We start from the raw sequence: 144,179 nt of genomic DNA, 5'->3' as shown, positions 1-144,179 counted from the left end.
CAGAATGCTAATGAAAAGGTTTGGGGGTTAAAGGGGTTTTCCAAGCTAAGTAATTTACCTATCCATATGCCAGGTCACTTATTCAAAGGATAGGTCATCAATTTATAAGTCCCGTAATACCTCTTTAAGGAAGTCAAACACTACCTTATATTCTTGAGGAGACCCAAATTTCTTGTGACTGATGGAATTTGGGATTTCAATATGCCCAATCCTTTATAATCATTAATCCCAGCATAAGTGTATATGGGGGCGTCAGGAGGAACAGCTGTTGGCTGAACAAGCATTGAAAGTGAATTGCCCCCTTCAGTACTGGATATGGTATTAGACTTGGATACATTTCCAATATTCTATTAGGTGCATATAATTTGTAAATACTCTATGTCAGTTGCTGCAAAAGCAGAACGTAATTCTACCTGATAAATGACCCGCGTGTAAGAGGGCTCAAAACTTAATAAGAACTGTCCGCGTTTTTCTCCACATATCCTTCAACCGCTATGGGTTACTGTTGTGTCTGTTAATAGTGAAGTAGCTATAGTGGATGCAGCGATAGCAGTCGCTACTGGGCCCTGGACACTGGAGGGGCCCCAAATGTCCTTCTGCAACATAAAATATAACACTATTGTAAATGGCACAAGGTAGGGCAGGTCCAGGAGTTTTAAGTGAGGTCATTGTCTGTTAATATATGTATTCATCTCATGTTATGTTATTGCTGTACTATATACAGTATATATATGTTTATTGTTGTATTGATTATATCACTCAAATGTCATAGACCCTAGTGAAGGATATTGGTGAGACTAGTAATCCATAGTGTAAGCCAAGGTGTAAGTCACAGTGCTGGGCTGAAACTGAGCCATATGCAGTGTCCTGGCATTGACTGTACACTGTATTACAAGGTGCCTACACACATCTTGTGGCGGTAGTTAAATAGTAAGAGGAAGAGCAGTACTTGCAGTAGTATAAGTACATAGATGTGCCACCAAGGTGATAATCTAAGAAAGGCCTTTACACCTGTGACCACCCTGTGAGAAGGTTTTATTTTTTTTAGCCCTCAGGTGACTTTGAAGATGAGTGATCTTATTTCAAAGGTGTCACATTGTGTATTCACTATGTAGTTGTAGCTCATCTTAAAAGTTAAGACCACGTAGAGCATCAACATTTTTTACATTTGTATGTAGTCTTCTTCCTGAAATGGCTTACATGGACATTTGTGGCTTCTGCAGTGTACAATCATGTCCTTGAATTGGGGCTGAGCACCTACCACACCTAGACATGGCTGACAATGCTTTTCTCCAAATAGCAGACATGGTTTTCTAATTCTAGGCAACTTCTACAGTATATATTGTGTTTGTAACCTTGGTCAATTTCCACAAGATGCAAACCTCATTATCATATTTTAAAGGGGCTCTATCAGCAAAATCATGCTGATAGAGCCCCACATATGCGTGCATAGCCTTTAAAAAGGCTATTCAGGCACTGTAAAAGTTAAATTAAACTACCCCCCCCCCCCCCCGTTTTAAAATAATAACTTAAAAAAGAATGTTCTCTACTTACGGAACGTGCACCCTGGGCGGGCATTCAGGGTGTGTCTTCATCTTCTTCCCCGCCTCTTCTTCCTCCGATGTCTTCGGGTCCCGTCCTCCTCCGGCGCTTGCTCGCGGACACTGATAAAAAAAAATAGCCCGGGCGCATAGGCAGTAGCCGTAGTAGAAGCCGCGTGCTACTGCGCATGCGCCCGGGCTATTTTTTTTTTATCAGTGTCCGCGAGCAAGCGCCGGAGGAGGACGGGACCCGAAGACGTCAGAGGAAGAAGAGGCGGGGAAGAAGAAGACGGCGCACCCTGAATGCCCGCCCAGGGTGCACGTTCCGTAAGTAGAGAACATTCTTTTTTAAGTTATTATTTTAAAACGGGGGGGTAGTTTAATTTAACTTTTACAGTGCCTGAATAGCCTTTTTAAAGGCTATGCACGCATATGTGGGGCTCTAGCAGCATGATTTTGCTGATAGAGCCCCTTTAAAGAGTACCTGACACCAGTTATGAAAAGCCCAATGACATACATCATCTGATAGGTTTGTAGCTCTCTGAACTGTTAGTGTTTATGCAGATTAATGTATCCTAGCCAAATGGGCAGTAACAGTTCATGATAAACCACACACAGAGACCCTGCCCTCAGAGAAACCATAACGTTACAGCCCAGATGGCTAGGATACCCTAATATACACTAATGTACTTTTGAGACCTAATCACAAGTCCTTGTCAAATAAGTGTACAGTATACTTCACCCAGGAGCTTAAGCAAATTATGAAATAAGCAAATTGTGAAATAAACAGCACAACACATACCTCAAAACAGGGGTGTAATGAACAAAGATTGGGCCCCATAGCAAACTTTTGACTTGCTTCCCCCAACCTCACAACATACGATCCCCTTTTCTGGCGCCCATACAGTATAACACCTCATTTATACACAGTAAAATGTGTATCAGTCACCTTCATACAATAAAGTGGCGTACAGTGGCCCCCTTACACAGTATAATGTCTCATAGTACTCTCCATACCATATGATGTTACAATGTTCCATAGTGGCCCCTCCACTCAGTATAATATTCTGCAGTGGCCCCATCATACAATATAATGTCCCAAGTGGACACTTCACACAATATAAACTCCCATAATGGCCCCTCCACACAGTGTAATGTCCCACAGTGGCCCCTCTGCTGCTATGGCAGTAGTTCTGCCAGTGGCTTTAAAAAAATGCTTCAGAGTTACTAGAAGATGGGGAATACAATTATTTACTAGAAGAGACATGTCAAGAGTGGTGACAGATCCGCTTTAGGAAACTACTTTTACGTTTTTACTAATACGATCTGCTGAAGAATCTAATTACTACAACCCCCAAATTAATTACAATAACGATTGAACATTAATCCATTGACATCTGTACTTTCATTAGTGAACTGAAGAGATCGAGAAAAAGAAGGATCCTCTGAGAAAGGAACCCTTCAATTCCCCATCAATAATTCAGCAATCCAGTTCCAGAATGAAACCTAGCAATGATGAAATAACCTGCAGTTGTAATTAAACATAGTGCATATCGCTTATTTGTGCCAAAATCATTTGTCAGATCCATATTTGCTCCAGATCAATGTATGATGATGAGATGATTAAAGGGTCTACTTCAGATTCCTCTCCACTTTCTGGCACTGTGCTTCCTGCCGCAGAAGCTGATCCTCGTCTTTCTACCATGGGTTTATTCACTGATTAGCCTCAGACACAATGGGGTTGAACAGGAGTAATCTCATGCCATGGATTCCACAGAAAGAGCAAGCAGGGTACTTCTTTCTTCAGTGTCCTGAAAGGAGAAGCATTTGGCGCTACCTCCCATTAAAGTAAATGGTAGACAGATACCAGCAGAAATTTTGAGATAATTTTGAGGTGGAGTTTAAGTTAGACACTGTCTGGCTTTCAGCAGGAGAATGTCAAGGCACAACTTTTACTTTCCATCCAGTTTTCCACCACTGATCAGGCTCAGATGAGTGAGTCTTACCAGTGGGGTATCTCACATGAATCCATAGAAAGATCAAGCAGGATGCTTATTTTTTCAGTGTCCTGCTCCAATCTCTGCCTACATTTCAAAACAATTTGAGGCAGAATCAAGACAGAATCTGTGCTAATTTAGAGATGGAATCCCTATCTTTACAAAGGGTCCATTGATGTGTATGACTACTGTTCATAACGAAAAACTGAGAAATTAATATAGGGGGTGCCACAGCCACTTTATTGAGCTAATTGGTGGGCATCACAGGGATTGGACCCCACAGATCAGACAGTGAGAGCCCATCAATGTTTCTGTACTGGAAAACCAGTAATAACTAGAGATGAGCGAACAGTGAAATATTCCAGATTCGAGATTCGTTTCGAGTAGAGTCTCAATATTCAACTACTCAATCGAATATCGAATCCCATTATAGTCTATGGGAAAAAATACTTGTTTCAGGGGAACCACTATTCGACTAAAGGAGAGTCACCAAGTCCACAAATAGCAGGAGGAGAGTGTTTGGGAGACTCTCACTAAAAATGTGGAACTTACAACTGACTGAGAGATGCTAAGTTACAAAACTGTGGAATAAGTGTATTATAATGGAACATTTTGGACAGTATTATCACATACAGAGCTATTCTCCCCTATTATCCTTTCTAGATGCTTCTATGAAATGTGTTTATTAGAGATGAGCGAACAGTGTTCTATCGAACTCATGTTCGATCGGATATTAGGCTGTTCGGCATGTTCGAATCGAATCGAACACCGCGTGGTAAAGTGCGCCATTACTCGATTCCCCTCCCACCTTCCCTGGCGCCTTTTTTGCTCCAATAACAGCGCTGGGTAGGTGGGACAGGAACTACGACACCGGTGACGTTGAAAAAAGTAGGCAAAACCCATTGGCTGCCGAAAACATGTGACCTCTAATTTAAAAGAACAGCGACGCCCAGCTTCGCGTCATTCTGAGCTTGCAATTCACCGAGGACGGAGGTTTCCGTCCAGCTAGCTAGGGCTTAGATTCTGGGTAGGCAGGGACAGGCTAGGATAGGAAGGAGAAGACAACCAACAGCTCTTGTAAGAGCTAAATTGCAGGGAGAAGCTTGTCAGTGTAACGTGGCACTGACGGGCTCAATCGCCGCAACCCAGCTTTCCCAGGATCCTGAATGGAATACACTGTCAGTGTATTCCCGTATACCCGATATATACCCCGATACCCGTTCCAACGGTGTGCCCCCCCACCTTCACCCCAGAAATACCCTGCAAGTCCCCTAGCAATAGAATTGGGGCTATATACACCCACAATTTTTACTACTGGTATACAGTGCCATTGTCTGACTGGGAATTCAAAGAATATATTGGGAATACAAATACCCTCATTTCTTGCTACTGCCATATAGTGCCAGTTTCTGACTGGTAATTCAAAGAATATATTGGGGTTACGTGCACCCACAATTTTTACTACTGGTATACAGTGCCATTGTCTGACTGGGAATTCAAAGAATATATTGGGAATACAAATACCCTCATTTCTTGCTACTGCCATATAGTGCCAGTGTCTGACTGGGAATTCAAAGAATATATTGGGGTTACGTGCACCCACAATTTTTACTACTGGTATACAGTGCCATTGTCTGACTGGGAATTCAAAGAATATATTGGGGTTATAAATACCCTCATTTCTTGCTACTGCCATATAGTGCCAGTTTCTGACTGGGAATTCAAAGAATATATTGGGGTTACGTGCACCCACAATTTTTACTACTGGTATACAGTGCCATTGTCTGACTGGGAATTCAAAGAATATATTGGGGTTATAAATACCCTCATTTCTTGCTACTGCCATATAGTGCCAGTTTCTGACTGGTAATTCAAAGAATATATTGGGGTTACGTGCACCCACAATTTTTACTACTGGTATACAGTGCCATTGTCTGACTGGGAATTCAAAGAATATATTGGGGTTATAAATACCCTCATTTCTTGCTACTGCCATATAGTGCCAGTTTCTGACTGGTAATTCAAAGAATATATTGGGGTTACGTGCACCCACAATTTTTACTACTGGTATACAGTGCCATTGTCTGACTGGGAATTCAAAGAATATATTGGGGTTATAAATACCCTCATTTCTTGCTACTGCCATATAGTGCCAGTTTCTGACTGGTAATTCAAAGAATATATTGGGGTTACGTGCACCCACAATTTTTACTACTGGTATACAGTGCCATTGTCTGACTGGGAATTCAAAGAATATATTGGGGTTATAAATACCCTCATTTCTTGCTACTGCCATATAGTGCCAGTTTCTGACTGGTAATTCAAAGAATATATTGGGGTTACGTGCACCCACAATTTTTACTACTGGTATACAGTGCCATTGTCTGACTGGGAATTCAAAGAGTATATTGGGAATACAAATACCCTCATTTCTTGCTACTGCCATATAGTGCCAGTTTCTGACTGGGAATTCAAAGAATATATTGGGGTTACGTGCACCCACAATTTTTACTACTGGTATACAGTGCCATTGTCTGACTGGGAATTCAAAGAGTATATTGGGAATACAAATACCCTCATTTCTTGCTACTGCCATATAGTGCCAGTTTCTGACTGGGAATTCAAAGAATATATTGGGGTTACGTGCACCCACAATTTTTACTACTGGTATACAGTGCCATTGTCTGACTGGGAATTCAAAGAGTATATTGGGAATACAAATACCCTCATTTCTTGCTACTGCCATATAGTGCCAGTTTCTGACTGGGAATTCAAAGAATATATTGGGGTTACGTGCACCCACAATTTTTACTACTGGTATACAGTGCCATTGTCTGACTGGGAATTCAAAGAGTATATTGGGAATACAAATACCCTCATTTCTTGCTACTGCCATATAGTGCCAGTTTCTGACTGGGAATTCAAAGAATATATTGGGGTTACGTGCACCCACAATTTTTACTACTGGTATACAGTGCCATTGTCTGACTGGGAATTCAAAGAGTATATTGGGAATACAAATACCCTCATTTCTTGCTACTGCCATATAGTGCCAGTTTCTGACTGGGAATTCAAAGAATATATTGGGGTTACGTGCACCCACAATTTTTACTACTGGTATACAGTGCCATTGTCTGACTGGGAATTCAAAGAGTATATTGGGAATACAAATACCCTCATTTCTTGCTACTGCCATATAGTGCCAGTTTCTGACTGGGAATTCAAAGAATATATTGGGGTTACGTGCACCCACAATTTTTACTACTGGTATACAGTGCCATTGTCTGACTGGGAATTCAAAGAATATATTGGGGTTATAAATACCCTCATTTCTTGCTACTGCCATATAGTGCCAGTTTCTGACTGGTAATTCAAAGAATATATTGGGGTTACGTGCACCCACAATTTTTACTACTGGTATACAGTGCCATTGTCTGACTGGGAATTCAAAGAGTATATTGGGAATACAAATACCCTCATTTCTTGCTACTGCCATATAGTGCCAGTTTCTGACTGGGAATTCAAAGAATATATTGGGGTTACGTGCACCCACAATTTTTACTACTGGTATACAGTGCCATTGTCTGACTGGGAATTCAAAGAATATATTGGGGTTATAAATACCCTCATTTCTTGCTACTGCCATATAGTGCCAGTTTCTGACTGGTAATTCAAAGAATATATTGGGGTTACGTGCACCCACAATTTTTACTACTGGTATACAGTGCCATTGTCTGACTGGGAATTCAAAGAGTATATTGGGAATACAAATACCCTCATTTCTTGCTACTGCCATATAGTGCCAGTGTCTGACTGGGAATTCAAAGAATATATTGGGGTTACGTGCACCCACAATTTTTACTACTGGTATACAGTGCCATTGTCTGACTGGGAATTCAAAGAGTATATTGGGAATACAAATACCCTCATTTCTTGCTACTGCCATATAGTGCCAGTTTCTGACTGGGAATTCAAAGAATATATTGGGGTTACGTGCACCCACAATTTTTACTACTGGTATACAGTGCCATTGTCTGACTGGGAATTCAAAGAATATATTGGGGTTATAAATACCCTCATTTCTTGCTACTGCCATATAGTGCCAGTTTCTGACTGGTAATTCAAAGAATATATTGGGGTTACGTGCACCCACAATTTTTACTACTGGTATACAGTGCCATTGTCTGACTGGGAATTCAAAGAATATATTGGGGTTATAAATACCCTCATTTCTTGCTACTGCCATATAGTGCCAGTTTCTGACTGGTAATTCAAAGAATATATTGGGGTTACGTGCACCCACAATTTTTACTACTGGTATACAGTGCCATTGTCTGACTGGGAATTCAAAGAGTATATTGGGAATACAAATACCCTCATTTCTTGCTACTGCCATATAGTGCCAGTTTCTGACTGGGAATTCAAAGAATATATTGGGGTTACGTGCACCCACAATTTTTACTACTGGTATACAGTGCCATTGTCTGACTGGGAATTCAAAGAGTATATTGGGAATACAAATACCCTCATTTCTTGCTACTGCCATATAGTGCCAGTTTCTGACTGGGAATTCAAAGAATATATTGGGGTTACGTGCACCCACAATTTTTACTACTGGTATACAGTGCCAATTTCTAACTAGGAATTCAAAATGCGCAAGGCTCCCGGAAAGGGACGTGGACGAGGCCGTGGGCGAGGTCGGGGGAATGGTTCTGGGGAGCAAGGTAGCAGTGAAGCCACAGGGCGTCCCGTGCCTACTCCTGTGGGGCAGCAAGCATTGCGCCACTCCACAGTGCCAGGGTTGCTTGCCACATTAACTAAACTGCAGGGTACAAACCTTAGTAGGCCCGAGAACCAGGAACAGGTCTTGCAATGGCTGTCAGAGAACGCTTACAGCACATTGTCCAGCAGCCAGTCAGACTCTGCCTCCTCTCCTCCTATTACCCAACAGTCTTGTCTTCCTTCCTCCCAAAATTCCGAAGCTTTACAGAACAATAACCCAAACTGTCCCTGCTCCCCAGAGCTGTTCTCCGCTCCTTTCATTGTCCCTCAACCTGCCTCTCCACGTCACGATTCCACGAACCTAACAGAGGAGCATCTGTATCCAGATGCTCAAACACTAGAGTCTCCTCCATCTCCGTTCGATTTGGTGGTGGATGACCAGCAACCCACCCTCATCGACGATGATGTGACGCAGTTGCCGTCAGGGCATCCAGTTGACCGGCGCATTGTGCGGGAGGAGGAGATGAGACAGGAGTTGGAAGAGGAAGTGGTGGATGATGAGGACACTGACCCGACCTGGACAGGGGGGATGTCAAGCGGGGAAAGTAGTGTGGATGTTGAGGCAGGTGCAGCACCAAAAAGGGTAGCTAGAGGCAGAGGCAGAGGTCAGCAGCTTAGGCGAAGCCAGGCCACACCCGGAATCTCCCAAGATGTTCCAGTTCGTACCCAGCCCCGAAAAACTCCCACCTCGAGGGCACGTTTCTCGAAGGTGTGGAGTTTTTTCAAGGAATGCGCCGAGGACAGATATAGTGTTGTCTGCACAATTTGCCTCTCGAAATTGATTAGGGGCTCTGAGAAGAGCAACCTGTCCACCACTTCAATGCGCCGTCATTTGGAATCCAAGCACTGGAATCAGTGGCAGGCAGCAACGGCAGGACAAAGGCCGCCTGCCGTTCACGCCACTGCCACTGCCTCTGCCACTGCCTCTGCCACTGCCACTGCTGACTGTGCTGGCGATGCACTCCAGAGGACGAGCCAGGACACCACTTCATCTGCCTCCGCCACTTTGTTGACTTCTACCTCATCCTCCCCTGGTCCTGTCTTATCTCCTTCTCCTGCACCATCAAAGGCACCATCAGGCGTTTCTTTACAACAACCCACCATCTCTCAGACATTGGAGCGGCGGCAGAAATACACTGCTAACCACCCACACGCGCAAGCCTTGAACGCCAACATCGCTAAACTGCTGGCCCAGGAGATGTTGGCGTTCCGGCTTGTTGAAACTCCCGCCTTCCTGGACCTGATGGCAACTGCGGCACCTTGCTATGCCGTCCCTAGCCGTCACTACTTCTCCCGGTGTGCCGTCCCCGCCTTGCACCAGCACGTGTCACTCAACATCAGGCGGGCCCTTAGTTCCGCGCTTTGCACAAAGGTCCACTTGACCACCGACGCGTGGACAAGTGCATGCGGACAGGGACGCTACATTTCACTGACGGCACACTGGGTGAATGTAGTTGAGGCTGGGACTGCTTCCCAAACTGGCCCGGTGTACCTCGTCTCCCCGCCTAACATTCCTGGCAGGGACACGAGAAGAACACCCCCCTCCTCCTCCTCCTCTACCGCCTCCTCCTCCGCCACCGCCTCCTCCTCCGCCACCGCCTCCTCCTCCGCTGTTAGATTGACCCCAGCTACGAGTTGGAAACGTTGCAGCACTGGCGTTGGTAGACGTCAGCAGGCTGTGCTGAAGCTGATCAGCTTGGGGGACAGACAGCACACTGCCTCCGAGGTGAGGGATGCCCTCCTCGATGAGACGGCAATATGGTTTGAGCCGCTGCACCTGGGCCCAGGCATGGTCGTTTGTGATAACGGCCGGAACCTGGTAGCAGCTCTGGAGCTTGCCGGACTCCAACATGTTCCATGCCTGGCCCACGTCTTCAACCTAGTGGTGCAACGTTTCCTAAAGAGCTACCCCAATGTTCCAGAGCTACTGGTGAAAGTGCGGCGCATGTGCGCCCACTTTCGCAAGTCGACAGTAGCCGCTGCTAGCTTAAAATCTCTCCAGCAACGCCTGCATGTGCCACAACACCGGCTTTTGTGCGACGTCCCCACACGCTGGAACTCAACGTTTCAGATGTTGAATAGAGTGGTTGAGCAGCAGAGACCTTTGATGGAATACCAGCTACAAAACCCTAGGGTGCCACAAAGTCAGCTGCCTCAGTTTCACATCCATGAGTGGCCATGGATGAGAGACCTTTGTGACATCCTACGGGTCTTTGAGGAGTCCACAAGGAGGGTGAGCTCTGAGGATGCGATGGTGAGCCTTACAATCCCGCTCTTGTGTGTTCTGAGAGAATCCCTGATTGACATCAGGGATAACTCAGATCACACAGAGGAGTTAGGGATAGCATCCGATCCGTCACAGCTGGAGAGTAGGTCCACACATCTGTCCGCTTCACTGCGTTTAATGGAGGAGGAGGAGGAGGAGGAGGAGGAGGAAGAAGAGTTGTCCGATGATGTGATGGTGATACAGGAGGCTTCCGGGCAACTTCGAATCGTCCCATTGTTGCAGCGCGGATGGGTAGACATGGAGGATGAGGAGGAAATGGAGATTGAACTTTCCGGTGGGGCCAGAGGAGTCATGCCAACTAACACTGTGGCAGACATGGCTGAGTTCATGTTGGGGTGCTTTACAACCGACAAGCGTATTGTCAAAATCATGGAGGACAACCAGTACTGGATCTTTGCTATCCTTGACCCCCGGTATAAAAACAACATCTCGTCTTTTATTCCGGTAGAGGGGAGGGCCAATCGCATCAATGCTTGCCACAGGCAATTGGTGCAGAATATGATGGAGATGTTTCCAGCATGTGACGTTGGCGGCAGGGAGGGCAGTTCCTCCAGTAGGCAACCAAGTTCTCACCGGTCCACACAAACGAGGGGCACACTGTCTAAGGTCTGGGACACCTTGATGGCACCCCCTCGCCAAAGTGCCGCCACGGAGGGTCCTAGTGTCACCAGGCGTGAGAAGTATAGGCGCATGTTGCGGGAATACCTTTCCGACCACAGCCCTGTCCTCTCCGACCCCTCTGCGCCCTACACGTATTGGGTGTCGAAGTTGGACCTGTGGCTTGAACTTGCCCTATATGCCTTGGAGGTGCTGTCCTGTCCTGCCGCCAGCGTCCTATCTGAGAGGGTGTTCAGTGCAGCCGGTGGCATCATCACTGACAAGCGCACCCGTCTGTCAGCTGAGAGTGCCGACCGGCTCACTTTGATAAAAATGAACCACCACTGGGTAGAGCCGTCATTTTTGTGCCCACCTGTGTAAAGCACCCCAACATGAAACTCCATGTCTGTACTCAACCTCTCCAATTCCTCCGCATCCTCATACTCATCCACCATAAGCGTTGCACAATTCTGCTAATACTAGGCTCCCTCCACCCTGATTTCCCCCAACTCTGCTGGTTAGAGGCTCCCTCCACCATGAATTTGCCCAAACTGGGCTGTTTAGAGGCTCCCTCCACCATGAATTGGTCCAAACTGGGCTGGTTAGAGGCTCCCTCCACCATTAATTGGTCCAAACTTGGCTGTTTAGAGGCTCCCTCCACCATTAATTGGTCCAAACTGGGCTGGTTAGAGGCTCCCTCCACCATGAATTTGCCCAAACTGGGCTGTTTAGAGGCTCCCTCCACCATGAATTTGCCCAAACTGGGCTGTTTAGAGGCTCCCTCCACCATGAATTGGTCCAAACTGGGCTGGTTAGAGGCTCCCTCCACCATGAATTTCCCAAAACTTGGCTGTTTAGAGGCTCCCTCCACCATTAATTGGTCCAAACTGGGCTGGTTAGAGGCTCCCTCCACCATTAATTGGTCCAAACTGGGCTGGTTAGAGGCTCCCTCCACCATTAATTGGTCCAAACTGGGCTGGTTAGAGGCTCCCTCCACCATTAATTGGTCCAAACTGGGCTGTTTAGAGGCTCCCTCCACCATTAATTGGTCCAAACTGGGCTGGTTAGAGGCTCCCTCCACCATGAATTTGCCCAAACTGGGCTGTTTAGAGGCTCCCTCCACCATGAATTGGTCCAAACTGGGCTGTTTAGAGGCTCCCTCCACCATTAATTGGTCCAAACTGGGCTGGTTAGAGGCTCCCTCCACCATGAATTTGCCCAAACTGGGCTGTTTAGAGGCTCCCTCCACCATGAATTGGTCCAAACTGGGCTGGTTAGAGGCTCCCTCCACCATGAATTGGTCCAAACTGGGGTGGTTAGAGGCTCCCTCCACCATTAATTGGTCCAAACTGGGCTGGTTAGAGGCTCCCTCCACAATTAATTGGTCCAAACTGGGCTAATTAGAGGCTCCCTCCACCATGAATTGGTCCAAACTGGGTTTTTTAGAGGCTCCCTCCACCATGAATTTCCCAAAACTTGGCTGTTTAGAGGCTCCCTCCACCATGAATTGGTCCAAACTGGGCTGGTTAGAGGCTCCCTCCACCATGAATTTCCCAAAACTTGGCTGTTTAGAGGCTCCCTCCACCATTAATTGGTCCAAACTGGGCTGGTTAGAGGCTCCCTCCACCATGAATTTGCCCAAACTGGGCTGGTTAGAGGCTCCCTCCACCATGAATTGGTCCAAACTGGGTTTTTTAGAGGCTCCCTCCACCATGAATTTGCCCAAACTGGGCTGGTTAGAGGCTCCCTCCACCATGAATTGGTCCAAACTGGGGTTTTTAGAGGCTCCCTCCACCATGAATTTGCCCAAACTCTGCTGGTTAGAGGCTCAATCCACCCTGATTTTCAAAACAAATGTTGGTGCCAACCTCAACTTACTACAAGGGCCAAATTCACTGCTGGTGACAAGCTCTCCTCACTGCAAGTGCCAAATACACATGTTTCAAGGTGTTTTCCTACTGTCAGAGAGGTGGTATTGAGTGTGTAAAGTGTGTAGTTGTTAGGCTGTGATGTTGGGGTAATAGAGGGTCTTTGGTGTGTTAGATGCCCCCAGACATGCTTCCCCTGCTGTCCCAGTGTCATTCCAGAGGTGTTGGCATCATTTCCTGGGGTGTCATAGTGGACTTGGTGACCCTCCAGACACGGATTTGGGTTTCCCCCTTAACGAGTATCTGTTCCCCATAGACTATAATGGGGTTCGAAACCCGTTCGAACACACGAACATTGAGCGGCTGTTCGAATCGAATTTCGAACCTCGAACATTTTAGTGTTCGCTCATCTCTAGTGTTTATACCTTAATATAACTATATTACTGCAATCTTAGTTCACCACTTGGACAACTACAGATTATTGAGAAGTTTTGGACCAGTAATCAAACTGAATACATTTACAGTCACAGTAGCCTGTTGTTATAGTAAATGGAGCCACCTGTATCCTGATGGGGGCCACTTGGTATGACGCATGGTAAGTTACAATAGAAATGTTAATCCATGCCTTGCGCTGTTTTTGGCAGCTTTGTGTTTTTATGCAGCATTAAGTAAATGAGTAACCGGCAGCAACTGATTTTGTTTTTCTTAGACTAGTTAAGATGTCTACATGCTGACCTGCTTCCTTTTAGTTTCCTCTCAGACAATTGAAATGTGGTCCCAATAAAATGCATTAAATATGCTGAACTGCTAAATGTGGCTTTACACATTGTAAACACTTCTTTGGTTTGCGTTGTTACTTACATAAAAAAGTGGTCATCTCCCCTGCTCAAGTGTTATTTGGTCATATAGAGACCATTAACCTTTGTCCGGCTGACTAGGTACAATTGTAACTATTCTGTTTTAAAATTGCAATAACTTTTTTTTCGAAAAGCCGTAGAGGGCTGAAATTTGGTGACATCTCTGCAGTTTTGGTCCAGAATATATTGGCCAAATTTCAATAAAATATCTCCACCCCCTTCCGAGATAAGGGGTCGAGATATTTTTGCATCCATAACAAGCTGCATTGGTACAAATGTACCTTCATATATTTTGAATGAAGATGGAAAAAAGAATATTTTTTTTAATGATAATGCTATTTTATTATTATAAACAAGTAAAAAAAACTGTTCATTTACATTATAAAAGAAAATGTAAGAAACTTTTTTTATTGATTTTCTTCGCAAGTAATGCATGTTGTCTTTGCTACCGAGTGTTCATCGCAAATGGGTTTCTAGTCTTACGTTGTTTTCGCTTCAGGTCTCGGCAGACATAGCAACTACCAACAACAGGGGAGAGTCCACGACTACCATGAGGTATTTGAGGGCCAGTTGCTGCTTGCGATGCTACCATGCTATGCTACTATTTCTACTGCACCTCGAAGAAAATGGTTTCTCATCATCATTCGGTTTGTACCATGATCTTCAATTGCAGGCATACAGTACACAGCTGATTTGCGAGATCTTTCAGGATCATTCTTCGTTGATCCTTTGTCCTGAAGCTTGGATTGTGTTCTCTGTAGATGATGTAGGATGCTAACCCAGTGATGTCAATCATAGTATAGAAAAATGTCAGAGGCCAACGTCATGTTCGTCGTTTCACAGTGTACTCTCCCAACATTTTATCCATAACATCAACTCCACCTTTTGTTTTGTTGTAGTATTTTATTATCTGTGGCTTGGCTGCTAGTGTCTCTTCAACTTCTCCCGTCATGTGCATAGATAATAGAAGCACGACTGATTTGTTCTTCTTTGGTACATATGAACAGACTGTTGCATCTGATTGTAGGCAAAATTTGTCAAGTTTATAGGCCTTTCTTTGGCAGGCTGCATGTTGTTAGGTAGGAACCTTTTGTTTTTTGTCACTGTACCAACTAGTGTCATGTTCCAGGAGTTCAATACCTTAGCTAGTTCCATGGTTGTAAAGAAGTTATCGGTGGTGACATTTCTTCCAGAGCCTTTATACGAGCTCACTAGGTCCAATACTGTTCGTTCACCAATGTTTACTTGTCGAGGACCATCAGTTGGTTTCCCAGTGTAGAGCTCACCTTGTAATGGGTAGGCGTTTGACGATTGTAAACAGAGTAGAGATAAGAACATATAATAAATGTCCGTATCTCTACTTTGTTTACAATTTTCTACTTTTAATCCCCTTCTCTGTCCTCTAGTGCTCAGACAGCGTTTGCTATCAGCATAGAAAGGTGTCAGTATACAATCAGTATGTGCATCAGTTCGTTTTAAAGTCTCAAACTGAATTTAAACGAACTGATGGCATACTGATGTGTGAACATACCCTAAGACTAGAAAGTCTTGTGTGGTTTGTGTGAAACCCATTTGCGATGAACACTCGGTAGCAAAGAAAACATGCATTACTTGCGAAGAAAATCATTAAAAAAAGTTTCTTACATTTTCTTTTACAATATAAATGAACAGTTTTTTTACTTGTTTATAATAATAAAATAGCATTATCATTAAAAAAAATATATTATTCTTTTTTCGTGCATTATCTTCATTCAAAATACATGAAGGTACATTTGTACCTATGCAGCCTGTTAACGTTGTAAAATTATGCAGCCTGACAAAGGTTAAGATGGTATTATGATAAAACATAATAATGGCCATATGCAGTGGCGTAACTACCGTAGAGGCAGCGGAGGCGGCTGCCACAGGGCCCGGGCCATTAAGGGACCCGGTGACAGCCGCTGCGGTTTTTTTAAATAGGCTGTTACGAGCCCTATTCACTTGCCGATCCTGGCTGGGCTGGGATCAGTAAGTGACACCGCGGGCCCTACAAATACTAATATCTTTGCAGACCCCCGAGTATAATGACCGGCGGATCGGGATAGGTAATAAACATAAAAAACTGTTACTTAGCTCTCCGCGATCCTGCCAGGCCTCCGTCCTACTTTGTCTGACGTCTCTGACGTCACATGAACCTGGCCTGCTTCCCGGGTCATGTGACGTCCGACGTCATTAACGAAGGATGCGAGCGGCGGTCAGCACAGGAGTACAGCACAGCACAGGAGCCGGGGAACTGGTAAGAAGCAACAGTGTTTTTTTTTTTAAATGTTTTTATTCCCCGGGTCTCTGATTATTATACTCTGGGGTCTGAAAAGACCCCAGAGTATAATAATTGTTTATATGTGTCCACAGAGGGACATAATACTGTGTGCAGGGGACACTATTGGGGTTAATATTGTGTGCAGGGGACACTATTGGGGTTAATACTATGTGCAGGGACCACTATTGGGGTTAATACTGTGTGCAGGGGACACTATTGGGGTTAATACTGTGTGCAGGGGACACTATTGGGGTTAATACTGTGTGCAGGGGACACTATTGGGGTTAATACTATGTGCAGGGGACACTATTGGGATTAATACTGTGTGCAGGGGACACTATTGGGGTTAATACTGTGTGCAGGGGACACTATTGGGGTTAATACTGTGTGCAGGTGACACTATTGGGGTTAATACTGTGTGCAGGGGTCACTATGGGGGATAATACTGTGTGCAGGGGACACTATTGGGGTTAATACTGTGTGCAGGGGACACTATTGGGGTTAATACTGTGTGCAGGGGTCACTATGGGGGATAATACTGTGTGCAGGGGCCAGTAAGGGACATAATACTGTGTGCAGGGGCCAGTAAGGGACATAATAGAGTGCGGAGGAGGGGGTCGGTCGAGGTCTTCGGCGTCAGTTGGGATGGGGGGGGGGGCCCATGTCAAAAGTTCGCCACGGGGCCCCATCATTCCTAGTTATGCCACTGGCCATATGGTAATACATCAGAAGTTAGAGCAACAACCAAAAGCTGTTAAAGGGAAACTAAGTTTTCATGAAAAAATGAAATATGTGCACTGTCTTGCCGGGTAGTCTGTTCTGTGAATATATAATCCTTTCTATATGATGTCATGAAAAGTTAGACGCCATTTAACCACTTCAATACCGGGCCAATTTGTGGTCCAGGACCAGACACAGTTTAGGTTTATTTTGTATGTGCAGTTTTGAGGTCTGTAACATTTTTCTCAAAAGTCTCATTCAACTAATTTTTGCGTCTTTTTTTGGTGACACATAGGGCTTTATTTGTATGTTGTTTTTATTTTTGAATGTGTTGTAATTTTTTTTATATCTGGGAAAATATAAACAAAATAGGAGGGAAATTGTGTCTGGTTTTCACTTTTCTTTTTTTTTTTTTTTTTTTTATTTAATAACACAAAGTGCCACTGAAAAACTTTATAAAATAGTTTTTCTTCTCCATTACGGTAATTTTTATTTTGTATGGTGTTGTCGGGGGTGGGGTTATAGCCTTTAATAACGGCATTTTATCGGCGTATTATTTTACTTCTTTTTTAAATTATTTTATTAAAATTTATTTTAAAACTTTTTAATTAATTTTTTAAATATTTTTTTTCAGATGGTGTCCCCATAAGGTCATAAGAGACCTTTGGGGACATCTGATCACTTTTTTTTTGTATTGAAGGCTGATTTCTCATATAACTGAGGCTGGTACATTTAGTCTCAGTTGCAGGAGGAATACAGCTTCCTGCAACATTGTATACACAGCTTACAGAGCTGATCTGGGTCCTGAAAGACCCAGCAGCTCTTGCAAGACACTGATCCCGGCGGATCATGTGACCGCCGGGTCAGAGGGTTGCCGCATCACGGCTCCCAGTTTCAGCAATTGCACGATCTCGTGCAATAGCTGTGTTCTGACAGGACGTACCGGTACATCATGTCAGAACAAGGTAACCACTATCTGGGCGTATATAGTCTATGGGCGGTCCGGAAGTGGTTAATTATGTTAATTTTTTGGATTTTGCTTTTTAGAAGATATTTTGCAGTAGTAATAGGAATAATAGGAAAGTGGACATATTGCCTGTAACCTTTTATTTAACATCTTAATAAATTGTCTACCATCAGTTTCAGAATCATGCCAACAAACATTACTGCATTGTCACTTTTTAAAATTGCTGCCACAAATGGATTTTCTATGTTTCCTATGTAACATTGAACACCACTTATGTACATTGATAGGTACATTGCAGTAAATGCTTCCAAACCTTCCTCTTAGTTTTATGTTGTCAGTTCAAAGTCTTGCAAATGTATGACATAGGGCCGTTATTGAAGACCTGAGTGAAGGAGTTGAGGAGCATTTACTGTAGAGACTTCAGGACATGTTACAGTTTAGGAACACCAAGTAGGCGCTGTGCTTTAGGTCCATTGTTAGAAAAGCGTTATTCAAATGTCTGTTGTTCTTCTTTTGTTTGTCACTAATACAATTAGTTTTATACTTTCACTCAAAAAAATACAGCAAAATCTGCATCAAAGAAAGCCCCGCAGTATGGGGCCTCAGCCTTTGTGACTTATTTTTTTCTTTTATTGCACCGCCAGCCCTATAAGAAGAGAAGGCACGTCAGATTGGGTTCTTGAATATTTCAAACTGCTACCAGCTCCGTCTCTAAACATGTTTCTAGTTCTCATCATTACAACATATATGATCCACCTATAGACATAAAACTAATGTAAACCATAGATCAAGCACAGAGTGGTAGAAAACACACTATATATAATAGAATAGATTCTAATCTTCGACAGAATAAACTTTATTTTAAAGCCAAAATATATATTTGGTGGAATCACTGTACATAGTAAAATTGCCTCAGATTGTAATATTACAGAACTGAATTTCCCCATATTAATTCTACTTATCCATAGTGTTCGCCTTATTTCATAGTCCATAGTATTGTTTCATTCCTGCCTGCTGTGTTATGGAGAATAGCTCTAGGCGGATTCACTGAATAGTAAAATAGTAAAATGGAAGCTTGAAGAATATAATCATCAAACAATCATGCCTCCCATTCATATACATAAATCTCCTGAGAAGACAAGCTGCTATGGAAAATCAAATAAGTCATAAATGAAATAAAGTTTATTACATCTTGTCAAATGAATGGATACTGGATATTCCTTTATATAATGCATTCAGAACCCAGCTATGGTGTAAATCGATAACTATGTGGTAGATTTCATAATTAGGTGTGGAATATTTCCCTATACTGATAGAGGAGTAAGATGACTTCTACAACTTTCCTAACTAGTTCAAGGAGTTTTATGAATAAGGATTAGAGATGAGCGAACAGTGAAATATTTGATATTCGTTTCGAATAGCCCCTCAATATTAGACTATTAAAACGAATATCGAATCCCATTATAGTCTATGAGGAAAAAAGCTTCCTTTCAGGGGAAACCACTATTCGACTCAGGAGAGTCACCAAGTCCACTATGACACCCCAGGAAATGATGACAACACCTCTGGAATGTAACTGGGACAGCAGGGGAAGGATGCCTGGGGGCAACTAACATGCCCAAGTCCCTGTATTATGCCACTAATAATGCGGGAGCTGACTTTTTCCCATAGGAAGCATTGACCAGAGTTGATTGGCTGAATGTCATACAGTGTACAGCATTCAGCCAATCAACGCTGTTTCTGCCGGAGTCTCGTCTGTGAGGAGGCAGAGTCTAAGATCGGTCCACAGCAGTCTCCATTGTGGTCCGTTCTCAGATGTAGCAGTGTTGAGCGCACAGCTCTGCTACACCTGAGATGTAGCAGAGCTGTGTCAACTTTTCTATACCTGAGATTGGACCGCAATGGGGACTACTGTGGACCGATCTTAGACTCCGCCTCCTCTGGCAGAAACAGCGTTGATTGGCCGAATGCTGTACACTGTATGGCATTCGGCCAATCAACACTGATCAATGCATTCCTATGACAAAAAGACAGCTCCCGCATAACGCAAGCTGACAGGGATGCCGACTAGCATATAATGGGCTGCCATGAGATAGAGCCCCAAAGAGCTGTTTGAGTAACATTCCTACCTAAATAAATCTAATCCCTAGCTAACCCTGCCAGTACATCTATCCCTGTCTCACAGTCACATAGTTCACAGTCTCATATGAACTGAATCTGAAATCCACCCTTCGTATAAAGTGGAGGTCACCTGATTTAGCCAGCCAATTACTTTTTCCGATTTTTTTTTTATGCCTACATTGTCGTAGTTCCTGTCCCACCTCCCCTGCAAAGTTATTGGTGCAAAAAAAGCACCAGGGAAGGTGGGAGGGGATACAAATTTTTAGTGCGTTTGCCACGTGGTATTCGATTGGAATCGAATGTCTCGAATAGCCTGATATTTGATCGAATACCAATTCAATCGAACGTTGTTCGCTCATCTCTAATAAGGATATATTTATATTTGCACATATAGCATTGTTTTCTGATTATTTGTAGTTCTTGTTTCTTGTATATAAGATTATCTCTTTCACGCATAACATGCCAGTATGTATTTCTGCGTGGTCATTTTTAAAATGAACAGCCGTATTCGCTAACAATTCTAAACATATGATTGTTTGCCTCGAACATGAAGCTATGTGATTGTCATATATAATCATAAAAGATGACGCAACCCATAACAACATACAAAAGATTTATAGAATTGAGTTTATGACTAATATGATGTATTTGTATTGTTGTTGGATATTGATAGTCAATAACATACACTGCATGACCATGCTGGTCGTTCTCGATTCCCTTATGTTTCTTTCCATCTTCAATAAATGAGTTTTCTCTAGGACAAAGCAATGACTACATGCAGTTTGCGAGAATCAATAAGCTCTAGTGCATGTGTTTTTTTAAGTTTCTTATCTAAGACATTTGTATCAGATAAGTCTTTTCACTTTTTATAGATGGCTTGCAATAAATTATACTCCTGTGTACAAGAATACATAGACAATTGTATTATAGGACAATTCCCGGGTCTGTTTAGCTTTTTCATATATGTAAGCAAACAGGTTTTTCTTTTAACAAGTTAACTCAAAAATGGTCAAAGAATGACTATAATCCCCCAAAATATAGTAAAGTAATAAGTGTAATAAATGAAACGAAATAATACTTATCTGTGGTAACAAATTATGTAATAGCTCACTGGATAGGGAGCCCCATTATATATCATGCCCTGATATATACCCATTGGTCGATGACTTCACTCTTCCATGGCATGCCTGGCCCAATCCTGAAGCCATCAAGCAAGCTATATAGTAAAGTAGAGAGAGAAAGTCTGACGATAACTAGGGTCAGACTCCATAGTCAGACTCCAACTTTATTGGAGTTTGACTATTGGGACCCTACATGACCCCAAAACACAATCTTGGCCACAACATGTGCTATCATCAAGAAATAACAGGTCATAGTTATGTCCATAGTAGAGAGAAACTGAAGAATAAAACATCAGAGTATGAACGTAACCAGGGGCGTAACTACCATAGAGGCAGCGGAGGCGGCTGCCACAGGTCCCGGGCCATTAGGGGGCCAGGTGACAACCGCTACCGTTGCGTTTTTTTTTTTTGTTTTTTTTTTTAATAGGTCTGAAAAGACCCCAGGGTATAATAATTGTTTATGGGTGTCCACTATGGGGTATAATACTGTGTGCAGGGGCCACTACTGAGGATAATACTGTGTGAAGGGGCCACTATGGGACATAATACTGTGTGCAGGGGCCACTATGGGGGATAATACTGTGTGCAGGGGACACTATGGGGGATAATACTGTGTGCAGGGGCCACTATGGGGGATAATACTGTGTGCAGGGGCCAGTAAGGGACATAATACTGTGTGCAGGGGCCACTATGGGACATAATACTGTGTGCAGGGCTTACTATGGGACATAATACTGTGTGCAGGGCTTACTATGGGGCATAATACTGTGTGCAGGGGACACTAAGGGACGTAATACTGTGTGCAGGGGCCACTAAGGGACATAATACTGTGTGCAGGGGCCACTATGGGACATAATACTGTGTGCAGGGGCCACTATGGGACATAATACTGTGTGCAGGGCTTACTAAGGGACATAATAGAGTGCAGAGGAGAGGGTTGGTCGAGGTCTTCGACGTCGGTGTCGGTTGGGGGGGGCCATGTCAAAAGTTCGCCACGGGGCCCCGCCATTCCTAGTTACGCCACTGAACGTAACATATTAGAACTAGCAAAATATCTAGTAAGGAATGCAATCATGGTGCATGGCACCAATATCTCTGGGGGAGGGGGGAGGAAAACAAAAGGAAAAAACAATATACCAGCTCAAATGTTTATGTTGTCCTCAGCGTCCATGGCCTTATCCTTGAGCCATTTCACATGATTCTCCAAGGTGTTATGAGCATCCACTAACTCATTATGCGCTTTCGAGAATTCCTCCATATTTCTTTCAATATGGTCTATGCGGCTCCCTAATTCCTGCATGTCTGATTATATCTGTTTAAGCAGAGACGTGACATTATGATTAATACCATTTTGAAGCACCACCAACTTTTCTTTGAGGGTTCCCACAGTTATGGAATTGTTGTTAGATGGAAAGGAGGACAGATCATAATGCGGATTTCATAGCGTCTGAGAGAAAGGATGGGCATCATCTGATAACATTTTTTTGGAACCCAGGCCCTTGCTTGATGAGTGAATGGCGTAGTGCTTGCTAGAGTCAATGGCTCCAGTTATCTGTGGAGAAGATTATGTTTCCTGGGGACCTCTGACTTGGTCTTTCATTTAGTTATCATAAAAGGAATATGACATATACTGTAATAAAATAGAAAAAAGCGGTCAGAACTTGCAAACCCAAAATTGCCAGGAGGAGTTAGTGGAGGGCCTGTTGCACAGTCATAGAAGAATACAAAATTAGGGATGGCGCACCAAAGGAAGAATTGCAACAGGGGTCTCTAAAACGGACAAGCACTGGCAGTCCTTAGTGCTCTGGCCCAGAGTGAGGAGGACGAGCAGTGTCAGCAAGAGGTGTGAAGATGGTGACAATCCATGCCGCGGGCCACAGATCCACCAACGGAGGTTGGTAATTGAAGCATCTTGGAGTATGGAGAGAAGCAGGCAAGTCCTGGACATAGTGCTGAAGACAACTCCGGAGCACAACTGCGGCCTCCGTAGCGCGAGACTCATTCATTCGGGCATAATCAAGAGCAGGATGCCACGATGGCATCAGCATCCTGTCGCGGCTAGCCGCACGGAGAATTCAGACGGCGGAAAAGGTTTCCGCCATGTGAACATACCATTAAGGGCTGCTGGGTATTGCAGTGTTTTCTGTTCAGGCATCATGCAAGACAGTGGCCAAACACCATCCCCCTACTATATGCAGATGAGGTTATGAAAGCCCCATCTACCTACATTGTACTGTAAGTTGCTGCTGTTTTGTGGCACAGCAAATCCACGCCATTTCTGCAGCATGTGAACTCATGTTAATATTTATATTACTTGTATATAAGTAAATGTTACTTATTTATGTATATAAATGATTAAAAGGGGATAAAACCAAACAAATATAACTATTAGAAAGTGTTATTATTTCTATGCAGATAAATTTAAGAGTATAATACCCCTAACATATATTGTGACTTTAATTTCCCTTACAGCACATTGTATTTTACTATTGCAGTCATGGAAAAAGAATACAGTATTGTTCACAATAGATATGAAGATGTTCTGTGCTTTTTTATTAGAACCTATTGTATGAACTTTTCTGGATTTCTTTCATAAACACAACATTTTCATTATATTGAAACTGAATAGGTTTTCTTCAAGGAAATTGATATTTTTATTTATCTGTAAGATATCAGTTTCTAAAGAGAGTTCAAATTTGGAATAATGGTAAGGCAATAATAGAGCTGCATTCTAGGCTGCACTGGAGTCATTCATTAGTTTTGCATACAAACGTATGTCAAGACTGGGAAGAAAATAATAATAATAATAGTAATAATAATAATAATAATAATAATAAAACCTCCTGACTAATATTGTGTTGATCCCACTTGCATGGACTGAATAAGATCTCTGAAGGTAATATGGGATTTCTTGCACAAAGAGGTAAGCAGTAGATTCCTTAGGTCCTTTAAACTGCAAAGTGAATTTAGGTTGTGCTTCTAGTACACCTCACAGATTCAAGATTGGATTAAGATATGGGAAATTTGGAGGCCACAATCATGTTCATCAAACCATTCCTGGATAATGTTTGCAGTGTGGCATTGTCATGCTGAAAGAGGTCACTTCAAGTAACAGCCTTGAAATTACTTGGTCTGCAACAATGTTTAGGTATTTTGTACACTGACACTGAGCTGTGACAGTGCAAGGCCCACATCCCAGACTTCATATCTGCAGACGAGAAGAGGAAACTCTACATCCTACTGGGAGAAGAAGAGGCCACTGTGGAGATCGCTGCCCAATACGTGTCCAGCTGTCACCAAATAAGAGGAAGATGAGACTCCACGGACTGTTATATTTATCCCAATACACCCGCCCCATCAATCCCCCCCCCCCATATAGCGGTCACCAACGAAGAGGAAGATGAGACTCCACGGACTGTTATACCCCAAACCAACCACCCCGCCCCACCACACCTCCCCTGTTATACCCCAAACCACACACCCCCCATACCCACCACTCACCCACCCGAATCCAAACCCCCCCCCCACACACACACACACACACACACACACACACACTCTACTAGCTTTGGCAATGCCAAATATCTATTCGGACGTACCAATAAAGCTTTTTTGATTTGATTTGATTTGTTAGAGTACAGTCAGGGGGCATTCCTCACAGCCCAGCAATGACGCTAAGCTGTAAGGCCCACCCTCCTAACAGTGGGGAGATATCAATGCCAAAGTTAACGGCACCGATATCTCCAGCCCTGGATACATACTGGGAAAACCAACAGTGCAGTAAATTAAGATCACTAATTGCTTTCTAGCAGTATATAATACCACGTATTGATGAGGATATGAAAAGTCCAGTTACTTGTATCCAACTCCATTACATAGATATCTTTAATGCCATTAGTTTCAACTACCAATAACATGGTACTGTCAGCACAGCGTCATCGCTGATTGATGGCGATCAGCTCTCTTGGGCTAAGGCTCCACGTAGCGTCCCGCAGTGCTTTTTTGTGACAGCAAGGCATCAAGGTTTGTTTGTTTTTTTTCATGTAGATTGTGAGCCCCACATATGGGATGGAAATCCATGCAAACACGGGGAGAACATACAATCTCCTTGCAGATGTTTTTTTTGCCCTTGGCAGGATTTGAACCAAGGACTCCAGCGCTGCAAGGCTGCAGTGCTAACCACTGAGCCACCGTGTGGCCTCTGACATCAAGGTTTTTCAAACAGAGCTTTTCAGAGAAAGTCTGCAGAGGTTTTCTGCTTCAGTTATACATATAGGGAGACTGCCGGCTTTTCCATAGGTATAATCGACATGCTGCAATTTCCAAATCTGCAACGGTAGTGCTGTTGCCCAATTGCTTTATACTGATGTTGCTCTTATTTTATACCCTAGGGGCTTTGTATAACACTGTGTTTTGATTTACATTTAGTGTCTGCAGAGTAAATAGAGTTGACTGTACTTCATATTATATGTATATGCATTACAGTTTTTTGGCTATTCGTACCATCCTTTTTCAAGATGCAATCTATTGTGGTAATTTTTCTCTTTTATCTTATCATATTTTGTGTTTTGTGTTACTGTCTTTTAACTCAATATTTTATTATACTAGAGATGAGCGAGTACTATTTGAAACTCCCGTTTCGAATAGCACGCACCCTTAGGAATGAATGGACGCAGCCGGCATGCAGGGGGTTAAGTGGCCGGCCGATGGCAAAGTCTGCGTGCCAGCCCCTTCCATTAATTCTTATGGGTGCGTGCTATTAGAAACGGCCGTTTCGAATAGTACTCACTCATCTCTAATTATACCGTTTTGTCCAGATTTTTGTGGTTTTGACTGTATATAATAAAGTAATAAGCTGTGTATATTAAGGAAGCATGCTGTATACAATAAGGGAGAACACTATATAATACAGGAGAAAGTTATATACAGTAAGGGAGGATACTATATATAATAAGGAAGCACACTGTTTATAATAAGGTAAAACATTGTCTGTAATAAGGGAGGATGCTATATATAACATGAAAGTATGATGTATATTATAATAATAATAATAATAATAATAATAATAATGAGGACATTGCATATAACAAAGAAAGATGCTATATAAAATAATAATAATAGTAATAATAATAATAATTAAAAATAATAAGGGAGGTTGCTATATATATATATATATATATATATATATATATATATATATATATATATATATATATATATATATTAAGGACATTGTAAAAATACTCACACTTTCTTCTACTACATCTCAAAAGCACAGCATAGGAGCTCCAACCCCACAGATCACCACTTCTCTACTGCTAAACTCCATCCATTCTAATATATGATGACATCATTACAGTTCTTTCAGTAACCAAATATACTCTCCACTGCTGAGCCCCACTCAGAATATTGCTAGTAGCTGAGGGATAACAGCAGCTCACTGTCACCTCCAACTAACACAGGAACATTTCCATGCGGACAGAAAAGGTGCAAAACCTGCCCTCATATCATGACCACCGACAAGATATAGATACTAAATTCTAACAGGGAATATAAAATCCCAGGTACGTTCACCTGTAACACACCTAATGTAGTGTATTTAATTATATGCACAAAGTGTTCCACTGAAAATCTGTATGTTGGAGAGACTGGTTAGAAACTTAGAATGTGGATGAACTCACATCGCCATACAATTAGAGAACAAAGAATGGACCTTACCGTGTCAAAACATTTCTGCAATGAAGATCATAATATCACCAATGACATGAAAATTTTGGTTTTAAGAGGGAATTTTAAATCAAGGAAAGAGAGAAGGATTTATGAGTACAAGCTGATGACTTTGTTTCACACACTGCAGGAAGGGATGAATCTGTCACATGGGTTCATGGTATTCTACAGAAATCACTGAACTGAGACAGCCATAAAAGACCACTCTTTGAACTGATAAGAACATTGCGAACTGATGAATTGTTTACTTGTATGTACCAATAACCTTCTTCCACCCTCCCTCTTTAAATTCTATTCCTAAGTGTCCTTTTGTACATAAATATGCAGCCTTCAGAAATTGTTTTTAAATTTACCTGAGACTGAAGACTCTCAAGTTTTTTGTTTTTTATATTTCCTACCCACTGGCTAACACGGTACAAAACCAAATATTTTCCTTATACTAAATAGTGGGAAATAGTCATACTGGAACAGAAAAGACCCATCCCCAAACTGATCCCACAAAGATTGAAGCATACAATTATCCAGAATGTCTTGGTATGCTGAATAATTAAGATTTCCTATCACTGGAATAAAGTGGCTTAGGCCAACCCCATAGCATTTTCCCTCCTCCATCAGACTTTACAGTTGGCACAATGCAGTAAGGCAGGTAACATTTCTGGCACTCGCTAGTCCTACACACAGTTTTTATTTATGATGTTAATGCCAAAGGAGGTTGGGAATTCAGCAGTGTTTCAGCGGAGTATTGACAACTTCAGTACACTATGTACCTTGGCACTCACCAACCCTACTCTGTAACTTTACGTAGCCTGTCACTTCTTGGTTGAGTTGCTGTGGTTCTATCACTCCCAGCTGATATCTATGAGCGGAGAAACTTCAAGAACCAAATTGTTGCAATGATGGCATCCTAATACAGCACCATTCTAGAATTCATTGAACTCTTCAGTGCAAGCCATTTTTTCCACAATTGTTTATAAATGGGACTGAATGAAACACCAGAATTCAGTGATTCAGTGACTTTTCCATATATACGTTATATATATTTATACAGGTTTATCATATCTCAACACTAAACAAATGTAACTCTTTAATCTATCTTCATAATTGAGGTCCTCCATGCCCCATCAGTTTTGTGGCTCTCTTTTGTACTTTTTACAACTTTAGAACATCCTTTCCATGAACTGTTGCCCAGAACTGAACTGCATATTCCAGATGGGGCTGAACCAATGATTGATAAAGTGGTAATATTATTTCCCCGTCCCTTCAGTCCATACACCTTCTAAAACATGACAATATTCTGCTGGCCTTAGAGGCAGCTGATTGACATTGAATTCTGTAATTTAACCTATGATCCATATTCAGAGCCTTCTCCACCAGTGACTCTCCCAACTTTACTCTATTACTTTACCCTAAGACATATGTTTCATGTGGATTATTTTTACCCAGATGCATAACTTTATATTTATGGACATTGACCCTTGTTTAAATATCAGTGGACCCAACACTGAACCCTGGGGGTAACCACTTATGTCAGAGGACTAATTTGAGCTGCAGTCATTGACCATAACTCTCTGTCTACAGTACTTTAACCAATTTTCAATCCAATTACAAACTGTATTTTCCAATAATATAATATTGCATCATATTTTACCCATTAAACGTCTATGAGGACCAGTATCAAACACCTTTGCAAAGTCCAGGAACTCTGTATCTCTATCCCCCCTCTGTGCTGACTTCTACTTCTACTCACCTCTTCATAATAACAAATCGGGTTAGTCTGACAACTTCTGTCCATAGTAAAACCATGTTGTCTGTCAATTACGTACAGCTGCATACTCCTGTATATAGTCAGTTAAGAGCCCCTCAGTTTCCCCACAATGGATGTTAAGCTCATCGATCTATAATTATCTGGGGTAGACCTAGAGCCCTTTCTGAAAATAGGTACAATATTAGCCCTGGCACTGGATGAGTCACTAGGGAATCCATAGAAATTATAAACTGGGGTATAACAATGTCCATACTGAGTTCCATAAGTATTCCATAGGTTAACACTTTTAAACTATATGTACTGTCACTTCTCCACATAAGCATTCCTAGGGGGGATCAGTAGATTGCCAAGTTACCTGACTACTAACTAAGATAACATCAAATTCACTTTCTCAAGGGACATAGCTGAGGTATGAGTGGGGAGGGGGGTCAACCAGTTTATGTTCACTATGTAATGGTTGTCAGGAAAAGGGGCCCCAGCAAGCCACTTTTATTAATTCGGGTATAGAATAAGACCAGTGAACCTTTGCTCCAGGTGAAGAAAGGTCTAGCTACAGTTCTGCCTTGGTTGGGTAATAATACCTGGGGAGTTTCTCTTATAGTAAAACAGGACAGAAATTTAGAATTGTTTTGATACATAGTTAATCATATGTATATCAGAATATATATATATATATATATATATATATATATATATATATTCTGATAGATAGATATATATATATATATATATATATATATATATATATGATCATATTTATATGATAGATCACCATTCAGTATTGGAAATCAATTGTTATAACTAATTTTATCTTCAACCAAAATATTTTTTCTGTATTTCTGAATATTCTTCAATCCATCACAATCTAGAGGAGATCTTCTGATAGGTAGGTCTTTTGGTACATAAAGTGTTAAGTGTTTGTTTTTTGGCAAAAGCTAAGCAATCACTGTTATTGCAGATAACAATCCAGTTGGATTCACAACCTGGGGCTGATTCTTAATAATAGATACTCCTACCTCGGTATCCAGGTCTCTCAGGGCAGAGCAAAGAGTCCAGTCTGTGCTCCTGGAAATCACAAAGCAATGAACACAGCTTTATTAATCTATATCCCCTTCTTGTTCATATATCCCCTTCTTGTTCATATATCTATCCTCTCTATCTTCCAAGTAGTTTAACTTAATATTCTTTTTTTTTACTGTTCTTCTTTTGTCTTTATCATCAAGTGTGTATATAGTAGTGTCACTTTGCAGAGTTCAAAATGAGTGAACCAACAGTAGTGCACGTACAATACTAAGGCCTGGTTTACATTTGCGTTCGGTATTCGGTTTGGGGAGTCCTCTTGGGGAACGCATGAAGAAAGCGGTGAGCAGTGAAAGTACACAGATCCCATAGACTGTAATGGGGTCCGTGTGTTTTCCGCGCGGTGTCCGCACAAGTCATGTGGAGAGAAAAGTACCTCAAGAACTACTTTTCCCTCTGCACGACTCGTGCAGACACCGAGGAAAACACACAGATCCCATTATAGCCTGTCGGGTTTGTCTGCTTTCACTGCTCACCGCTTTTTTAATGTGTTCAAGGAAAACATACAATGGGTCATAGTGTGACTCCATTTACTAACATGAGTGATGGAGTTGCAGGACAACTCAGTGTTACAACAAAAATCGCATGGAGCCTTCGCCTTACTGCATGTTCATAAGACAAAGTTTCGCTTCAGTTTGCTGCCAGTGCCAGTGCATTCAAAAGGCCAAGAACAAAATGGCCTGATATTAATGCCTCTTAGGGGGAGTTCAAACGGAGTTACGTGCCGCGTGATGTGGCACGTAGATGCCGCGGGACCCTTTGCGGGCCGTACACGCTCCCATTCATTTCAATGGGAGCGGGGATCGTATGCGCCGCGCTAGTTTGCGGCCGTGAATAAATGCACGGCCGCAAACTAGCGCAGCGCATACGATCCCCGCTCCCATTGAAATGAATGGGAGCGTGTACGGCCCGCAAAGGGTCATGCGGCGTACACGTGCCAACAGGGCCGGCGTCAGCGCACGGCATAGTCGGGCAAGAGCCTCTGGGGGCCCCCCGGCACTTGCCTTTCACAATTTCAGCTCATCGGCGTCCGTCCGCCGATGAGCTGGAATACATACGCGATTAAAGCAGGAGCTGTGAGTTCAGCTCCTACTTTAAAGCTCCGGCCCGGCTTGCGTGTGTAGGCGCAATGACGTCATCACGCCTACACACGCAAGCCGGGCCGCAGCTAAGCAGGAGCTGAACTCACAGCTCCTGCTTTAATCGCGTATGTGACTGGAGAGAGGAGCGTCGGGGGATCGATGGAAGGTGAGTGATAGAAGGTGAGTGTGTGTTTTGTATTAAATATAAAGGTAGAACATAATGAAGGGGGCCGATGAAACTGGGGGGCAAATGAAGGGGAGGGGGGGGACGGCATGACACTGGAGAACATGAAGGTTGTGGGGAGAGAATGGCATGAAACTGGGGACAAAGATGGAGGGGGCCCAATGAAACTGGGGGGCAAATGAAGGGGAGGGGGGAACGGCATGACACTGGGGCAGATGAAGGGGAGGAGAACAGCATGACACTGGGGCAGAGACGGGGGACATGAAACTGTGGGCAGATGAAGGGGGAGAACGTGATGAAACTGGGGACAGAGATGGAGGGGGGGACATGAAACTGGGGGCAAAGGAAGGGTGTATATGAAACTGGGGGAGAGATGGAGGGGGGGCATATAATTTACGGGTGACTGTAGGAGGATTGTACTGTGTGGGAGCACATGATAAATGAATGAGAATGGGTGGAATCAACAAAAGTGGGTGGAGCCAAATTTGCCACGGCGCGCAGAGCGCGTCGCACATTTTGCTCCTCTTTCTTCTCTTTAAAAATTGGGAGGTATAGCGTTGGTGACACCACACTCCTGCATGACGTCACTCGCTTCATCTGCGATGCACAATGTCTCGACTCCCCCGCCTCCTTTACAAGGGGGCCCACTGAGGCTCTGTCGCCCAAGGGCCCATAAAAACCTGGAGCCGGCCCTGCGTGCCAAATCTCGCGGGACGTAACTCCGTGTGAACTCCCCCTTAATGCTTCAAATTACTCTTATTACTTTCTTATATTTGTTTGTCTTATATTCATTTGTACTCTCAATTTTTGCAAAGTTTGGTGAAATATTGCTGCCCATCTAAAGATGATACATCATTAATGCGGCGTTCATACTTGCACCTTGACCTGTGCACCGTGATTCTGTCTGCATCTCCAGAAAAACTGCAAAAGGAGCGGCTTGCCGGCGGTCAATTTTAAAACTCATTCATTTCAATGGGTTTTTAAAGCTAACCGCCAATGTCCGTATGCAGCCTCTCCACCATGAAACCATTTTTTTGCACAGACACAAAGTCGGACATGCAGGACTTAGTGTCCATGCAAAAGAAACAGTTTCACTGGGACAGGATGTATACGGACATTGGCAGTTTGCTATTAAAACCCATTGAAATAAATGGGTTTTTAAACTGACCGTCAGCAAGGTGTCCCTATGCAGTTTTTCCGGGGATGTAGGTGGAATCACAGCAGACAGGTCAAGGTGCAATGTGAACACTGTATTAGTGTGACAATGATTCAACAATGGAGTCTATATTGACAAATTTCTTTTCATAGAATTTTATACTGATAGGTATTGGGGGGAAAAGTAAAACCTAGTGCTGCAATGTATTTCAATAAATATCTATATTCAAGTGTTTTTTTTACTGAACTTTAGAACCTGAAATCTATAGTCTGTGAAGATCATCCTTTATTCTGCACCTGTCATCATAACATTTCTGGAAAATACAGCTATGTGTGACACCTGCTGTTTTATATATCGTGCCATAACTTGCATTTATATGTACTATATATTTTAGTAATTGGTAATGACCTTTGCAATTTGTTGCTGATCTTGGTACTTAGGAATATTACTATATTATTTATATTTGCTCAGATTGTTTGACTTTTTTTTTTACTTCATAGAGCTACAGCATGGATTAACAGATGTGCCTAAAGCAATGATATTTAACATTATAATTTTTTTATTACACAGATGTTATGTTCTTCATGGTTCACATATGTTAAGTGGATAGTTACTGATAGTAGCGTTTCAGGTACGTTGAAGCCTAAGGCACATGTGGTGATGACAGATGTTGCACTATAGACAACAAGGATGTCTACTAATTTGTTATACCTGTATTTACTAAAACTATACGAATAAACAGCAACATAATACAAGTTTACTGTATAAATAATTACGTCTTCACACATAATTCCAAATACATGTCATTTCCTTTGTCAATCTTTAAAGAGGACCTTTCATCAGATCAGGCACATGCAGTTCTATATACTGCTGGAAAGCTGACAGTGCGCTGAATTCAGCGCACTGTCGGCTTTCCCGATCTGTGCCCCGGGTAAAGAGCTATCGGTCACGGTACCGTAGCGCTTTACAGTCAGAAGGGCGTTTCTGACAGTCAGCCAGGGACGCCCTTCTGCCCAGCAGCACCTATCACGCTGCAGACGAGTATTATCAGGAGAGGCAGGGGGCATTCCTCTCCGCTCCACAGTACAGTGCGATAGGCGCTGCTGGGCAGAAGGGCGTCCCTGGCTGACTGTCAGAAATGCCCTTCTGACTGTAAAGCGCTACGGTACCGGGACCGATAGCGCTTTACCCGGGGCACAGATCGGGAAAGCCGACAATGTGCTGAATTCAGTGCACTGTCAGCTTTCCAGCAGTATATAGAACAGCCTGTGCCCAATCTGATGAAAGGTCCTCTTTAATAATGTACTACAAACATTACTGCACAACCAGCAGACCAGTGTGAGTGCTTGTACAAATCCCTGGCAACTGTAAAAGCTGCTACAATAGATCAGTGAGTTTTAGATCTGTACCATGAACCAATGGAAGAAGCTGGTCTTGTCAAATTTATTGCTCTTTCTTGTGGTTGCCTGAGCATGTGTCTTCATTTACCATAACCACTTCCGGACAAACATGACAAATATGTATGCCAGGTCACAAAACATCTAAAAACAAGCTAAACAGCTAGAGATGACATTGGATACAATAAATAATGTCCTGCTACAGCGGTACCTCTATGAAAGAGGAACACTGCTTGTCCACTAAAGATGATTACATTCTGATCTCTACAGGAATATGGAGATTTAGCCATGCTATTCACTTTTTAGAGGACCACATACCATGTTCTGATAAGTAGAGCTGGGAGTTTACATAACTATACATATGCCATAATGGAGCATTTGGAGTTGAATGAGAAAGCAATGATAGAGGCTGAAAAAGCAAAATGTTGCTACAGGTTGAGGTGTGGACTTAATGTGGGTGGTTCTTAGTTGATAGATCATATGGTTTATTGCTTTAAATACATTTGCAATACAGGGCAACGTCAGACTGGACTTAGTCTTAAAATGTGCCAGATTTATCAACCAGTGTCTAATAGCGGTTGATAAATCTTTCTAACTTTATACCTCCTATTAGCTTGATTACTTTACACCAGAAAAATGCACCAAAATATTAATACGTTTAACTTGTGGTTTCACAATTCAGGACATGATGACTTTCAAAAAGCTACATCTGTTTACATGCAGAAAAAAGTGAATAAAACATCTAATAATTGTGGCACAAGGCATGTTAGATGGTTTCTTGGGGTAAATTATGCCTGAATTCTAGCAAAGGATAAGATAATCTTTAATAGTCCCACAATAGGGAAATTCAGTGTGTTACAGCAGCATGTATAATACAGTAATACAGTGCAAGAAAGAACACATACAAGTTCATAGCAGATAGAAAAAGATACTAGGAGTCATGGCAACTAAAAGAAAAGAAAGACTTCAGGATCATTTAGTTCTATGTGCAGAGTGATCTTTGCTGCGCTCCTTCTCACACTTGGGATGAAGCAGTACTGCCCACTGCTGTCACGGTCTCATACACGGGATGGGAGTTGTTCTCCAGCATGGAGATCACCACGGACAGTATCCTTCTATCACCAACCACCTGTACTGGGTCCAAGGGGCTTCCCAACACAGAGCTGGCCCTCAGCCTCCTGAGCAGGTAGTAAATATCTCCCCCCCCCCCCAGTGACTGTTGTACTTATACAAATTTAGATGATGGAGCTGAAATGGCACCTGCCAGAAACCATAATTTTTGTTAGTTGCCTGCTCTATTTCCACAATATATCAGAGAGTAGCTGAAAACTGTATATCAGAAAATATGGTTTATAGTACACTGCTGAATATTTTGTAAAGATATGGACAGCATAAACCATACCAATGAAAAAAGGAACATTTTAGCATCTAAAGCTGCTTACTCTACACAGCCTTATTAAAAATCTGACATTATATACACATGCTGCCCCTTGGCCTTTAGGGTATCTGTGAATGGTTCATTTGATGAGAACACTTCTGGGGGAAGGAGTGAACAAGTGCTGTTTTAAAAAAATGTATAGAGAAAGAAAAAAAAAAGTGACAGATTTATGACCTCTAATACCTAAACTGTCTTTAGACAGAACTCAACTAATGTGAAGAAAACACTTGCAGCTGTCAGGTGAAAATAAATATGTTCTCTGAGAGTCCATCAGTTATCCCTATCTATTGTGAGGGTAAGTACAAATTAAACCACCTCTCGGGGGTCACTTGCCCTACATATGTAAAAGGGTTATGTTATCTCTTAATGTGCAAGAGACCTTAACCTGTTATACTGTGGAGGGTGCATCTTGTACACAGAAACACTACATAATCTTCATGTGTTCTATAAATCCTGAGAGTCACAGATGAGCGCAGCATTTAATGGTGATATCACATTTTGTATATGCTCTAAAATAACTTGTCCATATTGACTTCATTGCCCCCTGCACAGTATTTGCAGGCAAGAGCTGCTTGACACATTCATATTATGCAGATTTTGCCTAAAGTGCAAAGCTAAGGAGGTTTGTACCTAAATAAAACTATAGTGAAGACTGCTCAGAATGGGCAATACAGATGTGTTAGCTTGCTGGTCCAGTTATAATGCTGCTTAGTAGAGATGAGTGAACAGTGTTCTATCAAACACATGTTCGATCGGATATCAGGCTGTTCGAGATGTTCGATTCCATACGGACACCACGTGGCAAACTCCAAAAAAATGTGATTCCCCTCCCACCTTCCCTGGCGCTTTTTTTGCACCAATAACAGCGCAGGGGAGGTGGGACAGGAACTACGACAATGGGGGCATTGAAAAAAATCGGAAAAAGTCATTGGCTGCCGAAATCAGGTGACCCCCATTTTAGACGAATAGTGGATTTCAAATCCGGGTCATAGGAGACTGTGAACTTTGTGACTATGAGACAGGGATAGCTGTACAGGCAGGGATAGCTAGGGATAACCTTTATTTATGTGGGAATGTTATTAAAAATAACTTTTTCAGGCTCTATCGGGTGTGTAATTGTGTTTTTTGTGAGATAAACTTTTTTCCCATAGGAATGCATTGAGCAGTGTTGATTGGCCGAATGAGATACAGAAGACGTCATTCAGCCAATCAGCGCTGGCTCTGCCGGAGGAGGTGGAGTCTAAGATCGCTACACACCAGTCTCCATTCAGGTCCGACCTTAGACTCCGCCTCCTCCGGCAGAACCAGAGGCGTAGCGAGCTCAACACACACATTCAGCTCTGCTTCATCATGCTAATAGAATGCAGTCTATTGGCATGATGAAGCAGAGCTGAATGTGTTTGCTGTGCTTAACTACGCCGGTGGCGTAGCGAGCTCAACACACACATTCAGCTCTGCTGCATCACCGCATAGGAATGCATTGACCAGCGTTGATTAGCCAGTCTACAGTATTCGGCCAATCAGCGCTGGCTCTGCCCGAGGAGGCGGAGTCTAAGGTCGGACCTGAATTGTGACTGGTGTACAGCGATCTTAGACTCCGCCTCCTCCGGCAGAGCTAGCGCTGATTGGCCGAAGGCCGGAGACTGGCCAATCAACGCTGGCCAATGCATTCCAATGGGTATGCGGTGATGCAGCGGAGCTAAGCTCGGCACACACTCATCTCTGCTGTGCAGAGACTCAGCAGACTTGGCAATGCAATGAACTCTCAACTACACCTCCGGTGTAGTTTAGAGTTCATTGCATTGCCAAGTCTGCTGAGTCTCTGGCACAGCAGAGCTGACCGTGTGCCGAGCTCGGCACTCGCTCAGCTCTGCTGCATCACTGCATACCCATAGTCTAAGATCGCTCCACACCAGTCTCCATTCAGGTCCGACCGTAGACTCCGCCTCCTCCGACAGAGCTAGCGCTGATTGGCCGAAGGCTGGCCAATCAATGCTGGCCAATGCCAGCCTTCGGCCAATCAGCGCTGGCTCTGCCGGAGGAGGCGGAGTCTAAGATCGCTCCACACCAGTCTCCATTCAGGTCTGACCTTAGACTGCGCCTCCTCCGGCAGAGCCAGCGCTGATTGGCCGAAGGCTGGAGACTGGCCAATCAACGCTGGCCAATGCATTCCTATGGGTATGCGGTGATGAAGCAGAGCTGAGCGAGTGCCGAGCTCAGCACACGGTCAGCTCTGCTGTGCCAGAGACTCAGCAGACTTGGCAATGCAATGAACTCTTAACTACACCGGAGGTGTAGTAACTACACCGGAGGTGTAGTTGAGAGTTTGTTGCATTGCCAAGTCTGCTGAGTCTCTGCACAGCAGAGATGAGTGTGTGCCGAGCTCAGCTCTGCTGCATCACCGCATACCCATAGGAATCAGTGGCGTAACTAGGAATGGCGGGGCCCCGTGGCGAACTTTTGAAAAGGCCCCCCCCCCCCGACACCAAAGATCTCGACCGAGTCCCTCCGACGCATTCCTGCGCGCTCTATTATGACCAATAGTGGCCCCTGCACACAGTATTATGTCCCATAGTGTCCCCTGCACACAGTATTATGCCCCATAGTGGCCCCTGCACACAGCATTATGTCCCATAGTGGCCCCTGCACACAGTATTATGTCCCATAGTGGCCCCTGCACACAGTATTATGCCCCATAGTGGCCCCTGCACACAGTATTATGTCCCTTAGAGGCCCCTGCACACTGTATCATACCCAATAGTGGCCACTGCACACAGTATTATGTCCCATAGTGGTCCCTACAGGACTAAATACTGTCACGTCACCCGCTGTCCGCTATACCAGGACAATTGTGGATAAAAAATCTGGTCATGTGCATTACAATTTAGTAACTCCATGTGCCTCATATTAATAGCAGTTAACCCCATCATGTCCCTCACATTAACCCTTGTGTGCCTCACCATAAGAGTTACTGATATGTGAGAGACATGGAGGTAATAATAAAGTATCTTCATTATTATTACCCCCATATGTCTCACATATCAGTAACTCTTATGGTGAGGCACACAGGGGTTAATGTGAGGGACATGATGGGGTTAACTGCTATTAATATGAGGCACATGGAGTTACTAAAACAAAAGTAATCACCCCAAATGCCTGATATTAATAAGTATAGTAACCCCTGTATGTACCTGTTACCTGTTTTCTTTCTTTAGTTTCATTTTCCTTCTTCCTTTCTTCCTCTTCTCCTCTTGAGTGCAGGACGGCAGGAGCTCGGAAGGGATAAGCCCCGCCTCCTGGGCTCTCCTCAGCCCTCTCATTGGTGGGCAGAGGACAGAAAGAGAAAGGGAGAGAAGGGGAGCGTCCTGAAGCGCTGAGAGGAGCCATACCTGCAGCTCCTGTGTGTCAGCCGCTGCTGCAGCTTCGGGGCCCCCTGTTGGTGGAAAGTATTCCACCAACAGGGGGCCCCGATCATTATACTCGGAGGTCCGAAAAGACCTCCGAGAATAATGATAGCAGCGGTAGCAGCTGTCACCGGGCCCCTGATGTCCCGGGCCCTGTGGCAGCTGCCTCCGTGGTAGTTACGCCACTGATAGGAATGCATTGGCCAGCGTTGATTGGCCAGTCTCCAGCCTTCGGCCAATCAGCGCTGGCTCTGCCGGAAGAGGCGGAGTCTAAGGTCGGACCTGAATGGAGACTGGTGTGGAGCGATCTTAGACTCCGCCTCCTCCGGCAGAGCCAGCGCTGATTGGCCGAATTCTGAAGACTGGCCAATCAACGCTGGCCAATGCATTCCTATGGGAAAAAATTAGCTTGCGAAAATCGCAAGCTGACAGGGATTTCCATGTAATAAAGTGACTTATATGCCCCCAGACATGCTTCCCCTGCTGTCCCAGTGTCATTCCAGGGTGTTGATATCATTTCCTGGGGTGTCATAGTGGACTTGGTGACCCTCCTGAGACGGATTTGGGTTTCCCCCTTAACGAGTATATGTTCCCCATAGACTATAATGGGGTTCGAAACCCGTTCGAACAGTCGAACAGTGAGCGGCTGTTCGAATCGGATTTCGAACTTCAAACATTTGGGTGTTCGCTCATCTCTACTGCTTAGGTACCTGCTAGTTTCTTCTTTCTGGGTTTAAGTTAGCCTGGCGTATTAAGGCTAAGGCTGCATTCACACAGAGTTTTTTGTTCAGGAATTTGGTCAGAAAACTGATTCAAATTCCTCCTCCAAAAAACGCTTCACCATACAGTCCAATGATGAAGCGTTTTTAGGAGGAGGAATTTGTGTCAGTTTACTGACCAAATTTCTGACCAAAAAACTCAGTGTGAGACTCAGTGTAACACAGTCTGAGGGTTTTGGTCAGACACACTGAGTTTTTTGGTCAGTGTTTTGGCATTGTCAAAACCGGACCGGAAAACGCGTGAGGAGTTTCCTGAGGCATTTTGTTGCCATTTGAAGTGTTTCCTGAAGCATTTTTTGAGGCGTTTTTCAAGGAGTTTCCTGATCCGTTTCCTCTTTGGATGTGGTCATAAATTATATTTTAAAAAAACGCCTGGCGTTTCCTGATCAAGATTTTGCCAAAAATGCTTCGGGTTCCGCTTCAAGTTTCTGACCGAAAAATGTGAGCAGGAAAAACCGGCTCACATTGACTTGCATTGAAGCCGTGAGCTGGAAAACGCTCAGGCTTCAAAAAAGAATGAACATCTCACTAGCGGAAAAGCCTCAGAAGCGTTTTGTATACTTTGAATGGTGAGGCGTTTTTTGGTTCAGGCTTTGGAGGCGGATTTCTGCCAAAACCCTGACCAAAAAACTCTGTGTGAACTTAGCCTAAGACTCCATGTAGTGAATTGCAGCTGAAAAATGCAGCGGAAAAAATGCTGCTAAAAATGCGTTATATTTTTTTCTGCAGCGTTTTCATGGCATTTTTGCTGCATTTTTCTCTACATGTTTTTATGGGTTCCCAACATACACACATAGTAAACACTGTATGATTCTCCAGCTACATATGAAGTTATAAGGACTTTGCTGCTCTGCTAGAAGTGGATAACAGTGATAGTTACTCATTAACAGCATGAAGTAATGCATATTAACTTGTGATCTACTACACCATTAGCTTCATGTTAACAACTAGAAAACATCTGACATCTTTATGAATTGCAGAACTCTATGATTTTGGCTGTATTTCGTGCAAGTTTGGTGAACTGAATAAGTGATAATGTGTGTTCATAGTGAGTGTTGTGTGTGTTCACTATGCACCTCCTGCAGTCAGATCACTGTTCAGGGACCAGAGTATATTAGGGATTTAATGCACTCCATATGCCCTGCTGTACAGGATGTCATCTACCATTACTCTGGCTCTGTGCAATGTATAACCCCTGATCAGACTTGTACAGGACTTCATCCACCTCTAGCAGTGTGTGCCTGTGTCACTATCACACCCCAGGAGGAGTGGAGAGCAGTGCTGAGGGCCTGGCATCTAATGGGTCATGTGCAGCCCCCTCCCTCTCCTGGCTGGCTCCTGCACTACAGATTCCTGAGGAGACTGACTCACTGAACAGGAGCTCAATGTGGGAAGTGCGTTCCGCTGACTGTTCCTCTCTCTCGGAAGGACGTGTGAACACAGCACCTTACACATGTGGATGCTTATGAGGGACCCTGTGCCCTGATCTCTGCTACACTCCACTTCTTCCCCTAGACAGCTGGCCCCAGGTAAGAGCATATGTAAGTGACCTGCTGCATGGCACCGTTCATGGCACCGTTATCTAGCTGCTTCCAAATCCACATGTGCCCAGATGCCTACTTCTATGCTGTTTATAACTGGCACAGAGAAGTTATCCTGTGTGACTGGTATGGTTTACCTTACTGCTAGATACCAGGAATGGTGCACTAGAGGGGGCAGATGTGCAAGGGAATATAGTGGAGCCCAAAAGTTTTTCTTGCTGCTGTATGAAACCTTCTGATAATGATTATTGGTATAGTGAAGTAGTGGAAGAGCTGACCAGCCTGGCAATATTTGGGTTAAAGTTTGATATCATATGACTATAAAGAGAATTATTTGCGTAATTACAGTGATTTCCTGGTATCAGACTGTGACACTGTAGTGCTGATGCCAAGGTGCTGGCACTCTGTATGCTACACTAGGGAGGGCTTGTGGACTGGATACTATATTGGCAATTGTATAGTTACTTAAATATTGTAAGCATTGTATACTACTTGTTACAGTTGTTATTGTTTAGTGGTAAAGATCTGAACCATATGAAACATATACCAGATGTGACCGCAAACACCATGATCACAGAATACAGGCTGTTGTTGCAACTGTGCAGGTGTGTGGGGGTGAAAAGCATTGGGCATAGTATCCTGAAACAGCTAGATATATCTGAAACCTACAAGATGTGACAGGAAACACCATGATCACAGAATACAGGTTGTGTGTGGGTGAAAAAACATTGTGCACAGTGTTCTGCAGCAGGTAGATAGATCTGAAACATATACCAGATGTGACAGCAAACACTGTGATCACAGAATACAGGTTGTTGCAACTGTGCAGGTGTGTGTGGGTGAAAAACATTGGGAAGAGTGTTCTGAAGCAGGTAAATAGATCTAAAACTTATACCAGATATGACAGCAAACACCGTGATCACAGAATACAGTGCAACTGTGCGTGTGTGTGTGGCTGAAAAACATTGCACAGAATGTCCTAAAGCAGGTAGTTACATGTGAAACATATACCTGATGTTAGAGCAAACACAGTGACCACAGAAAATGGACTGTTGCAACTGTGCAGGTGTGTGTGGGTGAAAAACATTGTGCAATGTGTGTTCTGAAGCAGGTAGATATTGGATAGAAAGATACTGTACATAGGCAGGATGACACACAGTGAGCATAGTATATATGTTCACGTTTAGTTGCTTCATATTATTCCATATGTTTATCTAGAGTTTAGTGTTTCTGCTTGTATTTTGATTTGCTCAGCCTAGAATAACCACATTATTATTATATTACATGCTAATAGAGTGTTACATTTTGCTGTTTCTAATACAAAATACCGATAAATCTCATACATGGTCTCATGCGTCATGTAGTTCCTTAGGTTTCTGTCTTCCTAGTAAGAGATGGGTCAGTGTATATGAGGTAATTCTGCTTTTTGCGTGATGACATAAGTCTGGTGTGTCTCTTATTCATCTACAAATCCTGAATACATCCATATTTACTTACTGTTCTGTTTTCTTTCTTTTATTCTATTATGCTCTATATAAATAGTACTCATACCCAATATTTGATGATGAATCCCTGTACAATTACAGAAGTTATGTTTTTCTCTTATTGCTGTTTCTTACAAAAATATCACCTTTTTTTATACTGTATCCTCATGTGATTGTTGCAGTTTCTAGTCATTTACAATTGTGCAAGGTTCCCTGCCCTAACCATATATTGAACCTACCTCTTTCTTCCTCATGTCTTGGTATAAATGTTTTTCTGACAAAAACCATGAAGCTTTCCAAAATATAAGTGGGTGGAGTTTCTGTCTTTTGAGTCCCCAAGCGGACCCAAAGGACAGAAACCCAAATACTTGCCTTACAAAAGTTTGCTTTACTGCCTCACTATTGGCTTCTGTCCATCCCCACCACATTGTTGTTTATGTCATAGTGTTGGTGGTGTCTTGTGCACAGTGACATATTGTGCTACAACAATGATAAGCATCTGGCCAGTGACTAACAAAGCAAAACAAACATCCATATCCATGTGACTAAGGATCACACTACACAGCAAAATGACAATAGATCACAGGTAAAGTGAGGAGCATATGTTCTCAAGATATATCAAGGGTATGGTATCAAGGTAATTCACTCATTAAACCCATATGAGAGTGGGCCTGTAAAACACAATCCCCTCACCATTGGCAACATCAGAAAAGACGCCCGATCCTATACCAATCTCACTCCTCCTGGTCCACTCCTACAACCAACCTGTGAAGTGTAACAGAGTAATCCAAAGTGTATCACCTCACCGTCACATCAAGAAAGAAATGTCCAACGTACGTTTCGCCCCGCCACAGGGCTTCGTCCAGGGACACTAATCTGCTGTCCGCCCCAACCAGAAATAAAATGGCCGCCAATGCAAATATGAATGCGCACCATTGGTTGGTTAATCTCAGACATTACACCCATATAAAAATAAATAAATAAATAAATAACAATCATCCCGACATCAGAGAGTACAAAAACATATCATCATGTCTCGGCATAGTAATGCCGTACAAGTAGTTTTACCAGTGAATGCGGGTGACGGGCCGGTCCCGGTCAACTGTGCATGCGCGAGATAACATCTCGCGATACTACGCTTCCAAGCCCGTCTCCTCGCGCATGCGCAGATTAAATTCCCCGATCCTGCGCATCTTCTATTCGTACTATTACTACCATCCCAAAACTCACCTAGAGACGCGTCCCTCCACTTCTCAGTACATGCCCTAATGGCAATATGGAGTGTGAACATGTCCCTTACCATCTTTAAAGAGAAAGGGAGTACTAATTATCCCAAGAAGGTACCCAGCCTAGTGATAATTAACAGCAACACCAATGCCTTTATATCAAGAGACACATATAAAATGAGTCACCTAGAATCGCTTTGAAAAGACGCAAGTGTGACCATATACATATTATACAGTACAAAAATAATAAAATTCCACTTAGTGATAACAATAAAATCTATTATAATTACAAAGTACATATCTATATATGTATACACTCATGTGCACATCTACTTAAACATATACATGCATGCATTATACATACACATATACACATATACATACATATCCACATGAAATAAAAAGTGCAAAGTGATAAAGAAAAAAGTGCACAGTCCGGAGTGAAAAAAGTGAATAACATCAATATGAAATAAAATATTCAATTCATACAAGTAAATTTTTAAATACAATTTTAAATGTAATTTTATGCCGTGTGTAGTGAATATTTCTTTCTCTTGATAAGATGTATAGAAATTTTCGGATTTTCAAGAGCTATTAGTCAGTGACTAACAAAGTCAGACAACTGGAGCAGAATGCTACAGGTAAGTATGTGCAAACGTTTCTTTGAGGTCTACACTGAAGTATAACGGTAGTATTTTTGCTGCTTGAGGTGAAAAGTGAAATGGTGCTACTCCTCCCAAATTAAAGGTGGAGAAAGTACACAGATTGACTGTAAACTTGCCAAAACATCGCCCTTTGTGGTCAGGGAAGTGTTTACCTTAAATTATGGGTTGTGTACCTGTTAGTGTAGACTGCTATTATAGTGTAGTTGTCAGAAGTAAAACCACCAGATGCTCTTTAGTGTGTAACCGAAACTTAATTTTTCTTGATTGCAATTGACAAAATGAGTAATGAATGCGCACAGAATAAGGCACACATTAACCAGTAACTGTAGTCACCTAGCAGTCACTCACATGGGCCGGCAGGCATAATTCCTGCCACATTCAGGGACAAGGCCTCTGATCACTCATAATGTAGTATCTGCTTCCTAGGATGATGCAGACTTAACAGACTTGCCACTTTGATTTCTCCAAAAAGGTGCAAAGTGACTCTTATTGGAGGGCCCCTTCACCCCATAACCTAAATATCATGCCTCAGCTAGAGTGAGGTCTTACCACAGGAAACGCTCCTGTTAGATTACAGTACCTTGACACAACTGGCGCTACACCAGCACAGTTTCTCAGGGAATGGAAACCTGTTTTGGGCATGGATACTATGTATTGACATTTGCGGTTCCACATCTAGGGTTGCTTTGTGAGAATAAAATGGGAGTAGTGGTCCCCTGGCATGATCTCCTCATGACTTACATTAGCAAGGTGGGTGGTGTGATGAGGAGTCCTGCAGTATAGATTGTGGCATTGACTTCCACTGGGGCATACCCTATGATGAGCACTCCTGGCCGTTTGTGTTTGCTGTGCCCTTGATGTTGTGGTGCAAGAGGAAATAGGCAACATTAATACTTTAAATAATACACAGAAGCTGGTGTTAAATTACATCTCAGATCTTAAACTTTTTTGTACACAGAGTCCAAGAAATGCTCCTAATTTGTTAAGGGGCATGATTTGATCAATAAATTAGGAACATCCACTTCTGCACATTGGAGATGAGGGCTGGTATATACAATGTAGCTCATGATAGATCTCCACTAGAGATGAGCGAACACTGTTCGGATCAGCCGATCCAAACAGCACGCACCCATAGAAATGAATGGAAGCACCTGTGACGCCAGCCGCCGGCAAAGTCAGCGTCACAGGTGCTTCCATTCATTTCTATGGGTGCGTGCTGTTCAGATCGGCTGATCCGAACAGTGTTCGCTCATCTCTAGTGGAGATCTATCATGAGCTACATTGTATATACCTGCCCTCATCTCCAATGTGCAGAAGTGGATGTTCCTAATTTATTGAGCAGTACATGCCCCTTAACAAATTAGGAGCATTTCTTGGACTCTGTGTACAAAAAAGTTTAAGATCTGAGATGTAATTTAACACCAGCTTCTGGTGCAAATTATATTACATTTCTCAGGCCGCTGGAGGTCATGTCCACTCCAGAAAAGTCCTACTTGCACCTACATGACAATTTGCCATTTTTTTAATTCCAGAAAACTAGCATAGGAGGCACAGTCAATGTCCTTCAATAAATCTAGGAATATGACATTTTTACATTTTTCAATAAATAAAGAAGTCATCTGATGTAATTTTGTTTAGTGAAGGATTTCCTTCATTACTGACTTTCAGAATGAAGATAGAAGGTTCCTGCAGATCTGTGTCATGTTATGGATAAAATATTAATGTTAGATTAATTCATTTAGGAACGTTTATGCTAATACACATTGCTCTATAATGAATATGTCTTTTTATGGAAGTTATATTAGCTCTGATATACATGAAATATTAATTTAATAACTTGATAGCATCAATAATAGATTTATGTTTGATTTCATTTATTATCAGATTGTATTTAACTAGAAAGTTTTTGTTCCAGATTTGCCACAGGAATGTATAATAAAATAGTATAGATGATTCTTATATTAGTCATTTGGTAGATTGTTCACTTCCCTAGTCCTCCCTTCATTACCAAGACTGGTGGTCTTTCCATCTCACACTAAAATACCTGTACTGTTATTCCACATACATTTCTGAAAGCTGAATCTTGTTCTAAAACAGAAATAAACATAGGGCGTGTTCACACAGTGTCTTGTTAAGCAGATTTTGGCAATATTCTGCACTGTAAGTAGCATTAAAAATGCTTAAAATGCAACAGCCATTGATGGTATTTGGTATCAATGTTATTTCACACTTTGCCTCACAAAGAATTGAATTTTGTTGTATGGTGACAAAGCAATCAAAATGTTAATTTTTGTCGTGGTATAAACATTGTGAGTGTCGCAACTTTTTTCTTTCAAAGTTTTTCTGCTGATTTCATCAAACATATTATCTGCTGATAACCTCAAAATTACCTGTACAAAAAACAATGTTGCAAATGGTAAGAATTTGTGAAACAATATTACCAGTTTTGTGGTGACACAAAGAAGCAAAATTTTGGCACAGGTCTGAGGCTTGGTTCACATCTGCATTAGGTATTCCATTCGGGGAGTCCACATGGGGATCCCTCGGACGGAATACCGAACACATTGACAAGCAGTGAGTTTATGAATGCACACAGACCCCATAGACTATAATGGGGTCCATGTGCTTTCCTGTGTGGAGTATACACAAGTCATGGATGACAGGAAAGTATTTAGCAAAGTACTTCTCTGTCTGCATGTTCGCAGAAAACACACGGACCCCTTAGACTATAATGGGGTCCGTGTGTTTCATAAACTCACTGCTTGTCAATGCGTACGGTATTCTGTCCGACGGGTCCCCATGTGGACTCCCCAAATGGATTACAGAACATAAATGTGAACCAGGCCTAAAATGTGTTTCACTTGCCTCTTTTCAAAAATGGTGAGAAAAGTAGGTGGGATTAGGTAGAGAAGAAGGGAGATAAAATTGGAGCAGAAATCTGTGTGTCTCAAAGCATGCACATCTTTCATTTCCTAAAGTTCCACTTGTTAAAAAGTTAGGTGCATTTACTCTATTGTAAAAATTAGACTTAGACTGATTTCCCCCAATGTTTTTGTAAAGTGAAACTCACATTGGACTACAACTCTCTCCTAAAGATCAAAGGTTTGTGAAGTAATTCCAGTAACCTGTCCATGGCTGACACAACTGCTGTTACTATTTAACTAAGTTGTATGTTTTGGCTACTAAGATATGTTCATGTAGAACAAGTAAAATTCTGAAACTGTATCTGTTGCTAGAGAAATAGTAATATTATAATAATAATAATAATAATAATAATAATAATATGCATCTTTATTACCTGGATAACCAAATTAAGAAGTTAATAAATCACATCTCACTATGTAAGAAGCACTAGTTTTATTTTGTACATGTAACATACCATACTTATAAAATTATGACAGAATGATGGCAGATTGCAAGCATAAAATGGAACCTTCAAGACCTGTCTGATTACTTTTTGGCTTTGCTTTAGTTTTCTCTACCGCTTTGTATTTTTACTAGTTAGTTAGCAAATCAGTTATCCAGTTTCCAGTTAATTGCACAATAGCACAATATCACATTTAAGGCCAGGACCCCACGTGGCGTAAACAACATGGCGGAAAAAACGTGGAATTATACAATCACTGCAAGGTCGCTGTAGTGAATCTCATCCACACCTTGTGAAAAAATATGTGCAGTTGACACACTGCAATTTCCAAAATTGTCACAGTTTTGGAAATTACAGCATGTCAATTACACCTACAGAAACGCCGGCGGTTTCCCTATAGGTGTAATGAAAGAAGAAAGTGAAAAGTGCTGCGAGAAAAACTGTGATGCATTGCTGCTGCGTTTTTTCCTGCATCGCTTTTTGGCTGCGGCCTGCTATGTGGGGCTTTAGCCTAAATCTATTGGGAGAACGCAAGCGTTTTCTCAGGTATAATTAACATTGTAGAAAAAGTGTATGTAGGGGCCACACAGTGGCTCAGTGGTTAGCACTGCAGCCTTGCAGCGCTGGAGTCCTGGTGCTCAAATCCTGCCAAGGGCAAAAAAAACATCTGCAAGGAGTTTGTATGTTCTCCCTGTGTTTGCATGGATTTCCAGCCCATATTCCAAAGACATACTGATAGGGAAAAAATGTACATTGTGAGCTCTATGTGGGGCTCACAATCTACATAAAAAAGAAAAAGTGTATATATTCAGCTCACCATATAGGTTTCATAAACTTTTCAATCCTGAGAGACGAGGACAATTGCACGGACTCCAAACAGTGGTAAGTATCAAATCCAATGAAAAGTCCGGCTCCAATCAGGAAGGAATCCAAAATGAGGAATAAAATATAACTTTTATTGTTGTCCAAAAGTTAAAAAGTTACATCGTTACTATGGAGATAGATTATGTCATGATAGAGCGCTCTATCATGACATAATCTATCTCCATAGTTACAATGTAACTTTTTTAACTTTTGGACAACAATAAAAGTTATATTTTATTCATCATTTTGGATTCCTTCTTGATTGGAGCCAGAATTTTTATTGGATTTAATATAATTGACATTCTGTGTTTTTGAAAAACACATTTTTTTTTTCCCAGCAATGTGGGGATGGGATCAGTCAGAATCTCTGTCAGGATACGGAGTCGCCGCGGTCTCCTTGCTGCGCGGCATCTCCCTGGGAGACGTGTTAGGAGTTCTATTGGGTGTGCTTAGGTCATTAAGGGTTAATCTTTTCCTTGCCTTCAGTCTCCATGTCATTAGCCATCAGGTGTGTTTTTTCTCTGCTGCTATTTAATGCCCACCCAGGCATGGATCCTTGCCAGCCATTCACTTTGTGTTTCCTGGTCCCCTGCTCAGTCTGATTCCCTGTCTGTTTGTATTCCATATGTTTCTTGGTATTTAGACCCGGCTTGTATTTTTGACTATCCCTTGTCTTTTGATTTGGTACCTTTTATTATATCTCCTGGCTTGACCTCTTGCTCGTCTGACCTCGCCTTCTCTTCTTGCTGGGACTTGTGGTCCTCCCTGGTTCCATGCTGTTTAGTCTTTTGTTTTGCGTTGCATTTACACTGTGCTTTCTGTTTAGGTGTGACCCCGTGACTCCAGTCCCTAGGACTTTCAGGTCCTCCTCTCCCCTTATCCTAGCCGCTGGATAGAAGGTTAGGAGCCGTGGTAGGCGCACTTCAATTAGGAAGTGCATTGGTCTGCCTCATCTCAGATATTACAGCATAGTTACAGCTGCAGGGCCTGCAACCCCTTTTGTCATTAGTTGCACAGTGTTGCTTTCCCAGCTGTGTCACTTTGCACTGCCTGACCCTGACTCCAATCCTTACAATCTCATTCACTTTCCTGTTACTGTAAATCACAGCATTTTTTTTCTGTTGCTTTTCCGAAGCAGGAAAAACGCTGCAATTTTGCAACATGGGGCCTTAGCCTAAAGATGGATTTGTTTAACATCAGGCACCAGTGATCCTGACAGATCTCATTGACTATAATACAGTCCATTCTGTTATGGTGCCTATCATTTTCCTGGAGGAGGAAGTTCTCTGTGCAGGAGCCTCTGTTGTAGATGTGACCCTAGCCTAAGTGTGCCATACAATCTTGGAATAAAACTACTTTAGGCTGTCAATACTCTCAGCAGGTTAGCCATCAGAAATTCATCGGCAGCTAATCCAATGAGACGTATTGTAGCAGCACAGTGGATGAGATTTCTCCATATCTCTTCTACTGTTGCAACTAAATCCAACTGCTCAGAGTGACTTGCATATCGTTCTTTGGGTAAATTCTACTGCTGCGGCTCTCAAGGAAACAATGGAGTATCTAGCGTGTTTGCTGCAAGTAACTCCAGCATTATTATTGTCATCACTCATCCATCTGTAGCCAATGTGTGACTCCTGTTCTTGAAAAGCGCTATAACATGTCACATGATCCTTTTCAGAGTTGCTAACTGGCTGACACAGATCATGTGACAACTCATGTGACTTTATAAACAAATTAAGTAATAGTACAAAAGAATTAAGAATTACTGTAAAATATTGAGAAATATTAAAGATAATACACCTGCATGCTTTATTTCAAAATTTGTACATCTGTTGTTGTCTGCCATCTAATTTAACCCCCCAGTAGTCATTTGTCATGAAAAACAAAGTATGGCAAGTGACTGACAGAATTTAACATGGCTACTAACAGGCCTTAGCTGCTTTCTTGGACTCCAAACTACTGGCCCTTGCGACGGCTGAAATAAAACAGAGAATAGGACATTGCGGTGAAGCTTTTACAGTATTTTTAATTTGTCCTTTCAACAGCACATAATATCAGCATAAATGTCTCTTCTTCAGCAGTTTTCTTTCTGCGCTAGGATTGCTCTCTGTGTCATATTAATGTCAACATCATCTTGCTGTGATGCCTGGAAATTCTGCAGATATGTCATTCCCATCAATTCTGCCTCAGGTTTTTGACCTGCACTGATACATTCTGAAATCTGCCCGCGTCTCACAATGGACGACATTTATTAAAATTCATTTTATGCAGCAGAGCCGCTTGTGATTATATGAAAGGAAACAGCAGGGGATTTTCTTATGCAGATGTGTTGTGCTGCTGTCTCCTATGAGACATTGTTGCTACCAGCTTGACAAGTCATATTGAATCAGATCCTTTCTAGTTTGAGCTCTGGTAGACATAATGTACCCCCTGTTGCTTTCTCTTACACGCAGACACAATATTATTCTGCTCAGATTCAATCTTATTAAATAGATACTTGCTTTATTTGACTGCAAGAAATCTTCAGTTGTACCATCCATTAACATTTCCTAAACCTGGCATTATTGAAGCATGTCCATGGTTGAAAATAAAGCTCCTGAAGTTTTGAAAGCAGATAAATTCTGGTTCACTTTGTTCAGATGTTTAGATAGTTATATTTAGCATTGATGGATATTCTCTTTAAGTATGCGCAACAATTGTGAAAGTTAATAACTGAGTCCTCATGCACATGGGGCTATTACAGATCCATCTTGTGTGGTATGTCGCCTCTTGTAGAAGTGTATGACGCTGTATTGTGTACGGCCATGCCTCTAGTTTCATATGCAGGGAAACAGAGATTTTTTTGTTATCCTGGAATATGCATGATAAGTGGGAAAAATAAATCCTGACTTGTTCTATCACATGCTGCATTATGGAGGTATTCTTTAGATGGCGCCATACCATGGCAAAGTTCCTTTTACTTGGGCCTGCAATTTGTATTAATAGAAATCATAAATTATCAGAAATAATTCACCAGCTGGATAATGACTTGAAGGCATAACCTGCATGAAGAAAAGAGATATGACTGTTTTCCCAACAATGTTTAGGTGGTTGAGATTTTTGAAGTATAGCTCAGACCATAAGATGAATTCCTTTCCAGTGACATGGTAGTGACATGGTTTCATGATGGTTCTGTAGCAATAGTAGGGCATGGGCCCTTTACTATACAACTGCATGCCTCCAATTACATGCTAAGGCATACAGAATTGTTTTTCTGACTCATTCATACCGAAAAACCGAAATAGAAATTGTAGAAATCTCTATTGGATGTTGTATGTCCAGGGCTTTTGTTCCATAGAAGCATTGCAGAAGCATAGAAGCATAGCTCCATAGTCAAAAGTAGGAAGCAAAGTCAGACTGTTCCATGTTAGTACATATTAAATGTAAATTTGTTATAAAGTATCTGATATAGTTATTAAACAGTTATGGGTCATCAGAAAAGTGGGGGCTGACTCCTGGTACCTCATCAATCAGCTCAATGCAAAATCTGGGCCCCCAATTTATCATGTGCTGTCTCTAATACTTATTATACTATACAGAGACTTTTCAGCACCCTTAGGGTAAGTTCACATGGTTTTTTTGGATTGGAACCTGAGGCGAAGGCCGCCTCAGGTTCCGATCCAAAAACCGGGTATGGCATCCAGCCACGCAGTCCGCTCCGGATTACGCTCAATGAATGGGCCTCGTCCGGAGGAGGAAGTGTCTTCAGGTCAAATTGCGAGGCGACTCGGCGTGAAGAATGAGCTAGAAGAAACGGCTCCCCGAGAAAAACCCTTACTAGCTCCCATTGATTTCAATGGGAGCTGTCTTTTTAATCAGGGTTTTGAGGCAGATACGGCCTCAAAACCCTGACCAGAAAACCCTTTGTGAACTGCTACCTCTGCACCCCTTAAAGCTACAACCCTGATTCAGCTGATTGAAATAGTCACTGCATATGGGAAAGACATCAGAGCAACCCGGGGAAGACAGATGTGAAATCAGTCCCTAAGAAAAGTCTGCAGCACTTGAGTGTCACAGTCCCTTCAATGCTGGGGGGTAGAGAGGGAGCTGAACAAGCCATCAATATAAAACTCCTAGAATACCCCTTTAATATAAAGACATTTTATTAAATAACATAAGTAAGAGGCATGTTTTTCTGGAATAACATCTGCATTTTAGGCAATACATGACTGGAGCCTGTAAAAATTAGTATCATTTAGCCATGGTTGTCAATGGATCTGTGTCATCTGAATTTGCTGACGTAAAGTCGTTCAGAGCGATTATTAATAAGTTACCTATTTGTTCATTCCCCCAGTCTAATAATACATGCAAGTTTCAATTAACCCAAGAAAAGTTGTTTCCATTTCCAAGCTGTTAGGAGTAGATAATATTTGATATCCATTGGAATATAAATCAGTGTACACATTGCTTGGTGTTCTGTAACCTCATAAAACGTTTCATCCTAGCTATACCTTACATCAATTGAGAAGACAGACTGCTGCATCCAAGACAATGGAGAGTGAAGGAATTTCAATGAGCGCATTACCATGATGAATCACCTTGCCTCTTTACAGATTATTGGAGATGTTAATTATCTGCCAAGTTATTATTCAGCTCCTCAACAACTTAGAAAAGATGATTTAGATTTATTTTGCTCAGTTATTGGAAAGACAGCAACTAGGTAAATAAATAAAATGGCAAATAGAGCCATAACACAATCATAATACTGACAGTATTACATTGCTTTATATTCCACAAAGTGATCTTCCAATGGGACTGATCATACTTTCATTGACTTAGCTTTAACACTATTATAGTAGAACTCAGTGTTTTATGTTGCACATTTTGCCACGTGTTTTTTAAATCAGAGTTAGGAGTGTCTACAAAAGGAATGGAAATATAAAAAGGAATGGAAATACAAAGAATATAAAGAAAGCTGTTAGCCATTTCCCTTCTGTCAATTCCACTCCTGACTTTGGCTCGAAAAACTGCATTAAAAACTGCTCCCAAAAAAATGCTACATTTCTGCAACATTGGGCCTTAGCCTTAGGCCTGGTTGACATCTGCGTTCAGAATTCCATTCAAGGAGTCAGCTTGGGGACTCCTCGAACGGAATATTGACTGCGTTAAAAAGTGGTTAGCAAAGAAACCACACGGACCCAAGTTTTCTTTCTTCATGATTCGTGCAGACACCACACGGAAAACATACAGACCCCTTTATAGTCTATGGGGTCCGTGTGGTTTCTTTGCTAACCCATTTTTAATGCCTTCGGTATTCCATATGGGGGGTCCCCAAGTGGACTCCCCAAATGGAATACCGAACGCAGATGTGAACCGAGCCTTCCTTTACTTTCAACCAACAAAAGTAGAAGAGAGGCTCTGTAAGCAGGAAATTGAGCAGATGCAAGAAACATCCCAATCCTTAAAAGAACATTTCCATTGGAACCCCATTCTAGAATATTTTAGGGAATTTCTTCACTAGTCTGATATTAATTTTGGATGTTACACTGAACAGACATCTGAATAACCCCTACGGAGTTATTCTACTGCAAGAAGTACTGGCACATTGTCATTGTTCCAAATTCTGCTTGTATCTCTTAGGAAAAAAGCAGAGATATGAATAGTTATGTTATTTCCACAATAATTTCTATGAATGCCATTGCTATACCATATCATAAGAAATTAATGATAATTATTTATTTCTTATGCAATGGTATATTCATTCTTTTCCTTTCTTATAAAATATTATACACATTGTTTCTATAAATACATCTATTATTGATGCCAGGAACATATTCATATCACTATACTTCCACATACACTGAATTTTCCTAACAGGAGAAGAGATTTTTCAGGATGACATTCTTTACTGTGCAGCAGGACCTGTAACAAGCTGAGAAAGGCATTTAATAAAAACTTTGTTGGCAAATTCCCTTTAATCTCCAACCTCCCCACAAGGTAACTTCTATCTAAACAGTAGTCTGCTAAGCAAACACGTACATCCAGTTACAGGAACTTTGGATAGCAAATATGGAGCACAACTGACACTAAAACTGGTTAGCACGAAACAAATAAAAGCATAAAGCTTGGCATATAACACAAGCAGAAAGACTGCTTTGAAGCTGAGAGAAAGTAATTTAATATACATACTTCCTGCCAGCTTATTAAACAAATATACAATAGTTGTATGATATAATGTCTAAATATTAAAAGGACTCCTGCAAGAAGTTATCAACTTTACTGCATAGTAATCTCCAGTTCAGATACAAACTATAGACGTGAGTTTTCTAGATACATCATAGCAAAAATGGAACATTAGGCTTCATGCACACAATAAATCCAAGGCACAGAGGTGTACAAGAATACATGGACTGCTCTACAGCCAGTTTCATAGTACAGACCCATATTGTGTTCTGAGCTGAGGCTTTACATTCTTTCCTAGAATATACAAAGTTGGTCTACACATGCATGTTAATGTATGTAAAAGCTGGCCATAAACATTAGATAAATGATGGTCAGAGCTGACGGTTTTGTCAGTATTGGCTAACAATTTAACGTGTATGTATAGGGATTTCAGATTTCAACATGTCTAATCCCTTTTTGCTAGGAAATATCTAAGAACTTTCTGTATACCAAACATAGCAATAGATAATACCCCAGCCAACGAAAAGAGTAAATGTTAGTGTATAGGAAAGTTCACCAGATTGTAGCTTCCTATACAGTGGTTCACCACAAACAAACATATACAGTGTTTGCCATTGTAGTTAATGACTGCTAGATTTCTCTGTAGTACTAGACTTGACATATACTCCTGATGTAAGCACAAAACAAGATGTGCATAGAGCCTTACAATAAAAAGTGCCTCTAAGGATTCAACTAGTTTGCTATAAAAGTGTCCAGTATGTAACACTACATTGTGGATTGCACACAATATGCATGGATGGTCTTTGTCTTTAATGAATATACATGTATTGTACGCTTAAAAGAAATGGTCCTAGTAGACTAAAAATATTTTCCTTAAAGAGCACCTTCATGTCCTCTAATCCCAATTATTTTACTAGCATCATCTGTTCCAAAGGCACCTGCTCCATTCAAAGGCTACTGATGCAAGTTAACTGTCAAGTGGGTGGTCTTCAGAGCCCAGAATCTAGGTTAGCATCATTGGGGGGGACGGAGACAGGACAGTGGAGCAGTGGCAGCTCACTTGACTTGATATTCACTATAGGTAGTAAAAGTAACAGCACTGATACCTCCGTAATATGGGGTACTAGCTAAACAAATTGTTCCCTTTTAAGGACATATTTACCTAGAAAGAATACTTCAATATTAGACAACAATACTCATAGGTTGGGATGTACCCGCTTTCTTTTCTGATCTGGTTGACAGCAGTTTTCTTCTATTGATGTATTTGTGACCTGTAACCTTGTTGCTTTTTGTCATCCCTCCTTAAATATAGCCTTGAAAGATAATGGGAGGAAATATTGTGATTTACTGGGACTATGAAACACCTGTTCAGAATGGATCAGTTTCACAAGGAATCCCATTTTTTAGCTTGTCCTGGGAAAGTTCAGGAGGACAAATAAAATGAGAAATTTGCACAGATCATCAAAGAGACGGATATTCTTTTAAATTCTGTACACTGCATTCTGCATGACCCTGGGAGCAAAATGACACTGTTATCTTCAGAGTTAAGTTACAATGCTTTTAGCTACATCAGAACCATAAGACTTATAGCCCCAGGACCTGGTTCTCAAAGGGACAGAGTACACGACTTTCAATGCCAGTAAATCAACCAGCATAAAAACACCAGTGCATAGGTGGAAAAATATTGTACTAGTCTAGGGACACACTGCAAGCACACTGCTGAATGTCCTGCTGGTTCATCTGTAAACTGCTGCAGTAGAAACACGTCCAAAAGTGAGTTGTTTTTAACCTGTAGGAATTGCTGCAGGACTCCCACAGATGCAATGGGAGAAAGTCAAGGCTTTATCTCACAGTAATGTCTCTTTTTATCCTTTTAGTTAGATGATATTACTAGAATTACATTTCTGGTGAGAACCTGCAGAAAACATACACCTGCACTTACAGACTCCATTGCCACCGGTTATTGATAAGAGCCATATCATCAGTCACTTCTAGTAAACAATGCTAATCTCTTCTAGAAACACACTACTATTAGCTTTACGATATGGTCGTCACATTGTGGATAAGGTTACAAGAAGGACACAACTGCCAGCACTTCTTAAAGGCATTTGTTTTATGTCACAAAAGGCAATAGCCAAATATAGCTCAGCTTTCTCTGGCAGTCCCATACTTATGAATGGAGCAGCAGTGCACCTGTATGACCACTTTTCTGATCAGCCAGGGGTACAAGGGAACCTCATTCGCATGATCGGCGGGGGTCTCAGCAGTCTGACTCCCACAATCTACAATTGATCCCATATCCTGTGGATAGAGGAAAGGTTTGATTTGTAAACAGACCCTTTTTAGAATATTCCATAAGGGTTATTCTCACCACAAAAAAATGGGCATATCACTAACATAAACCATTTGTCTGTAATTGATGGAAGCCAGACTTCCAGATCTTCCATGGGGCATTTCGCTGCATGGCAGCATGTTGCAAAGTAGGTAGCTGAGCGTGCCAGTGTGCAAGGAAAAAGTGATATAGGGATACCGACTAAACCTGTGCTACAACCATCACTTCTTGTAATAGGAAAGCAGTATCAAAGGGATTCAATGGGGCACAGATAAATTAGACAATTCTCATGGACAAGGATGGCACAGTTTCTAATAAGAAGAAAAACCCTTCTTTCTAATATCATATTATCTGTACAAACCATATACTGTTGGACAATCATACAGCATAAGAATGTTAATGTCATGAAGTATCGTGAAACATACTGAAATGTGCATTAATAATTATTAATATTACAATTCACAATAAGAAAAATCATTTATTAAAGGATATGAGATAACTAAAAGACGTGATTAACCTCCTGTATTTTTCTTACTGTTTTCTCCTAACCAATATACTGCCTGTAGGGTATTTTTAGTGGATGAGAGGGTTTGGATCATGGAGCAATTATTATGTGTTTTTCTTCACAATTGTCCTTGCTAAAAATCATCTGACTTTCCTCTTCCATAGTATGATTAATTTTTGCTCATGAACTGTAATGTAGTATCATTAGAACAACACGATGTATGACTCACACTATATTTGCGGCACTCACACTTGTATGAAGCCACAACTCAACTCCGCATAGAGTATGAAATGTCACGTCAGTCATCAGTCTAAGCCACATCAAACTGTACTATTGTAATTTCAGATAAAAGAAAAGTGTGAGCTCTGTAAACTTAATCAACAAAAGGATAAAATTAGATCTGAAACCACATGAGACACAGTCTACTATTGTTTTATATTGAATTAAAGCCAAGTACATTAATGTGCTGAAACTCAAGACTACCTATTTTCCCATAGTGACTGCATTTTTGCCCTCTTTGTGCCATCTACTAGACAGTTGCTCATTTTTTGGTTGTTTGTTGTTGTCTGTTTAGCTTTTCTTTACTTGTCGATCTTTTTCATACAGGTACTTTGCTTCAAGATGCTAAGAAATGCCCCTGCTACCTCAGTATTAATAATCATCTTTGGATTGCTACAGAATAGCCTGGAACAATGTGAGGATGCAGCTCAAATGTCAGAGATAAATCTGGATGTAAAATACAAGTTTAAGTCTTTTACCACTGATACGCCAATACAAAATTTTCTCCAGCACAAAGGATACGTATATGTGGGAGCAGTAAATAAAATCCATGTGCTGAATGAAAACCTTACTAAAGTATCTGAGTACAAAACTGGACCAGTGCCAGAACATGGAAGCTGTGGGTCACCATGTGAAGGATGTCTTAATGAAGTACCTTTGTCAAATGGCACCTGGAAAGACAATGTCAATGTGGCACTACTTTTTGAAGACTTCTATGATGATCAGCTTATAAGCTGTGGAAGTGTAAACCATGGAACATGTCAACGACACATGCTGAACCCTGAGAAACCTTGGGACGTATCAAGTGATGTCCATTGTCTTTATTCTACACCAGTTAAAAACATCACAGGCGTCTGTCCCGACTGTGTTGTCAGTGAACTTGGAAGCAAAATCCTGGTAACAGTAAAGGACAGATTTGTCAAATTTTATGTAGGTAATACTTTGTCAAGTTCACAATCCAATCTTCATTCCTTGTCTGTCAGAAGACAGAAAGAAACACAAGATGGCTTTGTGTTCCTCACAGATCATTCCTACTTGGATGTCCTCCCTAAGTTCAGAGATTCATATCCTATCCGATATGTTCATACCTTTGAGAGTGGAAATTTTATTTACTTTTTAACCGTACAAAGAGAATCAGTGACTATTCCAGCCTACCACACTAGAATTGTTAGGTTCTGTTCTTCGGATCCAGAGCTGCGTTCTTATATTGAGATGCCTTTAGTTTGTATTTATACAGAAAAACGCAGAAAGAGATTGGCTGACCGTGAATATTTTAATATTTTACAAGCGGCCTATGTAAGTAAGGCAGGTAAGACTTTGGCAAAAGAGCTGGGCTTCAATGAAACTGAAGACATCCTATATGCTGTGTTTGCACAGAGTAATTCAGACTCTGCTGAAGCATCTAACAGATCCGCTCTGTGTGCTATGTCTATAAGCATGATCAATGACTTTTTCGACAATGGTGCGGAAAAAAATAGGCAGTGTCTGGAGCATTTCTATGGAAGAGACCAAGCATGCATCCTAAAAGTAAGTTTTATATTTTCCATTTGTCTCAATGGCCTTTACTTCTACTGAAGAAAAACATCCTGTGCAGTGCAGCTATGTACAGCAAACCATATGTTTCTACTCTATCAGGGCTCGTTCACATCTGTGCCCGGTCTCCGTTTTGCAGGTTTCCGTTTCCTGCACAAAACAGAGGCAGGAGACAGAAACCTGCAGCACTCTTTCTCACCCATTCATTTGAATGGGTGAGAAAGCTGTCCGGCCGTGAGCGGCGGTGAGCGTTTTATACTCTCCATCGGCAAACCGATTTTTTCTAATTCGGACACAGAGTTGGACATGCAGTACTCTGCGTCCGGATTTAAAAAAAAACGGTTTTGCAGCGGAGAGCATAAAACGCTCACCGCCGCTCACCGGTCTGTGGTTTCTGTCTTCTTGCATGCAGAAGACAGAAACCACAGAACGGAGACCCGAACGCAGGTGTGAACCAAGCATCAGTATTGTTTCAAGTCAAAGTAACATACAATCATGTAAGCTATTGGGAGTTCTATTGGGAGGCTTTTTTGGTGGCTGATTTTGAGGCGGATTCCTGACCATATTCCTGACCAAAAAACTCCGTGTGAGCTCAGCCTAAAGTTCCAAGTGGTGAGCTGCAGCAAAAAAAAATGCCATGGGAAAAACTGCAATGCATTGTGGTTTTTACTGCAGCTCTTTTCACAGAAAGTCCACAGAGGAAACCTGCTTCCATTACACCTATAGGGAAACCACTGGCGTTTCCTTTCGTAGTTATAATTGACATGCTGCGATTTCCAAAACTGCAATGGTTTTGGAAAACGTAGTTTGTTCGCTGTATGTATTTTACTGCAATGTGTGGATGGGATTTTCTAGAACTGTAAAACATTGCGGGTAAACCGTGGTGTTTGCACCACATGCGGCCCCAGCCTCATTGTGGTTAAATCATTGTGGTTAAAGCATGTACATGTATATTAAGTATATTATCCGCTATATTATTCCCTAATCTAACTTTTTATTCATTCATTTGGAGAGCAGTGTATGATGTAGTGTTGAGTCTTGGTTGATGTTGCTACTTGCTTATGTTTAAGTTCAAGTTTTAAACTATACTTTGGAAAAAAAAAATCCACCTTTGTACATGATAAACCCATTTATTGCACTTCCTGGCACACTTAGAGCTGAAGTATACTCCTGACTTCATACAATAAATTACTGGTGACCTTGTCTCCATATTTATAGTCCAGCAAATTGCTTTTGTCTCAATCTTATAATGTCAGTAATGTTGCAGCAGAATCAACTCAATTTACTATCACAACATCCAAAATGGAATATTTCCCCACTTTGCTATCTTGTATGCCAGAGTGTTGAACAGAGAAGAAAACATAGTGAAGAGTTGGATTTTTTAAAGGAGTTGGCCACTTTCAGACCAATATTGTTGAATATGTTATTGTTTGTACAATAAAAAGATATACAATTCTCCAATATACTTTCTGTACCAATTCCTCACGGTTTTCTAGATCTCTGCTGGCTGTCATTCATTCTGTTACTTCTAGGAGATAAAACTCTGACCATGGTCATGTGATTTACGGTCCATGGTCATGTGATGAGTACACAGGTGCTGCTCATTACCAGGCAAATGTCTAATTATTGTGCTATCACTATAACGAGTTGTGCACCTGTGTGCTCATCACATGACCATGGACCGTAAATCACATGACCATGGTCAGAGTTTTATCCTCTAGAAGTAACAGAATGAATGACAGCAAGCAGATCTAGAAAACTGTGAGGAATTGATACAGAAAGTATATTGGAAAATTGTTCAATTTTTTATTAAACAAACCATAACATTTGTCTCTCAATATTGGTCTGAAAGTGAACAACCCCTTTAAGTCTTTTGATTTATTTAAAGAGTGCAGGGAGTGACAGAGAGAATCTTCAAGGTGACAACTCTTCTCATTGTTATCAATGCACTCCTTACGAATGAACCTTGACATCCAAGCAATTGTAAGAGAAATGTTTTTGTAGGAGGTTGGGCTGTAAACTGTTACAGGGCAGGGCTTTACAATCAGATTATAATAGTTTCAGTGGTGCTATCAACATATGCCAAGTATCAATCGAGTTTCACCAACATATCATCTCCTCCACCTGCTGGGGACAAAGGATAGAGCATGGTGAAATCCAGCATGCCTAGTCTTCTTTACACACATATCTGCTATTGAGGAACTGTTTAAAAGATCCTATAAACAGTGTATCAAATGTACACTACTATGTAATACCCCCACAGTCGCTCCGTTCGACCAAGTGTACCTGTGTTTTCAATGGGGAGACTAAGGTAGACCTCTGTCAAGCATCATCTCTATACTCATAGGATGGTTGTCCAGTCCTGGTGACATGGTCAGGTTCAAACAAATTCATCTTTGTGTGTATGGGATTGTGTTTTCCTCCAGACACTGTATCAGGGTCCTACTTTTTGAGAAGCTGTGTAATAAACTGTAAAATATTCCAGCAATAGAAAACTGAAGAACAATACATATACACAATAAAAGCATCCTATATCTCTGATTAGGACTATGGACTAAGGGCTAGGACTAGGGTCACCACTAAGGGCATCCTGTGCTTTGATAGAAGTGCTTATGATATCATTCTGATCCTGAGATCAGTGGAGTCATTACAATTCACACAGATGAATTCACCCAATGTATGGAACATCATCTGTAGTAGACAAAAAGCATTTGTAGAATACAACTAAATATAACCTAAACCAAAGCGTGCCATGGTATCCCATGGTATCATACTGTGCCTGGTCAGCAGCTGCTACCCACTGGGAGGATCTTTACATGTTAATAGAACATGTCTCAGGGCCACATAATGACAACAGCGCCCAGCTTACATTAACCCTTTTCAGTTTGCTTTCTATCTTTCAAAGAATGACAGATGTCACATTAATCCATTGTCTCTGTTTTGAAGTTGCAAATGGGAACTGACAGATTATTTTATTAAAGGTATATAATCTGTTTTTTGGGACAATTTTGTGTCTCCACTTCAGTGACACGTTTAATAACCACGTTCCATTTCCCTCTAAAACAACAGTCTACTAGAAAAATAACAATTGTAATGACTAAAACGTCGAGGCTTGAAAGTAATTCCTCTCACAGCAAAATGGTAGTAGGACCTGGTGCCAGAAGTGAGGGGTGTAAACAAATAGGGATTTCTGAAGTGAGGTTCGACGGTGCCAAAACATTGGGGAAATGAGTGAAAAGGTAACTGTGGAACATTGTGACAACATTGTCCAAAAAGTCCCCCCAAAAAATACATTTGAGGCCCGGATAACCCCTTTAACAGTGTAGAGAGGTAAATTGTATTAAGTTATGGCAGTTTTACATGTTCCAAATACCACTAGTAGAAAATTCTACCATGCAGCAAAAAGTGAAAAAAAAAAGTTTAAAAAAAAGCCTTCTAATTGTCATGCCAATCCATTGTTTCTACATTATTATACGCACATCGGGACTAGATTAGTTAAGAGTTAGTTTATCATATCAGTGACAATCCATGCAATATCAGGAATGTTATACCTTACTATATCTTCTTCTTGTCAACAATTTTACTGTTCCATTGAAATATATTTTTAAACAGAGGATTTACTGGTCATTTACTGAATTAAGTTTTAGACATCTATGAAATGCCATAAGCTTGTGCCGTGTCTTTAACCCTTTAAGGACGCAGGGTAGTTTCTACGTTAATGCTCGACTCACTTAATATTTTCCCTCCCCGTCTTCCAAAATTCATAGCTTTTTTATTTTTCTGTCTACCTAGCTATGTGAGGGCTTAATCTTTGCGTGACGAGTTGTACTTTCATTTGCCACCATTTTGGGGCTACATATAATGTATTGATTAGCTTTTTATTTACATTTTTGGGGGGTCCAGGTGAAATAATACACAGTTCTATCATAACGACATGACAGCTTTGTCCGATGATTTTTACTAGAGATGAGCGAACAGTAAAATGTTCGAGGTTTGATATTCGTTTCAAGTAGCCCCTCAATATTCGACTACTCGAATCGAATATCGAACCCTATTATAGTCTATGGGGGGAAAATGCTAGTTTCAGGGGTAGGCAACGTTCAATCAAATTATACTTACCAAGTACACGAGTGAGGGTCGGGCTGGATCCTCCATGCAGTCTTCTCCTTGCAGCGTCCCCGCGGCGTCTTCCAGCTCTGAATTCACTCTGCCAGGCATCGGGCCTGGGCAGAGCCGACTGCGCATGTCCGCACTACAAGCTATCTGACTATACTGAATTCAGCGCACTATCAGTTTTCCCGATCTGTGCCCTGAGTAAAACGCTATCGGTCCCGGTATCATAGCGCTTTACAGTCAGAAGGGCGTTCCTGACACTCTGTCAGGAACGTCCTTCTGCCCAGCAGCGCCTATCGCGCTGCACAGTGTGAGCGGGGAGGAACTCCCCCTCCCCTCCTGATAATACTCATCTATGGACAAGCACTGTGAGCAGAGGGAGGGGGCGTTTCTCCCCGCTCACACTGTGCAGCGCGATAGGCGCTACTGGGCAGAAGGACATTCCTGACAGAGTGTCAGGAACGCCCTTCAGACTGTAAAGCGCTACGGTACTGGGACCAATAGCGCTTTACCCAGGGCACAGATCGGGAAAGCCCAGGAGTATATAGAACTGCCTGTGCCCAATCTGATGAAAGGTCCTCTTTAAAGAAGACTTCCGTTCTTTTAAATTGCCAGATTAAGTTGATAAGATTGAAAGAAAATGAAACGTAGTTTTCTATCGAAGCTTCTGTCAATTGAATCATTCAGATATCTCGGAGAGACTCTTCATACATCACATAATACAGTATGAGTTTATTCTGCGTCATGAGAACTGTATGTTTCACAGCTGAGAAAAGAAATTATGTCTATGGACACATGAGAATGGTCACCTGCAGGATGTCTGTAGCAGGATGTCTGGGGGCTTGACCTACCAGTCATCATATTGCTTATGCCATAGATTACAATGCTAGAGTATTACAGTCTATGGGAAATTGGCTATGTTGCTATTCATCCCTGCAACATGTAGGGCTTTATAATGGCTTAACACAAGCAGACCTGGTATTCTTCTGAAGACTCCAAATTGACTTGGCAACTAAACAGTTCTTATAATCTCGCTGCACAAGACCTGTTTGGTCCTGCAGAAGGGGATTGCAAGTAAAACAATCACTCAAAAGCAGTGCTCACATTTAACCATTGCATCTAAGGGGTTGAATGCCTGTGATCGGAGCCAACTTTGACTAGCGATGTGCAATGGTTAAAGGGATTCTATCATTAAAATCACATTTTTTCTTGATCACACATAGGAATAGCCTTAAGAAAGGCTATTCTTCTCCTACCTTTAGATGTCTTCTACGCGCCACAGTTCAGTAGAAATCCCTGTTTTCGTCTGTATGTAAATGAGTTCTCTCGCAGCACTGGGGGCGGTCCCCAGCGCTCAAACAGCACTGGGGGTGTCCCCAATGCTGCGAGAGAAATCTCTAGCACTGCCTCCATCTTCTTCAGGAAAGGCCTCTCCGTGCAACTTCTTCCATCCTGGGTTTCAATCTTCTGGACATGCCGTCAGGCCTCGAGCAGAGCCGACTGCGCATGCCCAGTAACCACAAGAAAATGGCTGCTTACATCAGCTTACTGTGTAAGTGGCCACAAGAAAATGCCTGCTTCAGTGACTTGACTTTGGCGGGGCCCTACGCGCAGCGCGCCGCAGCAAATTAGGCCCCACCCACTTTTATGTTGACTCCACCCATTCTCATTCATTTTTCATGTGATTCCACACAGTATAATCCTCCTACAGACACCCGTAAATTATATGTCCCCCTCCATCTCTCCCCATTTTCATATACACCCTTCATCTACCCCTAGTTTCATGTCCCCCCCTCTATCTCTGTCCCCAGTTTCATGCCATTCTCCCCCTTTATCTGCCCACAGTTTCATGCCCCCCCGTCTCTGCCCCAGTGTCATGCCGTTCTCCCCCCTTCATCTGCCCCAGTGTCATGCTGTTCTCCCCCCTTCATCTGCCCCAGTGTCATGCTGTTCTCCCCCCCTCCATCTGCCCCAGTGTCATGCTGTTCTCCCCCCCTCCATCTGCCCCAGTGTCATGCTGTTCTCCCCCCTTCATCTGCCCCAGTGTCATGCTGTTCTCTCCCCCTCCATCTGCCCCAGCGTCATACTGTTCTCACACACACTCACCTTCCCTCGTTCCCCCGCAGCTCTCTCCCTCATACACATATTGTAGGCGCGATGTGACATCATCACATCGCGACTACAAATGCCGGAGCTCAGCGTTAAAACAGGAGCTGAGCTGTGACAGCTCCTGCTTTAAACGCCTATGTATACAGCTCATCGGCGTCCGTAGGGACATGCTGACCCAGGACCGGCTCCAGGTTTTTATGGGCCCTTGGGCGACAGAGCCTCAGTAAAGGAGGCGGGGGGAGTCGAGACACTGTGCGTCGCAGATGAAGCCAGTGACGTCATGCAGGAGTGTGGCGTCACTAACGCCATACCTCCCAATTTTCAAAGAGTAGAAAGAGGGGTAAAATGTGCGGCGCGCTCTGCTCGCCGCAGCAAATCTGGCTCCACCCACTTTTATGTTGATTCCACCCATTCTCATTCATTTATCATGTGCTCCCACACAGTATAATCCTCCTACAGTCACCCGTAAATTATATGCCCCCCCTCCATCTCTCCCCCAGTTTCATCACGTTCTCCCCCTTCATCTGCCCACAGTTTAATGTCCCCCGTCTCTGCCCCAGTGTCATGCTGTTCCCCCCTCCCCTTCATTCCCCCCCCCCAGTTTCTTTGGACCCCCTCCATCTTTGTCCCCAGTTTCATGCCGTTCTCTCCCCACCCCCTTCATTTTCCCCAGTGTCATGCCGTTTCCCCCCCCTCCCCTTCATTTGCCCCCCAGTTTCATGGGCCCCCTTCATTATGTTCCACCTTAATAGTTAATATAAAACAAACACTTACACTCACCTTCCATCACTCACCTTCCATCGTTCCCCCGACGCTCCTCTCTCTCACTCCAGTCACATACGTGATGCAGGAGCTGTGACCTCAGCTCCTGCTTAGCTGCGGCCCGGCTTGCGTGTGTAAGCGTGATGTGATGACGTCATCGCGCCTACACACGCAAGCCGGGCCGGAGCTTTAAAGCAGGAGCTGAGCTCACAGGACGGACGCCGATGAGCTGAAATCATGACAGGCAAGTGCCGGGGGGCCCCCAGAGGCTCTGTGGGCCCCGGCACTTGCCCGACTATGCCGAGCTGACCGGGACCATTTTGTTAGGGCCGGGCCGCGGGGCCCCGCTAAGCGCGGGGCCCCGGGCGGTTGCCCGGCTCGCCCGGCCCTGGATCCACCCCTGGCCTGCTTACATAGCTTACTAAGTAAGCAAAAGGTAGGAGAAGAATAGCTTTTCTTAAGGCTATTCCTACGTGTGATCCGAAGATAGATATTGTAGGTCACCTGAATCAAACATTGATTTCCTCTAATGCATCTGTTACTACCATTGCTTTCAATATGCAAATGAGGAGTTTGGAGCAGTAAGGACTTTGCTGCAGCACTCTTATTGCTTCAAAGAGCTCATTTGCATATTGACAAAAGCAACAGTATGGTGGCAATGGAGGCACAGATTTACAATGAGGAAATATCTTTTTGGGTGAACCTAAACTATCTATCTGGGGGGCTGGGTTGAAATGCTGGGCTCTGGTAAAATTTGTAGGAATATGATGGGAGTCACGCATAATATGAGTTCTGTAGGACAGTTTTGTGCTATGTACTATAAACATGTGAGTATCTCAGTACTTGAAGAGTTTGTAAAACTACTAACTACACATTAGACATCACATGATTAGGAATGGTAATTCAAGAAAACTTGACTCTCATAACTCAACCCTCTAAAGATTTGTCATTACATCACAAATGTCTTTGCTAATATTGAAAATAGCCTTTATTGGCTTTGGTATGTGGTTAGAATCATCGCGGATACACAAGGTCACAGAAAGGTTATGTCCCATAGTATTCTGCATTGACATTACATCAGTGAGAGCAAATGTGTTCCATGTGTTTTAAAGCTAAAAACTATAAGTAAATCAAAATACTGTCAGGCCATTCAGCTTTATGCACATTATACTTTAATACACTCTATGATATACATATGGAACATACTTCTTATTCCTTAAGTTAAGACTTTGGAAATTTATCTTATTATATAATGATGTAACTTTGACGTTATAAATCTTAGAGATTGAAAGCTTGTATGAACCAGGATTATCTTAATAAAACACTAATGATGGATTTTAAAAAAAAAAAGGTATATCAAGTGCTCATAATTAATACAGAAAGAGTGTAGCACGAAAAAAATAAAATATAACATGTTGAGATTCAGTAAAACATTTAGGTCAAACCAATTATTCACATACTATTAAAAAGTGGTATAAGGGATATCCTATCCCATGTATGAGACCGTGATAGCACAGGGCAGTACTGTCAGTGACCAACTACTTAACCCCAAGTATGAGAAGGAGCGCTATCAGAGGTCCTTTCTCCCAACCGTGGTCAGGCTGTATTATCAACATCAAGCCAAGCTGAGATCATTTCATACAGAAAACTAAATGATCCTGAGTCTTTCTTTTCTTTTTAGTTGCTATGAGTCCTAGTATATTTTCTATCTGCTTTGAGCTTGTATTCTTTCTTGAGATATATCATTGTATTATCTATGCAGCTGTAACACACTGAATTTCTCCATGGTGGGACAATTAAGGATAATCTTATCCAAATCTCCAACCCAAATAAATAGCCCAATCTGGTAAATACCAGTATAAAACAGTGCTTATTCACCTCAAGGCAGTAGCCGTGCAAAAATTGGAGTTCATATTTGTAAGAATATCCACAACTACATGATTAAGATCCTGTGCGTGTGTATCAGCAACAGGAGTCCTACACCTTAATATTAGGACTGTTATCCGCATGTGCTCATCTCCTGTTCATTAGCCATGCCTTTCTTTTCATGATCGCCGATTAGTGGCAGTGGGTTCCACAAGGTCCTCCAACTTCTCCTGCCCCTTACTTTGGGGCCATTAGAATATACTCCATCTAAGGGCTCAGCATTTGGGTTGTTTAGGGGCTTTGGTGTTTATGAGGACAACTTGTTTGTGGGCTTATTTATTTGAGGGACAGCATTCCACCCTCATGTGAGGTTACATTACACATTACACATGTGAGGTTACATTACACATTTATATCACTTTTTAATAGTGTGTGAATTGTTGGTTTCACCTGAACTTTTTACTGAATCTCAATAAAACTAATGATAGATTTATTACTTCTTAATATCTCTGGTTAGCATAGATAAAATAATTACAAAGAAACATTAGGAAACAGATAAATAATTGTCATCAATAAAACAGATACAATAAAACAGATACATTATTAGTAATTTTGGTGATTGGTCTATATTACCACACATCATTGCAAAACTACATGATGACTGTATCAGAAATGATAGACATGAAGTTTATAAATGATGCTTATAAAATTGTTAAATGCTCAATGGTGTTACATTGCTAAAAAAGTGAAAATTATTTTTCATATATGTAAGGCTAAGTTCACGTCTGCATCTGAGTCTCACTTGGAGACACTACCAGAAATCTATAGGGAGTAAAGTCCTGTACAGATCACTTTTTGTCTCTGCCACTTTCAGCATAAAAACGGTGGACACCTGACAAACTATTATAGTCAATGGGGTCCACTAGTGTTCACAGGTAATCATTGTCTTAGTAGTCTAGCTCTGACAGACAAAGAGCCCAATGCAGATGTAAACCAAGCCTAAATCAAATTGAAAAGTTGAAAGTGATTACTTGGATAGCTCGGCATGCTAATACAGTCACAATTGGGGATAATTTTACACTAGTAACTTACAGCAGTAAAGCTGGAGCTGGATACCCAGTTTACAGTATGTTTGGTATGGGCAGTCTTTGCTGTATACTGTATGTGCACAAGTTGATCAAACCTTAAAAAATGTACCTCCCTTTGTAAATGTATACTCATTACTATCAACCTACATCCCAGTGATAACGTTGAGATATAAGTGCATAGTTATGAACTCTCCTATTCGTGTATTGATTGTACAGCCTAACCACAACTTAACCCTTTCAGAGTTCTGACGCAGCTGACCGTATTATTTGATCTTTTCTGCGGGGCTGTATATAGTTTCACATGCTGGATAAAATACTTTTGCATTATATATGGAGTGATTCTCTACACAATGTCTATTGAAGACAAATCCTGTCTTAGACCATATTATTTGATGTGTCCTGTAAATTAAAGCCCATAGAATCTTCTTATACAACAATGGTAGGGGCAGCAAAATCCCCAAAACAAAATTCTGGGAAAAGAAGGTGGTAAAGATTAATTGCACAATTAAGTTGGATTCTACCTTTGCTTATACATGAGACATAGATTACGTAAGTACAGGAACTAAATGCAGGAAGAAGTCAATTACACCTTGAATTAAGAAAACAGAATGACTACAATTCTCTGGGGAGATTAATATTACAGTTATAGTAAGAAGTTTGAGTGGAAACACACAAAAATGTATTTTCTCTTTAATAGATTATCAAATAGTTTAGGTCCATTTATTATACAGAAAAGATGAGCGTCACATTAACTGCATAATATACATATATAAAAAAAAGTGAAAAATAAATCAGTTACTAAAAAATTAGAAAGAACCAAGTGAGAAGCACTTTAGGCTTATTTTTGAAATAAATAGATGATATATGAAATGCATTAGTCGCAGTTTGCAGTCTAATTGAAGTATACAATTGCATAGTTTCATAGGAAAAAACCACAATAACTCATATAGATTTATCTTCCTCTAAGCTTGTCCAATAAGATAAAATAAACTAAACTAAGACAAATGGTTCCTTGGGGACCTTATCGACTGAATCCCACACATCATTTGGTCTAGTAATTTTGACTAAATTAAAAGTAATAACACAGCTGCCTAATAAAAAGCCTTCACACCAATCACAATGATCTGACAAGAGTAATATAAAACTTAGTCAAAATAAAGTCTTGAGTAGAAAATAAGGGTTTGGATTTCTCTTTACAAAATAACATTTTATTCTAGAATACAAGATTAAAAAGCAGGTGTTACCCCCTCCCCACCTAATAACAAATACACCGTATTCTATAAATAAATTGACGGAAATCACATCTGACATTCAATTCATTACTGTCTATCTGGGATTGTCATTTGTATTTTGGCATGCCATGCAAAATATACAGATATCATGCTTCAAAAAACTGTATGATAGAATAGACTTTGTCTTAATAACCATACAGTAGGATGATGTCCTTATCTTGGTTGTTTTGCTATTTGCATAGATTGCTACATGCAAAATCACTTCTACTATGATTTTAATAATACTTGTGAAAAATTTTTATTTTGTTACACAGGTTGTGTGTAGGTAAAGGTAATCTGTTACCACAACCCACTATATCAACCAAGCCCCACAGATAGATAGGATAGAGTCACCTGAATGAAATGGGTTTGACCACTTTGGAATTGGTACCTAGATTGTTGAGATATTGCTGTTTTTATCAATAGACAAATGAGCTCTTTGGAGCAATGAGACATTGCTACTTACCTCTCAAATGCAACAGCAACACCCTTGTTGCCCCAAAGAGATCATTTACATATTGAAAAAACAGCAATATCAACGCAACGGAGGCATTGATACACATGGAGAGATACTGTTTGACTCAGGTGTTTCTAACCTAACCATCTATGGGGCTTGGTTGATATGATGGGTTCTGGTGACAGACTCCCTTTATCTACACACAACCTCTGTAACAAAATAACATTTTTGTCTCAGGTATTAATAAAATTATTGTAGAAGTGGGTTACTGACTTTGCACTACAAACAGCAAAGGGGTATAAACTACATAAGAGTTGGTTAATACAATACATGGTAAATTTGTAAAGATTCAACAGGTGGAACTGTGCCAATAACTAGAATGAGAGACTCCTGCTTCTATACTGATAAGAGGGTGCTTGACTGGGTCTTTCATTTTAGGAACCGATAAGTATACCAGTATTTGGGCACTCACTGACCTAACGTCTTTAATGTATTCATTGGAATGGTGAGAAATGTTATCACTGCAACTACCCTTTAATAATAGAAAACACTGCAGTATTATGTAGATCAGGGGTCCTCAAACTGCGGCCAGTGGGCCACATGCAGCCCGCCAAGCACTTCTGTCTGGCCCCGCCGACAACGCCGGCAGGCGTGCATTTATAATGAAGGTCCTGGGGAGCTCGGGCCAGGCCATGGAGCACACTTCACTTTACCTATTGGAGGGCACCGCTCCCAATGTCTGTGCGACCTGCTCTGCCTCCGGCCCACTGTTTAAAAAGTTTGAGGACCCCTGATGTAGATATTAATTAGATAGGGAAATATTAATTATTCCATAAATAGATAGATAGATAGATAGATAGATAGATAGATAGATAATATATACTGGATCCATCGAATCTATGAAACTTTGTTGTTTTATCCAAGCATCAAGCGACTACTCCAGGAATGTTAGGCAGTGCTCTGGGGTAATGCAGATTAATGCAAAAGGAAACCAAATGCCTTCAAATAAGAGAATAAGGAAAGAGATAGACAGTGCTATCATAGCATTAGAATGGTAATGTGATCTATTCCACCCTCAGTAAGATGAATGGTTCAGATCTTTATTAGATTAGCGACTGATTCAGCATTTATTATTTTAAACTGCACCAAAATTCCCCTTCAATTCATTATATGAGCTCCGCTAATCCGCCGATCAATTACCTGAAATGTGTTACTGAGCAGTGATGTGAGGCAAAGACTAAAACAACAGCCCTACAGACAGTCCTGTAATGGCTTTACATCTGCTTTACACAGGATGTCTTTTTATAGTTGTCTTCAAGTTTGTTTTTTCTTGTTGCCTAAGAAGCGAGAGAATATTATATCCTATTCACACTTCTTAGTTTTTTTAATTTGTCTTTTTAGCAAGTTTTGAGCCTGGAGGTCTCCTCTCCCCCCCCCCCCCCCCTCCTCTTCTTTCCTCTCCCCTCCTCCTCACTCCACTCCTTCTGTTCTAGTGCTTTTCACCAGGTTAGGACATAAGGCCACAAGCATTGGGCAGTTGAAATTCAACAAGTCCTGCAATTATTTCTCCCCTCTACCTATTTAGAACACTAGCACATTTAGCCCAACCAAACACATGTATCTAGAAGGATCTGGAGCAGGGATGTAAATACTGTCATAGCAACTTCTACTGGGCCCTAAGTGTAAGAAGGGCCTGCCATGGTCTGTTATCTAGATAGTACTGTTGCCTCTGTTGCCAGAGGCATGGCTGCTGCTTTAGAGTGCTGCCTTAATGTGCATACTCGGTGTTATACTAGTTTATTAATCTTGTAAACCTAAAGCCCTGGGAATCATATGCACAAATACATTGGATCCACACAAGCTATGTCTTATACTGTATTAGGGAACTGTATTGTTGGTTATTCTGCAATAACCTACAATATATCTCACAATTAGTTTCCTGGTTTTAGGACAAACTCATTAGTGTATTATATTTGTCTGAGTCAATATTGTTAAGTTCCGCTGCACTAATTAAATTAGTATCTACAAACCCGTACATATCAATATAATAGGCCAACCTATCAGATTACTGCACACATGGAGTACATTATTGCTTTTGGGTGATTCTTTGCAGTAATGTGCAAACTAATGTGCACATTTGGAAACAAAATGAAGTGCTAATCTATAAATAGTCCCAAATGGAAATTAGTGAAGGGGGTATTACATGTGAATCGTAAAAACGGTTTTTCGAATAACTGGATTTTTCAGGCATTGTTTAACATATAAACTTTACATATAAACTTGAAGGGTTTTTTACTATAACAAACATTAAACACCTTACAGGGCATATGGACTTTCTAAGAAGGGGGAGGATGTATTGGGCTCGAGACCACCCTTTATCAACCAGCAAACAGTTGCTAAGTGGTAGTGGTAGTTCCGACTCTGGCAATCCATGCCATCAATTACAATTATGCCCATTCATTTGAGTGCCTGTCATGTGGCTGCTGTAGAATTGCATAACTGACTACAATTTCCACCAGTAATAAAACCTGATCTCTGGGGGCTTCAGAATCTAAACCCATTACAACCCTTGCTAAGACTAAGTTCCCACATAGCAAGCTGCGAGAAAACGCTGCAGAAAAGACCAAGGTGGAAACATATCAAGTTTTTTTGCTGTAGAGTTTTTCACAAAAAGTCCGCAGAATATTTGTCTGATGTTTGGGTAGGTATAATTGACATGCTACCATTTTCAAAAACATGGGTGCTTTTGAAACTGCAGTTTTTCCGTTGCAGATTTTCTGCAATGTGTGGATCGGATTAACCATATTCCTACCCAATCTGCAGGTACTGTAAAACGCAGTGTTTTTTGCGTGTCGTTTTCGCAACATAGTGACCCAGCCTGAAAAAAGGTTGTCTTCATAGAACAGAAAAACTATATTTTTCTGTAAGGACCGGGGGCTCAGCAGGTTGTATGTCATGTACAAAGATTATGGTAAATTTATCAACATGGGAGATATAATCCTAACATAAACAGCTACCAAAAATATAACTTATTTAACCCTTAAATTAGGGTTTTAATTTATTTCTGTGTTAGCTGCTAGAGAACCTTTAAAGTCAGCATGAACTAGGCACTGGACTGCTGTATAGATTGAGATCAGTACAAAACAGGTAAAAAAAAAATAGTAAACCGCAAGCTGCAGACTGTTTCATCGATGTGTGCCCTCATGGGGACTTCTGTACGTGGCTAGTATCATCTGTCTGAAATGAAAGGCAATCATCAATATTAACCACATTACCGATTAATAGATTCCCATTGAATTTTCAGTGCAGTTAACATGCTCAGAGAGAAGAATTCTGAAGTAGAATAGACTGCTACAGAATTTAAATGAACTGTCTAGACTATATGAGGATGAAACCTATGATGGATCAGATAAGACATTAACAGAGTTTATTTGAGGTGCATGCATAAAATTATATTAGACACCTGAAAATAGAACAAACTTTATCGCAGCAGAATTAGTACAGATTTCCTATTATTTTTAGCAATGCTAATTATATCAGCCCTAATGATTTCGTGAAAAATACAATTCTGAGCAATGGTATTCATGGATATGAAACAGATACTGAGTCTCTACCTATGTACGTATACACGATCTCCACGTCTCCCAGTCTTTTCAAGAAGACCGAAAACTTTTAGCACGCCAGCTGATGAAAAACTACAACTCCCAAGGAGTTGTAGTCTCACTACGTATTGCTAAATAGGATCAGCAATCTATACAGTATATTTACTATGGAAATTTATCTTTCCTTCTTGTACTCAATTCTAAGTCAAACATTGTCCTAAGTGGACTAGAGCAGTCAGCGTCATGTCCTATAGAGTTATTCTATTCCTTCATTCTGGGCTTCACTGAAAGTTGCTCTCTTAGTACATGTGAAAACTCATTATCCTGGTCTTGGTTCAAAGGTGGCAATACACGTTAAATAATATCCAAAGCCATCAATACTGACTATGTCATGTATTTAAAGGGATTCTACCATTAAACTACCTTTTTTTCTAATGAACACGTCGGAATAGCCTTAAGAAAGGCTATTCGTCTCCTACCTTTAGACGTGGTCTCTGCCGCGCCTTTCCGTAGAAATACCGGTTTTAACCGGTATGCAAATGAGCTCTCCGCAGCAATGAGGGCGGACCCCAGCGCTGAAACACCGGTGAGCGTGTCCCCATTGCTGCCCAGAGCTCTTTCCTGCGCCGCCTCCTTTTTCTGCAGCAACTCCACCTCTTCTGGCTTCTCTTGCTCTTGTAGTTCGATACAGGAGCATAGAGAGGCCACCCCAAAATGCCCGCCAGCCAGCTCCTGTATTGAACTGCAAGAGCGGCTACCCAAAAATGGCTGCCGGCTGGCTCCTGTATTGAACTGCAAGAGCGGCTACCCCAAAATGGCCGCCGGCCGGCTCCTGTATTGGGGTGGCCTCTCTATGCTCCTGTATCGAACTACAAGAGCAAGAGAAGCCAGAAGAGGTGGAGTTGCTTCAGAAGAAGGAGGCAGCGCAGGAAAGAGCTCTCGGGCAGCAATGGGGATGTGCTCATCGGCCTTTCAGCGCTGCGGCCTGCCCTCATTGCTGCGGAGAGCTCATTTGCATACCAGTTAAAACCGGTATTTCTACGGAACGGCGCGGCGGGACCACGTCTAAAGGTAGGAGAAGAATAGCCTTTCTTAAGGCTATTCCGACGTTGTAATTAGAAAAAAAAAGTAGTTTAATGGTAGAATCCCTTTAAGATGTTGAGGATAGATGGATTAACATGTTAGGTTTTAACAAGCTAGTCTTCTGCTGGTAGAGGGGTCTGTAAATTGCTTGTTACCTTCTCCCATTGAGAAAGCATATAAGCTTTTATAAGCTTGGTTCGGAGGGAATAGCTGTTGGGAGGAAAGTTTAATAATCAGATATAGCCGGCTAACCATTTCACATGTAGAGAGATCCATTCGTGCTTGGATAAATTGGAGATAAAGGCTGTGACTAATGACTCGGTCTGAAACGCTTTGCTGAATGGATTCTTTTCTTTACACTTTTATGTTTGTTACTAACAGACTTTTTTGGCTTGATTCTAAATTTGCTCTGGTGCTGGATATCTTTTTCATCTATTATTGCTGTCTGAAAAAGCTACCATGAATGATTATAAATTCCTCAATAACCTCTGTATGAATAAATAGCACAGATGATTATGAGAAGCTTTGTAATGTATCTTTGTAATGTGCTTCTTTCTTTATCACACTCTTTTCCTTCCTCTGCTAAACTCACTTTGACTTTCAAGTCTATGGAGGTAAGGGGTGATCAGAGGGAGAGAGAGCAGAAGAAACACAGGGTTCACACTAGCGTTCAGCTTTTCATTCTTGGGTCCACTTGGGGACGTGAAAAACGGAAGCCTAATCCACTTAAAGAGTGGTGACCCATTGAAACCCACAGATCCCATAAACTATAATGGGGTCCGCCGGGTCTCCTTCCAGTTTCTCTTTGAAAAATGCGGAGAACAAAGTCCTGCTTGCAAGTGGATTCAGGGATAGAAACTCCAAATGGAGTTCGCATGCTGATGTGAATCCAGCCTAAGTGTTATTCTAGAAATAGATGCAAGCTTTATGTTATAACCATTACTACATGCCAGTACTTCTCTGTATATGTCCTGTAATTTCAGTACTTCTGTTAGGGAATTTGCTAGAACAGCAATTCCCCAATAGCTGTAGAACCCTGGGACAGAACACAAGAGACAGTGAGCCCTAAGCTGAAGCTCCCAACTGACCCTTTCTATTGCCAGGCCCTATCCTACGTAATAGGCGGCAACCACGAAGACAGTCCCTTCCTGGATATGTGAGACACAAAATGCAGACAAGAAGGACAACAACAAAGAGAAGTCAGCTAGCCAAGGGTCAGTAAACAGTCGAGCGATGCAGTGCCAAATCGGAGTCCAAAGAATAGTCAGTAGGGAAAGCCAGAGGTCAAGGATTAGAAAGCAAGCAAAAATATTGACAGTAAGGAGCAAGTATGCACACGGCAATAGCAAGCACTGGTGTGAATGAGAGTCAAGACTTAATAGGGAGGAAGAACCCGCCCCTGGAGTTGACAGGAAGGCAGGCTGTCAATCACACGAATTAACACTTCAAGAACAGAGGCAAACAAGGGCAGAAGACGGGTGTGGTGCAAATACAATCACAGAACTAGAGCTGTGTTCACACAGTGCAACCAAAAACTTTAAGCCAAGAACCAAACTGCACCCGCCTCCTGCACCGCAGCATGCGAGCAGAGGGTGGCACAGAGACCCAAACAGGCAGAGATGTTACAACTTCTCTGCGTAAGTCCTATATGGTCTTCTGAGTATGAGAGAGACAATTAGGCCAGGGCCCCCACCAGTCGGAAATGCTGCGATTTGTGTGAATTCCATGCCCACTTTGCGGAAAAAACGGCACGGTTTTGAAAATCGCAGCATGTCAATTATATTTATGGAAACGCTGGCAGTTCCCCCATAGATATAATTCAAACAGAAAGTCCGTGGAGGAAAACTCCATGAACTTTCTGTTTAAAGCGCAGTGGGAAAAACCATGATGCATTGTCGCCGCGTTATTTCCCACAGCGCTATATTGCTGTGGGTCATCCCATGGGGCCTTACCCTTATGCGGTAGATTTTCCGCTATGTACTATGTGCAGTTCATCATTGCTAGCCTCTTCCCACCAGCTCAGTCATAAATAATAACTGTATATAGAGCCTACAGCTAAATAATGCATGAGAGAAGTTATATAATAGTCAGATATGACATTATTTACCACTGTACTATTGATATGTGCACGGTTTGTTTACAGGTTAGATACAATTTAAGTTTTTGGCCACACAAGATATACTATATTTAACGTGACCATGTGGCTAAGGCACTAACATTTGTTTTTTTGTGATAATTGTTTTTACTTTTTCCTATAAAGATGTTTTAAGTTTCTTGAGTGCTTAAGGTATATTCACATAAAAGTCTGCGATTAGTACAGAATCTATAAGTACAGTATATAACCATACAACACATAGTCCTGCTGTGTATTATTCTGGCAACTCACTGTGAATTTCTTTTCCAGCCTTATTTGAAGAATGTTTCCCAGTGTTCATCACCTATTGAAGAAAATCGATTTGAAGTTACCTTGCCAATACAGCGCCTTGATTTATTAATGGGTCAATTTAACAATGCGTTGCTGACGTCCATTTCCGTCTTTATTCAAGGTGACCTTACCATAGCCAATCTCGGCACATCTGATGGGCACTTTATACAGGTAAATGCAAACAATAAACATTGTATTTTATAATTTTACAATGTGTAACATGCAGTTTTGTTTCTTTATGTGTATCAGCCATTGAGATTGTATTTGTACATCAGAATTGCTTTTCAGGTCATAGTTTCCTAACTATTTCATTTGTTATGTACAAAGTTGGAATAAACTGCATATGGAACAATACAATTTTCTCAATGTACAGAGATTACATCTTTTTGATTCAGTAGACAATCGGCGGCTCTCTACGCGTTCCTGTGAGACCTTGTTGATATGCAACATCGGTCAATAAGTAGATAACAGTTTATCTAAGCATCAGTCCCTCTAATAGAACCGCCATTAGTCATCTCATTCCAAGCTTTAGATGCTATGTATAGTTATTCCATCTACAAACAACAAAATGAAGTTACTAATTTTCCCATCGGTAATTGAACTGTAATGTATATGTATTATAGAGTCACTTCTTTATACTTAAAGCGTAACTAAGCTTTTTCAACAACTTTTGAATTTCTGGCAGTATTTGTGTCATTAATACGCTTTTTAATATACTTTATTAACAACATTTGGATCATTTCTGTGATATCCTGCATTTATTTCCTCTTTCTCTTGCTTCTGTATTGAGAACTGTTCTCTGCCACAGTAGAACTGCGTCACGTTTTTCATTGCGTTTTTGCTGCATTTTTTCTCTGCAGTTTTTCCTCCAATGCAAACATTTCCCCAGGAAAAATTGACTTGCTGCATAGTTGAAAATACAGCTTTTTCGCTGCGTTTTTTTTTTTTTCCACAATGTGTGGATGAGAATAGCCATTCACTTTGCTGGTACTGTGAATAATACAGTGTTTTTTTCTGCTACCTGTCTGCAGAAGGACAAAAGATGAATGGGGGTTTAGACTTTAAGATAAGAACACAATACACACATGTTCTGTGTGCAGTTTTTTTCTCATTTGCTGGTCCCTGGGGAAGGTTGTTGTACTAACTAGTGTAATAATCTATGACATTATTCTGTCAATTGATTCCCGTTCCATACAGATGCCATAAAGTGCACATTCCCTGCTGCACTGTCCATACAGACAACTCAGGAAGGAGGTGTATAGCTATAAAAATGCCCACCCAGGGAAGTCTTAAAATATGAAAATAAAATAGCTCCAACTTTTAAAACGGTCAGTTCAGATGGCGGTAAATGAATAGGAAATTCCTCTTCATTTTCCGCTACCGGCTTTTTCGTGCGGCTAGCCGTGACGGGATGCCGATGTAGTGCATCAGCATTCTGCGACGGCATTCCGCTCCTGATTAGGTCCAGATGAATCGGCCTAATCAGGAGGGAGTCTCGAGCCGCGGACTGTGCGGGCAGAATACGTGGCAAGATCGAGCAGGACACTTCTTTTTTCCGCATCCTGCTGCAATTTCTGCCTCCCAGTGAAAACAATGGGAGGCGGATTCGGGAGGCATCTGCACCAAATTCAGGGGTGGAACCCGCCCCCAAATTCCTCCATGTGAACTGACCCTAGAAAGTTTAAGCTGAATATTTCCCCAATGCAATCTTAGTTCTTATTACTAAAATGAAATACACGAGTCACTCCTTATATACTTGTCAAAGTGGCTTTAATGAGATTCTATCATTAAAATAGTATTTTTTCTGCCTACCATGTTGGAATAGCCTTAAGAAAGGCTATTCTTCTCCTATCCTTAGATGTCTTCTCTGGGCCGCCTTTCAGTAGAAATCCCAGTTTTCGTCAGTATGCAAATGAGTTCTCTCGCAGCACTGGGGGCCTCACTTTGCGTCTTCTTCCAGCGCTGGGTTCAAACTGCGCATGCCCGCCGTCCACAAGAAAATGGCCGCTTACAGCTAGTGTGTAAGCAGCCATTTTCTTGTGGCCGGCAGGCATGCGCAGCCAGCTTTGTCCGAGGCCAGAGGCCTAGAAGTTTGAACCCAGGTCTGGAAGAAGACGCGAAGAGAGGTCATTCCAGACAAAGATGAAGGCGGTGCCTGAGATTTCTCTCACAGCATTGGGGATGTCCCCAGTGCTGTTTGAGTGGTGGGGCCCGCCCCCAGTGCTGCAAGAGCACTTATTTGCATACCAACGAAAAACGGGATTTCTACTGAACGGCGGCACGAAGAACACATCTAAAGGTAGGAGAAGATTAGCCTTTCTTAAGGCTATTCCAACGTGGTAGGCAGAAAAAATACAATTTTAGTGATAGAAGCCCTTTAAAATGTTGAACTTCCAATGTATAGAAATGTATGAAATTTTTGCTTAAAATGGAATCCTGTGTTGAGTGATTCCACCTGATACAGAGGCCAAAAATCTCATTATTTCTAAAGCATGACAGATGTGTTTGTGAGAAGTCGGGAGTTGTTAATAGCAGTGTATTTCGCTGGACGCTTGGCTAAATAACTGTTAGGGCTTGTCTCCTGCTCACTTGCAGCTTTTTATTAGACAGTGTGAATATGACAAAACAGACGGGTAATATAGTTCTTCAGGCAGCTGCCAAATAGAAGGAGGAAAAGAGAAACAATTTCACTTCCTTCCTATACTGGAACTTGGTGAAAAGCTTTTCTTGCAAGTTTTTATTTTTTTTTTTATGTGAAACGTTGCAGCTGTTTGAGCCTCGTACATTGTTAGGTTCCAGGCCATGGCTGGGAAACAGTGCTAGGAGTACAGCTGTCGGGTGCAAAGTGAATCAGGTATTTTACAATGGATAGCTCTCTGGAAAGCGTAAAACCGGGTAACATTGCCAGTTAATATGACTTCTCCATTGTTAGAGAATGTCAGCAAGGTAATTAGATATTTCAGCAGAAATGTGAAAGGCACGTCAGCATTGATTTCATGAACTTGTTAAAGCGTAGATTGGGTCACTTCTTATAACATAGTGGCGGTGTTCATTATGTGCGAGAATCAGAGCATGAAGCAGAAGAAGCTTGAGAATGGAACATTTCAGACAGAATGACAGCTCTTGCTTATACCATGAACTTTGTGGAAACATTTAAACAAAGACTCACCAACATGAACTGGAGCTATGTCTTCCAGCATGGTGAGATTTGTTTTTATACTGTTAAATAAAAATTGTTTTATTCCCAAAACTCTTAAAAAACATTGATAAAGACCAATCTCATGTTTCAAGGCTAGGTGGGATATTTAAGATTGTAGTATAGGAAAGTCACAAATGATGGCCATATTTATTCGGCGTTCACACATGTGTGCTGTCTGTCCTTTGGGTTTCCGTCATAATCCCCGGAAAAACTGTATATGAGACGGCTTACCGGCAGCCAGTTTAAAAACCCATTCATTTGAAAGGGTTTGTAAAGCAAACTGCTGGTGTCCATATGCAGCCTCTCTGTGGTGAAACTGGGTTTTTTGCATGGACACAAAGTCGGACATACAGGACTTGTGTCCGTGCAAAAAAAAAAAAACGGTTTCATCGCGGAGAGGCTGCATACAGACACCAGTGGTTTGCTATAAAAACCCATTCAAATGAATGGACTTTTAGGCTAAGGCCCCACGTTGCGGAAACGCAGCTTTTTTTGTTGCAGATTTTGCTGTGGTTTTTTGAACTAAAGCCAAGAATGGCTACAAAAGGAATGGGAAATATATAGGAAGTTCTTAAACTTCTACCTTTTGCTCTATCCACTCCTGCCTTTGGTTCAAAAAACCGCAACAAAATCTGCAACAAAAAAAGATGCGTTTCCACAACATGGGGCCTTAACCCTAAACTGACCGCCAGCAAACCGTCCCCTATGCAGTTTTTCCAGGGATTAGGATGGAAACCCAAAGGACGGACAGCGACGCAAGTGTGAACAGCATCTAAGTCTAATGTTGGTAAGAAAAGTTCACAGGTTTAGGTTTAAGAGGACAACACTAGCATGTTTATGACAGATTTACTATTAGGGCTTATTCACACAACCACAAAAAAACGGCCAATGTGTATAGGCTGTTTTTGACGGCCACCTTTTCAAGGCTGTCAAAAAAACTGACATGCACTATCTTTGTTTGTGAACATTTAGATAAGATAGTGCCATGTGAATAGACCTATTGAAATTCATCACATGGCCATTACTCACTGCTATGTGAATAAGGGATGTCTGAGCACTTGCATGGATAGACACGGCCGTTTTCATCATGGCACATGAAGCCTTACACCCCTTTTTACTGAAAATCCTAAAATGTGCCATGATGCATCACAGATGTGTCATACTGCGCCAAAGATGCATATGTTGACGACAGTATCTAGTAAACCTGGGCTAGAGTGTTTAATCTGCCATAAAGTGCTTGCAATCTGCAATAAAAATATGTTTAAAAAACATTTAAGTGTTTTTGTTCAAAAATATCACATGTGATCACTGAAAATTCTTTCTGTTTTTTAGGTTGTTGTTTCTCGCTCTAGTCATGCTCAGCCTCATGTAAATATTCAACTTGATACAAGTCCTATTTCTCCAACAGTAGTTATCAATGAAACGTCCAAGGATAATGGATACATCTTGGTTAGCACGGGAATGAAGGTAAGGTAGTCTTTGCTATGTCTAACTTCATTGTATTTACAACATAGAATTTTGCCTATCAATAATTTGCATCAGCAAAATATAGTAATGGGTATGATAAAAAGCACAGTGACTGATCTGTACATGTCTGGACAAAATGTTTTATTCAAGAGATGTTCTCTTTGTTATATATCGGATTGAATTCATACAGTTAACATCATTTCATACTGTAGGTCACCAATGTCTGTACTTATGGTACTAAATCAGACATAGAACCCAAACAAAAAGGATTATGTCATCATTGTCCTCACCACCACCACAAAGAAGATGTTTTCTGATGGTTTCATTTTCTGATCAGATTACTGTAAATGCTACTATGAAATAATGATATGGAAGGCTAAGAATATAATTTAATAATGTCTATATTTGCATTGCAGATTATGAAGGTTCCATTAGTGGGCATTGGATGTGAGCAGCACAGGTCCTGCAGCAGCTGCATTGCAACCCCTTCATATATGAAGTGCGGCTGGTGCAAAGATCATTGCTCCACGAAACAGGATTGTTCTGTTGCAGAATGGACTCAGGAAATCTGCTCTCCAGTCGTGAGTAAGGTAAAGAATACAGAAAAGTTGCTTACACGTGCCAGAATATTGGTCAATTTTGCATTGCCACAATATGCTCTACAAGCAGCCTTATGCTGTGACTAGGGAATAAATTGTATTGATGGCCAAACCTCTGAAATATTTCATTTCTATAATCCACTTTCTACAAACACAGCATTTTTGCAGCAATGGAAATGCCACAGCAAAAAATGCGTTTTACAGTACCTGCAAAGTGGATGGGATTCTGGCTAACCCCATCCACACATTGCAGAAAAAAATCTACAGTGGAAAAGGTGTTTCTTCAATAGCACTCAAGTTTTTGAAAATTGACGCATGTCAATTATACCTGTGGAAACAATGGAGTTTTATGCACAGGTATAATAGAGGCTGAAAGTCCGCAGAGAAAAACTCTGCAAAATCGTATTGAAAAATGTTGCGGGAAAAAAAGCAAAGTATTTCCGCTGCATTATTTCCGCAGCAATTTTTTTCAGTGGCTTGCTATGTGCGGCATTAGCCTTAGCCCTTTTGCACACCACTATATGAATGGTCAGTGTGCTATCTGTGTTTTTCTTGGATAGCATACTGGCCCATTCATTTTTATGGCCGTGAATTATACAGTCCTGTGTGTGGGCCGACAGTCCGGGCCGCAAAATATGGAACAGGTCCTATTCCTGTCCGATTTTGCGGCTCTGCTTCCGCAGCTTCTATTTATAGAATTAAAGGGGCTGTGGAAGCACGTCCGCTGCATGGGCAGCACACAAATGACATTTGTGTGCCCCACGTGCATTGCCCGTGCTGTTCATTAATGGCAGCCGTTTAGCACACAGTCATATGCAGTCACTCTTATTCTGGGTATTTTGATGAGTGAAGTTCTAGAAAGTATAAGGGCATTCCACACACTCAGCTTTACTGCCCAAACTATCCATTATAAATACAAGCAATGCAGTTGAGCTGCCTGGAGCTTGAGTGTTGCAGCTGTAATACATCAATAGAATGGATCTAACAGTGAGTATCATAATATATATAAATGATTTACATGTTACCCTCATAATCCATAGTCTGTTTGCACTGATTCTTGTAAATCATAAACAAATTAAATGGAGACATGTTTTTATAGCCTATACTTATGAGCATATTCACATCAGTAATGAGTGTAATTAAATGAGCTATATTTTTCACAGCCATCACCATCTTTTGGTGCTTTGTCCTATTTACAGTGTTATACTATTTTTATTCATGAGATTGTATTTAATTAGATCCATTTCTAGATGTAGAGAGAATGATTAATGGAACTAGACAAATCTTCTGAAGTGCCAATTCATTACATGGACTACTTATATAAAATGCATCTGTCACATGGAGATGACAGGAAGATTTCACTTGTTTATCACTCCCTTCGAGCTAAACAGTTTATGATAATATAGAGCATTAGACAGCTTCTATACTACCTAACTGCAATTGAGAATAACTTAGAATTTCAGATACATATTATGAAATCTATAATAAATTTAGTGAGTCCAGGATTACAAAATGTGGCAGCTTTTTTCCCAAATACAGCACCACATCTGCTAATGGTCGTGTACGGTGGTGAAGGTTATCTGCAATTTCTTGAGGCACAATTTTTGGAAGAAAGCAGCCATGTTCTACTGTCCTGGATTACTCCTTTTTTTAATGATCAATATTATGTAGAATATTGCAAATCTCAGGATAAATTACTCTAAACAACTTTAAAGGAAGAACAAGATTTGCACCAGCTGTGACCAAAGGATGTATATATCAGAGAGGAAGGCCATGGGGCTGCTATTGAATTCTTATGAGTGGGCCCCCCTTGCTTGGTCTCATCCGCTCTTGCTACTAAAGGAGGGGTCTCAGGCAATACTCTGTCCTAAGACACGCTGCACAAGACTCGACACAGAAGAAGAGGAATGAAGAATCAAATTACCTAATACTGTTTCCTAATTATACAATCTTCTAAATCAGGGATTCCCAAACTGATAGTGAAACCCGCTTTTAGGCAAGACACTTGTTCGAGACAACCACCACCATGTTTAGTCCCATTTGAAAAAAAGGTCATCTAGATTCAGCCTCTATCCTTTACATATGCTTGTTACACACACACAGCTCTCCATATTCTCCTCATGCACAGCTCTGTACCTCCATGTGTTCCCCTCAACATGCAGCCCTGATACTTGCATGTTTTCCCACCCACACACAACACTGCATCCCTCATGATTTCATTCCTACACACAAAGCTCAGCTACCTCATTGCTTCTCCCCTACACCCACAACTCTTTCCTCCCTGCATGCAGCCTGGCACCACCATGCTTTCAGCTCTGCTGCCTTCATAACCCACATTCTGCTCTGCTACATCAAACTTCCCACCACACACTCAGCACTGTTACCTCCAAATTCCCCCACACGCATCTCTACTATAGCCACATGCCCACCATACTCAGCTCTTCTACACCCACACTCCCACACTCAGAAACTTTCAATTTTGCCCCCACACACTCAACTTTGCTCCACATCCCCCGCACAACACAATGTTAAATCCATATTCTCCACCACACTGAACCCTGCTACATCCACTTTTCACTCCACACACTCAGCATTGCTATTTCTGTGTTCTTCCTACATGCAGCCATACACATATTCTAGCATACAAAGAGCTATTATACAAGCTTCAACCCTGCTTGTGACTGGTCAATTGACTGTGACATCCTCAAAGGTCATTTTGCAGTACATGCAACATACCATCCATTAGCATTGCTGGCAGTTTTCAGTGCAAGAAACTTCTCAACTTGACTCAACCCCAGGAGAATTTTACAAGACCCCTCCCTCCCCCACAGGGGGATGTAAAACATATTTTGGTAATTGTTCTAAAACAATCTTATGTTGCCCATCTGTTGCAAGTAAATAGGTCTAAGTTATTTATAAAGACTATTTTAACACTGGGGGAATTTACTATCTAATTTATGACAAAAATACGGTATAGATTTACTTTAACTTTTACAAGCAAACTGGCTTAAGTTACAATTGTTAAAAATCTATGTCAGTCCCTTCAATTGCATATATTGGAACACACAGGATCTCTCATGGTATGCCAGAATTATTAAGAGGCTAGAACTTATTCAAGCAGGGAGAATGTGCCCAGCAATACACTAATATTCCATTTGTCCTCAGTGCCATGTATGATTCCAAAATACTGTGGGACATAACCTATGCAAGAGAGGACATAGCCTGAGCAGGTTGTTTAAGTGCACAGAAAAGGACCTATAGGGTGCAAGAACTTTTTTCTATCCACTAGTAGGGATCCAATACACAATTGGATCATCATGGGTCCTGGGTGTTGAGACACCACTGACCTTTTATCTTAAGGAAATGATTTATCCTAAGGATAGGTCATCAATATAAAAAAAAAAACAACTGGACAACCCCTTTAACCTTGTCCCTGCCCTAGACCGTCATATATGTTACCATTAATCCCATTCCCTGTTCTAGACCACCAGAGCTGTAACCATAAACCACTCCACTACCCTAGATCACAAGGGTTGTTACCATTAACCATTTTACCATTCTAGACTACAAGGGATGTTATGACTCTTTTGAGAAAATAGAATTAGCAGATATGCCAGTAGAAATGATCCCTTGTTGTGTTGGTTTACTTCCCGGTAATCTAATGACAGGTTCCCTTTAAAACAATGTAGAATAATATATACATGTCAGCATTATCACATAGTAAATTCAGTGCCTTCATATGACAGTCATGTAATTCAGAGCAGCACAAATGTTTATCCAGTTTATTTATGGTAATGCAAAGCATGTAACATTAGGCAAGTCATTTTAATTAGAAAACATTTGCTATCTTTGCTGTCTTCCTGCATTAGAGAATGTTACATTATGTGATACATGCTTTACGTATCATTACTTCCACCATTAATAGTTATGTAACGCCAGATATATGATGGTCGCATTACTCTTAATTGATTTTACAATGCATGTCAATGATAAATGGATAACCCTGAAATCATACCAAGAGTTCCTGCTTTATGGATCAGGCGGTTTGCTACCTTGAATAACAAAATAAGTCAATGACACATATTCTCTTTATAACACAACTAAATGGATGTCAACAAGATCTCTATCTGTTCAGATGTACAACATTTACCCAACAGCTTTTATATAAAGGGAATATACCATACCATATTCTTTAAATTCAGATACTGACAAATATATTGTTTATAGTCCGCATCAAATATGCAACACCAAGCACTTTTTTTTGACAATTTTAGGCTTTCACACTCTTAGACTAAGGCTCCACGTAGCGAGACATACTTTTTTCAGCAGCATTTTTTATTGCGTTTTTGCAGTTTTCCACTGCAGACTTATACCTGTACAGAAAATGCCAGCATTTCCGCAGGTATAATAATCATGCTGCAATTTTTGAAAATGCAGCATATTTTTTTTCTGCACTGTATAGATGGGATTAGCCAGAATCCCATTCACTTTGCAGGTAATGTAAACCGCACCATCTTTTGCCGTTTTGTTTGCACAACATGGGACTTCAACCTTAAGATACTGGCAAACAGGGAACTATTCTTGCAGGGATCAAGACACAGCAGAGGCATATTATAAAAAGCACCAGAGCTGGAAGGTGACGGTCTCTCTACATAGAAAAGAGGGGGAACATTTTCTCCTGTTTCGCGAGAGAAGCTTCATCTCAAAAAAGAAGCTGCAAAAGTCAAGATGTTGCCATTTTCAATGACACTATATAAGAAAAGTGATTAAGTTGCAAAACGTTATCGTTTGTTATAATTATTCCCCAGACAATCCCTTTAAGCTAGGTCCTGAGTTTAATAAATAAAATGTATACAGATATTGCAGAGTTAACCCGAATGTCTGAAATTGGTTATAATTAGAGATGAGCGAGTAGTACTCGATCGAGTAGGTATTCGATCGAATACTATGGTATTTGAAATACTCGTACTCGATTGAGTACCACTCACTATTCGAATGTAAAAGTTCGATGCAGAAGCAGCATTGATTGGCCGAATGCTATACAGTCGGCCAATCAACGCTGGTTCTTCTCCTACCTTTAGAAGTCTTCTCCGTGCAGCTTCCCCGTGGCGTCTTCCGACTCTGAATTCACTCTGCCAGGCATCGGGCCTGGGCAGAGCTGACTGCGCATGTCCGCTTGTAGTACGGGCAAGTATAATTTGATCGAACGTTGCCTACCCCTGAAACGAGCATTTTCCCCCCATAGACTATAATAGGGTTCGATATTCAATTTGAGTAGTTGAATATTGAGGGGCTTCTCGAAATGAATATCGAACCTTGAACATTTTACTGTTCGCTCATCTCTAGTTATAATGCTACATTGTGATTGTGAAAAGTCATTAAAAAATGTATTTTTAATGACTAGTCTTTAGTTTTTGTTGTCTACTGTGATAAGATATTGATGAGTTATTTCTTCTCATTATTATTAATAGTAATAACAACACTACCAATATTAGAGTAATAATATTATTTTGGAATTAATGGTTATGACAGAGGCCGGTTGGAATAATTTAATGCCATTTATGCCACGTAATGAGTTTAATTGCCACAGCTTTTGTAAATTCATCTACACATGTTTGTATTTTTCCCACCATTGTTGTAATTTCTGCACAATTTACAATACAGAAAAAGCCCTTCCTTTAATAATTGTCAGCGCACAGCTTGGCGTATTTCACTATTTCTATTACTGAAAGAATAGGAGGTAAACAAAGTTCAGAGGAAGAATGGCAATGTGCAGTGTGTGCAAAGAAATCAGAATAAGTTTTTTGTGCTACTGTATATATACTTATTTGAGCAGAACATATTTAGGACTTCCTTCCAGGCAATTCATTGTTCCCTAATGTCTTCTCAGGTTACAGACATTAATTGTGCAGTCTCAAAAAGATGAAATATTTGCTGTATATTTGCAATACATAATTTATCTATCGACTCTACATCTATCTTTTTATCTAACTATTTAGATTTATCAATGTATTTATGTACTACATATCTTCCAATAGATTTCAATGTAGACATGCCATAAGCACCTAAGAGCCCCCAGGGTACAGGGAACCTATGTAAGTGCATCTACAGAAAATAAATTCACATCTTATGTTTATTGCCTATATCTGATTTTATTTCCCAGATTTTCCCAGTCACTGCTCCATTTGATGGTAGTACTCCTTTAACAATATGCGGATGGGATCTGGTTTTCAGGAAAGATAATTCTGGATTTAAGTCTGCTTCAGTCCTTATTGGAAAAAGTAATTGCAAAATAGATGGAAAAAACAGCAAGCAAAACAAGTAAGATGTTTTCTTTTTATCAATCACATCTGCAGTATATTCAGAATTCATGTTTTATAATAATATTCATATCCATCAGCCAACAAAAAACATCTGTGTCCATGAATTATAGTATATTGTACAAATAGGGAAAGGAATTCACCCAGTTCAGGTGCCCTTGTAATATATAAGATTTCACTGTCTATCCTTCCGTCATTGTGAAATGAGATGCTTCTTTTATAAGCCAGGCTTTGAAGTAGACGTTTCTTACAGGTGATATGTAAAGTCTTCCTGTGGGATTCATATAATTCCACTCAAGTGTAGTAAAATATGTAGAAAATTACTATGTGGCCATGTACTGGAGGTTTTTACTTGTTTCATGAAGGATGTGAATATGTGCTATTGGAATGAGCTATAAATCAAATGAAATGTTACTTGTGTGACAATATGCAATGCCAAGCTTTTTCAAGTGACCCATATACAATACAATACAATATAAGTAACATAAACTATAAAGAGCATCCAGGGGAATAATGCATGTATGTAAAACAATATTTCCTGACATCGCTTCTGATATTTCCCCGACTTATATTGCTGCTATTGCCCATTACATACATTGGCCAAAGCTGCAATACCCAGAATGGTCACTAGTAACATATTTACAGACTAATGTAAGCAATGAAGAAATTGAAGAAATCAGGAAACGGTTAATTTAAGTGGGAGCCAGGACCCCCACCAATATGATATTAGTGGCCTATTATAAAGATAAGCAATCAATATTGTTACCGTAATTTAGAAGTGCCCATTAAGTGCCATGTCTTTTATACTGAAATCTCTTTTTGGCTAGAGCAAAGATTTCTAGTATTTGCCACAATTTAGACACCACTGTGGACAGTAGTGCACGTATAGAGTCGGGACACTGTGCCATGCAGTGCTTCTGTGCCAGAGTAGGAATTGAACTCAGTACTGGACACTGGATTTTTGGAACCATAACAGTTTACCAAGGAACATTTTCTGATACTTCTCATTTTTAGGTTGGTCTGCAAATTAGGCCAAGAAGATACAGTCAGATTTAATATAAGCAGCACGGTGTCAAATGGAAGGAAGGCAGCCAATTTTACCACTTTCTCTTTTGTGGTACGTACAATCTATAGTGAATTAAACATCTCTTGTATAAAATTTCACATATATTTCCTATGATGATGATGATTTGATTTGTTGTTCTTCATTAGAATCCAGTTATAGAAAGCATTACACCAACCTATGGACCACAGTCAGGGGGGACTTTGCTTACTTTGAAAGGACGTTACTTGAACAGTGGACAAGAGAGAAATGTGTACATTGGCAATGAAGTCTGCACCATCAGGAGGTAAATAAGAACAAGTCACGTTTCACTGTATTTTATTTTAACAGAGAATTGTGATAGGATAAGCCAGTCAAATACATAGGATCGCTGTAGTGCTTATACCTGGTCAGCTATCCCACCTGCTATTGCCATGAACATGAACTCTTGGCTATATGTTTGAATGAGGAGAAAGGAATAAGACACTGTTAAATTCTGACAACAGTTTTTCTTCAGTAAAAAGAAAAAGATTGGCCATGTTGAAATCCAACATGCCATTTATTACACATACAGGAAGCCCTATATACATTAAATAATTGGCTGCCTGTTAACATTCTGCATCTGCAGTTTACTCTTGTTGCTTACACTGGCTTTACATGACATTATGAATAAATATATCTTTAGGCAAGTTACATTGCTGCAATCCCATGTGCCTTTTGTAGTTCCCAGGTCCTCACAGCAAACCCTCAGGACCAAAACTGTAATAAGATTGCTCTGCGTCTTACAGCTATATTATGGTGCTTTTATCATGAACTAATGTTAGAACTGCATAATTCTATAGATGTCCTCTCACATGACTTTGAGACCTTTGGATTCCTCAGACATTAGGAAAAGCCTCCACTTCAGTGTCTACACCCCTATAGTTGTGCCATTCTCTGAAATATTAGTAACTTGAAACAAAGTCCCCCAGTTAATATCTCAAAAGATTATTTTTGTTTAATGCCCTAAAAGATGTTTTTTGCCATCCTGGACTGGTGTCCATGAAAAGCATTGTGGATGGAGGATTCATAAATGCCTAAAAGCAAATTCCATGGCTATAATATTTTGCATTGTTGTTAGGGAGTTGCTGGATGAGCAATTCCCCAGTAGCTGCTGTTGAAACCTGAGAGGAAGGGAACAACAAGACGATGAGTCCTAAGACTGAACCCCTCCCCAGTTCCTGCCTATTTACCTCACTTACCCTAGGCAGTAAGGGAAAACTGGGCGACAGACCCTTGCTATGATAAAAATGATGACAAAGACTGATGACAACAGTGATGACAACATCTGCAACGAGTTTGTATGTTCTCCCCAAGTTAGCTTGGATTCCCTCCCATACTCCAAAGACATACTGATAGGGAAAAATGTACATTGTGAGCCCTATATGGGGCTCACAATGTACATAAAAAAAATACATATATATATATATATATATATATATATAGCCAAGGGTCAGAAATATAAATGCAAACAGTATAGAGGCAGAACACACAGAATGGCAATAGCAAGCATTAGGGAGTGGGCTGGAGAGATATTTAAAGGAATCTCCTCTATGCTTGATTGGAGGAATATCAATCAAAAGCACTAAGTTAACTCCCTAGTAGCCAAAGGGAAAAAAAGCACTGGCTGGACTGACACAGGTGTTGTGCTACAACAAAGGAGGCACAGGATCACAACTGAACACACCTCTTGCTCCGAAGCATACAAGCGGGTGATGACGCAGAGGCCCAAACAGGCAAAGGTGTTACTATTGCATGCCATTATGGACAAGTCTCCCCTGTTGTGTTTTCTTTTCATTTATCTGCATTTCTTTATCATCTATTCTTTAATATTCACTTTTGATTATTTTATTTTCACCTTTTCTTTTAGTTACTATGATTATTGAACTATATTTTCTCACATCTCTCACAGTGTATCCAGTACCGCCATTGAGTGCTATACACCAAGAAAAAAAGTTAATAGCTATCGGATTATGCTGAAAATTGACAATGCTCGTCGAGAGGCAAAAAGTTTATTTTCATATAAAGATGATCCAACCATTTCTAAGATACACCCAACAAAGTCTTTCCTCAGGTAGGTGTACCTGTTTTGTGACAGCTGTGAAATGTAAATGAAGGTAAACGTTTGCTTTTCTGTGAACCGTATTAAGTAGAAGTAGGTCCAGATATATTAGGCTTCGCATATTGTACTTCTGAAACAATAATTTATCCAAAAAAATGTGGTCAACTCAACTTTACTCAACAGACTAAATAATAAGAACTGGGAGGAGAGGTTTATGACTTCTCATTGAAGAGAATCGATAGGAGCAGTACTCCATAGGAAAAAGTATTTCATATTAACTCATGTCAGCTAAACTAGATAGTTCTCCATATGGAAGCGTGACCCAGGTATAAGCTAAATCAGAAACATCTCCACAAGGAAGAGCAATCCAGTAGTAAGCCAAACAAGAACCCCCTACACAAGGAGGCAAGCAATTTGTAAGGCAAACCAAAGACCCCTCCACAAGGAAGAGTGACCCATCTGTAAGCCAAACCAGAGACTGCTCCACAAAAAGGAGTTGCATATATGTAAGCCAAACCAGAGATTTCTCAACAAGAAGGAGTAATCCATCTGTAAGCCAAACCAGAGCCTGCTCCATAATAAAAGGTTATGTATATTTAATCCAAACTGTAGATTTCTCAACAAGGAAAAGTAACCCATCTGTAAGCCAAACCAGAGACATCTCCAAAAGGAAGAGAAACCCATCAGTAAGCCAAACCAGAGACACCTACACAAAGAAGCAACCCATTTGTAATGGAAAACCAAAGACCCCTCCACAAGGAAGAGTAACCCATCTGTAAGCCAAACCAGAGACTGCGCTACAAAAAAGGAATTTCATGTGCGTAAGCCAAACCAGAGATTTCTCAACAAGGAGGAGTGACCCATCTGTAAGCCAAACCAGAAACCGACATGAGCTAGTTTGCATCATAAAAAGACCAAAATTCTGATGCACATTTATCATATCAAATGCAGTGCAGATTATGTCTGATGTATCGTGAGTTGTACCATGTTTAATCTTTCTCTGCAATATTAAAAAAAGAGATGCAGCAGAGGACTGCAGAATAACATGTCACACCAAATCTATGATGACAAAGAAGCATTCTCTGATACAAAATAATAGAGAGTATCTGACAGCCATAAGATGACTATAGAATCACTGTACAGTGTTGTTCTTCTCACACTGGTGTGGCATGTATGTGGCTTTCTTTGTTTGAATGGGTGGCTCACTAGATAGCATACTTGTATTGAAGCACTGGGTAACAAGTTTGCACATTCCCGAATTCTGTTTGGATACTTTTCCCTACACACATAAAAAGTAATGTTGCATTGGAAGCATCCATCAAATTCACCAAGATGTATGTGAGACTAGGAAGTTATATTGTAAGAAAGATGTTAACTCACTAAAGTGTATTGGTATTATATATTGGCACTGTATAAATAATGAGACTAAACAGCTGAAATGTCTGGATAAGTTTATATGAGCAGGTAGCATTTCCATGAGATGGTGTCTACAGTGTTCACTATCTTATCATCCATAGTCTGGAATAATTGTATTGACAGGATATCTTCCTCATTTAATTCATTCCACAGTAGTATATCATACTGAGTGAATACATTGCAGCTGTCATTACATCTAGACATAATCAATAATCCTAGATATGAAGAGTGGACAGCAATTTTACAGACGGCAGGAATTTGGGGGGAGTTTATGGGTATACCATTCCAAAGCTGTGAGACTACCGGCATTAGCAGATTCCTTCCTGAATAGTTTGTATTGTACAATCTTTATATAAATGAGATGAGTATGTAACTTAGCTATGTGCCTGGAAACAAGGAAGATTAGATACATGAAGGGTACATCAATCTACAGGATAAGGATGCTGCCATACTCTAGAATATTGTTTAACATGCAAGACATGTATATGGGATCTATTATGCGTCTATACATTACTGCTGAAATGTGATGTTGGTTTGAAAAGTAATACTTAATGTGATCCACAGTGGAGGAAGCACAATAACTGCACAAGGAACAAACCTGAATGTAGTAGCTTCTCCCCGAATGGTGATCCAGCTATCCGAACAGAACATACAGTACAACATGGTAAGTATTGCATATAAATACATTCATTATAGTGGAATACCATATAATGAGCCAGGGTTCTGAATTCTTTTGTCTCTTATGGATGCAGCATGATACCGATATGATCAAATGCTATTTATAAAGACCTGCCACAAAATCACTAAGTCTCCTTGTTCCCCTACAATTCCATACATTGCAACCCTCTTAGTATTTAGACCTACTAAACTAACTCTGCAAAGGTAGAAACTAGATTTAATGTTCTAAACAAATACAGCCTTGTGCACGCATGAGGATGCAGTCACCATCCCAGCATATACAGAGCAAAAAAAGCCAGTACCTCTCTACAAAGTGAAATGTTGCATTATTTTTTTGTAAGTGAAATCATGTACAAAAGTAATGTATATACTTATAGGATATACATTTAAAGCAAAGAGTCTAAAAATACACCAGATCTATCATCTGGTATCAGTCACTGTGATAATTTTGGCAAATATTCAGACTTCCTGTCTAACTTTACATTGTGTATTAGTAAACGTGAACCATAGTTACTAGAGATGAGCGAACAGTGTTCTATCGAACACATGTTCGATCGGATATCAGGGTGTTCGCCATGTTCGAATCGAATCGAACACCGCGTGGTAAAGTGCGCCAAAATTCGATTCCCCTCCCACCTTCCCTGGCGCCTTTTTTGCACCAATAACAGCGCAGGGGAGGTGGGACAGGAACTACGACACCGGGGGCATTGAAAAAAATTGGAAAAAGTCATTGGCTGCCGAAATCAGGTGACCTCCATTTTAGACGAATAGTGGATTTCAAATCCGGGTCATATGAGAATGTGAACTTTGTGACTATGAGACAGGGATAGCTGTACAGGCAGGGATAGCTAGGGATAACCTTTATTTAGGGGGGAATGTTATTAAAAATAACTTTTTGGGGCTCTATCGGGTGTGTAATTGTGATTTTTGTGAGATAAACTTTTTCCCATAGGGATGCATTGGCCAGCGCTGATTGGCCAAATTCCGTACTCTGGCCAATCAGTGCTGGCCAATGCATTCTATTAGCTTGATGAAGCAGAGTGTGCACAAGGGTTCAAGCGCACCCTCGGCTCTGATGTAGCAGAGCCGAGGCTGCACAAGGGTTCAAGCGCACCCTCGGCTCTGATGTAGGAGAGCCGAGGGTGCACTTGAACCCTTGTGCACCCTCAGCTCTGCTACATCAGAGCCGAGGGTGCGCTTGAACCCTTGTGCACACTCTGCTTCATCAAGCTAATAGAATGCATTGGCCAGCGCTGATTGGCCAATGTATTCTATTAGCCTGATGAAGTAGAGCTGAATGTGTGTGCTAAGCACACACATTCAGCTCTACTTCATCGGGCTAATAGAATGCATTGGCCAGCGCTGATTGGCCAGAGTACGGAACTCGACCAATCAGCGCTGGCTCTGCTGGAGGAGGCGGAGTCTAAGATCGCTCCACACCAGTCTCCATTCAGGTCCGACCTTAGACTCCGCCTCCTCCGGCAGAGCCAGCGCTGATTGGCCGAAGGCTGGCCAATGCATTCCTATGCAAATGCAGAGACTTAGCAGTGCTGAGTCAGTTTTGCTCAACTACACATCTGATGCACACTCGGCACTGCTACATCAGATGTAGCAATCTGATGTAGCAGAGCCGAGGGTGCACTAGAACCCCTGTGCAAACTCAGTTCACGCTAATAGAATGCATTGGCCAGCGCTGATTGGCCAATGCATTCTATTAGCCCGATGAAGTAGAGCTGAATGTGTGTAGCACACACATTCAGCTCTACTTCATCGGGCTAATAGAATGCATTGGCCAGCGCTGATTGGCCGAATTCCGTACTCTGGCCAATCAGCACTGGCTAATGCATTGTATTGGCGTGATGAAGCAGTGCTGAATGTGTGTGCTTAGCACACACATTCAGCTCTACTTCATCGGGCTAATAGAATGCATTGGCCAGCGCTGATTGGCCAGAGTACGGAATTCGGCCAATCAGCGCTGGCTCTGCTGGAGGAGGCGGAGTCTAAGATCGCTCCACACCAGTCTCCATTCAGGTCCGACCTTAGACTCCGCCTCCTCCAGCAGAGCCAGCGCTGATTGGCCGAATTCCGTACTCTGGCCAATCAGCACTGGCTAATGCATTGTATTGGCGTGATGAAGCAGTGCTGAATGTGTGTGCTTAGCACACACATTCAGCTCTACTTCATCGGGCTAATAGAATGCATTGGCCAGCGCTGATTGGCCGAATTCCGTACTCTGGCCAATCAGCACTGGCTAATGCATTGTATTGGCGTGATGAAGCAGTGCTGAATGTGTGTGCTTAGCACACACATTCAGCTCTACTTCATCGGGCTAATAGAATGCATTGGCCAGCGCTGATTGGCCGAATTCCGTACTCTGGCCAATCAGCACTGGCTAATGCATTGTATTGGCGTGATGAAGCAGTGCTGAATGAGTGTGCTTAGCACACACATTCAGCTCTACTTCATCGGGCTAATAGAATGCATTGGCCAATCAGCGCTGGCCAATGCATTCTATTAGCGTGAACTGAGTTTGCACAGGGGTTCTAGTGCACCCTCGGCTCTGCTACATCAGATTGCTACATCTGATGTAGCAGTGCCGAGTGTGCATCAGATGTGTAGTTGAGCAAAACTGACTCAGCACTGCTAAGTCTCTGCATTCGCATAGGAATGCATTGGCCAGCCTTCGGCCAATCAGCGCTGGCTCTGCCGGAGGAGGCGGAGTCTAAGGTCGGACCTGAATGGAGACTGGTGTGGAGCGATCTTAGACTCCGCCTCCTCCAGCAGAGCCAGCGCTGATTGGTCGAGTTCCGTACTCTGGCCAATCAGCACTGGCCAATGCATTTCTATGGGGAAAAGTTAGCTTGCGAAAATCGCAAACTGACAGGGATTTCCATGAAATAAAGTGACTTTTATGCCCCCAGACATGCTTCCCCTGCTGTCCCAGTGTCATTCCAGGGTGTTGGTATCATTTCCTGGGGTGTCATAGTGGACTTGGTGACCCTCCAGACACGAATTTGGGTTTCCCCCTTAACGAGTTTATGTTCCCCATAGACTATAATGGGGTTCGAAACCCATTCGAACACTCGAACAGTGAGCGGCTGTTCGAATCGAATTTCGAACCTCGAACATTTTAGTGTTCGCTCATCTCTAATAGTTACCAGCCAAGAGAAATTTACCTAGCTGAGTTACCCTTGTTCTCTCTCCATTCTTCAAGTGTCTCTGTATTTTTAGCATTTTTATAGTTTGGACATTACGTGTATGAACCAGAATGTTCAGACTGAAAATTCTATAGGCCTAGACCAGCAAGGGTGAACCTTCTAAAGACCGAGTGTCCAGACTTCCACCCAAAACCCACTAAATTATGGCAAAAGTGCCAACATGGCAATTTAACCTTAAAACTGTCTGGATCTACAATTGCAGATAGTTACAGACCCGCAAATTACAGTTGTTTGAATGGGGTTTTACAGAGCTTGTACTGAAAGGTAAAGGTCTCTGAATTTTGAACAATTAATGTTCACTATTTGCATCGCACAGGATCTGTTTTATAGTGACTGTACAATGTTATTACAACCTGTACTGTCTGCTATAAATCAGATACTGTGTGATATAAATAGTGAAGGGGCCCCCACACAGTACAATCTGCCCCTCACTGGCCCACACACGACAGTATATGCTCCACAGTGGCCCCCAGACAGTATCATATGCTCCACAGTAGGCCCCCACACAGTATTATATGCTCCACAGTAGGCCCCCAACAGTATTATATGCTCCACAGTAGGCCCCCACATGGTATTATATGCTCCACAGTAGGCCCCAACACATAGTATTATATGCTCCACAGTAGCCCTCCACACAGTATTATATGTTCCAAAGTACACCCCCCCACATACAGAATTATATGTTCCACAGTACGCCCCCACACACAGTATTATATGCTCCACAGTTGCCCCACACACAGTACTCTATGTTCCACAGTATGCCCCTACACAGTATTATATACTCCACAGTACGCCCCCACACATACACACTCAGTATTATATGCTCCACAGTAGGCCCCTTTCCCCCACACTGTCTCATGAAAAGCTGCTGGGCATCCTCCTTCTTCTGACTGATTTACATCATCATGCTTTTGTCGGGACAGAGGTCACACTCTGCAGTCAGTGTACTGCGGCCTGCATTGACATTGATTTCGGATGTATGTGTATTAGCACATACAACTGAAAGAAGTGATCACTCACTAACGGGGAATCCTGTACCGGGCGATCCGAGCGACTGTGTATGTGCCATAGGTTCCCAATCACAGGCCTAGACCAAAGAGAGAGTTGAGTCGTTTTTGAGTAAGGGCCCAACTGAGTGCCTTGTTGTTGCAGGTGGGCTCAAACAACCTTACATTAAAAAGTAAATAAGGACATGGTGCCGGGTCCACTTCAGGTTGTTTGAAGCAGACATCTCACAGTGGACCCACCTGCAGCAAAAAAACTGTAAAAAAAAAAAAGGTTGGTTATCACAGCAGCTTTCACTCACAATTCCTGGATGACTGCCCCCAGCTTTGTACGCTTGCAAACAAACATGCTGCAATAATTGATTACTACATGCTAAAAACCTGCAGCGCAAGATACTTTCCATTGTGTTTTTTTTTTCTTCAGTGTGTGGATGGGATTTGTTTAAATTCCATATACTACACTGCTACTGTAGTTCACAACAGCTTAGCCACCATTGATTTTGTAGAAATTTTGCAGAGAATAACCTTCTGTGAACTTGCCACGTGTGTCCCCAAGCTATAGCAGTAATTCAATTAAAAATAATGTATATATGTCATAGATAGATAGATAGATAGATAGATAGATAGATAGATAGATAGTGCCTATGGTAGTTGGAAAATTGGATTTCTTTGAGAATGAAATCATGCAATCTTAAATAAATAAAAAATGATAGCTATATTACTATTTGTTTTAATATTGTTCCAATGTACTTTTATTACATTGTTTGTTTTTGTATCGATGTTAGTCCCTGCAGTCAAGAAAATAAGTGTCCCTGTTAGTGACGGGAAAATCAGACTTGTTTACCAAAAACACTGTAGAAATATAGCTGGCCTAAAAATAATGTGATATGGAAAAACATAAGCACTTCACATGAGGAAGAACTAAACAGAACATGGAAAAATGTCAGAGTCAGCCAAGATTCTGTACCTCATCCCAGTGATATAGTGCAAGGCTTTTCAGAGTCCTTTTAGGAACTTGACTTTGTGTTGAACACTGTCATACTGTCCCACCCTTTAGGGCCATATTTTTCCATTATAAGAGAGAGCTGGACACAGCATGAACTCCATTCATTTACAAGGCACACCTCTTGAAGCAATGAGTCAAACACTTCTCTTCACGGGGATTATTTATATAACAGTGACGCCATCCAAAGTGGCAGACTTCAAGCAATTATCGCGTTTTATACATCCTGATTTATCATAATTCTCCATGAAAGAACACAGGATATCAAGGGGTTTTTTTTATATTTTATTAGCATTTTGGACATAGAGTTACCTACACAAAAACTTTATTCTCTTCTTGTTTTCACCACTATGGTCAACCAGAGTTAATTTTTTTGTAGAGATGAATGTCTTTATCAAAGAATAATTCTAAAACTAATATACTTCAACCTCTACCAGGTTAGTCTTCTCTACACCGGGCTGACGAGATGCAATAACATCGAAACAGCCATCCTCGGTTGAGAGACTATACCTGGTAATAATCCCAGCATCATTGCAAAACAAAGGCCTCTTGGAAGGTTGAGCATGATGTTAAAGGGAGCAGCCTTTATTGGGCCATATCACTGAGATTCTGTCTTCCTAATTACATCAGGGAAGACAGGCTTGCACATTCCAGTGCGCGCCCTCTATTGGTTTGCAACACTGAGGCACCTGACTTCCTAATTACATCATGGAAGACAGATTTGCATATTCTTCCCATAATATACTTCAGTAATGGAGCAGTAGAGGCTGGACTGGTGACTGGGTCACTACTCCTGAATAATTAAGTCTAAAATTTCACATTGCAATATTTGTTGAAATAAAAAAAAATTGATGAAATAAAAAAAATGAAAACGCAAAAATTAATTATAAAGCTTATGAAAAATATAGGTGTACATCCAGGGATCAGCTATGTGCGATGCAGAGATAGCAATTGGTAGTCATCTACCATATAAGAATAGTTCAGTATTATGAATGACACATCATAGACACAGCACAGATTTTGCGCTGAGCCCAGGAGCTTGAATCCTCCGTCTGTAATGTATATACACATATGAACACATTATTAACATGTATTGTAATCTTTAATCCTAAAGACACTCAATAAATTGAAGTCGATATACTTATGATGATATTTCTATCTAACAACAATACACATAGGGTTCATTTCTACAGTTGTGTTCTGGCCTACCCAAGAAAACCTGCCACACATATGAATAACCTTATTTATCACCTATACGACTTGTAGCAGAAGATAAAATGAAGAGTACTCGGCCCACTTTTGTTTAGCTTGGCACTGCTACAGTATCAGAGATTCCTGTGATTGTAACGCTCTGGACCTTTTTGTGGTCTTTGATATTGACAAACAGATAATTTTCCGTTTACTCCTATAACACAAACACACGGTAGAGGGGAAATTCAGTTTTTCCCATTAAAAGACACTTAATTCAATCACAACCCAAGGTGCTGCTTTGTGGGCAGTATTCTAATTGAGTAGCCAGTAGATTCAATTACAGCATTTCCTCATTGTTCTGCAATCCAATATTTCTTGAAAACTAAAACCATCATATTCTTCAATTGCTAAAACCAATTTGGAGCTTAAAATGTCATGTCAAATCACATAACAGCAAGGTCATCGCAAATGAGATTTTCCTGCCCCTACCAATCAGTCATATTGCATCACTTCTAAGGAGCATTATTAGATTTTATCATTCCATAAGAGCATCTTCTCCCCTGACCTGCCTGGTAAAATGTTTGGTCTGCACTCGTGAACCACTTCTATAGCACAGCCTCAAAGAGACTTATATATACCACCATTATTAATTTAAGGGACATCACTACTCTTCAGTTGATAACTAGAGCAATGAATTCACCAATAATACAATAAAAAAGAAGGATTACAGAATATACCAGCCCGTCACAGTTCAAGGAACATGTCACCCTCTTCTAAGAAGAAAGGGCTTGGTGTCAGCATAGGGTTTGAAGCCCACTAACTAGAAGAAAATGCTCTTACTTTGAGCAATAGTCTTTGATTTGGAAGTTCTGTTAAATATTGATCATGTCACAGTTTCCAGATACATTAAAACTACAATTATTTCACATGCACTCAACACAGACACAGTAAAATAACAAATAACACTTCATAGTGTTATTAGATCTAACTAATGCTATTGTTTGTTGTCATCATTACGGTAACTAAATACAATTCTGTATTTTACTATTTTCTTAATTTACAATCTACATTAATAGAGCTTAATGGATCTAGAGACACATCTCCAAATTGGTCAAATTACTGCCACCTACACTTTGCAAATTATGTTATGCAAAATAGAGGTGCAAACGAGCTCTAGTTCCTGTGACTTGTATGTTATGTTCTTTAGAGAATGCATATGTAAGTTGGTCGAAGTCACCCCCATCCATGCCATAAGAGGACCTTTCAGCACTTCCACCAACTCTAACTTTTTGCATCCTACAATAGATGCTGCTCTACTTGGTTGAATTTGGAAGTTTCTTTCACTGCCCACCATTCCTGAGCAATCACTGCTCTCAATTTCATCCCTGTATGCTAATTAGGCTCACAACTGTCAGGTGGGTGGTCCACAGCAGTGTGCTTCAGCCTGGGGCCACCTAACAGTAAAGAGCTTATTATGAAGGCCTAGCAAGAAGTAGGAACTGGAGAAAAACTTCCAACTACACTGGAATCATTGAAGTGGGACCTACTAAATGATACAAAGAGTTGGATTTGGTGGAGTTGGTAAAAGATCTTCTTTAAGTGAAAGACTTGTACTTCATGACCAGTAGTCCCCACTCAAGGTAGGCCTGGTACTGGCACATGCATGTATTTTTAAATAATTCCTATACATGATTATCAGGGTAGTCATCTTGCTTGAGCTGTTGAAGTGGCATGAAAAATGTAAAAACAATCACTGTAAATTCTCAGGAACGGAAACTTAATCCGCTTAAAAAAAGCGGTTAGTTGCGTAAACCAGTGGACCCCATAGACTATAATGGGGTCTACTGGGTTTCTGGCTGAAAAATGCGGAGAGAAAAGGCCTTATTCAGGCACAACAAGCAAATTTGTTTTCTTTATACAAACATAATTCAGCATGAAACCATAAAGCTAAGTAATATATTTCTGTTTCCTAACCTAGAAGAGCCAACAAAAATGGCACAATAGAATATCCATTTTTACAGTATCCAATATCCAGTTTACAGGAGTAAACTGCATATTCAAAAACCACAGTCACAGGCTGATCATAAAAACTCATAGGGATCAGAAAAAAAAACAGTCTTAGAACATAATAAGTTGGAAAAAGACAACAGGCAAAGTCTCACAAATGTATACAAAATGTCATCTATTTATTAGCTTTATACATTTTTCATAATGTCCTTGGATACAAATATAAATAATATTCTTCATAGAAATGTTTGGCTTATAAATTATTTCACATTTAATGAATATTAGAAGAGAGACTAAGGATTTACTGTAGTCACTAGTAGAATAAGAATTAGGAAGCAGTTAGAACATGGCCGCCTTTTACGCACAAGTCACGTTTTTAAATATTTAAATGACTTTGATACTGGCAATTGATAAAGTTGTATCATCATATTTCACGAGGCTGATAGAATTTTTCCATGAAGCAGAAAATGATTGAGTCTTATTGTTCTTTAGTGTTATAAACTAGAGCTGGTGCATTAAGTTTACCAGTTACAATTTTTTTTCAAAATCCAGTACACTGACTATGTATGGTACTTAAAGGGGTTGACTAGAAAGGACAACCCCCCCCCCCCCTCCTCCTAAGTGTAACCCCAAACAGGTAAAATCCCTGTAATCTGCTGCTATGAATTCAGGAGCAGCTGTCTCCTAAACATATCACATGACAATTTGGGAATTGTAGTATTATATTGCATTCAGTTAGATTGGCTACCATGTAATAAATGGTCAAGCTGGGTTCACCAGAGCAGGAGCCACCTTTTGCCCCTGTATGAAGACTATATGCCCTACTGCAAGGTGGGGTTCCCCAACCTGTGACTCTCTACCTATTGCAAAACTACAACTCCCAGTATGCCCTGACAGCTTGCATCCTCAAAAATTGCCTGCCCTGAAGAATCAATAGACATACAAATGCTGCATAAATGTCTTCCTAGTCTTTTCAGATGTGCATTTTATGCTCAGTTCTTTCCTTTTTTTCTTTCCGATGTATGAATTGGACTTTGTCTTATTGTTTTTATTAAAACTTCAGTCGGGTATAAATAGATGAAAGGGCACAAATTAAAATAATCTGCCATTTACCACTTATGTTGAAACATTTGATGTTTTAAATGGTTAACTCGGGTTATTTCAAAGAAATATACCTACTATGTAGCACTTCCTTTATGGACTTGTGGTCTTGTGTGTAGAGTTTACGTCTATGACTAAGTCTCCCTTTAAAACCTTGAATGATGAAATTCTACCTTCTTGATGGCAGCTCCTTGTCCCTTTTTATTGGCAGTTTACAATGTGTAAACCACAGTTTTTTATTATGTTGTGTTATACCTCTGATTCACTTTGGTATCACAAATGAAAAGTGAATACATTTCATATTAACCCTTTACAACACAGTAGTGTCTTATAACTAAAGCTATCATAGCCTGGTGTCAGAGCCCAGATCATTTATGGAGTCTAGTTCCCCTGAAACCAGGAGCAGCATTATCTGTTATCTGTTCATGTTGGGTTTCTCCAGGATTGAAAAAAAATGTTGTTTCAGAAAGTAATGGCCTAAGGTCTTAATATCTTTTCTTCTGTATATACTATTACTTGTTTCTAGTTCTTGCCATACGTTTTTTTGTTTTTTTTTTAAATCATTGCTCTGGCAAAGACATTTCTCTGGGGAGCATAAGATATGTTGTTGGTTAAAGGCAACCTGTTATCATATATAGAGCCCTTAAACCGCAGATATAGATGTCACATTTTAAAATATCTGTTGCAGCATAAAGGGAAAAAAAAATCAATTTTTAAAGTAGCATGTACTAGTCATAAGGGAGGACCCAGTATGCTAAGGAGTCAAGCAGCTCTACAGGCTAGGCTACATTATTACCAGCTAGCCTCAGCAGTATCTGGCACTTGTGCAATGAAATATGATGTACTAGTCTCAGCTTCATTTGTACACTGTGCAAGCGCCAGATTGTGACTATACACCACAGGTTTCATAGATATAACAGGATTCTTTGTAATTTGATCTTGCTGTTTAAAACTAAGGCTTAAAGGAACGTCCCGCGGAAAAAAGCACTGCGGGAAAAACCGCAGCGGCAACACATTGTGGTTCTTCCCACAGTGCTTTAGACAAAAAGTATGTGGAGTCTTCCTCTGCAGACTGGTATAATTGACATGCTGCGATTTCCAAAACCGCGCCGGTTGATGCCAAGGTGGTGTTAAGGAGCTGCATATGTGATGACAGTTTCCCTTTAAGTCAAAATATGGAAGCCTGGTTGCATAATGTCTTGTGTTTCTACCATGTATTCAATAGTTCAACATTTAGAATTGAATCAAAAGTGGTTGAGGTAAGATGCAAGGAGCATGAAGAGATAGCATTTACACCTATAGTATTTACAACCTTACTTCCATTTCCTTTATACCAGATTACACAGCTTCCCCAAGTGCTCATAAATTGATACATTTTAAAAAGTTACCTACTAAAATTAGAAGCTTCTCAAATGATATGCATGTGTATATCTTGGATGCATGTATTAATATTATGTGCTAATAAATATTCTCCAAAATGCAAAAAAGCTGTAATGTTCTAGTATTTTGACAAACACAAGATGAGGATCCCGCTGGGTGGCAATGAATTGTTTTTGCTCTGTGTGCGGCTGAGTGATTAGTTCCACATTAACTGTATGATTTCAGACACAGCGAGGGGTTTGCTGCTGCTAAGGCTAAGTCTGTAATCACCGAGAACTAAACTTTGACGCTAATAAAGTCATCACACTTGGTTATAAAAGCCTCTCGTCTGGTGGGAAGTATTTTTGTATGTCTCTGCAAAGGTTAACAATGTGCTTCATTGTGATTTATGGCTTTTTGTAGTAAGAGAAGACGTCAGCAATAGTATTAGTTGATGCCCTACAAGAGGCTATCACAGTGAGCATCGTCGTGCAATGTGTGTGTAGAAAAACTAACTCTATTTGTTATTCTTACACGTTTCCTTGGAAATTGCCACTAACAAATAGTTAAGGAAAAATCTTGCTTATATGCCATGACTGCCCATGCAATTGTAAGATTTATCTAATGAATGATCCACCTTCTTCATTGTAATGTTACTGTCCTCATAAGGGATTGTTCAAAAGGATTTCTTTGTATATGTGTAAATCCGCTTTCCCTGTTAACCATACTTTACTCCTTTCTAGACCTGTGTCCATAGATCTCCATCTGAAATAAGCTGCTCTTCAACCCCATCCCTGAAAGGATTAAATCTTAAACCACCAATTGTAACCCAAGCTTTTTTTGTCTTCGATGGAGTCGTATCTGATACTACTAAATTTACTTTTGTTAATAATCCTGTATTTAAAACATTGAATAAAACTTTGGTGATTTCAATGGGAAACATCCTAGAAATCAAGGTATGTGTTACAGTTCATCAGTTATAATGTGACCAATCTTGGTTATTTGTGTTACGATATATGGTATAATGGATTGCGATGTTTAACTGTCATGGTTTTGTACCAGCATTCCTAAAAGTGCACTAACATTTCCAGAATAAATATTCACATACAGTTATAATGCTCAGTATGTAGATAAAACACAACCAAGAAACATGTCAAAACATTTTGGCTGAACAACACTTTGGGGAAAAACCAGCCCATCTCTCAACCAGATTTACCAGCTCCAACGCAGCCCAAATCATGCTCAAAAGTGTAACTTTATGTTTCCAATTCATATTTATATCCATTCATTATTATATCTAGCATGTACTTTGACCCTAAGTAAATATATTATCTTCTTATGATCACATAAAATATGATAGCATCTACTTATACAAAAATATATACATAAAAGAATCTGATTGCTAAATGTAAGACAGTTATTAAGAGACTTGGTAAAACTAGTTCATATAGCTGCTGCCCCTATACTTAGTAGTTGATATGACTATATTTGATAAGAACAGCCCTTAGTGCGGGTTCACATCTGTGCCCGTGCGCGCTTTAAGCAATCCTGCTGGGTTTCTGTCTTCTGCGCCAAGAAACTGGACAGGGGACGGAAACCTGGCAGTCAGTTTTCAAACCCATTCAAGAGAATGGGTTTGAAAAGTGAGCACCCGTGAGTGTTTTGTACCAGTCCGCAGCGAAACCGTTCTTTTTAACTGGACACAAAGTCGGACACGCATTGCTTAAAGTGCGCACGGGCACAGATGTGAACCCGCCCTTAATGATAAAACATGGGTGCTTTATTGAAACCTGTATTTGTCCATTTTGCATATGTTCCATTTTTAACTCCTATAACTGGTGCTGATCGCTTTGGTTTCAGGGAGATCATATTGATTCTGATGCTGTAAAAGGAGAAGTGCTGAGAGTTGGTAACAAGAGCTGTCAAATTATTCAATCCAAATCAGATTTTGTCTCTTGCGCTGTTTCCAGTGAACTGATGAAAAGCAACAGTGAGCTGAAAATAGAGGTATGATGTGATGATATTTGTCTGTAGAGTTTGTATATCTGTAAACCTAAGTTGTCTTTATACTTTGTCTATGTAGTGTTACAGAAGGTCAGCGTGTTCTCTCCTCATCCTCATTTTGCTCTCCGCTGTTTGTTCAGCAGACATTTGGCTACTGTTGATTGAAATTTCAAATTGTCTTTTTACGCCAGTCATAAATAATTAATCTGTGGGCCTGCGGCGAATGACAAAACTTCTAACACTTGTCATATGTAGAGCTCAGCTGCAATTATCTGAAGAAGCTGCACAAGGCAGGTGCACTTCTGACTGTTAAGACCCCCACCGGGCATTCACACCGATTGAAAATGTAGTCAATATATACCATCTATAATAGCAGTATTCATTCAGGAAGTAACATGTAAGTTTTGATTAACGATATGTGTTCAGGTGCGTTCACACAATGTAAAATGGAGCACAAGCTGGCACGTATACGCGTGTCAGCATTTTGCGCGCTCAAAAAGATCCCATTGATTTCAATGGGAGTTATGAGTGTATATGCCGCGTTATTTTGTGCCCGTAATTTTGTAATCTGCTCCTAGCTTTGGCTCAAAAAACTGCAGCAAAACCTGCAACAAAAGCAGCTTTTCCGCAATGTGCCTTAAACACCTCCAAATATAAAAATATTAAACTTTTGAAAATCTGCCACTAGTCTTTATAGTTTGTGGCCTCTCTCAATTTTACCTGATGGTACAATGACATATTCTTCGAAATAATGGCACTTCAACTGACTATGGTGGCCATTTTTGTCCATAGTAGTTTTCCGACTGTCAAATTGAAAAACTTCTCGAAGCAGAGAGATACATTTTAAACTACATACTTATGTGACTGTAGGATTTATTATGCACTTTATATGTTCTTATATGTTTGTTGTCTTGATTTTAGCTCCTGCAGGAATCTTCCTCCATTGTAATTGGTAAAGTCAAAGTCCAGCCAAACCACAATTACACTGGAATTGTTACGGGGGTCTTGTCCTGCGTCCTGCTGGTTTCAGTTGTGTCGGTTATTTTCATATATGTAAGGAAGAGAAAACAGCTCAAAGGTAAAACGGCTTGTTCTTCAGTTACTTTGTATTACTCTGTTGATGGTAATGGGCTGCTTCCAGCACTCTAACAATATCTTTGTACAGATATAGGCAGTGAGCGAGTCCTGTTTGATGGCAGAGTACATACACCTCATTTGGATAGACTCGTGAGCGCAAGGAGTGTAAGCCCCACAACAGAAATGGTATCCAGCGAATCTGTGGATTACCGGTCAACATTTCCAGAAGGTAGGAGTCCTTTATTATTTATAACAGTTTACATGATCATACATTAATCTGGAGACTTCATGTGTGTAACATTGTTGCCTGTCATGGTTTTCTGTAATTGTACGATAAGGACCATATCATTATGGGACTACAAAGCACTAAAGGACATTATAGTTTCAGACAGAATATGTTGAGAAATTGTCTGGCCGGTGCCACAAGCAGTTGTGGAAATTGTCACATCACCAAAAATCTGATGTCTACGCTCAGCTTTATGGGAGTTGATGTTTTTGCAACTGGACCTGCTACAGCATAACACAGTATATCTGGATCTACTGTCCAGTTACAACTCAAGCTAAAGATACAGTACTCAAGCAGTAAAAGAAAAAGGGAATAGGTGGAAGAATTATTGATAAAGATATTTTACAGAGCTTCCATTTTTATAAAACACGCTTATATTTTATCAAATTTCAGAAAATTCTCCCTTTACAGTGTAAACATGGGTTGGTTTCAATTTAACCATATAATCTCGGACTAAACAATCCTTTATACTATCAGTTTCTGGAAATCAAAGACCCTTATACGTGAGAAAGAAGTTACCAGAATTTGCCCATGTTGGTGGAAGAAGTCTTGTGTGTAAGAAGGTCTCCTAACTTTTCAGATTGACCTTCAAAACCTGATTCTTTTGTTCTCTGACCTTCAAAACCTGATTCTTTTGTTCTCAAGAAAGTTGAACCACTTGTTTAGAAACAAAAGGGGCAAAAAAAATAAGATTGAGTCCATTTTTAGGATAATGAGTTATTTCAACAATGAGACGGCAGTTCTTGTTAAAGAAAGCAAGTGTCTATGATATTAAGGTAATGCCTAGCTGTGTGAAGTCTCTGCAAGTAACTAAACACCAGCTCTGCTTTTATATTTACTCACGTAGACACTGAAAGTGAATAGTTATCACTCATTTCATAGGTGAACAAGACTCTAATGTTTTGCATAGCCAGAAACCCTGTGTTTTACGTGGATGACTCTTCTGTGAATCAGCATATCTTCTCCATATGACTCACACTGGATTACTGATACTATACAGCAGATTACAGCACACTCCCATGTTAATATTTTACATCAGAGTTAATATACATCAGGATGATTGCAAAACTAAATTTTTGATCCCGCTCTCTTGTACAGGATAAGTATTTAGTGTTCCCACAGCAAATATAAGGGTAACAAATAAGGACTTTAACAACTATTATTTGTCTTAATTTTAATACTTCCATCTAATAATCATCTATAAATTTACTAAAAGTCAATAAAATTAGTTAACTATTGTCCAGACTTGCAAAGACTGGTCTATGATATTTTAGGAAGCTTGTGGTTCTGGACCAGTTTTGGGAAGATTTGTGTCTGCCATTCGAATGTATGGTGAATCTAAAAACCTTCAATGATAATAGCAGCTCCTTTTTAATACAGAGGTGGCCAGTACTATTTTATTAGTGCTATGCTATAATATTATGAGAAGTATGCATAGTACTGAATCTGCTGCTTTATTGGTCAAGTCTTGACCGTCAAGATGTAAAGCGCTAGAGTTTGCGTGTCAAGTATGCCGAAGTATAACAAAAGATGCCATTTAAAATATCATTCCAGTAAAATGACAGATATTTCAAACTGGAAGATTTAACAGCTAGCCAGATAGATAGACAGATAGACAGACAGACAGACAGACAGATAGACAGACAGACAGATAGATAGATAGATAGATAGATAGATAGATAGATAACCCCAAGACTGTATATTCAGTGCAATATACTATTCCAGTGACACAGTATTTGTCTTAATGTGAAATAAACAAAAATAAGTTCATAAAATTATCATAGTGCGACAAGTAAGGTTTTGAGATCACATTTTCTAAATCTGGATTTTGGTTGTAAACGATAGCTTAATCCAGTAAAGCCAGATGAGGTTTGCTGTCCCCTTACGTGCTGTGCAGCCGAAGAACTTGTTCAGATATTCACATTAGATTGTTTAGTTCAGTTCCATCTGACTATGGATAAGAAGCTGTATATTTCTTTCTTTCCCTTCCTATCTGCTTCTCTGCATTCCTGATAAGATGAAGATTTTTAGTGAAACTCCCATTCTTAAGCCTGCAGGATATGAATCACCTCCTGGCATTTCCTTGGTTTCATAGTAACTGAACTTTCATCTTAAAGCTGAACACAGATAATGTCATATGCAAAGTGCAGTTTTTCTAATATGTCAAAAGTAAATTATATTCGCAAATAGTGTACATTTTTTTTCCTTACTTCTAATGTATTTCATAAAATACAGTTTCCTTGTTTTCTCCTTCCTTAGTGAGAATTTCCAGAGACAAACAGGTCATAAGCTGTTTAGCTTTATATAGGTTTAGATTAGCATAGAAATCTGCGTTGTCAAACTTAAAGAGGACCTTTCATCAGATCGGGCACATGCAGTTTTATATACTGCTGAAAAGCTGACAGTGCTGTGAATTCAGCGCACTGTCGTCTTTCCCGATCTGTGCCCAGTGTAAAGCGCTATCGGTCCCGGTACCGTAGCGCTTTACAGTCAGAAGGGCGTTTCTGACACTTAGCCAGGGACGCCCTTCTGCTCAGCAGCGCCTATCGCGCTGTACTGTGGAGCGGGGAAGAACGCCCCCACCCTCTGCTCACAGTGCTCGTCCATAGACGAGTGTTATCAGGAGGGGAGGGGCCGTTCCTCCCCAGTCTTAGAGCACAGCGCGATAGGCGCTGCTGGGCAGAAGGGCGTCCCTGGCTAAGTGTCAGAAACGCCCTTCTGACACTAAAGCGCTACTTTACCGGGACCGATAGCGCTCTACACCGGGCACAGATCGGGAAAGCCGATAGTGCGCTGAATTCAGTGCACTGTCAGCTTTACAGCAGTATATAAAACTGCATGTGCCCGATCTGATGAAAGGTCCTCTTTAAACTTAGCTGCAGATGCATGCTTGGCCAAACTGAGCATGTACGAATCTGGAGGAATAGGCAGGAATAGTAATTGGCCAAACAGATGTTTTGCTGATGGTTATTGAAGGTGTATGGCCACCATTAGGCTGAGGCCCCACATTGCGGAAACACAGCTTTTTTTGTTGCAGATTTTGTTGTGTTTTTTTTTAGCCAAAGTCAGGAGTGGCTTGAGCAGAAGGGAGAAATATAAGAACTTTTTATAGAGTTCCCATTCCTTTTATAGCCATTCTTGGATTTGGCTAAAAAAAAAAAACGCAACAAAATCTGCAACAAAAGAAGCTGCATTTCCACAATGTGGGGGCCTTAGCCTTAATCTCACAAAGAGACTTTACATGTATGTGATAATACAATCATACCTGACTATAGTAACCCATAGTTTATGTGCAGATTTCAACATCTATTGTGTATGGCCAGATGCAAGGGAGATAAGGATTGGGAAATTGTAACACATAGACTGTTCAGCCAAGTGTGCATTGGAGAGATAGGCAAGGTAGTTGTCAGCCAACATGTATCTCATGTGAATGGCCAGCTTATGACATCATTGTGAGACAGCTCTAAGTTTTTGGAAACCCTAAAACTAAGGGTCTTATTTATCATGGTATGTTCACCAGAAAAATGGCATACATGCTTGAAATCCCTAAAGTCAGTTCCATGATATAAGATAAACTAGACAAATGCTGAAGGCAGGATTTTGGTCCCATGACTATGATACCAGCAATTCTCCTGCCATTTGGTCTATATTCCTACTTTTTATATGTTCATTACAAATAGTCTATTCATTACTAACATTTATACCCCAAGCATTGTACTTATGTTAGTGTTTTTTAAAGCCTTTATGTTTTATCATTTACAAGTTTCTCTATCTATACATTATAGATCAGTTTCCAAATTCATCTCACGGTGGATCATGCCGAACAGCTCAGTATCCTCACAGAGACCTCTCCCCTATATTGTCAAGTGGAGATTCAGACATTGCCAGCCCATTGTTACAAACATATGTCCATATTGATTTAAGTGCCTTAAGTGCAGACCTAGTGAAAGAAATAGAGCACATGGTTATTGGTGTGGATCGTCTCTTAGTGCACTTTAATAAAGTAATAGGAAGAGGTAAGAAATTGCATTATATTCAATATACTACATCATTTCATGTTAAAATGATAAAAACCATAATAATGGCCGTGTTTGGAAATGAAATAACTAGGTGTTGGTTCATTTCAGGACACTTTGGATGTGTATATCACGGTACACTTTTAGACACTGATGGGAAGAAATTGCACTGTGCCGTGAAATCTCTAAACCGTAAGTGTAACAGAGAACATATGCTCCGATGTGTGTGCTATTAGCATAATATAATATCTTTGGAAATAGTTTTAATTACTTTTACATTTTTATTGCATGTATTTATTGCTTTGATTAATCTCCATCATAGTTTGTAAGTCTACAGTATTTGTCAATTCATCAAGAACCTGTAACAGGAGAAAAAAATATGCTTTATATGGAAGTAATACTAATATAAACTACAGTACACCACAAGTCCAAGGCATCAGATAAGTGATAAGAGGGGTTAGTTTGATGCAAATATGGTGCCAAAAGTGCAATGCTTAAACCCTAAGGCTACATGCACATGACCATCGTGGTTTTTACTGTCCGCAATCTACAAAAAATGTCAATATGTCATCACAGATCCGCAAAAAGACTTGTATGATCAGCTACACTTGTCTGTGCAGCAAATCCGGCCAAGAATAGGTCATTCTTCATAATTTGCGGTCCTTTTCTAGAAATGAATGGCTCTGTACTTTTATTCGCAATTGCAGATAAAAACTACAGTCATGTACATGGAGCCTAATACCAGCAAAGACTTGAAATTTAAAGTGTGACTCCAGGGTAGTTTAGTGTCAAAATCTTTTTGCAATTTTTGCGACACTCCTCATACAATACCAATTGTACATTGTTTGATTCCAATATTATAGAAACATTTAGGACCTACCTTAAATAGGATAGCCCACCATAATACTAAGTCCCTGTCCCTGCACTAGGCTGTTGAAGCACTTTTATGACCAAATCCTAGTGCTGGTAGATGACCCAATATCAAAAAATGTGTTTAAAGAAGTTGTATCTTGATGACTACCCCCTTCTGTAGAAACAAATGATCACCAAAAGTCTGGTTACAAGAGCTCCTTGTGGACAAATGCAGTATTACATACAAGAAATGGATGACCATGACCATGTAATTCATGGATGTGTTAGGTCCACCATGATGGGAGCAGCTCTTCACTATTTGATGTCTACTCATACTCATAGAGGGGTTGTTCAAGCAAAGGTCCTACAATGTGCATATGGACACTAAGTCATGTGAACAACGGTTGTTTTTACTAGATAGATAACTCAAAAACTCTGAACATCTATAGAATAAGCATCTAACCTTAAAAAGAAGCTTGTACTTATAAAGATATGAGACTAATTACAACATTATGGAAAAAATGAGACTGCACAATAGTCTTTCCTGTTTGCAAAACAAGTTATTACTTATTTCTAGTTCATTTTCATTTGTGATTTCTCAACATGTGTAAATAAAGTATGTAAATGGTTTCCAGGAAATCTACTATTAATCTTACTACTTAGATTAAATGCAATTTCCAGGACTACAATATTAATGGCCCATCCTTAGCATACTGGATATCAGATCAATGAGGCTAATTTATCGAGACTGCTGAAAAAATGGGGGGCAGTTGCCTATAGTATTCCATCATGTTTTTCGTTGGCCTTTTGAAAATTAAAGCAGCATCCTGATTGGTTGCCAGGGGAAATAACTTAATTTCTCCTTTGCCAATTTTATAAATCACCAAAATGAACTGTATATTACAGTGAAACCTCTCGAGACCACTCCTTCAAGAAAAATCCCTCTTAAAGACCTATTTTTTTTCCAGTGACTGATTTTTCTTCTTACGAAGCTGCCTCTATAAGCAAATCACCCCCTTATCCAACCAAAGACCACTTTTTTGGATAAAATTTATATATACACTTATGTATACTAAGAGACCAATATGGGCATATCTCTGTACTGCATCATATCACTGGACTGCAGCAAGCAATACAAATGCAAGGGACATCAGGGGAGAGAAGTCACCAGCATCACAATGGGGCACAGAGTCTTAGTCAATGAAATCTTCCATTGAGGTGCCAAGCAAACATGCCAACAGTCTCAATTTCGCCAAAAACAATCTTAAGCCATGTAGGTGACTAGGAATAAGAAGAAAGTCATTCTGGGAACCAAAATTTAAAAAGATGCCAGCTTTGAACCAAGAATGATGGGGCCATCTTGACGTAGGAAATCTATAGGTCACCAGGGCAGTAAGAAGGAATTGGGGCCCCCTCTGGTTATGTGTGTGGGTTGGAGTGCCTTGTGCCATGACAGTACCATGGTTGTTTTATTAGTCACAGTCTAGGTCTGGTTCTGTGCCATCTGCTTTAGCATAAAACACATCATTTTTAACTTTCATTATTATTTGGAGGTTTGGGGGGCTGTACATGCTTGATGACTCTATTAGACACTTTAACCTGCACTTTGTATTCTTTTTTTCTTTAAGAGGACCACCTCTATAAAAGACCATTTTTCTTCTCAAATTTGGGTGGTCAGCTTGAAGAGGTTTCACTGTAGTTGTACACGCAAGCGGTTGTAAATAAATCTAATAGTAGAATAATTTGGTTATACAGCTTAATGTATTTCATTCATCTCTAAAGCACGCACTGTTGTATATTATGATTGTTCATATATGTCACCAAACCGTCTTATGGATTTATTTTCAGGCATTACAGATATTGAAGAAGTCTCACAGTTTCTCAAAGAAGGCATTATCATGAAAGATTTCAGTCATCTAAATGTTTTGTCTTTGCTGGGCATCTGTCTGCCCACAGAAGGTTCTCCTCTAGTAGTTCTGCCTTTTATGAAGCATGGAGATCTCAGAAACTTTATCCGTAATGAATCTCATGTAAGTACATGCAGAGACAAAAAAAGAGGCAGGGACAATTGGTAGATCCACCTACAAATCTAATTTATTAGGTTGTGAATCTTCTAGTCTAAGGTCCCACGTTGCGGAAACACAGCTATTTTTGTTGCAGATTTTGTTACAGCTTTTTGAACCAAAGCCAAGAATGGCTACAAAAGGAATGGGAAATATATAGGACGTTCTTATACTTCTACCTTTTGTTCAATCCACTCCCAGGTTTGGGCCAAAAATCCGTAACAAAATCTGTTGCAAAAAAAATTGTGTTTCCGCAATGTGGGACCTCGGCCTTAACAAGGAAAATCCTAAGTACTTTAATATAAACTGCATAACTTTTCTTCAGTTGTGTCCTAATATGAACAATGTATCATCAGAGATGACCTTATATACCACATGCACGATAACAATGAAGCGTGATGCATGAGCACATTCATAGGCATTATGCGATACCCTGCAGTCAGTGTCCAAACCAATCTCTCATGAAAGTCTGAATGAATGAACATAGACAGCAGTACATGATATAAAGTTGGTTGTAAGAGTTAGCACTGTAAATAATACTCTAATATAATTATGCTATGTGAGCAGTGTTATTATGACATACAGGGATACCCCGGAAAAAGAAAATGTCCTGCAGTTTTCCAGAGTATCTTTTAGCAGACTACATTCTGACTATGGGAGTTTGCATTTAGTATGTGGATTGCAAAGAAAGGAGGTATAAAATCTCATGTTTACAATGTCCTGGGCCTACATATCACTGTTACAATAGAGATGCATTGTTTATTGTAATTCTACAATACATCAAATGTTTGTTGAGCTGCAATATCCCACACAGCCCATGGACATGAGCGGCACTATTTATGACTGCTACTTTGTAGTCTTCTTTAACTAGACATATGGAACGCTGCACTCAGAAGGAGATGAACAATCATTCCATATTTACAATATATCTTTTAGTCGCTGGTATTAGATGCTTATATTGATGTTTATTTATTAGAATCCAACAGTGAAAGATCTCATAGGATTTGGTCTACAAGTTGCCAAGGGGATGGAATACCTAGCAAGCAAAAAGTTTGTACACAGAGACCTTGCAGCAAGGAATTGTATGTAAGTAAAAAGAAAAACCTTCTACTCTGTATATAGTATGATATGCTAAATAGAAATTCATCTTCTAACCTTCTTCTAACAAAGATGCTTTAGAAGTCCAGAAGTCAGACCAGAATAGACATGTATTCTTATTACTGCAGCCATAGAAAAGACCACTGACTACTTTTCTGTGCTAATTTTCATCCCAAAGGAACAATATTTATTCCAGGAAATATAAGTGGCTTCTAAAAAAGGATATCCAGTTATACAAAGCAAAGAGCTTTTAGGGGAAATTTAGGAAGCTGATACTGTATTAATGTTAATTATAGTGCCGTTTTAATGTTAGTTTTACCCGTCTGGCAATAGGAAACCCAAAGCTATGTACTTCCTTATGAATCACCTGGTGAATCGCCAGTCAGGATAACATTATAAAAGGTTACTAACACAAATATTGCAGTTGCAATCATTGAGTGCTATGGCAGAGATAGATGATGATAGATGATAGATAGATAGATAGATAGATAGATAGATAGATAGAAAGAAAGTTGTCATGATTAGTAGATTTGGTAATTCTGCATTGCCTGTCTGTCCTTGTTTCATTCCAGCCAACCCCTCCTGTATGGCATTATTTGTAATTCTCAGATGATTGATACCATGTCTGAGTCATTTCTCATTCCGACTTGTAGCAATAAAATCCACATTTAATTAAAGGCAGGTCACTGTACTTAAAAAGTCTTTAAATTTACTATGACATAATGATTTTAACGCCATAGAGCTGTAAATTAAAGTTAAAGTGAATAGGTCAAAGGGCAAACAGGAGAAGTCCATGCTGCAGCAGTATAACATAATCTATAAAGTAGAGAACAATACATTAGAAATGTTACATTGCTTTTACTGTGACCTGGAATAGACATTCATTCATAACAACATATACGTTTCTACAATGGTTGATGGCCACAGATGCAGCAGAGCTAATTTGCCTTTTTAGTTATTTTTTAAAGCCTTTTCCTAATTAATTCTGAGTTAAAATGAATTTGTTAGGTCCAAAATCCCTCCCAAACCAATAACAGTTCTGTCTATTAATATGAGCAGAAACATACCTTTGTAGACACAAACTGCAAAGATAATCATCTTTTTATGGGTAAAACCTGCAAGTGCATTGAGGCCAGGCCTAGTTTTCCAGATTTGCCTACATTCATTTGTTGCACATTTTGCTGAGGTTTTTTTTGAGCCCAAGTCAAGAACAGCTACAGAAGGAAAGAGAAATATAAAAAGAACACTTAGAGTCTGTTCACACTGAGGAATTTGCCACGGATTTGGGGGCAGATTTTGCCCCAAATCCAGAGCAGATCCCTCCTGTAATCCATCTCCCATTGTTTTCATTGGGCAGAGATTGCAGTAGGACGCGGTGAAAAAGAAGCGTCCTGCTCAATCTTGACGTGGATTCCACAGCTAGTTCAGCTGCGGGGTCTGTGACTTGAGACACCCTCCTGATAAGCCCCATTCATCCGAGTCTAATCAGTAGCAGGATGCCGCAATGGAATGCTGATGCCCTGCATTGGCGTCCTGTCCTGGCTAGATCACGGTGAAAATGCCAGCGGTGAAAAATGAAGAGAAATTCCTCTTTATTTTCTATACCAGACAGACTCCTTGACAGATTAGACAGTAATTTTAATATACAGTACTATGTAATTCTGTTCCGAAAAACATAGATAAATCCCAAGCTTATAGAACATACCATACAAAAAAGTACATATCTGTGTGTATGAAGGCTCACAAATCAGAGCTAAAGTGTCTTTTAATGGATGCATTATTTTTCTGTGACTATGTCCAAGGACATGGATACTTTTACAGAATGTCTACCAGATATGTTCTAATAGATATTTTCATAGACAAGACTGCGTATTATATTCTGTGCTATATTTTCCTTCGCTCAAGTATGAGCAATTCAAGAAAACAAGTCACCGTTCAAGAACTGGTTCTTTTTACATTACAAAATTTTAAGGCCATCGTTCATAAGTTGTGGGATATCGTAGGTTTAAAATATATTAATGTCCTTAGCAGTCATGACCGTGGGTGAAGCATCATTGTGTTTAAAGAAATTCCTTACTGAAATTCTTAGTTTTATCACCAGAAAGATCAATATCAGTTTACCATCAGATACATTCAGCATGTGTGTTTTTGTGAAGATTAAATGTTATTAGGTTTATAGGTTTCTCTACTAAATTATAACTATATTTCCTGTGTCATATTTCTTAGTATTTATTACCGTAACTAGAGTGATGCTAAATAGATAACTACTCATGGAGATTAGAGTCAAGAAAAAACTTTAAGAAACTTTAGAAACTTTCTCTAAGCCATACAGCCTGGGCTCTAGAAAGATATTATAGAAAATTAGCAGTAGACTTTGGGTTGATGTGATTTTTTTTAGTTATCTTCTTATTCATACAACTGTGCAAGGTACTGCAGGTGAAAGTACTTTGTTTATCGCCAAGTGTCAACCAAAAGTAACCCATCTTCACAGATCCCTCATGAATTTTATCTATTGAAGGGTCTGTGAACAGAGCCTGGGAAATGGCATGGTGTATTTTTTCATGGATCAGTCACACTAACTATTAAAACATAGGTCATGTGAATAAATCCTATATTTATAATGGGGCCGAATGCTGGCTGTTAATAAACCATCTAAAACAGTCATTAAACCCTGTTGTTTGAATAAGCTCTAGCAGTGTGTTCAAAGCAAACACAAATCTTGAGAACAGGGAGGAATTGAACCATAGAGGCCAAGTTATAGTTAAACAGCTCAAATGTAGCCATTCTGAAAATACGCCAGATTTATCACAGTGGCTGAGATATGTGGGTTTGGATTCTTAGAAAGGGGGCGTGGATCTCAATATGCCAAAAATGCACCAAAATCGTGTCCTAAAATTCCGACTCAGAGTAAGCCAAATAAACTTAGACTAGACTGTCTAAAGATATGCTAGATTCATGTTCTTAATGTTCTCTTGTAGGCTTGATGAAACATTCACTGTCAAGGTGGCAGATTTTGGTCTGGCCAGAGATGTTTATGATAAGGAATACTACAGTGTGCACAACAAAACCGGAGCCAAACTACCAGTGAAATGGATGGCCCTGGAGAGTCTGCAGACCCAGAAATTCACTACCAAATCTGATGTGGTAATTATTTCTTCTACTCATTACTATTGAATTGAATATATTTTATCATTTTAATGGAGCTTTTGTGTTATGAGAAACTAAAAGTTTTGACTTGAAATAAACCACAACGGCTTTTCTAACTAACTCATCTAATGTTTTAGCCCGCATTGGAGTTTTGCACGATAAAATTTGCCCCAGCCTCCAAGCAATCTACAATATTGTATAACAGAGTTCGGGTTTTTTTCCATTTAAGGGTTTCACATGCTCTCCTCTCTTCTCCACTTCTGGTTTCACTGACTAGGTTTAGCCTATGTGATATACCAGACCAGCTTGATCCCAAGACTAAACTGCACACTGTTATAACAGAGTCACTGACTGAGCACTATTTCAGTCCTTATCAGGGTTCAGCAGCTCAATGCACTTTGAAGAGACACCACAAGGCCCTATTAGCCATCAATCACAGGGAAGAGAAAAGAATAGAAATGGCTAGGAACAGGTTCTGACATCACGAGTCCAGCTAGTGTTGTTAGGTAGCAGAGATAGTCTGAAACCTAGGTAGCAATCTGTAACAGTCTGGACATATATTCAGCCATATAGATACCAATATACTGGGTAAAACACTCCAGTTAACATAAGGTACTATGCTCTTGAAGATGAGAATAACACTTTAATATAGCATAATACTATTAAAGCACATTATAAGATAAGATAAGAATCCTGTAATAGTCCCACAGTGGGGAAATTTCAGTATGTTACAGCAGCATAGTAATACAGGTACAGGATAATACACAGTAATATGTTACAGAAGTAGGCACACATATGCTGAGAAGAGAAGATATACTAGGAGTCCATAGCAGCTAAGGAACAGAATAAGAAAGAAGGAAGACTTCGTAATCATAATCATTAGTTTTCTGTGCGGAGTGATCTTCGCTTGGTCTGATGTAGATTATACTAGATTATTATATTCTCATGTTGGGAATTTAAAGGCAATGGGTCACCAGAAAATGGGTTACTATTACATTACACTCACGGCCATAGTAGTACGAGACATTCATACTGTGAGCACAGAAGCTGTATTGCACCACCTGTCAACTGTATTGCGCCCCCAACTCTGGCAGCTTAACCCACCTGATACCAAGATTAATAGTTACTATGACATCTGGGTGGTTGTGAACCAAGATGACCCCCTGCCACCCTTTGGATTAAATACATTGTGATTTTGTGGTCCGAGGGGTTGCCATGGCAGCCAGGAGGCCAAGCAACGGCCTCCTGAATGTATTTTCCTATTGCAAATAGGGAGCCTATGCAAAATGTCCTGCACTACAGTATTATTACAGTATTATTTTACTATTTACTGCAGTACATTGCACTGGGGATCAGCAGACCCCAGATTCAAGCCACCTTGTGGAACAGGAAAAATGTGAAATAAAGTAGAAAAGACAAACAAATAATATTAAGTTAAAAATAATACCTTTTAATTTAAAAAAGTTAAAAAAAAAAAAAAAAACAAACAAACATGTTAGAACATATCCCCATAGTGTGTATTAGTTATCCCTTATGGTGAACGGCATAAATAAATAAATAAATAAATAAATAAATAACGCAATCCGCAATTTATTGCATTTTGGTCTCTTTGCTCCCTCCCTAAAATTTTGGACACTGTCCACTAGGCCATATAATACACTGAGACCAGTTTGAATTGCTATATTTTTAGGACTTTTTTTTATAATATAGCTATTCATTTGTAAATTTAAAGATAAGATAAGATAATCTTTTAATAGTCCCGCATCGCCAAAAATTCTTAAAAAAATATGTTTAACATACAATTGTGAATTAAATGATCGGTCATTTCCTGCCAGGATATTCTCTTTAAAGGGGTTTTCCAGGCAAAAAATAATTATTCAAAAAGGTCAGTTAGTTCTATTAATAGGTTAAATAAGTTCAACCAAATGCCTTTAGCAGTGTTTTGAGTGATTTCTGGGTTTCTCTGTGAGCGCTTGGCAGCTTCTGCATTTGTTCATTTGGGTAGCTTCCTGCTCTGTCTTCATACAACTACCATGTTGCCTTGTGCGTCACTCAAAATTGACTTTCTCCGTCCTCCTCCTTCTCTCCCTCCCTCCCACCCTTTGTCACTCACGCCCCCTCCCTGTTTTCCTAGCTAGCCCACCCACCACTGGCTCTTCCTAACTAACTCACCCCCCAATCCCTCCCCCCCCCCCCAGGAGGTAGCCAGGGGAATAATTATCTTAAAAAAGAAAGATTGGATTATCCTGAACAACCTCTTGAAGCCTCACAATCAGTGGTACAGTCGGGTTGCAGTTGCGGAAGGGGTTAATTCATATTTCTGCAGTTACTTTATATTGTAGTTTCTGCAGTTTCTTAGCTCTATGTCTGCACATGAACAACATTTGTGGCAATATCAGATGATACTTTCCTCTTCACACTAGTACAGCTATGCAGGTGTCACATTAGGCTTGTCATATTTAGGGTTCCTAGGGACAACAAACTATTTATTATAAGTAAACCGTGCAATCATGGCATTAGTTTAAGACATGTAAAGCAATATTCTCAGTGGTGTTCACTTGTTCTTGGAAAGCTGCTCTCTATGTCACCCTTGTATGACAAGGTTTCATGTCAATTATTCACATGTGCATTTGTGGATCATGTGCAGTTGCTACAGAAATTTTCCCAGTGAAAAATCCCTTAGTGGTTTAAGGATCTCATGAATACTTTATAGGTTTGTGTTATATAATCCTGTAGAATTGGGACATTTCCAATGCATAATGATGACTTGTAACCCTGGAAAAAATGTCATTAAAGGGGCTCTATCAGCAAAATCATGCTGATAGAGCCCCACATATGTGTGCATAGCCTTTAAAAAGGCTATTCAGGCACTGTAAAAGTTAAATTAAACTACCCCGCCGTTTTAAAATAATAACTTAAAAAAGAATGTGATCTACTTACTGAAGGTGCACGCTGGGCGGGCATTCAGGGTGCGCCGTCTTCTTTTTCTCCGCCTCTTCTTCCTCTGACGTCTTCGGGTCCCGTCCTCCTCCGGCGCTTGCTCGCGGACACTGATAAAAAAAAATAGCCCGGGCGCATAGGCAGTAGCCGTAGTAGAAGCCGCGTGCTACTGCGCATGCACCCGGGCTATTTTTTTTTGTCAGTGTCCGCGAGCAAGCGCCGGAGGAGGACGGGACCCGAAGACGTCAGAGGAAGAAGAGGCGGGGAAGAAGAAGACGGCGCACCCTGAATGCCCGCCCAGCGTGCACCTTCAGTAAGTAGATCACATTCTTTTTTAAGTTATTATTTTAAAACGGCGGGGTAGTTTAATTTAACTTTTACAGTGCCTGAATAGCCTTTTTAAAGGCTATGCACGCATATGTGGAGCTCTATCAGCATGATTTTGCTGATAGAGCCCCTTTAAACATCTGGCTACCATATTATTAAACATGGGACCAGTCAAGTCTTAGATTAGCATCAAGGTTCAGAAAGATGAATGTGGTACAGTATAAAGTCAAAGTCACCGTAAATATGTATTTGTCAAAAGCCACATTGAATCAATAGTTAGAGATGAAACTAACACCATCCTAAACTATCCATATACTGATGTCTTTCTTTGTCTTTATAGTGGTCTTTTGGCATACTGCTATGGGAGTTAATGACCAGGGGAGCGCCACCCTATGCGGATGTTAACTCCTTTGATATAACTGTATATTTACTGCAAGGACGGAGACTTTTACAACCTGAATACTGCCCTGATGCACTGTAAGTTTTAGATGTGCTGTGTATTGTTGTTACAATGTTCAGTGAGTCAGTATGCCCAAAATGTTTATAGGAATTATAAATGACAACTATTTATGGTAACCTAAAATTATATCTAGAAGATAGATAGATAGATAGATAGATAGATAGATAGATAGATAGATAGATAGAGTGAGTGGGGGATCTATCCCTATGGCAGCTGCTATGGGGCCTGCAACCCTAGGAGGCCGGGCTGCCCCCCTGCTGCTTTTTTCATAAGCCGTTACCTGCTGGATTACTGGCCAATATTTACTTACTGATCTCCGATCTTGCCCATGTTCCTGCCCAATCCAGTTCCCCACATCACATCACTGAACAGCGTCAGCACAGTGCACGGGACCTCAAGGCTGAAGGTGAAGTGGAGGAGCCCATAGGTAGGATCAGGGATCAGTAAGTAGGCACTGAGAGTATCCTTTGGGTGAACCTCACTAGATTCATTCACCCAGTGGTGTCTTTCAGAGAGGATAGGTTAGAAAGAAAACTGCTCTTATGATATTTTGGGGTCTCTTCAACCAAAGCCTAGGAGAAGTGAGTAACACTTTTAGTTATGTTTAATCACTTCCTCTGGGCCTATTCATAGGGCCTCCTAGAATTATACGCCTAATCATAGTTAGTGGGAGGCAAATCATTGGATTCTGCCAAACCTGAAATGTTTGCAAAATGTGTAAAAAAAAATACTATAGGGGTTACCATGGGATATTATAATGTATGGAGGGACTACTGTGGGATTTTTTACTGTATGGAGGGCCAATATTGAACATTGCACGGCATAGAGGGGCCACTGTTGGATATTATACTTGGTGAAGGGGAAACTGTGGAACATTACACTGTGTGCACTATGGGACATTATTCTTAAAGGGGTTGCCTGGAACAGGTGGAAGTCTAAACTAACTAGTAATTACTATACGGGGGCCTGTAAAGAGAGAACTTGCTGTTTGGGGGCCAATAAAGGGTCATTATACTGTGTGGGGGGCCAGTAAAGGAGGTAGCAAACTGTAGAAAGGCCAATTAGGAGACAGTATACAGTGTAGGGGGAACTAGAAAAGGGGACGCTATATTGTGTGGGAGCCAGTAAATGGCGTGTTTTACAGTGTGGGGACCAGTAAAGAGAGAATTTACTGTTAGTTACACCCCTGAACAGATAGCACTTGTATAACTATAAGGATCATCGTGGTCGCAACTGCAACCAAGCCCAGAAACCCAGGTTGCCCACATGTCACCCTCAGCTACATTACTGCCGGATAAACTTCTTTGATCCCCTTTCTGACTTCCTTTGATCCCTGGCAATCTGTGATACCTTTGCCGAGGGAGGTTGTACTTGTAATCTGTAACCTGGGAATACTACTCTTTACAACCTGTGACAGTTCTGCTATACAGTAAGAATATAAACACTTGTGGTATGGCGTGAGAGAGATGTCAGCTGAAATGCTTATCTTGGGGTAATTCATTAATAATATAACCAGTTTATTTGGTCATCATAATATAATAAATGGACAGCCCAGTGTAAGATAAAAATACATTTTTTAAATGTATGTTTACTACATATTTCTAGACAAAGAAAATAGGAAATAGCTGACTAAGAACATCTTTAGATCCTATAAACAATATCATTTTCTTTTCTAAAACAGGTTTGACGTTATGTTGAAATGTTGGCATCCAAAATCAGAGCTACGTCCAACATTTTCTGAACTGGTCTCAAGAATTTCTTCCATCTTCTCAACTTTCATTGGGGAGCATTATGTGCTTATCAACACAACATACGTCAATATAAAACATTCTGCTCCCTACCCATCTCTACTACAGACAGAAGAAAACATGGATTTTAACCTTGATACGTGATTCTTCATTTTTAAGGAGACTTATAATACTTGTCCATATATTTCTTTGATGTGTTTGGTTTTAGTTTTATTTTATTGCACTAGAAGCCGAACTATATTAATAGTGAAAACTACAGACTGATGCCCAGAAGATGGTACAACATAAGCAACATTATTTTTTAGGTTGTTTTTTTTTCCTTTGCTTATTCTTCAGTTGTCATGTATTCAACGTGACACAGAGAAAATGGCCCATAAAGTAAAGGTGGACAAAATACTATAATGGCTGTTTTCGTCATTTTGAAGACTGTATTTTACTTTTTGTTGTCTGTATAGCACTTTTATCTAAGCGGATACTGCTACCTTAGTAAGTGGGTCAATATCCACATTAACTGAAGAAAAGAAGATGATGAATCAGATTACTATCACGTATGGCAATTATTTGGAAAATGAGTACTGCATAATGAACAGATGAAAATGCCATAGTGGAAACTTGGACGGCCAAGAAAGAAGGGAAAATGTATAACTTCTGAATAGGTGGTGGAACAGGATACTATTTGGAAGTGATCTCAACGACACACCAGAAGATGATTCATTTTGTCCTATGATGTTCTAAATACCCATACTGGACCAAGATTACACTGTATGCCCAAGGCATAGTTCATCGCTGTTACTGAGTCAATGTGTTGTGATCCCTTATTTGCATTTCTGTTTTATTTCAAATCTTTTGGTATATAAATTTGGCAGAATTTACTGAAAGGATTATCAGGTATTATTAAATGGTCAAAGGAAATACAGAATCCGTCACTTAGATGTATTAAAGGAGATCTCCCAGAAGACACTTATAAAAGGCACTTGTAGTGTAAGATGTATAAACTAGATTTTAATGTCTTAGTTATACAAATGTGAGGATTTAGATCACCATCCACATATAGTATACATGTATTTGCTAGTAAATGGCCATTTCCTCCACAAAAGGGCTCTGTAACAACAATGCCCTTAACAGATGCAACATTGTCCATAGAACTGCATTATAAATTGGGCCGGATAATTGTTAACAAATCTGATATTCACATTACACTACACTAAATGGCCTTATATAGTTCATGTGTAGGTCTGTTTTAAAGACTGTGAAAGGGTGGTGTGATCTTCCATTTATTGACTAGAGTATTGCACATGTGACACCTCACCTCTTTCTACAGAGTGTTTCGGAATTGGGGTATAAACAATGTAACCGTTCCTTATAAATATTAGGTTAAATGTATATATGTTACTTTTGTCATATGTGATGAAACACTGGAATTTAGATGTACAATTTATGTCCTTCCATTAAAGCAAATCTCTCAGCTGTTACGCCCAGCTATATTCCTGTGCAGGGCATTCCCCTCGCCAATCCCTATGGTGACTGACAGTATGCACTTACAGTATATATAGAAGCCTGTCAATCATAGCAGAGAGGTGCAGGGAGAGCACACCTTGTGAACACACTGGGTAAGCTAAAACATCAATATCACTTAAGCAATCCTAGTAGCCAAAAAGCACAAATTTTTTGTGCCACTTTGACTCCTGGCAGTACAGCCCTGTACCCGAAATACACTGCCCTTACATAGAGCAGCATATTAGTCTAACAGGAAGGTTTCCAGCATGCACAAGAACACACCCTGTTACTATCCAAACATCTCTGAAAAGCTCCCACTTCCAGAACAGAATTTCGGTTGCAATGTGTAAAAGGAACAGTTTATACTTGTATGTCATATAATAATGTCATAATTCTAGAACATTAGTAATGTGAACACTGGAGCAGCACATTAGTTAATAACTTTACACAGTAACTGAAAGTAAATGCTTGTTCCTGTGGAATTGTTAAATGTTGTACAGACTATTTGGTGTGGGACGTAACTGGATTTGTTGATTAAAAGTATGACATTAAAAGTTTTATATTTTTATAATAAATGTTTATTTTTAATGCTATATACAATATTACTTTAATGTGCAATGGTTCAGATATTGTGGAATGCGTGTGATGTTTTCATTTTAAAAGTGTTATTAAAGTTTTCAGACATGACCCTCTTACTGACGTTATGTCTAATGCACATTTAATGCATAGTAAAATAAAACTGTGACACAAGGCTCTTTTACTTTGATTAGGATCTACTTAGTGGCGCAGATACCTAATATATATGACCACATCACTATTATCTGTCCCCAGGAAGAGGCCCCATTTATGTCATTTTTGACATATGTGTTGAAGCTTAACAATAGGGGGCTTGAGCTCCAATAGCCTGACACATTTTCCTAAAAAGGACCTTTCATGTCCTCATTGATGTCTGGTATTATATACCGCTAGAAAGCCAACAGTGTGCTGAATTCAACGCATTGTCAACTTTCCCGGTATGTTACGTGGTGCTGGAGATATTGCTTCCTCAAAGCTCAGCGTCATCGCTGGGTGGTAAGGTACACCGCCTCTGACAGTACAAGGCTATGGAAGAATAGTGTCAGGAGGGGTTTCATTTCTTACCGCCCAGCGATGATGCTAGGCTGTAAGGCCCGCCCTTCTGACACTGGGGAGATGTTGGAGATAAATTATAGAGAAAATCTACTTTAGCCCCTAGCTATTAATGACATGATCTTTTTCATGCATGAACACCTACCTTGAAAGTGATGGGGATCACTCTAGTGTTTCCTGCTGTGTATTCTCTTAGGGCCCCTGCTTAATATCAGGCACCTGCTTATTATCCACCCTACTTTTCTGTCCTTAGCAAGATAATATCTTTGCATTAAGTGGATTAAACCTTTGACAATGCTTAGCTTTCTTCTCTTGTACGCAGATTGATGAATTACACATCTTTGTTCAGTAGGTAGGAAACGCAAGCAAACAACTAAGACAAATGAGGGCTCAAGCATATAGCACGTAAATATCTCTGTTCTTAGATTCAGTTCTCCCTATTACATTACAATCTGGCCACTTGTAGTGATGTCAGAGCAGCAGCTCAGGTAGAGTAGGGGAGGAAGGGAGTTGTGGTAGGAATTGTAATGTAATCCTCTGCCATGATCTGATCCCAGTGTTCTCAGTGGTGGTGGTCTTCTCTACCAAACCTTTTTCACTCACAAGACTGGCACGGTTAGGAAGGGGTTTCACTTAGGATGATGATGGTAGTAGTCTCCCCCATGTTTAGTGTCTTTTGGATGGAGGAAGGAAGTTTGCAAATGATAGGCAGGAGACTTTTAAGACATGGGCTAAAAAGATTTTTTTATTTTTTATCCTTCATGTTGTACTCAATATGTTACTTGAAATGTAATTGTCAACTGTGGGATGCAAATCTTCACATCATATCCTGCAATTCCAAACTGCTGGGTGTAGATTTCAAATGTAGCTTTGGCACTAGTAGTGGCCATAGCTACCAGACCTGACCAAAAGCCAAGAGGCCTAGTTAAGGATTGTGAGGCTGAGACCTCTATATCTTTTTCCTTATAGACTGATTTCCTCAGCAAAACTAACTACCTGACCAGGGTGAGGCAGGCCTATATCTTATGCTCTGCCTCTTTACCAGAACATTATGTAGAACTGTCCAAAGTCATAAGGCAAACTTGCTCTTTCTCCAGCTCCAAATGGATTAAACCAGGGATTAAAGGCAAAGTACAGTATCAGCGATTTCTGTAACAGGACCCCATGTACCGTGTTCTGCATATAAATACTGGTATCTTATTATACTGTAATGAGGCCTTTGGGCCTACTCAATAGCCAGGTCCTGATAGCGACCCGGTATCTCCTATAGCATTATCTTTGCTGGCAAACTCCAGCCATACTCCTGTAAAAATAGAAATATGTTAAGACATATAAAACAGTATCAAACATCAACAATTTATCCACTAGTAGTGTCCTAGTGGGACTCTATATCAGCACACAAACTAGACAGCCTTCTGAAAACTGTATGGAGAGGCCACTGTGGGACATTATACTGTACTGATGCTGCTATGGGACATTATACTGTGTGCAAGGGCCACTATGTGGCATTATACTGTGTGGAGGGGCTGCTATGGGACATTATACCATGTACAGGGGTCGCTATGGGTCATTATACTGTGTACAGGGACCACTATGAAATATTATACTGTGTGCAGGGGTCACTATGGGACAGTATACTGTGTGCAGGGGCTGCTAAGGGACATTATACTGCATGGAGGAGCTGCTATGGAACATTATATTGTAATGAGGGGCCACTGTGGTACATTATACTGTGTGGAGGCCACTTTGGGACATTATATATATTTGACATCTCCCTTGTTTAACTACTCTTATGTCATGATCAAAACTGAATGTGTCAAACAATGGAAATCAAAGAAGTATGACCTGTGGCATTATCATTATCTTTATCCATACCATACATGGGTAGACATCCCAGTATTCAATGAAAGACCCTAGCACTGTTTGTTCATGTCTGTTGTCGGTGCATATTAATCCTTTAATGACCAGACCCGAAAAGGCCATTAAAAAGGGAGATGGGAGGTCTTGTTGATCTCCATTATTAGAGCAAGACCAGCTGTTTATTACTGTACCCATACTTTCAGAGACGTGTAATAACTACATGGAAGCACCAGCAAGATAGCACCCAACCAACACCATATCCCGTAATGACAAATAATTACTGGTGCTAATTTCAATGACAAAGTAGTATATCTATTTGACAACCGCATTAAAATGTTGTAATAAAACAATAGTGTTGATATATGATAGACATTGAGGGGTGTGAATGCACATACCAGATATCAGTGACAAATATGTCCAGTAAGTGTATTTATAGTGTCAGCAGTCTCTTTCATCTCATTTGATGATATTAAAAAAAAAACTTTCTTAAGCAACTAAAGCCAAGAGAAGGATTTAGTAAAATGGGAAGACTATACTGTCGTCCACATGTCCAGTAGCAATGTGCCTCCTCATAAGCCTTCTGATAAAAGTGTCTTTTATTTGTTACATTGACCTTTTATCACATTGGTCTCAGTGATTCAGCTCTGTGTTCTGCATGATGGTCTCTAGCTCTATTTAACAATGTTTGGCAGGAGCAGCTACATTACTCACGTTACGTTAATTATATTGTCAGTATTCTTCAGCTGGATCAAAGTCATCTTGGAGAAAGCTTGGAGTCACAAGTCTTTGGAGTAAAGTGCAGCTGCTATTCAAGCGAGTAAATAATGATCCCAGTCAGTGTCTTACTGAGCCCCATCAGTGGGCAGCACTGTCACATAAAAACCAGATGAACGACACAGGCCTAAAATCTTCTCTTACTCAGGACGGGTATAAAAAGGACCAAGAATCTTACAAAGCAGTGAAGCATTAAACAGAAACATAAAACTGTAAGAACAATTTAATATAACCTTTCAGATAACAAGTTCTATGATAATAGGGCTTTAACCCCTTCACACTTTTTGTAATTGCAATAACATTTGTTTTTGCCGTGGACATAGCCGTAAGTGGACTTTTTATGTGGCTTCAGTTTAATTTTTGAATTGCCCTATGTAATGTTCCATAAAAAATATTGTTCAAGTTTTGTGGAATTCACTGTGCATTAAAAGGACATGGTAAATTTATTCTGTTGATCAGTACAGTTATGGAGACACCAAATTATAGATATAGTTTTTGTCAGTGGTGTAACTAGAAATGGCGGGGCCCCGTGGTGAACCTTTAACATGGGGGCCCCTCCTCCAAAGACCCCGACTGACCACCCCTTTTCCCCCACATTCCTGCAGGCACTATTATGCCCCATAGTATCCCTTGTACATAGTATTATACCCTATAGTGGCCCCTGCACACAGTATTATACCCTATAGTGGCTCCTGTATAAATTATTATACTCTATAGTGGTCCCTGCACACAGTATTATGCCCCATATTGGTCCCTGCACATATTATTATGCCCTATAGTGGCCCCTGTAGCACAGTATAATGTACTGTAATACATAATACTGTAATAAGTTCACTGCCTGGGAAAGAAGGGGTTACTTCTTGCACTTGTAACCCCTTCATTCCCAGGCAGCAGGCAGCTGCCAGCACAGTACTGTGTGCTGGCAGCCTGCCTGCACACAAGGGTTAAACTCACCAGTCTGCGCTCACTCAGCAGGCTCACTCCATCCCCCGGCACTATCTTCTTCCTGCACAATGTCTCCACCCCTCCCCCATTGTCAGGACGCATACCCGGAACCCGACACCTTAGGTGGCCTTGGGCCTCAAAAAGTAAAATTTATTGTTTATTTCTTTTTTTGGCATATTAACCAGTGAGGGGGCCCGGGCTTTCCACCACCCGGAACCCGACACCTTAGGTGGCCTTGGGCCTCAAAAAGTAAAATTTATTGTTTATTTCTTTTTTTGGCATATTAACCAGTGAGGGGGCCCGGGCCCCCTAAGGCATCAGGCCCTGTGCCAGCTGCTACCACTGCTACCATGGTAGTTACGCAACTGGTTTTTGTTATATCTTACTAGTTTTACAAAAGTTGAAATGTATGAACATGCATCTGACACCCAGACCCCACATAGATCAGGCGTTCAGGCAGCCTCTGCATGCCAGAAGCTACAGTAGTATACCTCCCAACCGACCCGATTTCCGTGGGACATTCACGATTTCGGTGACGTGTCCCGCGGTCCCGGTTGGAGGGAGGTATGTCCCGATTTCAGAGGATGCAGATCTGAGTTGAACACATACGTGGCTAAAGCAAGGAGCTGTCACAGTTCAGCTCCTTGCTTCGCCACTGCACACCGTCTACTGGCTGTGTAGACGCGATGTGATGACGTCACATCGCGTCTACAACTGCTACAACTGTGTGCGAGAGAGAGAGAGAGACGCGGAAAGAGCGTCGGGGGAGCGAGGAGAAGGTAAGTGTAATATGTACACTGAGGTGGAACGTAAAACTGGGGGCAGATGAAGGAGAGGATGGCATGACACTGGGGGCAGAGATGTGGGGACATGAATCTGGGGGCAGAGATGTGGAGACATGAATCTGGGGGCAGAGATGGAGAGGACATGAATCTGGGGGCAGAGATGGAGGGGACATGAATCTTGGGGCAGAGATGAAGGGGACATGAATCTGGGGGAAGAGATCGGGGGACATGAATCTGGGGGCAGAGATGGAGAGGACATGAATCTGGGGGCAGAGATGTAGGGGGACATGAATCTGGGGGCAGAGATGGGACGGACATGAATCTGGAGGCAGAGATGAGGGGACATGAATCTGGGGGCAGAGATGAGGGGACATGAATCTGGGGGCAGAGATGGAGGGAACATGAATCTGGGGGCAGAGATGGGGGGACATGAATCTGGGGGCAGAGATGTGGAGACATGAATCTGGGGGCAGAGATGGAGAGGACATGAATCTGGGGGCAGAGATGGGGGACATGAATCTGGGGGCAGAGATGGAGGCGACATGAATCTGGGGCAGAGATGGAGGGGACATGAATCTGGGGGCAGAGATGGGGGGACATGAATCTGGGGGCAGAGATGGAGGGGACATGAATCTGGTGGCAGAGATGGAGGGGACATGAATCTGGGGCAGAGATGGAGGGGACATGAATCTGGGGGCAGAGATGGGGGACATGAATCTGGGGGCAGAGATGGAGGGGACATGAATCTGGGGGCAGAGATGGAGGGGACATGAATCTGGGGACAGAGATGGAGGGGACATGAATCTGGGGGCAGAGATGGGGGATATGAATCTGGGAGCAGAGCTGTGGGGACATGAATCTGGGGGCAGAGATGGAGGGGACATGAATCTGGGGGCAGAGATAGGGGACATGAATCTGGGGACAGAGATGGAGGGGACATGAAACTGGGGGCAGAGATGGAGGGGGGACATTAAACTGGGGGCAGAGATGGAGGGGGGACATGAAACTGGGGGCAGATGAAGGGTGTATATGAAACTGGGGAGAGATAGAGGGGGGGGACATATAATTAACAGATGACTGTAGGAGGATTATACTGTGTGCGGGCACATGAAAAATTAATTAGAATGGGCGGAGTCAACACAAAAGTGGGGGGGGCTAAATTGTTGTCCCTCTTTCGGTTCTTCAAAAGTTGGGAGGTATGCAGTAGTAGCAGCTGCTCCTATTCAAGTAATAGGAGTGGAGTTACAGTACTTCAGTCCTACTGCTATATAGTGCACGGGGTCACAGTTTCGTATTGCTTCAATATTTGAGTTACCTAAATATTACTTTCTGTGGTTATTACTTGAAAGAGCAGATAGGTATGATAAGCATATTTAGCAGTTAACAACTACAAATAAGCCAAGTTCCAATCTACCTCATTTATTTAGTGTCCACTATTGTGCTCCAGATTCATCTGCTACCTTCTGTTAGTAGCAATAATAATGAATTTAATTTCTATAGCACCAACATATTCCACTTCCATATTGCACTTTACAAATCACAGGGATCATGTACAGACAAAATAAGAAATTACAGTAGTTAAAGCAGAGCACCATTTTTTATACCATTACATTAAAGGTATTCTACCATTGAAATGAATTTTTTTGGCGATCACACGTCGGACTAGCCTTTAGAAAGGCTATTCGTCTCTTACCTTTAGACGTGGTCTCCGTTGCGCCATTCCTTAGAAATACCGGTTTTCACTGGTATGCTAATGAGTTCTCTCGCAGCGATGGGGGCGAGCACCAGCGCTGAAAATGCGATGGGGGCATCCCCACTGCTGCTCAAGAACACACTCCAGCAACACCTCTATCTTCAGCTGGATCCCCCCCTTCTTTCGTCTTCCTTCTGCGTCACCTCCGACGCCTGCGCAGTTGGCTCTGCCAGTGAAACACTAGTAGAGCCGACTGCGCATGCTGGCCGGTGGCCATTTTTGGGAGGCCGCTCTTGCTCTTGTAGTTCAAAAAGAGCTGCCGGCCGGCATGCGCACTCATGGTGTATACACATCTGAACGCCGAACACTAAAGATCTGATGAAGGGGTGGTGCCTGAGGAGTACCAAAGGACCCCAAAATGCGTTATCATAAATAAATCATGTTGTTGTTACATCAGCGTAGCAGCATTTCATTCCACCGAAAGGAGCATGCAACCGGTTCCTCCATTTTGAGGGTATATCCCTAAGAATAAGTTGCATTTATACCGTTCGACCCAAGAGTCATAAGCCGAAGACGCTGCCCTACAAATACCTGATTACGTATCATAAAGGCGTAAGACAAGTTAACTGACTGTAAAATCTATAAGGTCTCATATGCCTAATTAACCCGGCCACGCTTGGTTCGTTATATTTCTTTTGAGTAACTAAATGATGATGATGATGATGAAGAATATAGATTTTTGTTACACTTAACTTCTCCACTGGAATCATCCATAGCTCGCCAAATCAGTCAACAGTTGCAATATGGAATAACACCCTTTATTACAAACTATTCTGATTTCTTAAAGGGGCATTTGCATCTAAAGGATCTTGTCTAAACTGCTAGCTTATGTAAATTTAAGAGTTTACCTAAATACATTGAATTAAAAATGCTGCCTTGTTTACCTGCTAAGTGAAATTATTCCTCCCATTGATGACACCATGTTTCCTTGGTCTCCAGCCTGATATTTGATTACAGGACAGGTGAAAACACTGCTCTCTGGAGGGGAAGGGTGCTGATTTCTCAAGTTAAGGGTCCATTCACACGAAGTAAACGTGCTCATTTTGGCAAAATACATGTGTAAAGAATACACGTTCAAAAATACGACTCCCATTGACTTCAATGACATTTTACACGTGTATTTTGACGTGTTTTTTTATATTTATTTTCACGTGTTTTTTTACACGTGTAAAAAAATGCCTTTGAAGTCAATGGGAGTCTTATTTTTACACAAGTATTTTTTACATGTGTATTTTGCCAAAATGAGTATACGTTTACTCCATGTGAATGGACTCTAACACTTGCTCTCAGAGCTGTTTTCTCATGTTCTTAGGTCCCAGTTTCAGGTTAGCTCATTTCTTATTTTTTGACACAGGTATCAGCTACAGAAAAAAATTATGAAAACATTTCCTCTTATAATTAGTAAAACCCAAAAATCTTTAGTGTTTGACATGAGAGCCCAATCAGAGGAAACTACATGAATGTCGTCAAGATATAAAATCATAAAATGTCCAATAAAATTTCAAAAATATAAATAACTAAATTTTGAAGAACTACAGAAGCATTACTGAAACCAAATGGCCTGAACAAATATTCATAGAGGCCCCCCTGTGGTATTAAAAACTGTCTATAAGTCATCTCTCTTACAGATTTGTACAAGAATATTAGCTCCCTGTAGATGGAGCTTGGAGAACCGCCTTGCTTCAGAGATTTGGTTTAGTAAGTCAGGGATAAGAGGAAGACATGGTCTCAATCCTCCATAACAAAGAAAAACCCAGCACACACTGGAGAGGTTGAAGGACGGCTATGTTCTTTGCGAAGGCTTTCTTTAATATAATCTTTCACGGCCTGTCTTTCTAGACCAGAAAGTTGTATAAATGTCCCTTAGGCAGCTTAGAATCAGGGAGAAGATCAATAGCACAATCTGTGAGGTGGAAGCGAATCACAACCAGTCTCAGAGAAAACATCAGCAAAATCTTTAGTAAAATAAGGCAACTGTAGCAAAAGTCAAAGATATACAAGATTTAAAACATTCAAATGTTGGCATGATAACCTGAGATTCCTAATATCCTTACTTTCTATAACTGATGGAAACAGGGCTAAATCCTGTAGAAACAGGAATCTCAAGCCATTGGCATCTACATAAAGCCCAGCACCAAGCACTGTACATGTACATCACTTGTTCACTAATGGGTTAAAAACCTGATGTCCAAATACTGGCAAAGTTGCCATTGAGCCACATAGGCACCAGGGCTGAGGTGTGATTGTTATGCATAAACTCCCTATGACTATACTCCTGTCGCTGCTATTATTGTATTAAAAATATTAATCTTGACAGACTTTTTGCAATACAAAATATTACTCCTATATAAACTTTATTTGTGTATCTTTTTTATACTAAAGCCTCGGTAAATGTTATTACCTTCTTTTGCTGGGCAATGTGATAATGTAAATGTAATTACAATAACAGATTTGTGCATACGTCTGTCTCCAGTGCTATATAAAAAGTGTAAGTATATTAGGAGATCGACGTACTTTAATTGATCTTTTTTCTTTTTTACTTAACAAAATATTACATTTCACAATTAGAGTTCCATATATATATATATATATATATATATATATATATATATTTGTAAGAAGAAACCTCATTATTTGACTAATCAATATTATCTTAAAAAACCCTACATTATGGATAATTTAGAGGAAGTGTAGAAAAAAATAGCTGGCCTTATTTGGACAAGGTCCATTCTGTAGACAGCCTTCCTTAATAAAATAGGCACTTGATATCACTTTGCACATTGATTCAAAGAATATTGCTCCTAAAGTCTTTTCCAGTTTATTAATGGTATAGAGATTTAAGTGGTTCTGAGATAACTATGAAATAATTGAATCAAATGTACACAATACCCCATATCAATTTTACTAGCAGCTATCCAGTATAACGGTAATACAGCACTCAGGGGAGTGTATACTCTTAGAATACTCAGTAAACGAAGTTCAGAGATACTTTGCAAATAGCAAATAGCATAACTATGAAGTGGGGTAAGTTTCATCCTCTTCATTATACCCTGCCAAGACAGATGAAGAATTAGTGCATAAATATCATAACCTTTTGTGAGTGAGTGAAGATTAGGTTACATGGATTGCAAGAAAAGAAACTATGAATCATAATCAAAAAAATTGCCGCAAAGTCCATACATTAAAGCGGCTGTCCAGCATATGCAAATAAATGTTGTTTGTAACATAACATTTAGACACATTGCCTTGGAAAATAAATTGCAGTACATTTAAAGTCTAAAGTTAAAAGGGGTATAAACTTAGGCGTCGTTCACACTGGTGCTGCTGTCCGCCCCAGGGTGACCGCTGTAAAAACCGGGGAAACCGGACAGCAGAAGGCTTGTGAGCGGTCAGCTTTAAAACCCATTCATTTCAATGGGTTTTCAAAGGTGACCACCCATACGCGTTTTCAACCTCTCCGCCTGGAAATGTTTTTTTTCCATGGATACAAAGTCCTACATGTTGGACTTTGTGTCTGCGGAAAAAAAACGGTTTCCATGTCATCTTTTGCAATGCCATTGGTCACAGCTCAGACATCTTCACCAATCTTCACTCCTGAGAGATTAGTCTCACTTACCTGATTGAAGGGTTTGTTTTTAAAACAAAATTCATGATGTCTTGGCCTTGTATACAAATGTTTTAAATATTAATAATAATAGTAGATGTCAAATAGAGTTTGAAACAAAAAAGGTAACTAGACCAATTTTTATAATTTTTTCTATTCAAGTTTTATTTCTATATTATTATCAAAGACAAAGAATACAGAGTGCAAAATTTAGAACATAGTACAAAACATATATGAAGGATCAAGATACAGCGAACAGTAGTCAGTATGAGCGGTATGTGGTTAAGACAACAAAACGCAATAATAACTAGATGAAAAAGAGTTTTCTGCCCTTTGAGCAACCAAAGTTGAGTCTAGTGGTGGTGGTGCTTAGACACCATGTACAAGCAGAGCAAATATATGGCATACAATCAGGCTGACCATAAGACTAAGCAAGAAGAGCAAACAAAGGACAGAGAAATGAAGACACAAGACTAGACAAAGACAATAATGAATTCTCATATGAGAGAGAATAGATTAAGGGAGCAGAGAGGAGGTGGATGTAGGGGGGAGTGAGATAAGGAGGGAGGGGTGAGGGTAGTGGTAGGGGGCAATTTAGTACATGTACATAGCGTGGATGATTTCTCTTTTTCCAGCACATGAGTTCTTCATAAAGTGCTATTTGGTGAACCGTAGCTTCCCATACAGCAATCTAAATTATTTTTTCAGTGTGGTCTAATTTAATAGCTACAACACTAACAATTTTTATTATCAAATTTTTAATTCTTGAGGCCTATAGTGTTTTAAATAGTACATCCTGAGGCACAGCTGTACAAGTGCTCTTAACTGAATAGCTGGAAATAAAGCTTAAGTACTTTGATACAATCATGGACATGAAGGTGGAGCCCAAGGCATGCACAGACAGATAACCAGCTGAAATCAAAGCTGGCAGCCATACATGCATTGGTGCCAAAGTGATATCACTGGGAGTGGTAGTGAACGGGAATTGAAATGTCTCAGTTTTAGAATAACCTGTCTCAAACATCTGAGTCATGTAGATAAAGGATATAGTAACCAAATGTAAAGAGTAAGGACCTATAATCGGTTTAAGTTCAGCCGTTTCCTGAAAATGTAAAATAAAGCTAAATGTCTGGACTGTTGACTTGAAAACTACAACAGGTCTGTCATACCTGAGGAAAATATATATAGTTGCTGAATGAATCTGCCCTAGAACCACTATATGTGAATGCTGTCAAGTAAAAGCCAAATTGACTTAGTAAATATTTGCCCTTTATGTAAAACATATTGATTAAAGAGGACCTTTCACCATATCTGGGCACAGGCAGTGTTATATACTGCCAGAAAGCTGACAGTGCGCTGAATTCAGCACACTGTCCGCTTTCCCGATCTGTGCCCGGTGTAAAGCGATATCGGTCCCGGTACCGTAGCGCTTTACAGTCAGAAGGGCGTTTCTGACCATTAGCCAGAGACGTCCTTCTGCCTCGTGGCGCCTATCACGCTGTGCTGTGGAGCGGAGAGGAATGCCCCCTCCCTCTCCTGATAATGCTCGTCTACGGACAAGCTGTGTGAGCAGAGGGAGGGGGCGTTCCTCCCCGCTCCACAGCACAGCGCGATTGGCGCCGCGAGGCAGAAGGACGTCTCTGGCTAATGGTCAGAAACGCCCTTCTGACCATAGAAGAGCTACGGTACCGGGCCGTAAGCTCTTCACACCGGGCACAGATCAGGAAAGCAGACAGTGCGCTGAATTCAGCGCACTGTCAGCTTTCTGGCAGTATATAGAACTGCCTGTGCCCGGATATGGTGAAAGGTCCTCTTTAAACATATACTAGTTTACTAAAGGCTACCTTTACCTGTAAGGGTTAGTTCACACATAGTTTTTTGGTCCGCATTTTGACGCTGGAAGCCGCATCAGAATCTGGACCAAAATGCACCTGCCGCAGCTAGCCGCAACTCCGACAGTCACGGCTTCCTGCTCCAGGTTAGGCCCAAATGAATGGGCCTAGTCCGCAGGGATTGTCTTGACGCGGATGCCGTCAACATAGGGCAGGTCGTTTCTTTTTTCCATGAGTGGTAAGATACCGCTAGCGGAAAAAGGAAAAGACCAGCTCCAATTGAATTCAATGGGAGGCGTTTTTTTTTTAGCCAGATTCTGATGCAGATTCCGCGTCAAAATCCGGCCCAAATAGCACCGTGTGAACTAGCCCTCAAGGGGTTTTCTGGAATTTTCATATTGATGACGTATTATTAGGATATCACATTAGTGGAGATCCAACACTCAACACCCCCAGTCATCATTGTCAACAGCGAGCAACAGGGAAACTACAGAGTAGATGGATCCAAAAGCATAGTGTAATAGCTGCACCACTAGAAAACACACTTTGACACAATTGTTGCAACAGAAACCAGTAGTTTACTTTATTGAGTTCAGACACACATCAACACAGAAACTGCATAAATCAGCATAGTGGGGTCTCATGAGTGCAAAAATTTCTCTCAGTGTCCATTTAACATAGTTGGCACAGTCACTTAGCGTTAGCCACAAACAGTGGGGACACTATTATACAAATCTCCTTCGACAAGTGATTCTGCTCAACAGCAGCAACAGGTTGACGGTATATGACTCAGTTTCGTCTTTTTGGTTCCAAAACAGTTCATCAGGAAGAGACCTAAGGACGTCACATTCACTGAGCTAGAGCAACACAACAATCAATTAGAACACATAGGAAGCATCATTGAGACTGCTCTTTGGAGGACAGCATGTGTGGATATGTAACAATGGCAGACTCGAATTAACTAATAGAATTAACTGCATAATACTATTTAGACTGTTCTTGCCACTGCATAGACCAAGCATAGACCAAGCATAGTCGCAGAGTGTGCGACTAATCTTCATCCACAGTTTAATTCCCAGCCTTTGCAAAGGTGCTATTTTTTCTAGATTTACTTTCACTTTCACTTACTAACGTATAATACATTGCAATACAGAAATATTGCAATGTATTATAGAGACAATCGTACCCTCTAGTGTTCAAATTCCAATGTAGGACTACATATATTTTTAGTAACAGAAAAAATAACAATAAAAAAATAACCATATTTGTTATTGATAACAAACATAACAAGCCATACTATAAAAATAGAACATTATTTGTCTTCCATGGTGAACGCTGTAAATATCTAAAAATAAGCAACAAAAAGTCACATATAACCTCAAAATGATACAAGTACAAACAACAGAAACTATATGATGCATCTACCCATTGCTGCATTAATTTTTACAAACCAAAGAACATTTATACGTTCATTGAATAGAACAAGTCACAACAACCAGCATTGCCTTTACAAACTGTGTATATGGTACAATGGAGAATCTAGTAATAATAATTAGAGATGAGCGAACACTAAAATGTTCGAGGTTCGAAATTCGATTCGAACAGCCGCTCAATGTTCGTGTGTTCGAACGGGTTTCGAACCCCATTATAGTCTATGGGGAACAGATACTCGTTAAGGGGGAAACCCAAATCCGTGTCTGGAGGGTCACCAAGTCCACTATGACACCCCAGGAAATGATGCCAACACCTCTGGAATGACACTGGGACAGCAGGGGAAGCATGTCTGGGGGCATCTAACACACCAAAGACCCTCTATTACCCCAACATCACAGCCTAACAACTACACACTTTACACACTCAATACCACCTCTCTGACAGTAGGAAAACACCTTGAAACATGTGTATTTGGCACTTGCAGTGAGGAGAGCTTGTCACCAGCAGTGAATTTGGCCCTTGTAGTAAGTTGAGGTTGGCACCAACATTTGTTTTGAAAATCAGGGTGGATTGAGCCTCTAACCAGCAGAGTTTGGGCAAATTCATGGTGGAGGGAGCCTCTAAAAACCCCAGTTTGGACCAATTCATGGTGGAGGGAGCCTCTAACCAGCCCAGTTTGGGCAAATTCATGGTGGAGGGAGCCTCTAAAAAACCCAGTTTGGACCAATTCATGGTGGAGGGAGCCTCTAACCAGCCCAGTTTGGGCAAATTCATGGTGGAGGGAGCCTCTAACCAGCCCAGTTTGGACCAATTAATGGTGGAGGGAGCCTCTAAACAGCCAAGTTTTGGGAAATTCATGGTGGAGGGAGCCTCTAACCAGCCCAGTTTGGACCAATTCATGGTGGAGGGAGCCTCTAAACAGCCAAGTTTTGGGAAATTCATGGTGGAGGGAGCCTCTAAAAAACCCAGTTTGGACCAATTCATGGTGGAGGGAGCCTCTAATTAGCCCAGTTTGGACCAATTAATTGTGGAGGGAGCCTCTAACCAGCCCAGTTTGGACCAATTAATGGTGGAGGGAGCCTCTAACCACCCCAGTTTGGACCAATTCATGGTGGAGGGAGCCTCTAACCAGCCCAGTTTGGACCAATTCATGGTGGAGGGAGCCTCTAAACAGCCCAGTTTGGGCAAATTCATGGTGGAGGGAGCCTCTAACCAGCCCAGTTTGGACCAATTAATGGTGGAGGGAGCCTCTAAACAGCCCAGTTTGGACCAATTCATGGTGGAGGGAGCCTCTAAACAGCCCAGTTTGGGCAAATTCATGGTGGAGGGAGCCTCTAACCAGCCCAGTTTGGACCAATTAATGGTAGAGGGAGCCTCTAAACAGCCCAGTTTGGACCAATTAATGGTGGAGGGAGCCTCTAACCAGCCCAGTTTGGACCAATTAATGGTGGAGGGAGCCTCTAACCAGCCCAGTTTGGACCAATTAATGGTGGAGGGAGCCTCTAACCAGCCCAGTTTGGACCAATTAATGGTGGAGGGAGCCTCTAAACAGCCAAGTTTTGGGAAATTCATGGTGGAGGGAGCCTCTAACCAGCCCAGTTTGGACCAATTCATGGTGGAGGGAGCCTCTAAACAGCCCAGTTTGGGCAAATTCATGGTGGAGGGAGCCTCTAAACAGCCCAGTTTGGGCAAATTCATGGTGGAGGGAGCCTCTAACCAGCCCAGTTTGGACCAATTAATGGTGGAGGGAGCCTCTAAACAGCCAAGTTTGGACCAATTAATGGTGGAGGGAGCCTCTAACCAGCCCAGTTTGGACCAATTCATGGTGGAGGGAGCCTCTAAACAGCCCAGTTTGGGCAAATTCATGGTGGAGGGAGCCTCTAACCAGCAGAGTTGGGGGAAATCAGGGTGGAGGGAGCCTAGTATTAGCAGAATTGTGCAACGCTTATGGTGGATGAGTATGAGGATGCGGAGGAATTGGAGAGGTTGAGTACAGACATGGAGTTTCATGTTGGGGTGCTTTACACAGGTGGGCACAAAAATGACGGCTCTACCCAGTGGTGGTTCATTTTTATCAAAGTGAGCCGGTCGGCACTCTCAGCTGACAGACGGGTGCGCTTGTCAGTGATGATGCCACCGGCTGCACTGAACACCCTCTCAGATAGGACGCTGGCGGCAGGACAGGACAGCACCTCCAAGGCATATAGGGCAAGTTCAAGCCACAGGTCCAACTTCGACACCCAATACGTGTAGGGCGCAGAGGGGTCGGAGAGGACAGGGCTGTGGTCGGAAAGGTATTCCCGCAACATGCGCCTATACTTCTCACGCCTGGTGACACTAGGACCCTCCGTGGCGGCACTTTGGCGAGGGGGTGCCATCAAGGTGTCCCAGACCTTAGACAGTGTGCCCCTCGTTTGTGTGGACCGGTGAGAACTTGGTTGCCTACTGGAGGAACTGCCCTCCCTGCCGCCAACGTCACATGCTGGAAACATCTCCATCATATTCTGCACCAATTGCCTGTGGCAAGCATTGATGCGATTGGCCCTCCCCTCTACCGGAATAAAAGACGAGATGTTGTTTTTATACCGGGGGTCAAGGATAGCAAAGATCCAGTACTGGTTGTCCTCCATGATTTTGACAATACGCTTGTCGGTTGTAAAGCACCCCAACATGAACTCAGCCATGTCTGCCACAGTGTTAGTTGGCATGACTCCTCTGGCCCCACCGGAAAGTTCAATCTCCATTTCCTCCTCATCCTCCATGTCTACCCATCCGCGCTGCAACAATGGGACGATTCGAAGTTGCCCGGAAGCCTCCTGTATCACCATCACATCATCGGACAACTCTTCTTCCTCCTCCTCCTCCTCCTCCTCCTCCTCCATTAAACGCAGTGAAGCGGACAGATGTGTGGACCTACTCTCCAGCTGTGACGGATCGGATG

The 144,179-nt window shown here is 40.9% G+C and overlaps 1 protein-coding gene across 1 annotated transcript; it reads left to right on the top strand.

The window, feature by feature from the left end:
* Nucleotides 1-40,531: 40,531 nt before the first annotated feature.
* Nucleotides 40,532-127,784, top strand: MET (MET proto-oncogene, receptor tyrosine kinase). The gene is made up of 21 exons (XM_075274208.1): nt 40,532-40,698; nt 57,922-59,121; nt 77,883-78,074; nt 82,435-82,569; nt 82,986-83,159; nt 89,332-89,489; nt 90,503-90,605; nt 90,701-90,837; nt 92,482-92,643; nt 94,612-94,711; nt 106,352-106,564; nt 107,469-107,615; nt 108,534-108,690; nt 108,778-108,918; nt 112,761-112,991; nt 113,103-113,183; nt 115,692-115,873; nt 116,883-116,992; nt 119,983-120,148; nt 123,759-123,895; nt 125,560-127,784. The coding sequence occupies exons 2-21, from the start codon at nt 57,937-57,939 to the stop codon at nt 125,768-125,770; spliced, it is 4,122 nt and encodes a 1,373-aa protein (XP_075130309.1). The 5' UTR covers nt 40,532-40,698; nt 57,922-57,936; the 3' UTR covers nt 125,771-127,784.
* Nucleotides 127,785-144,179: the final 16,395 nt, after the last annotated feature.

This window comes from Leptodactylus fuscus, chromosome 5 (assembly GCF_031893055.1).
Source record: "Leptodactylus fuscus isolate aLepFus1 chromosome 5, aLepFus1.hap2, whole genome shotgun sequence".
Classification (NCBI taxonomy): Eukaryota; Metazoa; Chordata; class Amphibia; order Anura; family Leptodactylidae; genus Leptodactylus; species Leptodactylus fuscus.
The sequence above is the reverse complement of the archived record's forward strand: the minus strand, read 5'-3'. Positions and strand labels throughout refer to the sequence as shown.

Coding starts and splice junctions, on each gene's coding strand:
- MET (XM_075274208.1), top strand. CDS start 57,937: ATGCTAAGAAATGCCCCTGCTACCTCAGTATTAATAATCATCTTTGGA. Junction 82,570..82,985: donor TGGTTAGCACGGGAATGAAG/GTAAGGTAGTCT, acceptor TTTGCATTGCAG/ATTATGAAGGTTCCATTAGT. Junction 123,896..125,559: donor GAATACTGCCCTGATGCACT/GTAAGTTTTAGA, acceptor TTTCTAAAACAG/GTTTGACGTTATGTTGAAAT.